The sequence below is a fragment of the Melozone crissalis genome, unplaced genomic scaffold, assembly GCF_028551555.1.
Source record: "Melozone crissalis strain CALT ecotype California unplaced genomic scaffold, PUWL_Pcris_2 ptg000111l_1, whole genome shotgun sequence".
NCBI classification, from domain to species: domain Eukaryota; kingdom Metazoa; phylum Chordata; class Aves; order Passeriformes; family Passerellidae; genus Melozone; species Melozone crissalis.
Genome location: NW_026535888.1, coordinates 9311787 through 9451653, shown reverse-complemented (window position 1 = coordinate 9451653; position 139867 = coordinate 9311787). Strand labels below are relative to the sequence as shown.

Here is a 139867-nt window from a genome sequence, read left to right as displayed (position 1 = left end):
CAGACAAGCCCAGCAAAGAGCATTGGTTTGTCAGCAGAACTGGAAGAGACATTAACCTGCCTTGGTCAATCATTAATTGCTGCTTTCAACTGCTTTCTGCATCTCTTCATCCTTCTCATCCCAAATGCTCGTTCCACAAAGCTGAGACAATAAATCCGAACATTTAGACTAAGCTGTAAAGCCTCGCTTAGGCCTCTAGGTGGAAGGCTGAGAAAGCAAATCTGATTCTTGGGAAAAGGGGTAGTTGTCCCAAAGAGGAAAACAAACTTGCAATCCCTTCTTTGCCCCTTTTCTTGATGTCAGCTGTGAATCAGGTGTGTGGGCTTGGGAGGATGTTAAGACTGGCAAGGTCTTAACAGAAACTGTCTGACAAACAGACCTCAGATCCCACACACTGAATATTGTGTCTCCTGAGCCTCCGCTCCAGAAGCTGTTTTGCAATAAATGCATCACTCCTGCACACGGTTGTGTAAAAGTGGAAAGACAGGCTGGGGCCGGGCTGGGCTCTCCCGTGGCACAGCAGGGGGACCCGGATTTGGGCTGGGGGTGGCAGTGGCCCACGGCTCCAGTCACAGCATCCTGAGCTCCGTGCTGTGCCAGGGCAGCTCTGGCGGCCCGGCCAGCGCACAAACAAAAACCCAACCCACAGCTCCGGCTCTGCTGCAGCCCCACAGGAGCCCCACACGCCTCGCAGCGGGGAAATCCCCAGCCAAGGGAGCGAAAGCGCGGTGTTGCCTCACTCCGCTGGGTGTTCCCGGAGCAGGACGGGAGGCCGGGGCTGCTCGCTGGGCTGCGCGGGGAGCGTTGCACAACTGCGGCGAGGGCTGCTCCGTCCGCTCCCGCACTGCTCAGCCCCGCTGTCCTGCACGGCTCAGCCCCGCTGTCCTGCATGGCTCAGCCCTCCTTCTGGCACGGCTCAGCCCCGCTGTCCTGCACGGCTCAGCCCTGCTGCTGGCACGGCTCAGCCCTCCTTCTGGCACGGCTCAGTCCCGTTGCCCGGCACTGCGAACCTTTCCCCCGCTCCGTGGGCAGGCTAGCACCTTCACAGGTGGACCCTGAACAGGTGGGAAGCCCCTCCCGGCCCCTGGCTGCCACCCCTGAGTCACAGCGCAGCGGCCGCTGGCGCTGACATCACGGCAGCGGCGAGAGGGCTGCGGCTGTTTGTCTGTCTGTCCCGCTGACACACATCCGTCCCGACCCGCGGGACGCCCGCCGCTGCCCCACATTGCGCAGGCCGGCGGGCAGCGGCACGGCCCCCACGACCACACGGACCCCATGACCCCATAGCTCCCATGACCACACGGTCCCTATGATCCCACAGCCCCCATGAACACACAGATCCCATAACCACATGGCCTCTATGGCCACCCAGACCCTATGATCCCATGGCCCCCATGACCACACAGATCCCAAAATCACACGGACCCCATAACCACAGGGTCTCCATGACCACACAGACCCTATGATCCCATGGCCCCCATGACCACACAGATCCCAAAATCACACGGACCCCATAACCACATGGCCCCCACGACCACACAGACCCCATAACTACACAGACCCTATGATCCCACAGCCCCCATGACCCCATGGACCCTATGACCACACAGACCCCATAACCACACGGCCCCTATGGCCACATGGCCCCCATGACCACATGGACCCCATAACCACATGGCCCCCATAACCACACAGCCCCCATGACCACATGGCCCCCACGACCACACAGACCCCATAACCACACGGACCCTGTGATCCCACAGCCCCCATGACCCCATGGTCCCCATGACCACACAGACCCCATAAACACATAGCCCCTGTGACCCCACAGCCCCCATGACCCCATGGCCCCATGGCTGGGGTCCCCACTGACCCCGCCGGCCCACAGAAAGAGGAAATTAATTTTCTGACAGGCAATGTGTGGTGAGAACCAGGACCTTGCATTCCTAAGAAAAGCATTGGGGAAGCTCAGCCTGTCCCCCAAGTGATTCACCAGCCAGCTTTGCAGAGAAGGACCCAATGTTGTCCAGGAGTTACTTTGGGTTTGGGATTTCAGAGGGGCTGCCACGTCCTTCCCTGAATTCTTGGGTGCCCAGGGCAGACCCTGCTGCTCTGCTTTTCCATTCCTTAGAGAAAACACTTCCCAGATGGATGTGACTTCTTAGGAGGTATTTGCTTAGCAATAGGAATAAGTCTTCTGCTCTTCACATTGGTCTGGGTGAGATAAAATATTCTGTGACTGCCTATTTAAACATCTTATGTTAATACCATGAAGTGTTTGTTCAACTTTTATTATTCTTTTATTTCTGAATTCGCGAATGCTCCCATGCATGTCAGAGTACAGCAAACCCAGAGCTGCAGACACTGCATCCAAACTAACCTGGGGTTCAGCAGGCTGGGATATTTCTGGACAAGGGGAGCACTGACATTTTCCGGCAGAGAGGCCACGGCTGGGAAGAGCTGAGCAAAACAGTAAATGCTGCTGTCACGGCCCCTTGCGCAATCGCTCGGTTTTCCCCAATTATTTATTACTTGAATTTGTTGCTTCTCTCTGCTCTTGATCTAGCTGCTGGGAAGCTGAGGTTGCCTGGTGAGCCAGGAGTGCTGCTTCAGAATGGAGAGGGTGCTGCTGGAGTGTGGATGCTCTGGGTGCTGCTGCTGGACACGATGCTGTGGGATGAGGTGATCACAAAGGGAAAATACCACCAGACATTGAACCCCTGATGCAGCCTGGGCAGGGACACTGGGACTGTTTCCCCCAGGGGTGTCAAGGAACTGCTTTCAGCTGAAAGCCCAGGTGATGGTGAGGCTTCTGCTGCCTCTGTCACTTCAGCCCTCCCCAATGACAGATTTATAGCCCAAAAGGCTGTCAAAGGACAGCTCTTTTCCTTGACAAAAGTGCATGAGAAATAATTGTCAGGGTGTGCCCAATCCATCTGTCATTGAGGAGATAGGCTCATCCTATAACTTAATGCCATCAATCACTAAGAGCAAAGGCAGAGATCAAGGCTGCTTACTCAGAGGAGTACCTAAGGCCGTGTCTAGTCAGGCACACAGTGACAGCCAAATAAATTTCCTTGGTATGGTCCCTGGGGAGCCTGCACTCTCCTCCAGAGCTCAGAAACATGCCTGCTCTGCAAGGAGCCCTCGGGCTACTCAGGGAGTAGTTACTCTGCAGAGTGCTTACAAGGGTCTCCTCAAAGCCCATGGAACAAGTTTAAAATAGAATGTTTCAGAGAAAAATCCATCTACTTGTCTGCAGCTGCATAGGAATCCCATACTCATGGGTGAAGGCAGCACTGGGCGGACCACAAGCAGTGCGACAAGGACTGCAGGTAAACAGGCTCCAAACATGAGTTCTGCACACTCTTGATAAGCTCCTCCTCTACTCCTCCCTTCCTACCTTTTCCTTTTTTCTGAGCAGGGCTGAGCTTTGTTTCTCCTCTGGAATCACTACAGCACACAGCACCAGGGGTCTGGAGGCCAGGAGCTCTTGCCCAACACATGAGTGGGAGGAATCTTCCCTGAGTGCCTCATGGCACTGGGCACGTGTCCAGCCTGGCTTTGCTCAGCTGGCAGCTTTCCCTGCAGCAACCCGTGATGGTTCTGCCACCAGACCTTTGTTCATCAAGGCCAGTCAGAGCAGCAGATCCCTCAAGTGGCATCTCCATGAACCTGAGTGGCTGCACTGTGAAAACAACCATAAAGGGATGTTGCTCAGCTTTGCTTCCAGAATTACTGCTCAGTTTTCCTCGTGAGGCATGATGACCCTCTTCCAAAGAAAGGGATTAAATCATCATTTGTTTTCCCTTTCATTCCAGGATGTGCTGAGTCCTCTGTAATAAATTATACTGCTCGCTGTAAAAGAAAACCCAGAGGCAGCTCTGTGAGCCTCTTGAGTTGCAGGTGATGGGAGAATTCAGTACATCACCAGAAGCGCCTGTGGGTGAGTGCAGTGAGATGAACCATCAGGTCACTGTAGATGAGCGAGGCATTGAGGACACCAAAGTTGCTGGAAACACACAGATCTCAAGCCAGTCCCAGCCCTGTCAGCTCCCTGAAAAGCTGAGGAATGAGCTCAGCTTGGAGCAGGTGCCTTAGTAGATCACTCATTTCTCAGGGTTTATCTATACAGGATTCTTAAGAAAATTAAATTGAATTAAATAATTCTAAAGTAGAACATTAAAATTCTGCATAAAATTCTCATTCAGAATTAAAGCGGCCTTAATTCAGTTTAATTTACTCCCAAATGCTGCTAAATAAGGCCATTTAAGTTGTCTTTAATTAACATAATGGTCCCGCATAGGCTTTTATAAATGAGATTTAATTAGGCCTTTTTTAGAAGTGAGTTAGCTGCCTTGAGCTTCCATAGGGAAGCAGCCAGGTCCAGGGCCACTGTGCTGACAGGGCTCCTGGTTGTGGCTGGTTAGCAAGGAACTGGCACAAGGCCAGTTTCTACCCCACCAGCAGATAATGGGAGCCTTGAATATCAACTATTTTGGCTGTGTTAAATGCATGAGTGGGAGATGAAAGGCTCTGCCAGAGGATGAGCTCTTCCTTTAAAATGTGGGACATGGGGGTGGCAATCCCTAGGAAAATGTGACATCAAGATTTTGAGGACTTGTTCATGAACAAGGAACCAGGCTGGAGGAAAGTCAGCAGAGAAGGGGATGGAGGTGGAGGACAGGCAGGGACTGACCCCATCCATGGGCTCCTGCTGTCACAGAGCACTTTGGGGTCCCTGCTGTCCCTGGATGCTTTAGCTCCTTTTTTGCCTACCAGAATTCCCAGCCCAGCAGGATGAGATGCAGCTGGCTGCTCTTAATGACCATCCTGAGAGCGTCTGGCCCTGTCCTCCCCTCGGTGTCACAGGTTCCTCCTTGGAACAGCCCAGTGCTTTCTTGTGCTCTGATGGGGACTTCCACCTCTTTCCTGTGGCCACAGATGTGTCACAGAGGACAGAGGTTCAGCAGTGCCAGGTGGCAGCCTGTCCCACCACAGAAAGGGCACGATGCAGCTGCCCTGCTGTGGGCACTACATCATCATCATCATCATCATCATTGCCTGGAGCTGGAGAGCCTCAGTGCATCCACAATCCCAGCAAAGTTCTGTGAATCTTCACATCCTCAAAAACTGCAGCTTCCACCACAGGCCTTGCACTACCAAAAAAAAGAGAAGTACTGTTCAAAGCAGTTTGCAGCTGTGGAAAAGGAAAAACAAAATAGTCAAAATCACCCATGAGGAGCTCTGAGGTGTGCCCAGCATGTGACTCCCTCTGACTTTTTGGGTGGAGAAGCCAACAGCCTCCCTCTCTCCTGGCTTCTCTTTCACCAAATTGGAGCCATGTGGCTGCTGCCACTGCTTTGCATAAATCTGGAGATTCAGCTTTGTTCCTCTTCCTTGGGGTATGGCCTATAGGAAGTATGTCTGTGGCCATACTTTCTGGTGCAATAGACTTTAGCCTGGAAGCAAAAGCACACAAACAATACTAAATTCATGCTGACTGGAGTAGATTCCAAGGGAAAGAAGTGTTGGGAAAGCACCTACTTAAGAACTGAGTAAGGATTATCTCTGATCTGAATCTCACTGTGTGTGTGTGTGTTACTGTTGAGCACACAGTGCGGTTTCAGACACAGCCAGAGACAAGGAAAAATGATTGTTTCGGGGTAACCACAAGGAAGATGAATGCAAATGCATTCCTGTAACTGGGAGAGTTCCTCGCTCCTGAGCTGGGCTCCGGTACATGGCCTGGGGGAAGCAAATTTGCAACTACCTTCACTAAATTGTTTAGGCATGATTAATCAGAAGTCAGAGATGTGAAGTTTTTGCACGTTTCACAATATAGATTTAACCCCTGCATTTCCATACAGGTGCGGTTTAGCGCTTGGCAAGGCACAGGCACCGGTGGGTGACAGATGTTTCCTGCCAGCTCCCATCTCCGCACGGCCGCGTTGATAAACCACCAGCGGCTGAATCACTGCCGCCTGCATCGCTGGGACCCAGGCGGTGCAAGGGACGCGTGTCACAGAGCCACAGCCCGGCAGCACGGAGGGCTGGGCGGGCCGGGCCGGGCCGAGCCTGCCGCTCCACCCCTCGCTCTGCCCTTCCGCCCTGCGGCTCTCGGTATAAATAGCGGCCGCCGCCCGCCCTGCTCCGGCCCCATGGAGAGGCAGCGGCAGCCCGGCGGTGGCAGCGGCCCGGTGAGCGCGGGGGGCTCGGGGCGGGGGCCGGGGCCCGGGGCCGACCCGGGAGTGGAGCCGGGGTTGGGCCAGGAACGGAGTGTAGCTGGGGCCGAGGTTCGGCCGGGAGCAGAGCCGGGGTTCAGCCGGGCTTCTGGCCCGCTGCTAACGCCGCTGTCGCCCCGCAGGTCCCGGCGGCGAGCGGAGGCCACGAGTCCCCCGCCGGGAGCCATGAGCGCGGGCAGCGTCGCCCCGGGCTGGCCTGAGGCGCTGCCGGCCGCGGCCCGGCCCGCAGCGGGGATGAGCGGCAGCGAGAGCCCCGAGGGGCCCGGAGACGGCCCCGAGCTGCAGCTGAAGGTGGATTTTTTCCGCAAGCTCGGCTACTCCTCGGAGGAGATCCGCGTCGTGCTGCAGAAGCTGGGCCTGGGCGCCGACACCAACACGGTGCTGGGGGAGCTGGTGAAGCACGGCCCGGCCGAGCGGGACGGCCCCGAGGCCCCGCCCGAGCCCGGCGAGGCCCCGCTGGTCCCTCGGGGCGGTGCCGGCAACAAATCCCCCGCGCCCGGCCCCGAGGAGACGGAGAGCGACAACCTGAAGCCCATCGTCATCGATGGCAGCAACGTGGCCATGAGGTGCGTCCGGGCTGGGCGCGGGGCTGTCGGGTATGATCTCTGCCGGGGCTCGGAGGTGAAAAGCTGTGAGTGCCACGCTCAAAGCAGCCGCTTCTGGGTGCTGCGAACGGGGCTGGTAATATTTTCCAAAGTTCCTCTCTGACACACGAGGACGAGCATCACGTTTGCCTTTGCGGGCCCGGCTTGCCGTGTTCTGCCTGCACAGAGCCGCCAGTCATGGGGCAATGGTGAGGGCAGCAGTGCTTCCTCTGAAACCAACACTTCCTCCTGGGCTCTGGCAATGAGGGCATAACTGAGGAGACGTTGTCCTCTCAGCTAGTGGCTTTGTGTAAGTTTCCGTAGCAGGAAGTTGCTCAATAAATAATTACAGGGTTAATTAGAGAAGGGTTTGTAATATGGAGCTCCGTTGGAGGCTTGTCTCCGAATTGTGCCTCTTGTATATTGGTGAAATTCTGTACGAGGTAGGGAGCGATGAGATGTCAGAGGTGTCACCAAGGCAGGGCTGTGACTCATCCTCACCGTTTCACGTGTCCCAGTGTTGCTGGAGCAGGTTCTCATGGACACTCACCAGAGCCCCCAGTATCCATGAAGCATTCAGAATCTCAGGGCTGGATATTTATTGGTGTGATGTTCCCATTTTCACTCTGGCTTTGCTCCCACTTTGGTGAACATTGTTTGCCCTCACCCCACCCCCAGCAGTATGTGTTCCCCTCCTCTGCATAGCACACTCTTGAAATTTAACACACCAGCTTCTGAACTGGGTCCTGAAAGCTTTTTTCTGTTGCAGCTCAGAAGCTGCCTCCTTTGTTGTTTATGTTTGTGTATGCAGATTTTATAAAAAATAACCCTGGGTGCGGGTGGAGCTGCCGTGTCGGTTGCAGTAGGTTTGTCTGGGGTGAAAGTGCTGCGTGGAGGTTTGTTTGTAGGTGTGGTTTTTGCCAAGCCCTGGCTGACAGTTCTGAGAACAGAACAGAAAAGATGTGGCACAGGTGAGCCCCAGGGTGGATGAGGAATGGTGGTGGCAGTGGAACAGGGCAGGAGAGTGAAAGCCATGCCTGGCACTCCTGAAGAGAACCTTTTCCAGTTCCTACCTTCTCTACAGCTCTGGGAACACTGTGGAAAATTGCCTATTGTGAGCCCAGGCTGATAAGTGACTCTGGCAACAAAGTTTACCTTGGATAAGTGCTTGGGCTTTAACAGCAGGATTGGCCGTGTTTGTTAGTGGGGAGCCTCTTAGTGGTGAAAGTTACCCCAAACTGCAGAGGGGAAATCACAGCAGCTGTGAGTCAGGGCAGGCCAGAGCCCAGGGTCTGACATGAGAGAAGCAGTCTGGCTTTTTTAAGCAATTCTCTAGAAGGGGAATTCCATTCTGAAACTTCCTGTATTGATGGTGTGATGTTCCCTGCTGATTCATTTGCAGTATGTACAGCGGCCTCCCTCAACAGCTCTTGACAAACTTATGCAAATCATAGTGGAAATTAGCTTTTACTTCCTTCTAAGGGAATTTTTCCTTGGCTGCTGCCAAATCAGATCAGCCCAATTAGCTGCCTTCTGGAGGTTTGAGGTTGGTAGCAGAGACTCAAAAAATAAAAACAACCAACAACCCAAAACAAAGACAAACCAAAAAATTCCACCAAAAGGGATTTGTTTTTCACACTTATCTCTAAAAAATTGTAGTAGCCTATGCCTGGCTATTTATAGCTAAATCCATCTGATATTGGAGAAAACTTTTAGAGCATCTTCTGATGATTTTTCATCCTTTTGTAATTTAGGATTCTTATTGCAGGTGTGTTAGGTGTCTCTCTAGGTGTTAGTTCTGTTGCCAAGTGTTTAGTTCTTCTAGAATAAGTACTTTTGTACAGCTCTTCAACTTCCTTTGTAGTTTCAAAGAAAGGGTGAGGCTGGGAGGGGAACTGAAACTTCTCTGTAGTGGTGCTGCAACAGTGCTACTGCAGGAACGGGGCTGATGGGGGCTGAAATGCTGTTCAGGTGCTGATGGAAGGAGGAAAATTTGGGACAGGTAATGCCCAGGTGAAGAGAACCTTCCTGAATTGTGAGAGCAGCTCCCCTTTTGGTGTCGTGCATTGTCACAGAATATGGATCCCCACAGTGGCATGTCAGGCTGGAATAGAAGTGTTGGAAGTTTGCCAAAACCACTATCAGCAGAAGAGCTGATTGCACTGTAAATACTACTGCTTGTAAAACAGGAGGGGTAGTTTCCTTCTAGAAATTCTGGAAACTTATTGATATGACTTAATGAATAATTAAGAAGCTTTTTGCATCAGTACGTGGCTTCTGACAAGGTTGTCAAACTTTGTTCTCCGGCTGCCATGAGCTGTTCTCTCATCCAGCACTGATGACAGGAGGTGATGCCATTTTGTGCAAATAGTGCATTTGTAGATGAGGTTTGGAGCCATCATGGAATGAATCATCTTTCCTTGAGATGAGGGTGCATATAAAATGCCTTGTTTTGCTGAAGTGATCAGAACAAGTTTGCAAGCGAAGGCCCGGTGAGGATACAGTGGCAGGAAACAGTCACTGGCATTGGCTGTCAGAGTAGCACAAAGGGGTTTTAGGTCACATTGTGCTCTGGGCTAAAAATAACATCAGAAGGCTTGAAGCAGAGACTGTTTCAGAGCAGCTGCAACAGTTCCAGCTGCTGCCTCCCTCCCAGTGAGTATTTGGGTGTTCACTGGTTTCCTGAGGTACTGACACGAATAGGGGTGCTGGGCAGGTCTGAGTGAGGCTGTTGTTACACAAGAAAAGCATCTGTGTTTGCTGCCTGTGCTCCTCAACACTTCACTGAAGCTTGTCCTAATTGCCAGCTCCCTTTGCTCTGTGCACTGAATCATGAGGGGATTAAAGTCTTAATTTTCTCCTTTGCAGCCATGGGAATAAAGAAGTGTTCTCCTGCCGAGGTATCCTTCTGGCTGTGCAGTGGTTCTGGGACAGGGGACACAAGGACATTACAGTGTTTGTGCCATCGTGGAGGAAGGAGCAGCCCCGACCAGATGTACTCATAACAGGTATGAAAATATGGAAACCAAAAGCAGCTTTTCAGGCTGACTGCTCTGTCACTTAGTGAGCTTGCAGAGTTCTGGCTAAGTCAGTAATTAACTTCAGAATGGAAAGTCTGAGTAGTAGGAGCTGAACTGACCAGGGAGTATTAGTCATTAACTTCTCCCCTAAGTCAGCTTTTGCCTGGATCAGTTGCAGTAATTCAGAAAACAAGAAATGTAATACTGCTCTGCTTCCTAACTTCTTGTCTTTTATTTCTTGATATTTTTCCTCTTGCAGGTACATGCTTTGTATTTAACTGAAGCATATTTAGCCAGAATTATTCAAATTGAGGGGAGCTTGCAGAGAGCTGAGATTTGAATAACAGTGATGAGTAGGACTGAATATAGTCTGGGTTGTGGAGAGACAGAATAAATGTTTTTGTTTATTTATAATGTCTTGTATTTGCAGAGTTCCCAAATGAAGGGAGGAATCTGACTCCATGTTCTTGAAAGCTAATTTATTATTTTATGATACCATATTATATTAAAGACTACTATACTAAAGAAAGGATACAGACAGAAGGCTAGAAAGATATCTTGTGACTCTCCAGTGTCTGACACAGCTTGGCCCCAGTTGGCCAATAAGTTAAAATAATTCACAGCAGAAACAATGAAACAATCACCTGTTGGATAAAAAATTGCCAACCACATTCCAAAGCAGAAAAAGACAGGAGAAGCAAATGAGATTATATTGTTTTCCTTTTTCTCTGAGGCTTCTCAGCTTCCCAGGAGACGAATCCTGGGCACGGGGATTTTTTCCAGAAAATATGACTGCCATGATAATGCTGTTTCATCTGCGTGAAGAGCTGTGCAGATGTGTCACTGTCATGTTTTCTGGAAAAATCTCTTCACCAGGATTTTCTCCTGGGAAGCTGAGAAGCCTCAACTTCTCCTGTTTTGCTGCTTTGGAATGTGATCTGGACATTGCTTACCAGCAGGTGCATGTTTGATTGGTTTCATGTGAATTTTTTACTTAATGACCAATCACCATCAGCTGTGTTGGACTCTGAGGAGTCAGTCATGAGTTTTTCATTATCATTCTTGTTAAGCCTTTTGTCTGTATCTTTTCTCTATTCTTTAGTATTGTTTTAGTATATTATTCTTTAATATAATATTGTATAGTATAAATTGAAAAAATAAAAATTAAAAAAAATTGAAATGAAAATAAATTAAAATAAAAATTAAATAATTAAATAAAAATAAAATAAAAATAAAAATACAAACATTAGAAAAATAAAATAAAATTAATTAAACACTTATATATAATATATACTTTGTTTATATCTAAATAAAAATACAATAAAAAATAATTAAATAAAATAATAAAAATAAATAATAATTTAGAAATAAAAATAAAGAATATAACATTAAAGTAATATTAAAAATATAAAAGTATAAAAAATTAAAATAATATAAAAGTAATATAGAAGTAGAAAAATATTAAATAATATTAAAAAATATGGAGATATAAAAGTAGGATAAATGATGATATAAATATAAAATTATAGGAAATAAAAATATTTAAAATATAATATATAATTATAATACAAAAATATAACATTAAAATAAACTAACCTTCTGATATCAGCGGAGTCAGATTCACTCCTCTCTTCCCTCATCCTGGGGACCCCACGAGTCCCCCCCAGGTGTGCTGACCGCTGTGTTTGCCCCAGACCAGTACATCCTGCGGGACCTGGAGAAGAAGAAGATCCTGGTGTTCACGCCGTCGCGGCGCGTGGGCGGCAAGCGCGTGGTGTGCTACGACGATCGCTTCATCGTCAAGCTGGCGCACGATTCCGATGGCATCGTGGTGTCCAACGACACCTACCGCGACCTGCAGAGCGAGCGGCCCGAGTGGAAGAAGTTCATCGAGGAGCGCCTGCTGATGTACTCCTTTGTCAATGACAAGTAGGGCTCCTGCCTTGGTTTTGGCTTTTATTGTTTTATTTCTTGTACAGCGTCAGTGCGTGACTCTAAACTCCATATGGAGTGTTGGTAAAGTCATCACGTGTTGGTCAGATCTTGTGTTTGCAAGGTTCCCAGATGAAGGAAGGAATAATGCATCTGACTCCATGTTCTTAACAGGCTTTGTATTTAAATGCAGCATATTTTGCCACAATTTTTTATACACATATTAATATATATGTATAATATATATATTATATTAATATATATTATATATAATATATAAATATATATAAATATAATTTTTAACATTTTAAAATTTTTATATGTTTTTTATATTTTAATAGAATATTTTAATCCTGCTTAGCCAGATTTTTTTTCAATTTTTCACATTGAGGGGAGCTTGCAAAAAGCTGAGATTTTAATAACTCAGAACAGTGATGAGCGGGGCTGAATGCAGTCTGGGTTGTGGAGAGACAGAATAAATGGTTTTGTTTATTTATAATGTCTTGTATTTGTGGGGTTCCCTAATGAAAGGGAGGAATGATGAATCTGACTCCATGTTCTTAGGAGGCTAATTTGTTATTTTATGATCTATATTATGTTAAAGAGTACTATACTAAACTATACTAAAGAATACAGAAAGGTTAGAGACAAAAGGCTAAAAGATACTCATGAAAACTCGTGACTCTTTCTCCAGAGTCTGACACAGCTTGGCCATAGTTGGCCAATAAGTCAAAACAATTCACATGAAACCAATGGAACAATCTCCAACCACCTTTCAAAGCAGCAAAACACAGGAGAAGCAAATGAGATAATCTTGTTTTCCTTTTTCTCTGAGTCTTCTCAGCTTCCCAGGAGAGAAATCCTGGGCAAAGGGATTTTTCCAGAAAATATGACAGTGACAGGCAGACAATCCAATCATTCTGGGTCTGAGAACCAAGGGCACCCTCTGCCTCAGGCCCTGAAAAGTATCAACAAAATTGAATTGGAGAGAGAGGAGCAAATTGGGGAGATATGACTTCATTACCTGAAGCAGTAATTGGACAATTAACCCCTGATGTGCAAATAGACCAAACTTAATCTGAAAAACTCATGACCATGGTCCATCTTGGGTGTAGCCTGTTGTGAGGCTTTTGCACTGCCCAAAGTATACCTGTTGAAGGCCTTTAATAAATCCCCACTTTATTCTTCTAACTCTGGCTAGCCTCTGTTTTAGGGAGCCACTCCAGAGCATCATGATCACATTTTCCTGGGCTTTTAAGAAAGATTTGTGTGAACACACTGGCTTCTTCTAATGGAGCAATACTAAGTGCTGCATGAGAAGAGCAAAATGCTAGTGAAGAAATAATGAAAAGAAATAATTGAAAGCTTTTCATTATTTCTTCACTAGCATTTTGTTTTTCTACAAAGCATCATCTCAGCAGCTACTGAGATGCCACTAACTCCTTTGGCTTCTACAAAGCCAAAAGAAGTTGGTGGTATCTCAGTAGCTGCTCCTAATTTGGAGCTAGGAGCTCCAAGGAGAGCTCCAGGGTGTGATTTCCTCACAGGACAGTTGTTAGCAGCAGGTAGTAATTCTGGTTGACAATCAGGCATTGAGCCTCCTCTGTGCCTGAAGGGAAGCATTTTGTGCTGGTGTGGACTGGGTGGCAGGAGAATTATCTCTGCAGGAAATGGGAGAGCTTTGTAGGGCTCAGAGAGCTTTTGATCTTCAATGATATGGGAGGCTTTGAGAACAAACCAAACCTCAGCTCAGAAAAGTGAGCTGCTGCTGACTGAAATTTGCTTTTCTTTAGGTTTATGCCTCCAGATGATCCCTTAGGGCGTCATGGCCCCAGCCTGGATAACTTCCTCAGGAAGAAACCTGTAGTTCCAGAACACAAGAAACAGCAGTGCCCTTATGGTAAGATCTGCCTTCTTAATGTGAAGAACAAGGTGCCTGTGCAAGTGTCACTCATAATCTGGTCAAATCCAGCTGGTCATTCCATGCTCTGGCTTTCCTTACAGGGAAAAAATGCACTTATGGAATTAAGTGTAAGTTCTACCACCCTGAAAGGATCAACCAGCCGCAGCGCTCGCTGGCTGATGAGCTCCGTGCCAACGCAAGGCTGTCCCCAACCAGAAGTACCAGTGCCAAGGAGGAGAAGAAGGGGAAACGGGGTTCCCAGGCAGAGCTCTTGTGCTCTGTGCCCACAGAGAGTGACAAAAGCTCTGTACAGAAGATCTCTGCAGAGAGGAAGAGCTTGGCCCACAAAGCCAAGCCCGGTGACGTTGTGCTTCAGGCCAAAGGCTGTGTGTCAGGCACTGTCTCCCCTGACAGGTACCAGCAGCCTCCCATGGATTCTCTGTCTTACATCTCTCAGGAGCATCTCGACTCAGGCATTGGCTCTCTGGAGAACCAGCTGTCTGACATGTGGCCTCACAGATGTACCAGTCACTGTGACCATTCCCATGGGGAGCAGGTGCCCGTGTGCACCTGTGGCAGGCAGAGGCCCATCTACCCCCATTCCCCCAGCCTGGAGCAGAACGGGCTGCTCTCTTACAACCACAGCTCCCACAAATCCTCTTCCTCTGGTGCTAGCTTCTTGCAGTACAGCCCTGAGATGCCTCGCTCGGGGGCACCCCACTCTTTCTCAGGCTTTGGGGTGCCCGTGGGTGCAGCAGGGCAGTACAGCCTGCCCAGTGAGTTCGGTGCCGCCCTGCCGCGCTCACGGGAGTTCTGGTCCGAGCCCTACCCCCTGCCCCAGGTGAGATCCCCAGGTGTGCCCGGCCCACACCCCATGCACGGGGCCCCAGGGCCGCCCTACGGGGACTCGGGGCCCTGGGCTGACCCGGAGAAGTTTGCTGAGGAGAGGGCCAGCGTGCACGTCAAGCTGTGCGGCATCTTCCACCCGCACCTGGTGAACGCTGTCATGAGCCGCTTCCCCCGGCTGCTGGACCCCCAGAGGCTGGCCGCTGAGATCCTCATCTACAAGGCCCAGAACCCGGGGGTGTGAGGCAGGTGCTGAGGGCAGGCAGGTGTGGGGAGAGCTGGAGGGGCTGGGATTGCCTCTGCAGCTGCCACAGGTGCCTTTGAGTGCTCCTTATTCCTTTGGAAGTACTGGGTTCCAGCTGGAGGCTGGGTGCCAGAGGTGGTGTGCTCACAGCAAATTCTGCTCCAGCTATGACCATGTGTGTGTGGGAGAGGTGAGAACATTCCAGCATCCCACCTTCCCCAGGGGCTAAGCAGGAAGGAGGCTGCAGCTCTAGAGTAGGGCTGTTCCTTTGGGGTTCATGGGAGTCTGGCACACCCTGAGCTCCCGCAGTTGTCCGTAACTGGATGTGAGAGAAGTGGGTGCTGCCTTTGTAGTGGCCTAAGGCTGGCTTCTGAGGACCCAAATGCCTTGTCAGTGCTGTTGTTAGGTCCTGACTAAGCCTCTTTACTAAATCCCACCATTTAGATCTGTGGCAAATATTGGGTTCTAACTGTAATCTGAAGCTGGATTTATCTGACTGGTTTTACTGGTGCACTTCTTGAATGATGTTTTCCACAGCCCTCCCACCTCAGCTGACTTTCCTGAGGTAGTTGTGCCCCATGGACCACAAGTGCTGGGTGAGCTCTGAGCTCCCAGGAGCACAGTCCTGGCTCTGAGGAGTGGCTGGACACTGCTCCAGAGCTGGGTGTGAGTTGTGTGTTGGGTGTGTGCTGACAGCTGCAGTGTCAGAGCAGGTGGGTGAGCTGAGCATGCTGTGAGCGCTGCTCTGGAACTGTCTCTGTCCCAGGCTGGCTCTGTGCAGCACTGACAAGGATTTATTATTATGTGCCTTTTGCCTTCAGACAGCAATAGAACAGCTGCAGTCACATCTGGACTGCTGCCAGGGGCCTTCCCGAGCAGTCTTTAATATTTTGTGTTGTAAAGCTGTTGCTTTCTCTTCTTCCTCACCAATATTCCCCTGTCCCCTTTGGCTGTGCCCAACTAGAGCAGCATCCAGAATTGTAGAATAAGAATTATTTGGCAAGACTGTTTCTGTTTAATTTCCTCTTACTCTGTAAGATGTTTTCTATTGTAGGTACTGTAAGAGATTTTAAATATGCAAAACCAATTGCTGTAGTAATTGTTTCTGGTCCTGGAATTTTGCTGTGCCAAGGGATGCAGAAATGTTCCTGGCACTCGCAGGCCAGAAGCAGTTGATTTGTTGATACACATTGTATCTGTGTGTGTTGTTGTTTTCTAAATACAATACGCCCTTCTGTGGTTAAACCAAGGTTATTGAGTGGCAAATTAGGAAGGGGAGAGTGGAAGGCAGCTGGTCCTGAAACCCTCCTGGGAGCAGGGTTGTCTGTTCTGCTCTTCCCTCTGCTGTCCAAGGAATGACCTGCCCAGACTGGCACCATGTGCCATGAGACCACAGGGACACAGGAACCTGTATACCTGGTTAATAATGATACATTACAAATTAGTAATGTTTCATGTTAGTAAGCAAAATGCTTCTTAATTTTAAAGTAACCTGATACTTTGCATATTTGTAAATTACAGATAAAATGGTTTTTAATGTTACTGTTCAGCACCTTGCTGCTTGCAGTTTTTAATCAATGCTGTCCTCACCTCAGCCATGTGTTACTTGGCAAGGTGGGTTTGGGTTTCTGGTGGAATGCTGGTATCTGCTGCCTCTCTTGCAATGAGAAGATTTAACATTTTGTACTCCTCAGCTGACACTTGCTGAACTTTCTGTATCACTATGCAGTATAGCCATGTACTGAATAGCCATGTGACAGCCCTGGCAAAGAAAAACTGTGTTATATAAATAAAAACTGCTGAGTTGACATATTTGGTCTCTGGTGGCTTTGTGGAGGAACATTCAACATTCAGGGAAGCCAGAGAAATGATCCTTCCTCCCCGGGGTTCCTCTGACTGTCTTTGATCTCCGTGTGCAGCCTGAGGCTGTTATTGACAGGCTGACAATCGATGCAGTGACACCAAAACGTCCATGTGCTGTGGCAGATAAGGGCATGGGCAGTGTCTGCTGCTGATTTGGGCTTGCTCAGTGCCCAGGGCAGGTGGGATGGGCAGCAGCTCTGGCTCTCGCTCAGCACCACAGTGTGGGTGCCCTGGGTGCTAAAGCAGCATTTATGGTCATTTAAAGCAGCAGAAATGCCACACTCCTGGCAATTTTGGAATCAGCATGGACTGTGTTTGGCTTTAAGGGGCAATTCCACAGTACAGCCTGGAAATAAATACATATTTTATCCAGTTACAGTACATTTGTGTCAGATATTGACTGTGGAATATGTGAATGGTAACATGTCTAGGTTTTGCTCTGAAGATTTGTTACGGACTGAAGTGCAGCAGGAATATCAGTGCTCACCTTGTGGAGTAAAGCTCTTCCCCTCCCACCTGTTCCACTGCAGCACAGCACGTTCTTATCTCACTGGTTAAATAACTTTATGGTCTGTATTGAAACTTGTGCTCTTCATTTACCACAGGGCAGTGACTCTGTAGTTAATGAGAAACCAGGCAGGCCGGTGCATTTCCAGGGACCAGCTGCATTTCAAAACAAACCTGCTGCTCTCACTCTGAAGTCTTTATTGACTGTGGGAGAGGAAGCCTCTGGGGCTGTCACTGCAGTGACACAGCTCATGTGGGGATGGAGAGGTGTGTCAGGATCTGAGCACAGCTTTAGCCAGGTGAGGACTTTGCTGCTGTCCTTAGTGGGATTTGTAGTTGAAAAACGCTGTAGGATTTTAAGGCTGGCGTTCCTGTGAAAGACAATAGGTAATTCTAGTTTTACAGGATGTGTAAAAGGGTAAATGTAGAGTGGTTTGGGTTTGTGTCTCAAAGCTGCACTGAGAGAGAATTAAAGGAATCAGTGTGTCGCAGACATCTTTTCATGAAAAATCCTTTCCTTAGTATTTTCCCTCTTGCGAAGGTGAGAGACCTCAATAACCAAATGTAAACATTGATTATCTGCTGCTGTGGAATGCAGCAGGTGCATCTGAGATTGGCCCATCTTGGATGTTTATAATTCATGGCCAATTAATGCCCAGCTGGCTCAGAGAGAGAGTCCGAGCCACAAACCTTTGTTATCATTCCATTCTATTCTTAGGATTTCATCAGAAGGCTAGCTTTCTTCTATTCTTTTACTGTAGTTTTAATGGAATATATATCATAAAATAATAAATCAAGCCTTCTGTAACATAGAGTCAGATATCAATCTCTTCCCTCATCCAAGAACCCCTGTGAACACGGTCACATCAGTGCCGGGGTTCATTATCACAGCCAGGAGAGGATGAGCTGGAGCTGACTGACTCTGGTTGTGATGTTTCTGCTGCAGTGACAGTCATGGGGCACATGGAGTAGTTTGGGAGGGTCAGGCCCTAGCACAGATCATCTGGGTTTCTCCCCCAAACTGCTGTGCTCTGAGTTTTTCCTTCATTCACACAAAGTTCTGTGTCCCATTCCCCAAGCTCACTGTGGTGCCATAGATTTGGGACATGGGAATGTTGATTGGAACTGTTGCTGCTGCACATTTTTTCCCCTACACACTCCTCAGTGCCAGGGGTGGTGGGGCTGCCTGCCTGCCTGCACAGCTTGGAGCCCTGCTGGGGCTGTTCAGGTGGGGGTTTTGGGGTGCATCCTCTGGTTTAGCACTTCCTGGGGCTGGGGTGTAGAGCCTGCTGTGCTGCTGGGTGTTTGCTTTTGGGTGTTTTGCCAAACTGGGTCAGATCTGTGTCAGCTCTCTGGGCTGTTGGAGGGAAGGAGGTCGCACATGGGCCTGCTGAAGGTTTCCTGTGCTCAGGGGCTTCCCAGCCCTCATCCTGTCAGCTGTGTGCCACTGCAGCCTCGTGCTGAGCTTTGGGAGGGGCTGCTTCCTCCAGGCAGGCCAGTCTGCTCTCCAGGGCTTGCTTGTCACAGACATCTTTTATGGAAAATCCTTTCCTTAGGATTTTTCCTCCTGAGAAGCTGAAAGGCCTCAGGAACAAAATGTAAACATTGATTATCTGCTGCTGTGGAATGCAACAGGTGCATCTGGGATTGGTCTCATGAGGTTGTTTCTAATTAATGGCTAATCACAGTCAGCTGGCTTGGACTCTCTGAGCCACAAGCCTTTGTTATCATTCCTTTTCTATTCTTAGCTTAGCCTTCTGATTTAATCCTTTTTTCTATTCTTTTAATACAGTTTTAATATAATATATATCATAAAATAATAAATCAAGCCTTCTGATACATGGAGTCAGATCCTCTCTTCCCTCATCCTCAGACCCCTGTGAACACTGTCACACTTGCTCATCTCTCCCCTGCCCTGTGCTGCCCTTGCTCCCTGAACTTCCCTTTGAACTCACTGGTTCCTCCCCTTGGAGTTTCCAGGATGTGGCCAGCTCAGTTCCAGTATTTTGAAGCATTTCCAGAAGCAGGAATGGGGAAGGTTCCTGTGCAGGCTGTGGGACAGGGGATGGGGTTTGTGCATGTGATGGGAGGAGGTTCAGCATCCACCCCCTGCTCCCCCAGTGCTGAGCTCTCCCTGTGGAGAGGAATGGATGTGTGAGCATGGCAGCAGCTCTGCAGCCTGTACCCCAAAGTGCTGCTGCAGCACAGCCTCCCTGTGAGACAGGAGTGCAGGAATTGAGGAACTGCAGTCAGTGTGGCATGCAAGAGGAGGGAAAGGTGCTAGGGAGGAGCTGGGTGCTGCTCCAGGGCAGTGCGGGGGCGGGAGGATGGGGTGGTGATGGTGTGTCACAGACATATCTTATGAAAAATCCTTTCATTAGAGTCTTTTCTCCTGAGAAGCTGAGAGGCCTCAGAAATGAAATGTAAACAATGATTATCTGCTGCTGTGGAATGCAACAGGTGCATCTGTGATTGGTCTCATGTTGATTGTTTCGAAATAATAACCAATCACTGTTCAGCTGGCTTGGACTCTGGTCAGTCACAAGATTTTATTATCATTCCTTTCTATTCCTTGCTAGCCTTCTGATGAAATCCTTTCTTGTATTCTCTTAGTAGACTTTTAATATATCATTTTCTTTTAATATAATATATATCATAAAATATTAAATCAGCCTTCTGAAACACTGAATCAAGATTCTCATCTCTTTCCTCATCCTGGGACCCCTGTGAACACCACCACATTGGTGGTGCTGCCTGTCTCATTTCCTCTTACTCTCTAAGATGTTTTCTATTGTAGATACTGTAAGAGATTTTAAATACCTAAATTAAATTACTACAGCAAAACCAATTGCTGTAATAATTTGTTCTGGTCCTGGAATTTTGCTGTGCAAAGGATGCAGAAATGTTCCTGGCACTTGCAGGCCAGAAGCAGTTGATTTGTTGATGCACCTTGTATTTGTGTGTGTTGTCAGGATGCTGTCAGCAATTGCCTTCCAGCCACAAGCTTTTCCAGCTCTCACATATTTTCCTAAGAGCCCTGAATACCCCAGAGCCCCCCAAGGCCAGGGGCTGCCCCTGGGAGCCAAAGCCCTGTCTGGGGCAGCAGCAGCCTGCTCAGCCCTCCTGCCAAAGCCACCGAGGGCCCTGCCAGGGCTGGGGAGCAGTGTTGCACAAGTGTTGGAGGAAATGCAGCCTCGGGTTAAGCAATAGGTCAGGAGCTCTGGCTGGGGAAGGTTTCTGTGGCTCCTGCCGTGCTGCAGGTGCTGTGGGGAGGTGCAGGTGCTCCATGGGGTGCAGAGCTGGGGGCTGCAGCTAATCCTGTTTGGTGTCACCCTCCTCCTCCTGCTCCCTGTGGGCTGCCTGGGGATTTCCAGCCCAAGGATTGCCATGGAGAGCTGGATGGAGGCTGCAGCAGGAGCAGGACCTGGTCACTGCCTGGTGTTCCTGTGGTCCCAGCATGGAGGTGCTGTGATTCCTGCAGGACTGGGTGAGATGGTGTTCACAGGGGTCCCAGGATGAGGGAAGAGATGGGAATCTTGACTCAATGTTTCAGAAGGCTGATTTATTATTTTATGATATATATTATATTAAAACTATACTAAAAGAATAGAAGAAAAAGTTTCATCAGAAGGCTGGCTAAGAATAGAATAGGAAGGAATGATAACAAAGCTTCTGTCTTGGACAGAGAGTCCAAGCCAGCTGACTGTGATTGGCCATTAATTAGAAACAACCAACATGGGCCAATCACAGATGCACCTGTTGCATTCCACAGCAGGAGATAATCAATGTTTAAATTTTGTTCCTGAGGCCTTTCAGCTTCTCAGGAGGGAAAAATCCTAAGGAAAGGATTTTCCATAAAAGATGTCTGTGACAAGTGGGGGGCCAGCTTGGGGCTCCCATGGCACCTGCCAGGACCTGGTTTTCTGTGCCATTTCTGAGCAGCACGGGGCAGTCCCTGGGTGAGTCAGGCTGCTGCTGTTGGCCTTGCACCAGTTCCCTGCGTGTGGGAGCTGCACGGGCACGTTGGGAGCACAGATCCCTGCCTGTCCTGCTGCTGCTGGAGCCCAGCCCTGCTCTGCTCCAGCCACAGCTCATCCTGTCCCCCTCCCAAACAGCCTGCAGGGCTCTGGTGGAGTTGTCCTGTAGGGGGACACAGTGTGGGTAAATGAAGCTCGTATAGAATGCAATCTTATCCCCTAAAGAGTTGCAGCTGAACCAATTACTAAAGATTAGGAGCAGGCCTGATCTTAGCAGGCCACTGCTGTAGCCAATAAGAACAGTGGTGTAAAAGAGTGGGTTGGTGGGATCTGGAGTCAGATGGCTGCTGCAAGGACCAGGAAGAGTCAATGCTTAGAGCAGCTGCCTGAAAGGACCAGCGAGGAGGTGTGAAACTCTGGTGATATGGAATCCTTGCACCATAATGATAGCAGAACTCTTGATCTATAAGAGAACACTGTCCCAGCCCTGCTGGGGAAAGACCAAGCACACACAAGTGATGGAGAGCAGCTGCCTGTATTGAGCAGGGGGAGCCTGGGGCAGGGTGCAGCCCCTGTGCAGGGCCAGGCCTGGGCACTGGGCAGCCCCTCAGCCCTGCAGGCTCCTGGGCCAGGTGTTGTGGCCAGCACAGAGCCCTCAGCCATGCCTGGGGAGCTGGCTGTCCTTGCCTGCAGTCTCAAGGAGCCAGCCCAGGGTTGTGGTGTGCAGGAACAGCTGGAGAGAATGGATCTGCCCCATCAGGAAGTCAGTGGGTGAGTTTTGCAATCCCTCACCCTAGTGCAAGGTGACTGAAGCTGGTGCTGACCAGACTGTTGTTCCTGGAACTCCCAAAAGCAGCAGAGCAGGAGGATGCTCCTCGGTGGGCTTCACCAGGCACAGTCAGCCCTGGCAGGGAGGGCTGTGCCGTGTCCTGGGGCAGAGCCAGGGCCAGTGGCTTGTCCCGAGCTGGCTCCTGCTCCTGGGGAATGGCTGCAGCTCTGCTGGATGGGGCCGGGCCCAGCCAGCCCCAAGGGATGCATGGAGGCACATACATGGCTGCAGCAGCCTGGGCAGGGAGGGATGTGTGGATCCTGCCTGGTTTGCTGATCCCTGCTCACACCTTCACTCACATTTTCTGCCTGTCACGCTGGATGGAGCCACGTGCTTGCTGAGGTGCCTCCATCCACGGGCGTCCTGGAAAAGAGAAAAGGAGAGAGGGGACAGCAGTGGGAGCCCCCAGCCAGGCTCCTGCTGGGAACAGAACTGGGAACCTCTCCCAGCACCTCCCTCCCCGGGCTGCCCAGTGCCACCCAGTGCCCAGGTGTGTCACACACATCTCTTATGGAAAATCCTTTCCTTAGGAGTTTTCCTCCTTGGAAGCTGAAAGGCCTCAGGAACAAAATGTAAACATTGATTATCTGCTGCTGTGGAATGCAACAGGTGGATCTTTGATTGGTCTCATGTGGTTGTTTCTAATTAATGGCCAATCACAGTCAGCTGGCTTGGACTCTCTGTCCAAGCCACAAGCCTTTGTTATCATTCTTTCTGTTTTTCTATTCTTACCAGCCTTCTGATGAAATCCTTTCTTCTATTCTTTTAGTATAGTTTTAGTATAATATATATCATAAATATTCTGAAACACGGAGTCAGATCCTCATCTCTTCCCTCATCCTCAGACCCCTGTGAACACTGTCACACAGGTGGCAGCTGGGGGATCAACCACACTGCCCATAGAGCTCAGCACATTGCCCCCTCCCCACCACTGCCTCCCCGAGCCCCTCCACCATTCCCATTCCCCCCACCATCCCCATCCCCATTCCCCCCACCATCCCCATTCCCATTCCCTACCTTCTGGGCTCTCTCCCTCACTCCCACTGGCACTTGGGTCCTCTGCTTCCCCCAGCAGCTCGGGGCTGTCCCTGCTGTTCCAGGGCAGCTCCTGCAGCTGGAGCAGGGTGTGAGGGTCTGGGGGGTCACAGGGGATGTGGGGGCTGGCACCCCCTGTTCCCCCCAGCACTCACCCGCTGGCGCAGGCTCTGCTGTTCCCGCAGCAGCTCCAGGAACCTGGAGCTCCACAGCAGCTTCTCAGCCCCCAGCTCGGTGCACAGGAATCGGACATCGGCCTCCAGCGCCTCCAACCTGGCCAGCACGGCCTCGCTGCCCTGGCCACGCCACTGCCCTGGCAGCACAGCTCAGCTCAGCTCCTGCCACCGCCCGGGGACACCCCCGGGCCGGGCACCCACCTGTCTGTGCAGACTGCCATGCCGAATCCGAGTCCACATCCTCCTCCTCCTCCTCCTCCTCGGTCCCCTCCAGTCTCAGCTGCAGGGCTGTGCCGAGCTGGAAGCCAACGCGGACAGTGGGCATGGGCAGGTCCATGGACAGCTGGCCCCTGGCACCAGAGCCCCCCAGTGCCACCCAGCAGGTTCTGTCACCGGGCCCGGCTGTCCCGGGGCTCTCCCAGCCGGGCTTTACCTCCTCGGTCACCTGGAAGGCGCCATCCCAGCAGCTCTTGTAGCACATCAGCAGCACCTGGGCGAGAGGAGGGCTCACCCCCGCCCTGAGCGGTGTCCCCGCGTCCCAGCGCTCTCGCTGGGCACAACCGCACCCGCCCAGAGCCTTGAGCCGAGCAGCTCCCAAGGGACGAGGGTGCCGCTTCAGCACCGGGTGCTGCGGTGGGGCAGCTGCAACACCCACAGCAGCAGAGCAGGGACTGCACCCTGACTCCAGCTGCAACACCCGCAGCAGCAGCAGTGCAGGGATTGCACCCCGCCTGCAACTGCAACACCCGCCAGCCCCCCAGAGCAGCAGCGGTGCAGGTATTGCACCCCGCGTCCAGCCCCCAGTGCAACACCCACAGCAGCAGTGCAGGTACTGCATCCCCCCTCCAGCCCCCCATAGCAGCAGCAGCGGTGCAGGGATCGCACCCCAGCAGTGCCCCTGCCCCGTTTGGAGCCGGCTGAGGTTCGGGGAGCCCCCCGGGGAAGGGTTCGCGCGGTACCGACCCAGGCCAGGCTCCAGAGCCGCCGCAGCCCCCGCAGCGCCGTCCCGCAGAGCTCCAGGAGCCAGCGGCCCCCGGCGCGCAGCAGCCGCGTCCAGCAGGGCCCGGCCGGGGCTCGGTGCCGGCCCATGGTGGGCACCTGCGGGCCGGACATTACCCTGATCAGGCCCAGCCATGGCTCGGTGCCGGCCCATGGTGGGCACCTGCGGGCCAGACACGGGGCTCAGCCTCGGTGCCGGCCCATGATGGCACGTGTGGGCCGGACATGGACCTGCGGAGCCTCAGCCATGGCTCGGTGCCGGCCCACGGCACCTGAGGGCCGGACACGGGGCTCAGCCTCGGCTGCCCAGCAGCGATACCGAGGGTGGTCAGGCTCTGTCCCGGCTCGCCATGAGCAGCGCAGGGAGAGGGGAGCGGACACGCGGGATCCCCTCTGCCGTCCCCGTTCCCTCGCCGCTGCCCCCTCACCCAGCCGCTGCCCCCTTACCCAGCCGTGCACCGCGCCCCTCCTGCCCCTCGGCCCCCAGATGAACTCCTCCTGCCTAATCCTCTTGGTGACGAGGCTGGGCAGGGATTAGCGCTTCCCTAACGCTCCACCTTTAGGGTCCATAAGGACAGGGGTTGCTCTTCTGCGTTTTCCTTTGCTCAGGATTCATCTTTCACAAGCAAAGGACTCAGGATGTATTTCTAACCACTAGTTTTAGCTTTAATTAGCTTTCAGGTAAAAGCTGTGCAGCTCCCTCTGACTCCTGTGCACATCCTGGGGATCTTTAGTCACTCAGGCTCTTTAGGAAGTGAAACAGAAGTGTTCAGAAGTCAAATAGAAGTTTTAGGCACAACTGCTGGAGTCAGGACGCAGCAGGGAACAGCTGATCCTTTGACTGAATCGGGTGTGTGCCATTTCTCTTTCTGCCCCATCCATGTGCAGAACAGGCTGTCCCCTGCCTCGGTGACAAACACAGCCAGGGCAGGAATGGCTGCACTTCACATTGTCCCTGCAGCACCCCAATGCGTCACAGGGAATGCAGGGCTGGCCCTGCCTGCACACAGGCTCTGAGCTACACCAGCCCTTTGCTGCCTCTTCACCCAAAATGTTCCACCTAAGAAAATCTGGCAGCTTTCCTCAAGGGCAGAGGTGCAGCAGAGACTTCAGCCTCTGAAATCCTCTGAAATCCAGGTGCTCCAGCCATCCCTGCTTGGAGCAGCAGCAGAACTGTTTTCATACCGAGGCCAGGGAACCAAAACCATGAGCTGAGAATTCTTTTTTCCAGAACTATGAAGGAGCAAGGCTTTGCTGTTTATGCTGTTTCCTAGATCTTCCACCCCCTGTACTTAAACTGTAGCTTAGAACATACAAGTAGGCCGGCTTTGCAGCTTGGCCTTTAAGCTGCTCTATCCTGATCCCCCTGAGGAGGAGCAGCCACCAGTCCCAGCTCCCTGCAGGATAAGCCAGCTCCCTCCAGGAACCAACACAGAGCTGCCTTGATCCCCAGATCACACACAGCCCAAAGCAGAATTCTGCTCCCTCACAATCCCAGACCCCAAACCCAGGGGAGCAGAGGTGCAGCAGAACACACAAACCCTCAGATGTTCCACGGGCTGTGCACACTTTGGGGACTCAGGGACATCCCTGTCCCATGCAGGGGTTACACAAACACATCCCAGCACTGATAAAGCAATTCCCCACAGCTCAGTTCAACAGCAGCAATAAGATTCTGACGTGGCTGCTGCAAGAAGCACCCAGCCATGATTCCTGTCCCTCTCCAGGGACAATCCAACTGCCTCATCCTGATCTGCCAGCAATATTCCCTCACCAGCACAACCATGGACATTCCAGTCATGCCTTGCAGCAGGATCAGCCAAGCTGGAGATCAGAGCCTGGCACTCCCTGCAGAATTTAGGAACAGCTGCCCCAGGAGAGAAAGCACCAAGAGAACACCCAGGGACAAGGAACAGCTCCAGTGCCAAAGGGGAAGAATCCCAGCAAGGCCCCATAAAGCAGGTGGACACTAAAAAGCAGCAGGAGTCAAAGTCTGGACTGAATAAACCATGAGAAGAGACAAACATGGAACTTTTATTGTTTATGTACAAATGACAGAGGTTTGTATTAAAAAGAGAACCCACCCAAAGTCAGCGACAGTGAAGAGCTGGCTCTGAGCTCTGGCCCTTCCTGCACCTAATGCACTGAGGAATATTGGGAGATGGTGTTTAAAATGAAAGAGAAAAGGGTTAAACTGCCTTCTTCTCTGCTTGAGTAAGAATCAAAAGCTGCTCCACAAAATGAAGAACCTTCCACTACACGGACTAAACAAAGAAACCCAAAGTCAACTTGTAACTATACACTTCAGCTTTAAAAAAGGCACAACAAAACCAACAAAATAAAACAAAACCAAAAGAAACGAAACCTGCAAAGCTAAATATCAGCAACAAAAGTAATTTAAGTCTCACAACATGGATGGGACACACTGAATCCTAGCCCAGTTCCAGTGGAAAAGGAAATGCCTCTGTGTGGGTCTGCAGGTGACAGGGGGCAGCAGTGTCAGCCTTTCCAGCAAGTTCCCGACCAAGGTGGAAGCACAGAACAGTCAGGAATTCAGAACTACTACAACTACTACACCACCTTTGTCCTCCTGCAACTCAGATGATTTAAAAATGATGCAAAGTACATGGTCCAGGATTTCCTCCCCCCATCCAAGTCCCTTAGAGTGAGTCACTCCTGCTGCAGCTGCCATCCTGCTTCAGGGCTTCTCAGTGGGGAGTCACAGACCTAAATCCCAGGAGCATCAGCACTGATGGCTCTAGTAGTCCTGCAGAGAAAGGACAGCACACGCACATTAACACCTTCCCACCTCCATTCTGCTCTTGGAGCTGGGGGTCTCAGTCCTCTCTCATCTCACACACCACTGGCTGCAGGCAGAACAGATCTTTCTCTTGTAGCTAAACATTGAAAAGCAGGACCCTGCCAACCTTGAGTATCAACTCAAACCAGATGCTTTTGATGCTCCAGATCATGACAAGAGGATGCAAAGCAGCTTTTTCCATGAGAAGCACACAGGAGCTATCTGTGATCTGGGCTCAGCTGCTGCCACAGCCAGGGGACAATGCTGACCTCACACTGCGACTCCTCAACCATGACAATAAAAACTCAAATGACAGCAGCAGCAGCAGGAGGGTTTTTAAAGCTTGTGAGTCAGCCAGCCCTTCCAGTGAGCAATGAAAACACAGACAGAGCACGGATACTTACGGCTCTTGGCTTTTTGTTTAACTTGAGATCAATCCTGTGGTTGGAAAGACAAGAGAAACGTCCATGTCAATACCTGACCCAACACCAGAGTTACTGCACAGGGCACAGCTAGACAGAGACTATGGTTAATCCATCCACTCCCAGCTGGCTGAGCCAGGGGCTGTGCCCAGGGTTACTGGGCACCAGAGCAGCACAGGAGAGCCGAGTTATTATTTGCCAAAAAGCAGATTCCATCCACTCCCAGACAGAGTTAATCAAGGGGCACAATCAATCACAGGGCACTTAGGCAGTGAACAAGGGGAACTAGGCATGCTTTATGTTAATTTAATCTGCCAGAGGTGTAACTATGCCACAGGTAATTAGCCAGACATAGCGTGAGAGTTATTTACTTGGATAGAGAGAGGAGTTAGGATGACAGGGATTATATGAGCCAAAATTACTGCGTTAAGTACATTTTTCCAAAAGGAAATATCCAAGTCTATACTTATCTCCTTAAGCAGCAAAGCCAAAAGAATCAGTTTTTAAACTAAGTTTTAAAGTTAAAAAGTTTTATCTATTCAAATATGAAACAGAAAGGTAAAGAAGAGTGAAGTTAATTTATAATTTGCTGAAGTTATTAAATAAAATGTTACCTCCATCACGCTTTTCTGTTTTTAAAAAATACTTCCCAGCCTAACCTAATATACATACCTACAATTAAACAGATAAACTAGGGGTTAGCGAGGTCTCAAAAGGCACATCGTGTCTACACACTAACAACACAGCACAAGTACTAATTCAAGTCAAACTTACTCAAAGTCATAATCAAACATGCCAGACGGGCTGAGGGGCAGCATTTGAAAGGAAGAAAGCAATAGAAATTAATATACTAATGAATTAAATCAATTAATTGATTAGCCACCCTAGCAAGATCGCTAAAAAAAAATAAAATGAAATAAATAATAAAGCCAGTGTTCAAACACCATCGAGTTCTTCAGATATCTTAACCAGGACTGGACACAAAAAGCTCCCTGGCTTGGCAATGCAGAGTCCCCCTCCCCACTGGATTTTGGGAACAAGTGTTAGCAGAGGTGGGGTTGGGTCACACAGGGGATTTCAGGAGCTGAAGGAGGGGCAGCGCCAGACCAGGGGCAGGACAGGAACCCAGGAGGGCTTGGGGAACCAAAGTGAGGGGTCAGGAAGCAGGGGAGGGGGCTGGGCTGCCAGGGCAAGGCAAAGCTGCTTCAGGCAGAGGTGACACAGAACTTGCTTTGCTGCCCAACCTGCACTGGGCTGTTTCTCCCACACCCCAAGGCTGCTGTCCCCAGCATGGGGGCCCAGGGACATTGGGCACGAGCTGAGCACTTTGGGGACTGTCCCACCCCCCAGACAAGTGGCCTCCAGACACAGCTGTGCCCACAGCTGGCAGGATTGATCATGGAACCCCATTCCAGCACTGCACTAAGAGCAAACAGCACTGGGTTTGCTCAAACCCAGCCAAGCACACAGAAAATCATCTCCAGCCTGCCTTGCTGTGGTGTGGCATGGAGCAGAGGGACAGCACAGCCCCTGCAGCCACATCTGAGGCACTGTGAGCACCTGGAGCCAGAGGTCCCACAGGGAAAGGCAGCGAGGCTCCTGCAGGGCCCTTCCCCAGCACCTCCCAGAACGGGGCAGCACAACCCAGAGTCGTGCTGGCAAGAGAAAGAGCTTCTGAATAAAGAAAAAAGCCAACATTTCTTTTTATTTTTCTCTTTTGACCCCTCAGGGGACAGACCCACAGGTCTGGCTGGGAGCACCTGTGGGGTTGTAGGGCCTGGAATGCCCTCGCTGCACGTTGTTGCTCGGGGGTTTTTAACCTAAACATATTCGAGAATTGTTTGGTCTTGTCTGCCAAAATTTAGGGGATACTCAGTAACAGCAATCACAATTTGAACAGAGCTTTTATTACAGACAAATTTAATGATCTTTTTATGGTTTTTAATTCTCTATCTGGCCCTGCTAAGCATTACAAACAGTCAGTTCCTGCCTTGCTGAGCCCCTCGGAGTGTCTGAAGGGGCTTGGGAACACAGAGGCTGCCACAGGTGAGCAGGGCAGGGCTGCTCTGTCCAGCCAAAGCTGCACAGGGGGGATGAGAAGGAACCCAGAGCCACACAACCTGTTGGGGGACAGCTTCCCCCCAGCTCCTGTCCCTAAAGACCAGAGCAAAGAGATTTGTGTCAGTTCCAGCACCTGCCCTGCACCTCACCATGTTGTTGGCCATGGTTTGTGCAGGGAGAATATTTTATAATTTGTTTGAAATGGCAGTTTCCTTAAGCTGTACTTCAGTTTTACAGGTTGTTTCTCTGGACTTGTTCACGGATGTGGTTTCCTTGTGTTATTCCTGAACTTCTTCCAAATATCTACAGGCAAAAAAAGAGATTTGAACTTCTTTGGATTCCCAGCTCATGGGGAAGCAAAGGGACATCCAGTCCTTTTGGATATTTGCTCAATTCAGGCTGCTGCAGGAAGGAAATTCTGACCTAAGAATTAAAGACATGCTAATAACTCAACACTTAATGAAGGCAAAAAAGGAGTTAGCATTTTTCAAGCATTGTACCTACCTCGTGTCCCCACCCCACCTGTCCCCAGCCCCCCTTGTAAATTTTACCACTTTACACCCTTTCTCTAATTGCATGGCAGGTCCCTTAAAGAGGAGAGCCAGGCAGAGCAAACAGCTCAGAGCCAGCACAGACTGGCTCTGAGAAAGCTTTTAAAACTAGAAAGTTTTAAAAGCTCCATTACTTCTATGAAATCCTTAAGCCCCAGCTTCAGCAATCCTTCCAGACAGCTCTGCAGTGTCTCCTCTCCAGGGTTTTCCTCCCTCAGGACCTGACTCAGGCACTGTCACAGCCAGGGCCTGGCTGAGGGCACAGGGACCAGCTCACTGCCCTCATTATGCCCCAGGGGCAGAGCTGGACAGGTAAATCCAACCAGAAAAGAGTTCAAGGAATCTGTTCCATGTGAATTTCAGGTCAGTTTAATAACAAACACTCTGAGGTGAAGGTGACACAGCAACTCCTCTATGCCAGCACTGAGACTCGGTTGGGATGTGAGAGCTGGAAGGGGCTGGAGTGGAAATCCAGACACAGGGAGTGTCCAAAACCTCAAAAACATTCCCATTTTCATTCCACCCTCCCTCAAGGCAAGCACTAACATTCCCGTCCTCCTGGGCTCTGCAGAAACCAAGCAGCAAGCTCAGGAGGTCAGGACCTGCTGGAAGGAACAAGCTTTATCCTGGAGAGATGGGAGAGCTGGAGAAGCTGCCCAGCTGTGCCACAGCTGGAGTGAGCACCCTGTGCTGCTTGTTTAACCTCCTCAGCACTCTCCCCTCCTCTTCCAAAACCATGAAAATCCCCAAAAAACTAACCCCAGCTGCCTGTTGGTTATTCCAACGTGTTACTGGTTCCCCTCAGGCAATAAATTCACTCCAGCCCCAGCCAGCCGTCCAGGTGTGGTGAGCAGGCTGCTGGTCCCACTGACCTGTGTCTGTTTTTGTTCTTTCTCTTTTTGTGGCTGCTGTGGTGGCTCCCAGAGGAAGTGGAGGAAGCAGCTTTCTGAGGCTTCACACCCTGCACGGAGCCATCCAGCTCTTCAGCATCCTCCTGGTTGGGCTCATTCTCCTGGTTGTGGAAGTCTGGAGAAGTGTCACTCTCTGTGCCACTGCCCGGCTCCCCTAGAGCAGGACAAAGCCAGGTGAGCACCAGGCTCAGCTCCTGAGCCCAGAGTGGGAGAAACAGCCCCAGAACAGCAGCAGAGGCACCTGAGCCCTGCAGCAGCAGGTGAATCACAGAGCCAGGGAAACAGCACTGCAGGATGGACAGGGGGCTGCTCCCCAGCTCTGAGGAACCACATCTGATTTGGTGCTGGTCACAAAAAGGTTTCTCAGTGTCCTGGAGGTCAGTGGTCCCTCCCCAGGCCTCCTGTGACTGACACATCTACAGATGCAGGGCTTCAGCTCCTCCAGCCTCTTCCTCCACAGAGCACCAAAGCAAATTCAATCCTTTCACACACAACAAAGCCCTCTGAGCCCGGAAGGAACTTGGGAAGCCAGGAGCAGCCTGAGGGCAGCAGAAACAGGGGCTGGGCAGGGGAGCCAGACCCCAGACAGGGCAGAATGGTGGGGAGAGTGTAATTCTTTCCAAATTCAGAGCAAAATGACAAAGGCACTTACGCTTCTCAATGAGCTGGTCCTGCACTCCAGCTAATGCACTGACAGCCTGCAAAACAAACAGGGTGTCAAGGCAAGCAGGGATTCACTTCCCAGGGCTCAAAGCACAGAGCCCAGGTCACACAGACATGTCCCTCTGAAGTGCCCCAAGTGGCACTGGGGGTCTGGGGCAGAGACAAAGCCAGGGGACAGCAGTGACACCAGGGACAGGCACCCTCCCACCTCTAAACAACTGGAAAAGGGGCTCTGGAAGAGGCTGCAGGGTGGGATGGGGATGCTTAGGGCAGGTATGGGATTTCAAATGGGGAAGTCATTCTGCAGGTGATCAGAGCAGGACTGAGGCACCAAGGGACAGGGATGGGATGGGATGGGACGGGATGGCATGAGATGGGGATAAAACAGGAACAGGACTGGGGACAAGGATAGGGATGGGGATAAAACAGGACTGGGGACAAGGAAAGGGATGGGATGGGGATAAAACAGGAACAGGACTAGGGACAAGGAAAGGCATGGGAATGGAGACAAGGGTGAGGACAAGGAAGAGGACAGGGATGGGGACAGGGCTCATCCCAGCACTCACCGCTGCTGAGGTGACCGAGGACTTGCTGAAAAGCCTCTCGGCCTCCTTGAACTTGCGGTTCCTGCGGTCGTTTTTGCTGTTGGAGTTCCTGAAACAGAGACAGGCGCGATGGCGGGGCCGGGCGGGCGGGGGGGCCCGGGCGGGCGGGCAGCGCCTCCTCCGCCCCTCACTCACTTCTGGTTGGTGAGATAGCGATCCCAGCCGCGGATGATGTTGCCGTACATCTGCGTGTCCTCCAGGTAGCTGCCCTCGAAGGCGTAGATCTGCCGCTCCAGGTTTGCCAGCGTCTCCTGCCGGGAAACACCGCCGCGCATGGAGCAGGCCGGGCCGCGCCGCTGCGGCCCCGCCACTGCCCCGGCCGCTCCGCCGCCACCCGCACCGCACCGAGCCCTTCCCCGGTGCTCACCGCCAGCTCCTGCTTGCGTTTCACCAGCTCGGCGAGCTCCCGGCGGGTGTCGGGGATCTGAGGGGGCCCGCCGGCCTTGGCGTGCAGCGCGGCCATGGCGGCGCGGCCTGCGCGGGAGGGGCGGGCGGTGGCGGCGGCGGCCGCCAGGGGCGCTGCTGAGGCGGGAGGGGCGGGGCGATAACCTCACCCTCATTAAACCCTGCACTCCTAATTAATTATCCTGACTATCCTGGGAGGATGAATGGGGCTCAACCAGACACAAATCCTAAAAATCCTAGCTTTTTCTTCCATCTCTCACCTAGGCTGAATAGCAATCATTATCATCTAAAACCCTAAACCTACCCTCCTCAGCTTCTACCTGGCTATCCCCTCAGCAGCCCTGGGAGGATGAATGGAGCTCAATCAAACACAAATCCAAAAAATCCTAGCTTTTTCTTCCATCTCCCACCTCATTATCATCTACAACCCTAAACTTACCCTCCTCAACTTCTACCTATACGCTATAATAACTGGAACCTTTTTCCTCACCCCAAACACAGTCAAAGTCCTAAAGATTTCTGCCCTAATAACTGCATGGACCAAAATTCTGTCAGTAAATGCAATACTCCCAAGGGTTGGAGCGTTCCGTGGTTCTGCCACTAAAAAATTCTGCTAAAAATTCAGATATCCCCCAATTCTGTGGTCTTTAGGGTCACTCTGAAAGGAATGAGGGGTTTATCTTTACAAACAAGCTGTGGGTAGATAAAACCAGCACTGAGAGGTAACAGAAGCAATGGGAAGGATTCCACTGATTGATAAATGATTCCATTTTGAGAGGGATTTGTCTTTACAAACTGTAGGTCTGCTAATAAATAAAATTGGATATTGAGAGATGAAAGAAACAATGGGAAGGATTCTGCTAATTCATAAATGGAATGAGAGGTTTGTCTTTGCAGACAAACTAGGTCTGCTAATAAATATAACTGGGTACTGACATGAAGGGAACAATGGGAAAGATTCTACTGATTGATAAATGGAATGAGAGGGATTTGTCTTCACAGACAAACAGTAGGTCTGCTGATAAATAAAACTGGAAACTGAGAGACAAAAGAAGTAATGGGAAGAAGCATTAATTCCATAGAAATTCCACTGATTGGCACAAGGAAAATAAAAAGGGGGGTATACATTAGAAGGGGGTCTCTATTAGGTGTTCTGGGAAGTTTGTACCTCTCAAGTACCTCAGTCAGTGGGGAAGAGAGGGAAATGCAGCTGGGAAACTGGGATAAAAAGGAGGCTGTGTCCTCTAACAATCTGAGAGACCCCATGGGAAATGCCCCATGGCCTCTCCCTTTATTAGGATAAAGTTCCAGGACTCCTCTGTCTCCTTTTTGGACACAAACCTCATGTGTTTGTGGATTAATTTTCCTAACACCTCCAACCCAAACCCTTCTGTGATCCTATTAAACTGTGTCACTCTGCTCCTCTGCAGTGACACTGGGGGCCACTTTGCCCTTTTGCAGCACAGCAATTCTGTCACCTCCCATTCATGTGAGAACCCTGTCAGGGCACACAGAATAAGCCACCTTGGGGTGAGAAAGGGGAGTGATACAAACCTCCTGTGCTCACAGCTTCTCCAGGGTACAAATTGTGCAGTTTTGAACTTATTTGGTTTCTTTACTGCAGAAACAAGTGCTGAAACTTCAAGTGTTCTGAGGAAAAAAGAACGCTAGAAAAATATTACAACTGAAAGCAATCAAGGCTAAATTTACAAATTGTTTATTTAAAAACCCTTGGAGTAGATATAAAGGAGCTCCTCCTGCTCAAACCCCATCCTACCCATCTGAAACCCCAGAGCAATGCCCCATATTTACACTATCCATGTGTACAACAAGCACCTTTGTGTACAGTCTGTACACAGCAGGGACAAACAGGTGAGACCACAAACACCCAGGTGAGTCAGAGAAGTGTGGGACGCACACATTGAACATAAAGCAACGTTGGAGAGACACCAAAAACTCTGCAACTCCAAGTGAGTGGGATTGGTGCTTCTCTCCCTAAACACTGACTTCTTCACTGTTAAACAAAGGACTTGGGTACCCAAGTTTTTATAAAAAGAGAACTTAAATAGTGCAATCTGGTTAAAACATGTCACCCTATCAAAGGTGGTTCTGTCTGACACAAACAAACCCTGGGGTGGGGTCAGGAAAAAGGGTTCTAGCTTACAACCCAGACACTCCACATCCAGGACAGCTTCAGCATCATGTGTGGGAACAGGGAACTTGGGTCACAGTCTCATCACCTGAAATTCCAGGAACTGTTTAACTTCTGTTTCACATTCCCTTATGATTTCCAGGCGGAATTCCAGTGAAATGCCCGTCCCTCAGTCACCATGAGACAAATTAAATACTAAAAACATACAAACACATGAGAATTTTTGCCACATTTCTGCCATTTTAGCAGTGATCCAGGTAAATTCTCCTGTCAGAACTCCCAACAGGCAGAGGAATTTGGCAAACTACGGAACAGGACGTGCATCAAGTACTTTCTAACTAACCTTTCAGTCTGTAGCATTTTCAAAGGGCTACAACAAAACAAGTCATAAAAATAATTTTCCAGATGCTGTCTGTGTTTGACATGGTTTGCTGGAAGAGTCTGGCAACATCTGTGGAGAGTTTCCAGCACCAAGAGTTTTCACATCCAGGTGCTCTTCGGCTTCTTGGGAGACAAATAAAATAAAAATAAAGCTGTATTTCCTGATATGCAAAACTATCAAACACAAATAACGAGCAAAGCCCCTCAAAACAAACTATGGGAACAGACCAGCAACAGAGAAAGGACTTTAAGGCAACAAGAGGCATCAGTGCTGCAATGCTCCACGTTCACATCCCAGTCCCGTTCCACCGCAAGGAGTTTCCCTCCTCTGCCTCTCCCCAGCTTCTCCCTCCTCCGTTAACTGTCAGACTCCTCCTCCTTCTCCTCATCCTCATCATCGTCCTTGGTGTTGGCCTCAGATTTGTCAGAGGACTCGTGGAGCAGCACGTACTCCCTGCTGCTGAAGCCGAACTTGAGCACGTCCTTCTCCTTGAGTTCGTAGTAGCGCTGGGGCTCGATGCGCTGGTTGTTGAGGAAGGTGCCGTTCCCCGAGCCCAGGTCGATGATGTAGGGCCTCACCCTGCGGCCCACGGTGCCGTCAGCCCGGGTGTACTCCACCAGCCTGCAACAAAACCACTGCTGAGCCACCCGAGACACTGCAAACGTCTTCACAAAGCAGCAGGGGCAGAAATTGTGCTCTGCGGGGAGGTGGCGTTCCATCGGGACTGGAAGATGGCTTACAACTAAGAGTAACTTCTTAACCTATACTGTGAAAACAGGAACTAAACTCACTTTTCTTGCTTATGTAGGAAAAAAACCACAAACTTGCATTATCAAAACCGATTCAAAAATAATTTTAAATTCCTTCCAAACTCCTGCCAGTCCCCAAGCTTTCACTGGCTTATAACTAGGAGCCTTGTAACTTTTTAGCCTATACTGTAAAAACGCGAACTAAACTCAGTTTTCTTGCTTATGTAGGAAAAAAACCTTATATTATCAAAACAGATTCAAAAATAATTTTAAATTCCTTCCAAACTCCTGCCAGTCCCCGAGCTCTCACTGGTACTGGAAGACAGCTTATAACTAAGAGTCTTGTAACTTTTTAACCTCTACTGTAAAAATGTGAACTAAACTCGCTTTTCTTACTTTTGCAGCAAAAAAACCCAACTGAATTATTAAAACCAATTCAAAAAGCTCATCTTAAATTCCTCCCAAACTCCTCCTACTCCCCAAGCTCTCACTGGTACTAGAAGATGGCTTATAACTAAGAGGTTTGAAACTTTTAACCTATACTGTAAAAATGTGAACTAAACTCATGGACCTATGTAAAAAAACCCAAAAAACCCCAAACTGCATTATCAAAACCAATTCAAACCCCTTAAATTCCTCCCAAACCCCCCCTGCCGAGCCTCACCGGTACTGGAAGACGGCGTGCTGCTTGGAGCAGGAGAAGCAGTCGATGGGGATGGGTTTTATTAATCAATAAATCTTTAAAAAGCCTTATAACTGAGTGCCTAATAACCTTTTAACCTATACTGTAAAAACATGAACTAAAGTCAGCTTTCTTTCTTATGTAAAAAAAAAAAAACCCAAAAAATTGCATTATCAAAAATCTCATCAAAGCTCCTCCCAGTCCCTGAACTCTCACCGGTACTGGAAGACAGCCTATAACTAAGAGCCTTATAACTTTTTATCCTATACTTACAAACACAAACTAAACTCGCTTTTCTTTCTTATGTAAAAAAAAAAAAAAAAAAATTGCATTACCAAAACCAATTCAAACCCCTTAAATTCCTTCCAAGCTCCTCCCAGCCCCAAGCTCTCACTGTTACTGGAAGACAGCTTACCCTCTTACCTGTGTAAAAAAAAACCCAAAAAACTAAACTGCATTACCAAAACCAATTCAAACCCCTTAAATTCCTCCCAAACCCCCCCTGCCGAGCCTCACCGGTACTGGAAGACGGCGTGCTGCTTGGAGCAGGAGGGGTGGTCAATGGGGATGTCGGCGATGCGGCGGTGCCGGCCCAGCAGGTAGGCGCTCTGCCTGTGGATGTACATCACGGGCAGGAACTCGTCGTTCTTGAAGGGGTACAGGCGCCAGCGCGTCTTGGGGATGCGCGCCTCGGGCGGCTCGCTGTACTTGATCACCACGCCCCGGAAGGTGTTGCTGTCCTCCAGCAGCGCCCCCGACAGCTCGAAGCTCGGTTTCTCCTTGTTGGCGGCGGGTTTTTCTTTCTGTTTGCTGTCTGACTGCCAGGGCTCAGCGTTGGGCTCGCCCTGCCGGTGTTCTCGCCTCCTCTCGTTGTGCAGCTCCCTCTCCGCCTGCTGCTCCCGCAGGTTCTGTGCGTCCCGCTCGTGGCCGCGAGCTCCGGGGTTCTTCTTCCTGTCTGAGTGCTCCTTGTGCCTGTCCCTGTCCCCGCTCCTGTCGCGGTCCCGCCGCTGCTCCTGCTCTGCTGGGTGCCTCTGCTTCCTCTCCTCCTTCACCCTGCCACAGTGATCCTCCCGCTCCTGCAGGGACAGCCAGAGTCAAACAGCAGCTCAGCTACTCAGCCTTTGGAAAATCGGCACCTTATAACTAAGTAGAACTTGTAACTTTTTAACTTATGCTGTAAAAATAGGAACTAAACTCATTTACCTATGCAAAAAACTAAACTGCATTATCAAAACCAATTCAAAACGCTTAAATTCCCTCCAAACCCTGCCCACTTGCTGAGCTCTCGCTGGTACTTGAGGATAGCTTTTAACTAAGAGCCTTGTAACTTTTTAACCTGTAAAAACATGAACTTTTAAACTGTAAAAACATGAACTAAGCCCACTTACCTATGCAAAAAAACCAAAAAACAACTGCATTATCAAAACCAATTCAGAACCCTTAAATTCCCTCCCGACCCTGCCCAGTCCCTGAGCTCTCACTGGTACTTGAGAATAGCTTATAACTAAGAGCCTTGTAACTTTTTAATCTAAACTGTAAAACCATGAACTAGATGCTCTTATCTATGAAAAAAAAAAAAAAAAAACAAACAAAAAACAAACTGCATTATCAAAACCAATTCAAACATAATTTTAAATTCCTTCCAAACTCCTGCCAATCCCCAAGCTCTCACTGGTACTGGAAGATGACTTATAACTAAGAGCCTTGTAACTTTTTAACCTGTACTGTAAAAATGTGAACTAAACGCTCTTACCTATGTAAAAAAAAAAACAAACCCAAACAACAAACTGCATTGTCAAAACCAATTCAAAAATCATTTTAAATTCCTTCCCAACTCCTCCCAATCCCAAACTCTCACCGGTACTGGAAGACAGTCTTGCAACTTTTTAACCTATGCTTACAAACACAAGCTAAACTCACTTTTCTTACTTATGTAAAAAAACCAACTGCATTATCAAAAGCAATTCAAAAATCATTTTAAATTCCTTCCAAGCTCCTGCCAGTCCCCAAGCTCTCACTAGTACTGGAAGATGGCTTATAACTAAGAGTCTTGTAACTTTTTATCCTAAACTGTAAAAACCTGAACTAAACTCACTTACCTATGTAAGACAAAAAAAAAAACTTCTGCATTATCAAAACCAATTGAGAAATCATCTTCAATTCCTACAAAACCCCTCCCATTGCTGAGTCTCACTGATACTGGAAGATGGCTTATAACAAAGAATTTTGTAACTTTTTAACCTGTAAAAACATCAACTTTTAAACTGTAAAAACATGAACTAAACAGCAGCTCATCTACCTCGGCCTTTTAGAAAATCCCAATCCCACACACTGGGAAAACACATACTGAAGTGTCCCTCCCTCGTGTTTGAGGCATGGGGAGGAACAGCCATGGTTGTGCACACAAGGGAAATAAATGAGGATGCAGTGCTGAACAATCCATTGGTGACCCTGCAAATGGCATCGATGCAGACATACAGGGAGTATTTACACAGGAGGCAGAAAGGGTTTTGCCATCTTGCTGGGGTGCAGCTCTGACACCACCTGGAACAGATTTCCCTGCCAAACCACTTGGGTTCCCGCAATTTGCATGGAATAAAGCGCCACAAACAGGCGGTGCAGCCTGCTCTGGGGAAAGGATGCAGCTCCCTGTGCTGTGGCACCGGCAGGGCTCGGAGAGGAGATCCAGGCATGGGTGGCACAGCTGAGCTGGACAGCAGGAGCTCCTGACTCCCCAGACACGGCACACCGGGCAGGGCCCTGTCTGAACCGACTTTCTGTGCCCGCCAGGCCGAGTCCCGGGAACCGGGCCCCGCTGCACCGACAGCCCCGCTCACCTGCTTCACCCTCACGGCGCCGTGGTGCGGGCTGTGGCTGCGGCTCCTCCTGCCTCGCGGCGAGCGGCTCCTCCTCCCGGACCTGCTCCTCCGCCGCGGCGACCTGCGGAACAACGGGAGGGGTTGAGCGGCGGGGCCGGGCCGAGCGTGGCGGGGCCGAGCGGCTGGGCCTCCTCACCTGCTGCCCGCGCGCGGTCCTGCCGGGCCCCGCCGCTCCTCGCTCGGGCTGCGCCGGGGGCTGCGCCGCTCGGCCTTCACCGCCACCTCCCGCCGCCGCCGCCGCTCTCTCCGCCGCTCCTCCGCCGCGGCCTCCATGGCGCCCGTCCCGACGGAAGTGCCGCCACTTCCGGCCTGCCGGTACTTCCGGCCCGCCGGCGCTTCCGCCCGGGCGTTGGTGCGCGGCGCGGTCGCCATGGTGACAGTGCCGCGGCCGCCATGGCGGCGCCGCCGGAGTCGCTGCTGCGGTACTGCCCGCCCGTGGTGGTGTCCCACCGAGAAGACAGGCCCTCCGCGGCGGTGAGCGCCCACGGGGGCACGCAGGGGGGCACCGCGCTCCGCCGGGGGTGAGCGGGCCGGGGACGCGGTGCCCTGCCCGCTGCTACAGCGCTGTCGTGTTCCCGCAGGGTCAGGCTCCGCGCACCCCCGCCGGCTTCGCCACGCAGCAGCCGCAGGAGCTCCTGAACCTCATCCTGCCGCCGCGGTGAGCGGGGCCGGGCCGGGGCCGGCGGTGCCCGGGGGGCCCCCGGTGCCTCCGGTAACGGCCGGTGCTTGTCTGGCAGGGAGTGGGAGGAGGCGCAGAAGCTCTGGGTGCAGGAGGTGAGCACCGCGCCCAGCACCCGCCGCGACGTCGTGCAGCTGCAGGAACAGCTGGACCGGCAGCTGCAGCAGCGGCAGGCGCGGGAGACCGGGCTGTGCCCCGTGCGCAGGGAGCTCTACACGCAGTGCTTCGGTCAGTGCCCGACACAGCTCCCACCCTGGGGACAGCCTGCACCTGAAAAACAGCCTTGAATCCTCGTGGTTACCCTCTTAGCTGCACTTCAACCGAGTTTAGTTAAAGTAACTTATAGCCGTTTATATGTTACACACCCTAATGACAGTGCTAGGCTCCCAAAGGTGAGGGGTTGCCTTCACATGAAAAACAGCCTGAAATACTCGTAGTTGCCCTCTTAGCTGCACTTCAACCAAGTTTAGTTAAAGTTACTTATAGCTATTTTTATGTTACACTCCAGTGACACAGTGCTGGGCTCCCAAAGGCGAGGGGATGCCTGCACGTGAAAAACAGCTTTAAATCCTCATAGTTATGCTCTTAGTCTTAGTTGCATTTCAACTGAGTTTATTTAAAGTAACTTATAGCTGTATGTGTGTTACACACTCTAATCACACAGTGCTGGGCTCTCAAAAGTGAGGGGTTGCCTGCACATGAAAAACAGCCTTAAATCCTTGTAGTTATCCTCTTAGTTTTACTTCACCTAAGTTTATTTAAAGTAAGTTATAGCTGTGTATGTGTTACACACTCTACAGTGTGAGGGGTTGCCTGCACGTGAAAAACAGCCTTAAATCCTCATAGTTACTCTCTCAGTTGCACTTCAAGCAAGTTTATTTAAAGTAACTTCTAGCTCTGTGTGTGTTACACACTCTACTGTGTGGGCTCCCAAAGGCGAGGGGTTGCCTGTGAAAAACAGCTTTAAATCCTTGTAGTTACCCTCTTAGCTGCACTTCAACTGAATTTATTTAAAGTTACTTATAGCTGTGTGTGTTACACACTCTATGGTGTGGGCTCCCAAAGATGAGAGGTTTCCTGCATGTGAAAAACTTGCAGGAAAAAAAAATCCTCATAGTTTTCCTCTTAGCTGCACTTCAACTAAGTTTGTTTAAAGTAACTTATAGCTGTGTGTGTGTTACACACTCTAATCACACGATGCTGGGCTCCCAAAGCCAAGGGTTGGCCATGGGTTGGAGAGCAGGGTCCTCTGAGGGCTCCCCCATGACTGCAACAAATCATTACACGTTTTTCAGTGTTTGCTGTTGCAGATTTAGGGGATAAGCTAATCACTGGCATTACCTGAAGGGCTGCACCACCACTCTGCTCTTACCTGCTGTGCTCAATGTAACAAAACACTGCACAAACCAACAACCCATCAAATTCCTCCTTCTCCATACACCACTGCAAACCAACAAGTTATTTACACAAAGCATGTGAGAAAGTTTGTTACAGGAATATAAACATGAGAATGCTTAGAAAATCTTGAATAATCAGTGTGACAGCGAGCCGAGCAGCTGTGTCCCTGGCAGAGGCACTGCAGGCTCTGTCCCTCCTCCCTTGCAGACGAGCTGATCCGGCAGACCACGGTGAGCTGTGCGGAGCGGGGGCTGCTGCTGCTGCGCGTGCGGGACGAGCTGCAGCTGACGCTGTCGGCGTACCAGGCGCTCTACGAGAGCAGCGTGGCCTTCGGCGTGCGCAAGGCGCTGCAGGCCGAGCAGGGCAAGGCCCACCTGGAGAAAAGGGTGAGACGCCTGCACTGAAGGGTCTGAAGGACACGGGGTGGAAGCAGGTTTCCTTGCTGGAAGAGCCTGAATGAGGGATGTGGAGCTGTCAGCTCCAGCTGCAGACAAGCCTGAAGAGCAGCATCCCTCATTCAGGCTCTTACTGATGGTGCCGCACGTTGGGCGCCACTATAAGAGCTTAAATGAGACGTGGGACTCCAGGCTGCTCTCCAAAGTGCAGTTTGTTACATCCAAGTGGTTACAGCAGTCCAGGGTCATGAGTGACAAAGCCTGTGCCGACAGCTGTCAGCTCCAGCTGCAGGCAGGCCTGGAGTCCTGCATCCCTCATTCAGGCTCTTACTAATGGTGCCCCACACTGGGCGCCACTCTCAGAGCTTAAATGAGGGATGTGGGACTACAGGCAGCTCTTCAAAATGCAGTTTAGTACATCCAAGAGGTTACAGCAGTCCAGGGTGGTGGGTGACAGAGCTCTGCCTACAGCTGGAGTCCTGCATCCCTCATTCAGGCTCTTACTGATGGCACCCCATGTTGGGCACCACTGTAAGAGCCTGAATGAGAGATGTGGGACTCCAGGGGCTCTCCAAAATGCAGTTTATTACATCCAAGAGGTTACAGCAGTCCAGGGTCGTGGGTGACAGAGCCTGTGCTGACAGCTGTCAGCTCCAGCTGCAGGCAGGCCTGGAGACCCTTCAGTTATAGTTACATTGCATTATATACTTTTCTTTTGGTTACAATACATTATTTACTTTTCTTTTGGTTACAAATGCATTCTATACTTTTCTTTGCTGGGCATCTTAATACAGCAGAACCAATCTATACCTTAACTTTTATCTATAGCCTATCATAACTACTGTAATTACCATATTCATGCTACTGTTCTCCAATCAATAAAAGTTAGTGCATTGCAGTTTAAGGTAGAAGTTGGTTTTCAGTTTTCTTGCAGTGGAAAGTTCTGAGAGCTTTTTTCTACTTGCAACATTGGCAGGCTTGTTTGCCTGTGCTATCTTTCTGCTTGGTAAAATCATCTTCTGTTTAAAGTAAGTTTATTCTTTGCTCTAAGCCATAAAAACCCCTTCTAACTAACACACCCTTTGCCTCCTTGGTTACCCAGCAAGACTGGCTCAGCAATTCTTTTCTACTATATCAAAACTTGCTTTCTTTTCTATTCCTTCATCAGACTCTACATTTAAAAATCATTCTGCTAAGCACACAAATCTGTGAGACTTTCTTGTCAAACTTTCATCCTTCCCAACACCTTGCCAAACTACTTGGGTTCCTGTGGTTGTGTTCGCAGGGGTCCCAGGACTAGGGAAGAGATGAGAATCTTGACTCCATGTTGCAGAAGGCTGACTTATTATTTTATATTAATATATTATATTAAGATATATATTACATTAAAAGAAAATATATTAGATATATTAGAACCATACTAAAAGAATAGAAGAAAGGATTTCATCAGAAGGCTAGAAAGGAATGGAATGGTAATGAAATCTTGTGACTGACCAGAGACTGGACTTTGATTGGCCATTAATTAAAAACAACCACATGAGACCAATCACAGATGCACCTGTTGCATTCCACAGCAGCAGATAGTTATTGTTTACATTTAGTTTCTGAGGTCTCTCAACTTCTTAGGAGAAAAGATCCAACTAAAGGATTTTTCATAAAATATGTCCTTGACAGGTTCCCACAAGGCGCTCTGCAGGCACTGTGCAGACTGTGGGAAAGTTGTTTCCTTTCCCAAAATCTGCACTGTGGAATTTTTGTCTGCTATGCTAATTCTAAACCTCCACCTTGACACCTTCCTGTTTGCCTTAGTGTTTATATCAAGTTTCTGTTGTGGTGGGTTATTTTATGGGAAGATCCTTCTTTGATAGCGTTTAGAGAATTTCTTATGTCAAGTTTCTGTTGTGGTGGGTTGTTTTATGGGAAGATCCCTCTTTGATAGTGTTTAGAGAACTTCTGCTCTTTAAATCTTTACAGCTTCCAATTGTACAACAGATTGTAAATAATTACATTAAAAACATAGTCCGCTGTCTCTGCTTGCCATGTATGAACTATGATACTGAATTTCTTTGTCTTTTACTGTTGAAAACAATGTAAAAGCAGAGTTTAATTAGTGGTAGTATCCCAATTAATGTAATACAATTATTTTACTGAAACCTGTTATCTTTTTTCAAGTCTTGACTGAAAATTAAAGTGAGACAAGGTGAATGACGCCTTGGGGCCCCGTGATAGAGCTTTCTGCACATGAACATAGCAGATTTTATATCCTTAAACTCATTGTTTCCATTTCCACAGGATGGCAGCAAAGACCATCAAAATACCCAGTTCACTCTCCTCAGGCTTAGCTGCTCTTCTGAAGCTTGTTGCACAGCTTTAAATATTGCACCACACGCCACTTTGTCCTGACACCTTAAATTTTAGCTCTTGTATTTTTCAGATTCTGTACTGCATTAGAATATAACTCTGAACTTCATATAGAGTGTTAGCAAGTTCTCTTCACAGTTCAGTTAGCCAAAAAACAATCCTTTTTCCTTTCCTGAGAACACCATTTATAGCTTCAGGCCCAAAAAGTATGAGCAGTAAATTGAGGAGAGCAAACTGGGAGGATGGGAGTTCATAACCTGAAGCTGTAATTCAACAACTAACTCCAATATGTACAGGGACCAATACTTATAAAACTGTGAAAACTCTTGACCCATGGTGCATTTTGGGTGTAGCTGCAACCAAGTTCTTGTACTGCCCAAGATGTGTCCTTTGAAGGCCTTTTAATAAAACCTCCTTCATTCCTTTAACTCTGGCTAGCCTCTGTTCTAGGTAGCCTCTCAAGGCATCAGTCCCATCTGAACTAAAAATTGACTGTTTGCAAACAAAACTTGAGACATCTGTACTCTTTTCCAAGATTGCAGAGCTGGAAGAGGAGAAGGAGGAGCTGGAAAAACAAGTGAGCGAAGAGAAAGCGAAATGTGAGGCCATTGAAAGGCAAGAAACAGAACGGAGAGAAATAGAAGAGAAGAAACACAGTGAGGAGGTTCTGTTCCTCAAACGGACAAACCAGCAGCTGAAGGTCAGTACAAATCCAGAATTCCAAATACTAGTGGTAAAATTCTCATTAAAACCATTAAAGCCCTAGTAACACAACACACCATTTAACATTAAATATTACCCAAGAACAACTGTGCAGGGACCGGATAATTATTTGTGCTTGTGGCTTTGGGGAGAACAGAGCTGCTGCTCTGTACTTTGTTTTTAAAAGGAAAACAAACCCCCACATCTTTTAAGTAAGGAAAGAATGTCACCCTGAACAGCATCAAATGTTTCTGGCTACAGCTAAAAACATTTCCCTTAGAGCAAGCTGCTTTTCCTGCAGATCTTACTTTTTAACTCAGATTTTCAGGCTGCCTTGGAATGTTTTAAACACAAAATCTTAGATCAGATGTGTGTTGCCCCTGAATCAGATTCTTTTTTGAAGTACCTGTACTTGACCAGCTGTGTGTGCCACTGCTGAGGGTTATTGTGGCTGCTCCCATCCATCCACTAACTGGCATCAAATTTTCTCACTAATCACAAAATTTGCTGTTCCCAGCTACTCTTGTCCTGGAGTCAGTTCATGTTCCAAATGCTAGAGAGCCAAATACTTAATTTAGCTCACATAGTCCAGCTTCAAATCTGAGAATTCAGACCACTGTTTCAACAGCTTTTATTTAATTTCCTCCTCAATGCTTCACATTCTAAACAGAATCTCTCATCGTACAGAGCCAAGGCCAGCTCTCTTCTCCTCAGAATGTAACAAATTTCATGCCAGGAACGACAAACTAATTTATAAAACATGTAGGAACGGAATTGCTGGGGAACAAACCTGGCCTGGTTCTCCTGGCAGCAGCACAGCATCCCTCAGCTCCTTGCTGTGAACATCCAACAGAAAATTTAGCCCTCCACAGCACTGAAGGTTTGTTTTTTAGGTTAGGAAATCTAATTTGTCTCACTGTCTCATTTGTTTTTCAGGCCCAACTTGAATGCATCATTGCAGCAAAGAATTAATTGTTTTGTTGTCCTCAAGGCAGGCTCTCAGAAGAGCTGTCAGAGCAAGAAGCTTGCAATTAGTGACAAAGATTTGTCTTCCTAAAATGATCTTGAGTTTTCACTTACCAGTAACAGCAGGCAGTGTAACTGTGTTCTTTCTTTCTCTCTTGAAGAGTTGAAATTCAAGAGCTTTTATTAATTACTGCTCCCTCCTTCAGAGCCATCTCAGCAGTCAGCTCTTTGAACAGTGAACTTGTCTGGAACTTGCCTGTTGGTAATGTGCTAATGACCTTCAAAGCAATAACTAATAAATATTTTTAAATGCAAACATCTCTCTGACATTAATAATTTGAAAATGTTGTAGAAGATTCAGAAATATAGAAGTGCTTACAAGCAAAGTAAGTCACATGCACCAAGAAATGGCAGCTCACTCTTGGACAGGTGTCTTGGGGGCATTTCCTTGAGTATCTGCTGGTGTCAACTGTACATGGAAATCCCTTGTCAGAACCATCAGCAGTGACAGCACAGGCAACACCAGAGCTCTGGGTGTGATTATTTCTGGTGAAAGGAAGGGGCACAATGGCACTCACAGATTCACTTCTTACTGGAAGGAAATGAAATCCCTGCTTGAGGTACCTCTGTGAGCAGCTGGTAACACAGAAGGTGAACAAGGCAAAGAGAATTCCCTGTAGTCATGTGAAAAACCCCACAAAGCCAGTTTCCAGAACTGGAAAAACTGGGTTTGCAGAACAAAACCCACCCAAACCCCACCGCTGAGCAACACTGGAATAGCTGCTTGGCTACTGCAGTGTTTGCTGGCCTGGGACAGCGATGTGGAAATACCACCAGCTCCAACTGCACAAAGAACTTTCAGATGATGCAGAAACAAAGACAGAGATGCTGCTCCTGGGGCCAGGACAGACCGGTCACACTGGGCTTTGAACAGGAACCGCAAGTTTTATAGTAAAAAAAGCCACCGCATACTAGAGCTGTTTTATGTAAAATTTAATAGAATAAGCAGCTATTGCTTATGGTTGTATTTTTTGTGCTTTGATCTTTGTCCCTCCAAGCCAGTTTTTTTCTTGTTCTTATTCTTATTTTTCACGTTGTGAGTTTCATAATAGCGGACTCCGACTTTCTTGGAGCGCTGCTGCCTCTCGGCTCGTCTCCTCTGCAAACACAAAACACATTAGCAAATCCCCAGCATCCAGAGCCTCAGTGTCTGCAACTCTCCAATGGTGTTCACTTTGCATTCCACACACGTTAAGTAAAATAAATAATTTCAAACAAAATGTTACTGATGTGATTCTGTACAGAACCCACCCACCCTGCTCTTATGGGAGAAAACTCCATTTCAGTCTTTGCAGCAAGACACAAAATACAATCTGGTGTGCATAGTCAGGTAAGAGGGAGGTGACAGAAGTTGTCACAGAACATTCATAACAGAATTCTGTTTTCATTCCCCTTCTGTTCATGCCCAAAGTCTCAAAGCTCTTTAGTGACAAGTCTCGTTAGTGATATGGCCAAGGATAGAAAAGCCAGCTGATTTCCCTGCTCAGTTGTACTACAGGAAAGAACACTTACTTCTTTGGATGTGAGTTTCTTACAAGGCTGTTTACCCAACTGGTCATCATCATCACTTTCCTCTTCTTTCATCTTTCTTTTCTTCTCTGTGCCTGCAAACAGCAGAGATCATGCCCTTGGTATCTTCCAGAACATTCATTTGTTTGAAGAACTGCACGCTGAGGTCACCATTTCAACTCCTTGAGCAACATATTCCCTTGGCTGTATTTAAGAGCTTCTACCAAAACAACATGAATGTTCCTCACAAGAGAATCACAGCTATTACTGTGAAAACTGCTCTTGAGCAGCAGGTTGCTCCAGCCACATCCAAGTCCAGGAGAATTCCACAATCCTGTCAGGACAGGGCTCTCACACTGGATTGTGCCTTTACTAAAACTGACAACAACTCAGTAAAAACTTATAGCTTGAAGTATCTCTGCTTTTATAACATCCCAAATCCCATCCACTCCTTCCTATAACACCCAGGCCTGCTCTGGCTGCAGCCTGCTGGGAGCCCAGGCTGCTGGAACTCAAAAATTGCCTTCACTGTATCCTCCCTCACTGAGAGGGACACCTCCCATCACACACAGCTGTTCCACAGGAAGGCTACACCAGGCCAGCAGCAGCCCTTGGCACAGCTAAAGGGAGATTTAAGTAGTTTTAGGGGACACAGGATCCAGTGGATGCTTCTCCCCTTAATGCCATTTTTTTCTCTACTAATCTTGTTTTACCTCTGTCTCCAGTTTCTTTGGGTTCTTCAGCCTTCTCCATGGATTTTGCAAACACTTGGTCACTCAGTCGCTTGGGGATTCTATGGAAGATAAAACCAGCAATAAAAGATTGTTGTTACACAAACAGTGACCACCTCTGAGAAGCCATCAGACTCCAGCAGATCCCAGTCCCCTGGCAGCATCAAAGCCAGTCTTTGCACCAGAATATTGCAATACCCTTGTTGCTGGAGTTGTTGTGCTTGTGTGCTATATGAGAGAGAAAATGCAGCACTTAAACCTTGAAATCTCCCTCCTCATAAAGCTAGTGGGTGAGCTTTGCTAAAACTGGGCCTGCTGTATGGGCCAGGACTCACTGCACATGCATGAACACCCAGGGATATCCAACCTTGGGATTATCCAACATCAAGGAGAGATCCAAGGATGCAGTATTGCTGCCCAGATAACCAAGATAATGCTAACTCCAATCCATAGTTTAAGAGGCAGCTTTCCAAAAGTGAGAACATTTTTAATTTGCTGGTAAAGAGCACCTCTTGGAATAATCTTTCAAACACAAATTGCTACTTGGCCCAATTCCCAACCCTTATAGCTAAGCCAGATAAGCTGTGGCAACTTATGTGTGTCAAGCAAGTCAGAAATTGAGTCAATCTACAGCAGAGCCTCATCAAACCTTTCCCCCCCTGCAATGTATTGGGCAGATTCAGGTACCTTATTGCTGAAAATCTCTTGGCCTTGGCTTTATCCAAAAATTTTCTGTATTTTGCAATCTTGTCCTCCAAAGCCTTAAGAACTGCTTTAGAGCTCTCCTGGACACCTGGTGCCACCTGCAATTCCTCCTCTCCTGGATGTTCCTCATTCTCCTCTTCCTCCTCTTTCTCCTCCTCTTCCTCCTCTCCAGTGGATTCATGGTCTGTGTCATCAAAGCCTGGCACATCGACAGGAACCAGGTCTTCTTCTGAGAACTGAGGTGCCACGTTAATCCTGCCGAAGTTCTGCCGCACGTGGGACATGAGCTGCCTGATTTCATTGTTTGTGTTGTTCCCCTCTTCTGCTGCCTCCACAGCTGGTGCCACCAACTCAGAGACTTTCTCCTCAGTGATATCTTGGCTGGATGTCACAGCTGCTTCCAGCACAGGAGGCTGCAAGGAAGAGCAGGGTGTATTATCCCCAAAGTCTGTCCCACCATCTCCAGGAACAACTTTCATTTTCTCTCATCAGAAAATGCCCAAGATGGCAACATGATTACAGACATTTCTCATAGTAATAATGACTCAGACATCTCTGTAAAGAGCACTGCTACCTGGTCCTCACCAAATTCAGGTGTCACATGAAGGACCATGCTTGGGCAGAGCACAGGACATGCACTGCCAAAGATCCATGGCACTCTGGGAGAAGGAGCAGTGAATACCATTAGGAAAATCAAATATGAGGGAGGAGGAGGCACAAGCATCACATTCTTACCTGGGGACCTGGCTGACCTGCCACTGGTTCTGCCATTGGTGGCATCACAAAGAAAGGGATTCTGCCCCTCTGCCAGTCATTGAGAACCATCTTGCTCACAGTCTGCAAGTCAGGCTCACCACCCTGAGAGAAACAGAAGAGTTTATGTCCACGTTTGTGGGGCACACAGCCCTCCCATGCCCCATGAGCAACAGAACCACTGCCATTTCCCATGTTCAGAACAGGATCTTCCAGCCCACAAATGCAGGAAGCTGGCACACCTTTAGCAGTTTTCCAGTCCTAGCAGCAAGTTTCTCAAGGAAGTCCACTGTATCCGTCCAGCACTCAATTTTGTATGTCTTCCTGATGTACTCTTCTTTGGCTCTTTCCAGCACAGCACAAATATGGTCTTCAGGGCTCTTAATCTTTTCAACTTGAACCTGAAAAAGCACAGCAGAGCATCAGCAGAGGATCAACCCTCTGAGACCATCACAGTGGGAACAAGCAAAGCCTCCCAGTGCAGGCACATACCACTCCCTTGAGCACAATGTCTGTCTCTGAGTCTCCTGATGGATAAACCACCCCGGGGCAGTCGATGAGGAAGATCCGTCGCATCAAGGTGATGTACTGCCACACCTGCAAGAGAGCAGCAGCTCCCATCAGCACCTCCACACAGGCCTTGCTTCATTCTTGCAGCCCAGAGCCAGAGAAGCAGAGCCTGACTGCTCCAGATTGCAAGGTAAGATGTGTTCTATTACCATCTGTATGGCAGATTATCTTTGTCATGTGGGCATTTAGCCTTATCTCTCTCTGAGTGACCACAATCACTACTCTCTCCAGGGAGACACCTGCTGATAACAGCTACTGAATGTCCCTGCACGGCTGATAAGAACTACAGCATCCCATTGGGAGATGGGAGCCCAGAGGGAGGAGCCAAGCATTCCTACCCGGATAGAATCTGGAGATTCTGGAACACCAGCACGGCTTCTGCACTGGATTGCCCAGAGGAACAGCAGCTACCTCTGCCCCTGGATCTTCAGAGGCAGAGACTGCACCTTTCTCCAGGATCCCTGCTCCAGCAGAACCAGCCCTGACACTGCAGGAGGGCTGAGCCACAATTCCAATGGGACTGCTGCCAACAGCCTGACCCACAGGGTGTCAGGTTGGGTTCTGACTCTGGCACTGTTGTTCTAGTGTACTGCATTGTTTATTTTATACTTTTATTTTTCTGCCCTATTAAAGAACTGTTATTTCCTGCTCCCATATTTTTGCCTGAGTGCCCCTTAATTTAAAATGTATAGCAATTCAAAGGGTTTGGGAGGGTTTACATTCTCCATTTCAAGGGAGGCTCCTGCCTTCCTTAGCAGACTCCTGTATTTCCAAACCAAGACACTGACCCAGCATTTGGATCAGGGAGTGAGGGCAGCTGAGCATTCCCATCACAGCCCTGCAGTACAGCAGAGTGGGAATTTGGGAATGCTGCCAGAGCAGGGACTGTCCATGAGCCCCTCCTCAGGGTCCCACAACCTGTGCAGGTCAGTGCAGAACCTGACAAGGTCACTAGGCTGATTTCACATGAGCACATTTGTGTCTTTAGCACTGGGATGTTCCTACCTTTGTTTCCCCTGCAATGGGGGCCACGCTGCAGACCTTCTTGGACCTCAGGGTATTGATCACTGAGCTCTTGCCAACGTTGGGGTAACCAATGAAACCCACACTGATCTGCTTCTTGTCAGAGTGTAACTGGTGAGAAATAACAGATCCTTTTACATCTTGGAGTGAGGGACAGAATTACCACTGCAGTCCTGAACCCCAATTGCTAACAAAGCAAAAGACCACACACAGTAACCCCCCTCAAACCAACCACAGATCCCCAAAATCGTTTTGTACCTTTCCAAACTGCCTGAGGAGCTGGATGAAGGCACCTTTGCCGAACGGGTTTGTGAGGCTGGCATGGAAAGCAAGTGTTGGATACTCCTGGGAAAGGACAGTGACCCAACGCTTCTGCAGAGGCAAAGAGGACTGGGTTAGAGACTGGGGCTGGACAGTGACACTCTGAGCTCAGAGAGGAGGACACAGCCTCTGCACTGGGCTCACAACTGCAACATGAACATTGCTAAGGAAGAACCTTTGAAGCACTTCCCCAGCCCAACAGTATTGTTTGTATTAAAGACAAACAATTTCCCAAAAACGCCTTCACTGCTAGCTAAAACTCATTAGTTTAATGACATAAAGCAAACCAGCTGGGGTGGATATGGATCCTAGGCAGACTAACATTTAGCACACTGTGGAGACAACAGCTGAACTGTTAAATCCAGACAGAGGAAGTAGGGAATTTGTGGCTGGCGTGTGTTGCTCAACTTGGCCAAACTTGGACAGATTTACATGGTAATTGTTACTTTTACTGCAGGCAAGCAGAGAACTCCCAGCGCCCCAGTTGCAGTACGCCCTTCCAGACCAGCATGGGGACTGGCACAGAGCTACAGCCACAACAGGAACAAAGAAGGTCCACAGAATAACAGGCAGGACTGTGCTTACAGTGGCCCAGGTAGGAATGAGATCACATTTGTTCAGGACAAAAATGAGATGTTTCCAAGGTTTCTCCTTTTTAAGGTAGGATTCCACGTGAGGGGAGCGAGTGCCCATGGGATCTCGGGCATCCAGAACTTGAACAACAACATCTGACGAGTCAATCACCTGAAAAATAAAAAAAAATCCACATAGAAGTAATGGGTTTTGCAGAAAGCAAGATATCTGTACCTCCTAAATGAAAACTAGTGATATTTGAAACTACAGCATTAATTTAAAAACCTTGTATCCTTCACAAACTGCTAGTTCCTCACAGACAAGTGAAGTTCAGACTAACATCCATTGATGCTCTACTCTCTCCTCTCCTAAATCCCCTCCAAATTCAGCCTGGAGAGCTGAACAACTTTTACCTGCTCTTATACACCAGGGAAAGAAACCACTACACCCAAATGGGAAAACTAAAGTGCTGCAGCACACAAACCCCCAGTGTTCATCCTCCATCCAGCAACAACTCCCTTCTCCCATTTCATAATGCACCAGGGTATAAAGGATGTTTTCTGGACCAATATGAAACACACAACCAAGCAGGAACCTGCTGTTAGTCCACGAAGCAGCTACAGCAGGGAGCTGTCATTTATGACTTGTTTCAAGCCAAATGAATTTGTTTCACAGCTTTTTCCTGCAGTTTTGGCAGCCTCTTACTGAAATCTGTTTTGCTGAACCATTCCCAGCGCTTTTAGAGCCGAATGAAAAGGTTTTAAGCTACATTCAGAAATTCAGAGCAAAAAGTCAAGCAATTTCACACCTAAGAGTCACTGAGAGCACACAAACTGCTCATACCACCCTGATTCACTCAGTCTCCATTTCTCTGGCAGCCATGGTGGCTCATGGAGAATTGAGGGTCAGAGCTCTCCCAAGATGACCCTATCAACATGCCAGATGTTTTTAGCCTAAAGAAACTGAAGGGAACATGACTCTTTTACTTGTGGTGAAGACCCAGGAGTCCAAGAGAAACTGATACCTTCACTCTGCCAGTCCCCTTCTAGATCATGTATTTTAAGAATGTTTGTTCCTATAGGACAAGAGCTCAAGAATCAAGCTCAGTCAGGCAGAGATTTAGAAATTAAAATCTACTCTTTTTGAGTTTTTCTCATTGTTGCTGTACAGGATTTCAGTGCTGTGCTGTGTAAAGGCTGACAGTTTCACAGCTTTACTGTGTAAAGGCTGACAGATGTGATTGCTGTAAAATCCAAGTGTCATTTACCTTGTAGAGCTCACCCCAGATTCTTTTGGACTGTCCTTTCTTAAAGATTTCCTCTTGTGCTTCATCCCTAGAAGACATCACCAGAAACATCAGCACCACAGATACAGAGGCAGGATCATCTTCTCTTAATCCATTTACAGACAAAAGAGGGGACAAAGCCCAAGTAACAGTTGGTATTTAGCCAAAATCCCACATTCAGCTAATCTCCTTATCCTTCCTCCTCACACAGTAACAGCATTGATGGAGGTACCAGATCCATATTTAAAAACAAGGCTGGCTTTTCCTATGTGTATACAATGAATAATTTTCCTTTCCAGTCACCTTACACCAGTGTCCTCTGTCACCAGGTCTCGGTCCTTGCCTTGGTCATAAGACTCTGACGAGGCCTCAGCATTCTCCACCAGAGACTGCACATCACTTGCAGACAGATTTGGTCTTTTCCTTTGTGCTTTGGGGCCAAACGTTGTTTCAAATGTTTCTGTGTCAAGAATGTGAACTCTGGAGGTCTGAGGAAAAACAGGTTGGTTAAAAAAAAACAAACCCCAAACACCATTTTTTTCCAATCTCTCGTGACACACAGGAAAAGAGCCCCAAGTTCAACACAGCCCTGGCAGCCTGTAAGTGACAGGCACTTCCTTAATAATGTTTGAGTTTTCCACTTCAAGCTTTGAGAAACACAAGAGTGGATACTTAATAAGCAACAAAACATTCTGCACTTGCCAATGAGCCATGCTTCAGTTCTTCCACCATAAATGGTGTCAAATGCAATTACAGGCACCGTGATGAAAATTCAGCTGCTATCTTTGATCACTGCTTGTTTTTCTAACAAGAGCACAAATCTTGCCAAATTCTCAGATTTTTGTCAGGGATAATTACAATCAAAACTAGATTTTAAAGCTTGCAATGAAAGCCAGCTTGTCTTGGAACAGCAAACAGTGCATGGCTGAAAGGAGCAATTTGTTTTTGTAATGCATGTTTTAACACAACCTTTTCCCTAATTTAAATAATGTTCTTATGACATGAACTTGCAAGGTTTCCATATGACAAAACAGCTACCAATAGTCCAAAATAATGGTTTAGACTCTGAAAAAATGGCAGTAACTAAAATTGGATGCACTAGAAATGAAGGCTGAATGAAGAAGAATTTCTGGTACAGGATAAAACACGTGTTTGAGTTGAAATTCATCATGTGAGTGTCTGAAGAGTGAAGCAGCCTCAGGAAAGGCACAGAAGCTGTTAGAGGCATTAGAACTTCAAAAGACCACACACAGTTACCCTCCAAACCCCCCATTAACCTATCACAAATCAGATCATAATATGACAGTATCATAACCTGTCACAGAATCACAGAAGGCTTTGTGCTGGAAGGGACCTTAAAGCCCATCCAGTGCCACCCCTGCCATGGCAGGGACACCTTCCACTGTCCCAAGTGGCTCCAAGCCCTGTCCAGCCAGGCCTTGGGCACTTCCAGGGATGGTGCAGCCACAGCTGCTCTGGGCACCCTGTGCCAGGGCCTCCCCACCCTCACAGGAAAGAAATTTTGGGGTAATTTCCTATTGGAGAATGAGAATTTTTATTAAATAATGTATCTTTCTTTGCCCTCACACTTGATGGCCACAGTGACAGGGAATCAGAAACATCTTTCCCCAAGGAATCCACTCCAGCTGCCCCTTGCAGAAGGCAGCATTTCCCAGCATTTCCCAGGCTGATCAGGACAGCAGAGCTGCTCACAGTTGTGCACACAGGGATACCCACGTGTGGTTTGATCCTGTCGTGGAACAGGGACATGGGCAGCTTCTTCTGCTTCATGATCACCCTGTAAGGATCCTTCATCACGGTCTCCATCTCCTCCTGGAATTTCTGCAGGGATGATTGCTTGATCACACGAGTATTTCCTGTAAAAAACAAACATCACACCTGGCCTTTCCTGATCTCAACTGCTCCAACTGGGGACACTAATAAAACATGAACTTTCCATCTAGGAACAAAAATATCAGTGAAAACAAAAAGGGTTTTACTTGAGACCAAGCCTAAATAAGCAGTGAATCCCTTTCTTTCCCACAATTTATCGGAAATTTCAAAAGTCTTTTCTAGGACATTTAACAGCCATACACATGGGCAAACCTTGGGGAACAAAATAGGAGCAAAATAACCCCCCTGAGGGAGTGTGTGGAAAGTAAAGCCCCAAAGCACAGGTACAGGCAAGGGGTGACAATGATGCCTCAGGATTTCAGCTTTTATATTTTCATATATTTGTAATCCTGCAGTTCTTTAGTGTGTAACTCCAAACTCCACACACAGTGTGAGCTGCTGCTTCCCCAGTTTGGGCAGGCACAACAATTCCTCTCCAGGCCTGGCAGTCAATGACACCTCACTGCCTCAGACCCTGAGAGATGGAAACAAAAGTGAGTTGGGGGAGCAAACTTGGGGTCAATGACTTTATTAGCTGAAGCTGTAATTGGAAGATGAACCCCCAATATGCAAATGGACAAACTTATAAAAAAAGTGTGAAAACTCATGACCTGTCATCCATTTTGGGTGGCCCTTGGGGGGCTTTGTCTGCCCTAAATGTACCTGGAGGTACTTCAATAAATAGAACTGCTTTTTATTCCCTTAATTTTGTCTGCCCTCTGTTTTTAGGTAGCCCCACAAGGCACTAACAGCAGCAGGGGCTCTCACCATCCCACACAGCTCTCAGATCACCATTCTGAAACAAACCCCTTGCATCACACTAAATTCAACAGCTTTGAAGCTTGCTGAGTCTGGAATTTGGACAAAACTCACCAAACCATTTGATATTTGGTTCCACTCTTGCAACAGTGCCTGGTGCCACAGTTGACTGATACTGCAGAGGTTTGATGATTTTGCCACGTTTGTTCCTGAGGGACAAATGAAGAAATGTCAGTGCACAAAGGGCAGCACTGACCCCTCAGGCCCTGTGTGTGCCAGGCCAGAAGCAGAGGCACAAAATGCAGAGGGACTGTGATGGTGCTCACAGGGGTCTGAGGATGAGGGATGAGGATCTGACTCCATGTTTCAGAAGGCTGATTTATTATTTTATGATATATATTATATTAAAACTATACTAAAAGGATAGAAGAAAGGATTTCATCAGAAGGCTGGCTAAGAATACAATAGGAATGATACAGGTTTGTGGCTCAGACTCTCTGTCTGAGCCAGCTGGGCTGTGATTGGCCATTAATTAGAAACAACCACATGAGACCAATCACAGATGCACCTGTTGCATTCCACAGCAGCAGATAATCATTGTTTACATTTTGTTCCTGAGGCCTTTCAGCTTCTCAGGAGGAAAAATCCTAAAGAAAAGATTTTTCATAAAAGATGTCTGGGACAGAGGGACCCTTCCCTGCAGTGGTGAATGCTGCTGTGCCTCCCTGAGGTGAGTTACCCAACCTGAGTGGCAGTGATGGCAGTCACAGCCTTTGGTGTCACTCCAGCCTGGCCAGACCCTCCCTGCAGCTCCTTGTGGCAGCCAGGAAGGGCTCCTGGAGCTGCAAAAGGCACCAGGGCTGTTTTCTGGCAAACCCCACTGAGCTCTCTCACAAAGCCCTTTAACCAGCTCTGCAGGACTCACCCACACAGGATTTACAAGAAGAGACCTGGTTTGAACTCAGCAATATCTCAAAATCCCTCCTCCCCATCTGCTCTCCAAACAGGGGGAAATTTGGCACAAGAATCTAAACAAGGTGATGTGAAACAGAACTGCCATGGCACAGCCAGGTGGGTGCTGCTCCCCTGCCATGGATCTATGAGTGTGGCACAGAGGGCAACAGGGGCATCCTCTGTGGAGATGCTGAGGGAGCTGAGGCTCTTCAGGTGTTTGGGGAGAGATTTTGAGCTTTGCTGCTGTGGGAAACTCAGGAATTCTGTGTGGTTTGGGTCTCTCCAGGCAGATGCATCAAGTGTTTTACACGTGTATCCCGGGTACATTGCTGGGCTGCTGAGAGCTCGGGATCAGGCTTGGGATCAGGATCAGGATTAGGCTCAGGATCAGGCTGGGATCAGGCTCAGATCAGGCTTGGAATCAGGATCAGACTCAGGATCAGACTTGGAATCAGGCTCAGGCCTCTGATCAGGCCTAGGATCAGGATCAGGCTCCCAAGCTCACAGGGTTGCAGAGCCCACCACAGAGCAACTCTCAAGTTTCCACATGACAAAACAGCTACCAATAGTCCACAGTAATGCTTTAGACACCATGAAAAAATGGCAGTAATTAAAACTTGATGTACTAGAAATGAAGGCTGAATGGACAAGAATTTCTGGTACAGGGTAAAACACAAATGAGTTCACATTCATCACGTGAGTGTTTGCAGGGTGCAGCAGCCTCAGGAAAGGCACAGAAGCTGTTAGAGGCATTAGAACTTCAGCTGGCACATTAATGCATCACAAATCAAATCATAATATGACAGTATCATAATCTATCACAGAATCAATGAAGGCTTTGGGCTGGAAGGGACCTTAAAGCCCATTCAGTTCCACCTCTGCCATGGCAGGGACACTTTCCATTGTCCCACTGCCCTGTGCAGCCTGGCCTTGGGCACTGCCAGGGACCCAGGAACAGCCACAGGCACCTGTGCCAGGGCCTCCCTCCCTCACAGAGAACAATTTTTAGGGTAATTTCCTATTAGAAAACAAGAATTTTTATTAAACAATGTATCCTTCCTTCCCAGTACCAGTCCCAGCCAGGGATCCAGGGGCAGTCACAGCTGCTCTGGGCACCTTGCGCCAGGGAACAATTTTTGTGGTAATTTCCTATTAGAAAACAAGAATATTTATTAAACAATGTATCTTTCCTGACCAGCACCAGTACCGGGGCGTCCTGGGACCTGTCCTGGGATCGCGGCCAGGCCAGGCCGGGCCCTCACCTGCGCTCCTTCTGCCGGTACATGTTGAGCCGCCGGATGGTCGCTCGGTCCCGCATGTTGTTCCCTCCCTCGCCCCCGATGCGATCTGCGGAGACAAGAGAACATCAGCCCCGGTTCGGTTCGCTCCGGTGCAGCCCGCCCGGCCCGCGGCCCTGCCCGTACCGGGGTTGGTGCTGGCGCGGGAGGGGTTGATGGAGCAGCGGCCCTTGTAGCGCGGCTTCACCATGGTGCCGGTGTCGGTATCGGTGTGTGTGAGGGTTCCGGTGTCGGTATCGGTGTGGATGCGGGTGCCGGTGTAGATATCGGTACAGGTGCCGGTATCGGTGTGGATGCGGGTTCCGGCGCCGGTATCGGTGTGGGTGCGGGTTCTGGTGCCGGTATCACTGTCGGTTCGGGTTCCGGTGCCGGTATCGCTCCCGGTATCGGTTCCGGTGCCGGTGCCGGGACAGGCCCGGAGCGCTCAGGCCGGGCCGCGGACACGCGCGCGGCACTTCCGGCGCTCAGCAGCGCCTGACGCAATTCCGGGAGCACCGCGCGGCGGCGCAGGCGCAGTGGCACCTCCGGGCCCGGTTGCCACGGCAACCTCGGCTCGACCTGCCCGGGCCCGGGTCCCTTTGTGCCACCCTGTGTCACCCATGTCCCCTCCGTGCCCCAGTGCCCCCGTGCTCTGTGTCACTGTGCTCTGTGTCACTGTGTCCCGTGTCACTGCCCGTCTCTGGAGTGGCGGTGCCCGCCCGGAGCGCCGCAGTGTGGCCGGTCCGGCCCGGGCCCGCGGGGTGGTTGGGAGGCCCCATTGTTCGGGAATGGAGTTTGTGCAGTGACACATCATGGAAATGGTTCGGGAGAGCGGCGGGGGCGCTCCCTGCCTATCGCTGGTGGATAGGGGTGGCTGGCGTGACACTGGGGCTACTGGTGTGACACTGGGGCTGCTGGTGTGACACTGGGATGGCTGGTGTGACACTGGGGTGACTGGTGTGACACTGGGGTGGCTGGGGTGACACTGGGGTGGCTGGTGGGATACTGGGGCTGATAAAGGGGCACTGGGGTGGCTGGTGGGATACTGGGGGTGCTGGTGGGACACTGGGGTTGCCAGAGGACACTGGGACAGCTGTAGGGACACTGGGGCTACTGGTGGGACACTGGGACAGCCAGAGGGGCCCTGGCGCTGCCAGAGGGGCACTTGGACAGCCAGAGGGACAGTGGGGTGGCTGTTGTGACACTGGGGCTGCTGGTGGGATACTGGAGCAGCCAGAGGGGCCCTGGGGCAGTCAGAAGGACATTGGGGCTGCTAAAGGGGCGCTGGGCTGCTGGTGTGACACTGGGACGGCCAGAGGGGCCCTGGGGCTGCCAGAGGGGCACTTGGACAGCCACAGTGACACTGGGGTGGCTGATGTGACACTGGGGCTGCTGGTGGGACACTGAGGCTGCTAAAGGGACACTAGGACAGCCAGAAGGGCAGTAGGGCAGTCAGAAGGACATTGGGGCTGCTAAAGGGCCACTGGGGCTGCTGGTGGGACACTGGGGCAGCCAGAGGGACCCTGGGGCTATTGCTGTGTCACTAGGGCTGGTAAAGAGGCCCTGGGGCTGCCAGAGGGGCACTTGGACAGCCACAGGGACACTGGGGTGGCTGATGTGACACTGGGGATGCTGGTGTGACACTGGGGCTGCTAAAGGGGCACTGGGACAGACAGAGGGACACTGGGACAACCAGAGGGGCACTGCTGCAGCAGGGACTGGAGCACCAGGCAGTGCTGCTGGGTGTTTACAGGCACACAGAGCTGCTCTTCCTGGATTACTGGCAAAGAATTTTAGAAATCAGCAATAACAACGCTGCGTGTTTTCATGTGCGAGTAAAGAACTGCGTGGATGGTGCATTAACAGAGCAAATCTGTGCAAGGTCTGTGTCCAGAGCCCACATCCCTGTCACTGCCAGACTGTAACAGCAATTTGAAAGCCCCTCACCTAGGGGAAATGAACAAAGCTGAGCTGAAACTGTGTTAATTGATAGCAGAGCTTGGGCTGGGGCCAAGCTCAGCACCTTGTGGAATACTTGCCTAAAACACAGCTCTGGCCCATCCTTCCCAAACACTTATTAGCAGCACAGCAATGTCCTTCTGGTGCTGCTAATGCTCCTTTAAGCCCAGAACAATAACAGAGCTGCTGGGATTTTGTACTCCTAATGATTTTCAGCGTTTTGCTGTGAGGTGCAGAGTCCCTGCTGCACAAGGGAGCCACGATGAGTCAGGCCTTGGGACATGTTTTGTAAGACTGAGTCTGGACTTGGAGGCTGTTTGGCTTAAGCCTCCACGTTCTGGTTTTTCTCTTTAATAGAATTATCTGTGCCTTGGGCATTGAAAAAGTACACATTGATGTGGCTATAAAAAAAATCAATTCCAAATTGTAGATAATTGTTTAAGCTATCAGACTCGAGGCTCATGGAGAAGAGTTTTCCCGGGACAAGTGTGTTTTCTATTAGAGTCGATATCAATCTGTCAGAAGAGCCTTTTGATTTTCAACATTTTAGACTAAATAGTTGAGTAATACTTTTGCTCTGCTCTCCCCAACTCTTTCTTCCTTTCCCTTAAGAAAACTCCCTCTTTATTGTTAGCAAGACATCTTGGGGAGCAGCCAGAAAGTCGCCGTCTCTTTCTGTGAGGGAACAGACCCAGCCAGCTTTGGGCAGGAGGTTGTGTCAGAGAGAGCTTGGCTTGGGGATGCCCTGGAGTTGGCTGCTGAATTCCCAGGTTGGAAGTGTTGGCTGGAGGGCTCAGACCCTTTACCAGCCATTGGGGTGGGCTGCAAGCCTGGATTTTGTGTCATAAGATCCTGCTGATAATGTGTGGGACCTGCTTTTAAACTGGCACCTTGCTGTGGCTCTTTCCTCACTCTCACAGATCCCCTGACCCAAATTCCAGCATGGGGCCAGCAGTTGGTGTTGAACTTGCAGCATCCCTGAGGCTGCAGCTGCTTGTGTATCTGATAACGTGCAAGTCAGATATTTTGCTCCACTAAACTGATGTTTTGTTGTTCCATGACTCACAGCTTTTCCTTTGCTGTTGATGATTTCCCCCTATTTCAATCTTTGGCTTTTTCTCATTCTGTCCTGGCCACAACCAGCCAGGACAACAAGGTCACAGATCCTTGTCCCTCTCCTCTGCTATGTGGCCTCAGCTCCTCTGCCTGACCAGGGCTGAAATGAAAGAATTTTGAGTTTTATGTGGCCTCATCTTTGTCAAATCCCAGTGAATGTGGTTACATGATGCCATCAGAATGACTCATTCCCATAATTACATATGTTCTGAGGGGTTATTCCCATTGTATTATTAAAAACTAGTGATGTTGGATTTTTGGCAGGGCTTGTCTTCCTCGTATGATCCACAGATTTTGTCAATTAACTGAAGGAAAAGTAGATTTCCAAGAGTTCAGAACAAGACCAGACTTGCACTCAGAGCCCCTTTTCAGTTTCATTAACAGGATAAAGCAGCCTCAGCCATCTCCCTCTATTGCAGCAGTTCCTTGCAGAGCACAAGTGGATTTTGTAGCTCCTCTTCAAAATCACAGCAGAAGATCAGAATCAGAAATTTATCACCACAGCAGCTTTTCCAGCTCAGTTCCTCAGGCTTGGCTTCCCCAGGATACAGGAGCAGGAGGGCTCCTGGGCAAAAGGCTCCAGGTGGGACAGCAAAGACAGAGTGATCCTGGATTGTTGCTTTGAATATGGAGTTCCCAAAATGGTGATTGAAGGAGGAGAAACTGAAGTCAAGGAAAAGGCAGAGAGGTGTAAGAGAGCTTTGAAAGCCAGGAAAAGTAAATTCTGGGCTCCTCCGTGGCCCTGTCAGTGCTCTAAACCAGCATTTCACCTCAGGCTGGAAATTACAATATACCACCTACCTGGCTGCCTCTCTCTTCCTGTTCTTCAGAAATCCTGGAAATTCCAGCAAGCAGCTCCATCCAACTTTGGTTTGGCATTCAGTTGGGTGTGATGTATTACTGAGTACATAAATGCCATCAGGGTGATTTATTGATGGTGGCTAATTAAATACTCTGGTATTTCTGTACTTTTAATATAGATTTTTAAAATGTGATGCCTATCATGTCTGTCTGTGAAGTCTATTGACTTCATAAAATCTGTAAATATATATCTGAATTATCCCTTTTAGTGTTCTCAGACAATGTAATCCAAACCATAATTTTAGAGATAACCTTTTTCTCACTATCCTACTTTGTTTCCTTTAATCAAAGCTAAGATTTCTCCTGAGTGAGAAATCATTTAAACATAAACATGGGCTAAGGAGTATATATACATTACCTCCACCTCTCTGGGGGTGGAAAGTCAGTGAATTACTGTGTGAGGAGTCTGTGTGCACACAGTTCATTGACTGTAGATGATGAAAAATACAGATTTATATTACCCAGAGAGGGTTAAGAATGTGATAGAACCAACATTTCTTTGGTGACATTCATCTTCTTTAGGTTCCAAATCTCAGCAAATAATTGAGAAATGAAACAGCTCCAAACCCACAACTGCAAGCTGCCCATTATTGTTCCCCCCATGGCATGGGATGCATTGCTCAAAATCTGAGGAGACAGACTGGAAACCATCCTGCAGATTCTGAGTTAATGGAATTCTGTCCAGCAAATAACACCAGGGAAAATGAAGCTGTTCCCTGTGCAGTGGAGCTCCTGACAAAGCATGTCTGTCTGTCTGTCTGTGCATCCAGCAGCTGCTGCTCCAGTCCAGCACCAAGCTGACCAAAGCAGAGGGTGGGAATAGGTGCAGGAGCTGGAGCAGTGACTTTTCCAGCCATGATCCACGTGGTCCTTTGGCTCTCAGGAGAGGCTCCTGTATCTGTGGATATTTTTGAATCAGTTGGGTTTGACTCCAGTTTTGGTGAATAAACAAATGAAGCTGGTTCAGCAAACCCATTTATTGATTTATTTGTTTAAAGACATGTATTTTACAGTGATGCCAAGGAGACAACACCACAACAGGGTCATTTAGTGCATGGAAAGAGAGCGTTCACATGTGTGTGAGTTGAGGTGACATCACCCAGCTAAGGACATCTCAGCTTGGACTGGGGAGCTCAGTGTGCAGTTCATGTTGGTCAAAGGCAAAATGTTCCTAAATTCATAACTGAACCAGCTCTCTGGAAGTGGGAATAAGCACTATTCTTGAGCTGACTCAAAAAAAAAAAGAAAATAAGTTTGATTTATTTTTTAATATTTTTTCTCCTAATTGTTCTAAAACAATTTAATTTTAAAATCACCCCTACTGAAAAATCTTGGATATTCTTAATATTCATCTTAAACTTCCTGTTGCCTTTGTCCCTTTTTCTTCCCATTTTGCTCTGAAAAAAGGAAGAAAGTAGGGGAAAGGCTACAACAGAAAGAAGTTTGTCAGATTTTCTAATAATCCCTAGAGTTCTCTAAAATAGGTTCTGTTGATTTATTACATGCAGTTTAGTTTTGAAATAGTTGTGCTAATAGTGCCAGGAGTTACTGTAGGGAATCAAGTCATTACCAGAGCCTCATGTAGGAAACTTTCCTAATGCATTTTCTTTTCCTTAATCCTCACTGAGAGCTCGCTGGGGACGTGGCTCCAGGAGGGAGCTGAGCTTCACCAGTGGGTGCTGCTAAAACTGGAAGGGAAAATGGTTCTGCTGACAAGCAAAAATACTTCTCTCACAGGCTAGAAAATAGAGCAAGGTTGGATCATTGAGCTGGGAAGCTTTCAGAAATCATATGAACATGATCCATAAACAACTTCAAGGATGACTTTTAAGAACCTCTTTCTCCCCCCTGCTTGGTATGCTGGTCGTTTATCATTGTGCTGAAATGGAATCCCCTTTCAAAGATGGAACTGCTTCTTGTTTACTTAAACACAAAGTGGACGAGAGGCTGAAAGGTTTTTCTGCCAGCAGAGCAGTCAGGGAGAGCTTGGTACAGCTCTGGAGCCCAAACAATGTGCAGCCTCCACGTCCTGCCCTGAGCCAAGGCAGCCCTGGGGTGAAGGGAGTTGGGGTGTCCTGGGCAGAGCTGAGTCCTCAGTGAGCACCAGGAGAGAACTTGGGCTGGAGGTGTGGGCAGGAGACCCTCAGAGGGACAGGAGCTCTCTCTTGCACCCCTGTTGGCTCCAAACCACAGAGCAGAGATGGGATGGAAGCAGTACAGCCAAGATTGGATTCACCAGGGTTAATCTGGGTGAGTTTCCCCTGCCCCTCTGGTGCTATGGAAGCAGTACAGCCAAGATTGGATTCACCAGGGTTAATCTGGGTGAGTTTCCCCTGCCCCTCTGGTGCTATGGAAGCAGTACAGCCAAGATTGGATTCACCAGGGTTAATCTGGGTGAGTTTCCCCTGCCCCTCTGGTGCTATGGAAGCAGTACAGCCAAGATTGGATTCACCAGGGTTAGTCTGGGGGAGTTTCCCCTGCCCCTCTGGTGCTATGGAAGCAGCACAGCCAAGATTGGATTCACCAGGGTTAATCTGGGTGAGTTTCCCCTGCCCCTCTGGTGCTATGGAAGCAGCACAGCCAAGATTGGATTCACCAGGGTTAATCTGGGTGAGTTTCCCCTGCCCTTTGCCCTACCAGGGGAGTGGAGCTCCAGCAGCACGTCCCTGATCCACCCTGAGAGCCATGGCACATCCTTGGGAGCAGAGAGCTTCTGCTGAACTCTAGAGAAATGAAATGTGTCTCTATGTATTTATACAGAGAAATCACATTTTAAAACCCCAGGGCAGGGAGGGGGAGCCCCCCTGTGACCCTGCCCTGAGCAGAGCAGGCAGCAAAGCCACACAGGGCTCACCAGTCCTTGTCCCAGTTCCTCTGCTCAGCTGGCAGCTCTGGCAGAGCAGGAGAATCCAGGGAATTCCAGCACACAGGTAGTTTCTACCCAATTCAAAAATTTGTTTTTCTCTCCTGCAGGACCTGAGCTGTGCCTTCCCCTCCCTCCTGCCACACACTGGGGTGACACCAGCTGTCCCCAGCCCAGGATTGTCCCACAGCTGGGACTGGCTGAGCAGAGTCACAATGTGCTTTTCTGCACAATGTGCTTTTCTGCACATAGGACTTCCATTGATTTCTACAGGAATTGTGTGTGTGTGAAACAAGTGCAGAATGTGTAATGGAAATCTGCAGTGCAGATAAAAAGGAGGTAAAAAATGCACATGTATGGATCCACTGCCCATGGGTGCTGGAGCAGACCCCAGTCACAGTCTGTATGCATTCAAAAAAATGTTTCAGCAACCTGTGGTTTGTTGGAACCTCTCATTTTCTCAATCTGCTGTGTGTTAAGTGGATCCTTCAGTGGGGAGCTCCTCGGGGCTCAGGTCCCTCTTGCAGAATGGCTGATTTGTGCTGGCAGCATTTCCTGGGATTTTCTTAAAGCTTTGGTGAGTTTCCCTTCCACAAGTGAGTCTCTGTCCTGTGGGACACCAGCCTCCATAGGGGCCAAGGTATGAACCACACACTCAGGAAGCTGGTTGTCATTTTGATTTTGAGTTTTGTTTTTTTAATTTGAAATAATTCTTTGAAGCAGATTCAGGGCAGATACCACTGACCTCTTACCACAAACACATATTTGCAATGATAAAGTCATACAGCTTAAAACACAAAATAAGGGGTAAGGGAAGAGAAAGAGGCCCCTGCTGTGTGTGTCTGGGGGGTTCAGTCTCATCCCCTGGCTGAGTGGGGCTGTGTGCTTGGGCTCCATTTGAGGCCTTGATCATGAAATCAATCCCATGTCTGGGTCCTTCAGTGGCTCATGCTCCACCTCTCCTCCCTGCAGTGTCCCCACAGAGCCCTGGGGACGCTGTGGCTTTGCTCCCACTCCTCAGCAGCGTTCTCCCACTGCTCTGGGCAGGGTGTGTGTGTGCAGCCTCCTTCAGGGTGTGTGTGTGGCCTCTGTCAGTCCGTGGGTCAGTCTGGAGTATATGTCTGTCTCTGGACACGTTACATGGTGTAGCAGTGCTCTGTTCAATAAAGCTTTCATATACATAGCAGCAATGGAGTCTTGCCATCCATGACACGCTGCCAGCTACTGGGCAGGGCTGGCGGGTGTTGCGGGCACCGTGGCCCCTCTCTGTTTGTTCTTCCTCTTCTTGGTGCCAGACTTTGTGTCTTTGGTGTCTTTCCGATTTCTGTTCCCATTGTCTTGCTTTCCTTGCTCTTCCTTTTTCTTCCTTTTCCCTGCAGTGAAGCAAAGGGGCAGCATGAGGTGGAGTGAGGGGAACAGATTGGTGCTGTCCCCTTCACCCTGTCCCCCTGGTTAATTCCTGTGCATTTAATCACTGCTCAGAGCCCTTTCCCCTCAGAACACTCAGCACAGCTGCAATCCTGGTCCATTCTGTAACAAAACAACCAAACCACCATTCATCCTGAAGGCTCTAATTCCTGGGAAAAACAGATCTATTCTGGTAGAGAGCTCCCATCATGGCAGCACACAGGCATGCACCCCTGGCTGCTCTCTGGCCAGGGAAGAAACTAAAATGGGGGGTTTTTTGCCATGGGTTGGACTTGATGATCTTGAAGGTCTCTTCCATCCTTGCCATTCTGTGAATTCTGTAAAATAGGTGAAACATGTGGCACACAACAAGCTGTGCCAAAAATCACCTCCCTGGAGGCTGTGCAGGCCTGGCTGCTCTCTGGCCAGGAAAGAAACTAAAATGGAGTTTTTTTGGCATGGGTTGGACTGGATCTTGAAGGTCTCTTCCATTCTTGCCATTCTGTGAATTCTCTAAAATAGCTGAAACCTGTGGCACACAACAAGCTGTGCCAAGGATCACCCCCCTGGAGGCTGTGCAGGCATTCTGAGTTAATGGAATTAACAGACATGCACCCTGGCTGCTCTCTGGCCAGGGAAGAAACTAAAATGGTTGTTTTTGTTTTTGTTTTTTTTTTGGCATGGGTTGGACTCAATGATCTTGAAGGTCTCTTCCATCCTTGCCCTTCTGTGAATTCTGTAAAATAGCTGAAACCTGTGGCACACAACAAACTGTGCCAAAAATCACCCCCCTGGGACTGTGCCCCTTCCACCTGCAGCTCCTCCAGGTGCCATCCCATCCCCATCCCCTGCTCTTCAGAGGAGTCAGGAGCTGCACAGCACATTGTGACACTGTTCAATTGGCTGACTGCCTGTCCCCGAGCTCCCTGGGCTGTGGGCAGGGATGGGAGCCCCACAGCTCTGCTCACCTTCGGGGCACTGGCTCTTCTGCACCGTGCAGCGCCGCACCTCCGTGGTGGCCGGGCACAGGGACACGTCCCCAGAGGGCGCCTGCAGGATCCGCCGGGTCCGGTCCTCGTTGCCCTTCTTGAAGCCACAGAGCTTCCTTTTCTTGGAGCAGGGCCCCCACGGACCCCACTCACTCATTTCACATTGTGCTGCAGAGAACGAGAGAGCCCGGCTGTAAGTCCTGCTCCAGGCCACCCCAGAGCCCACCTCTCCCCCACCTCAGGCTGCAAGGGAGTCTGTGCTTTCCCAGCAGGTTCCTAAGTCCCTGAGCACCCCTTTGAGTCTATGCTTCCCAAGTCTCTGAGCACCCCTTTGAGTCTGTGCTTCCCCAGCAGGTTCCTAAATCCCTGAGCACCCCTTCAAGTCTGTGCTTCCTAAGTCCCTGAGCACCCCTTTGAGTCTGTGGTTCCCCAGCAGGTTCCTAAATCCCTGAGCACCCCTTCAAGTCTGTATTTCCCCAGCAGGTTCCTAAATCCCTGAGCACCCCCTCAAGTCTGTACTTCCCCAGCAGGTTCCTAAATCCCTGAGCACTCCGAGTCTGTGCTTCCCAAGTCCCTGAGCACCCCTTTGAGTCTGTGCTTTCCCAGCAGGTTCCTAAATCCCCTGAGCACCCCTGGCTGCTTACCAGGACTGCTGCACTCCATGGTGCCGTTGGCAGCAGCGTAGCCTTCGGGGCACGTCACGTAACATCTCCCTTTGTGCAAATACAAACCTTCCTTACATTTTGTGCAAAAGTTTCGACTGAAACACGACTCACAGTTCTCAATTTTGCATTCTGGGGGGAGGAAAAAAATAAAAAAAAAAAAATCACCAAAGCCATCATGTAGTTTGATGTGAGCAGAAGGGTCAAGAAGCTCCACACTGCCAAGCCAGGTCTCTGAGCATCCTGTGCCACTCAGGAGTTCAGGAGTGAGTTTTCTTTGCCCCATTCCCTGTGCAGGACAGCCCTGTGCTGCAGCTCTCATAGCCAGGCCAGGATCAGGCAGGGTGGGAAGGTTTTAGGCTGGGGTTCAGCTGAGATCAGTCAGCCAAAGGGGAGGGTGCAAAGGATCCATCCCTGGCTCCAGCTGCAGCTGCAGGACAGGCTGCATGGAAAGGGAGCTGCATGGAAAGCTGGCTGTGAGGGTGCTGTGCATGGACCTGCCAGGGCAGTGATCCCATGTCTCATGTCCAGCTCTTTCTGGTGCTCTGGCTACAAGATTCAAGTCAGGAATTTCACTCAGAGCTGCCTGAGTCTGGCGAGCAGTAGAGCAGGAAAAGAGGCACTGAGTGCCTGAAAGGATCTCCCTCCTCCCAAAGGCTGCCAGTTTGGCAACCCACGTAACAAAACTGCCCAGAGGTCCTGCAAGATCCCACATCCACGGCATGGCTGTGCAGTGCTGAGCTGGGCTGTTCTCAGGCTGTCATGCTCAGCCCTGCCTCACCCCTTCCCCAGAGCCACAGTGTTGTGCTGTGATTACAGGGTTTACCCCAGAACCTCGGGTCCCTCCCCTGATATTTCCCTCCCAGGTGTGTCAGTCACCTCTCCTTTCCCCTCCCAGCACTGTCTGTCACTCCTGGCATTCCAGAAGGGCATCGAGTGATTGGCAGATCCAAAGGATGCCCTCTACCCCTGGGGGCATTGGGCCATCCAGGTGTCCTTTGTCCCTTTGTCCCTCCCCTCCTGTCCCTGCTTGGTGGCTCCCTGCCCCTTCCCTGCCCCTCTCCCCGGGGTTCAAAGGAACAGCAACCACGGGCTCAGGGAGTTCTGTTGGAGCTGCTGCTGCATTCAGAGGCCTGTGGGCCAGAATAAAGCTCTGCATCCAAACCCTCCATCAGAACCCACTCCTTTCCTTCACCATCGCCTTAAAGCTTCTCTGCCAGAGGGAAACCTGAGGAGCAGCCCCTGTTATGGGGGGAAGCTCCATCCCAGCACCACCAGATCTCCTGCAGGCCTGGACTTGTCCCCACGGGCCCAGCTGCAGCACCCAGCCAGCCCAAAGTGTCTGTGGGGTGAAACACCACACACCCAGCCAGCCCAAAGTGTCTGTGGGGTGAAACACCACACACCCAGCCGGCCAAAAGTGTCTGTGGGGTGAAACACCATACAGGCCCACAGGCCTCTGAACCAAATAGTGCCACTGGTTCAGCAGCAAGGCCAGACGAGCTCAGGCACGTCCTGTCCAGCAATATTGGTAAATATTCCAATAACACAGCAGCTCCTGCCCTGCCCATAGCCTCCCCCAGCCCCACACTCACTGATGCACTTGTTCATGTCCGTGTTGCGAAGGCCGAAGTAGCCCAGGGGACAGGAGGGCAGGCAAATCCCGATCTGCCGGATGTCATTGCGCTCCAGGAGGATGAAGAGTTTGGGGGAGCACCTCAGGCACCCATTGAACTCGGAGCACAGGTCACAGCCCCTGGCACAGCCCTGGCTCAGCTCCGTGCTGACTGCAAGAGCAGCAGAGGGGCAGTGGTTAGTGCTGGGCTCTGCAGCACCAGCTGTGCCCACAAACCACTGGCACCAGTGGAGGGCAGGAACTGGGGCACAGCAAGCCTCCTGCAGCACTGGCACACTGGTAAGGGATGCCACAGAGCCAGAGCTGTGCCAAGGACAGGCACAAGGGTCACAACATGGCTGTGCTGAGGAGCAGGACCCTGAAACAGCCAGAAATGTGCCCAGGGACCCAGCACTGCCCATCCCAGCTCTGAAACAGCCCCAGCTGTGCCCAGGGAGCCACCCCAGCCCTGAAACACCCACCAACTCTGCCCAGGACCCAGCACTGCCCACCCCAGCCCTGAAACACCCACCAACTCTGCCCAGGACCCAGCACTGCCCACCTCAACCCTGAAACACCCACCAACTCTGCCCAGGACCCAGCACTGCCCACCCCAGCCCTGAAACAGCCCCAGCTGTGCCCAGGACCCAGCACTGTCCACCCCAGCCCTCTGCCTCCCATCCTTGGTGCCCATTGGGGCACACACTAACATGGGCATGGCCCAAGGGGTCCAGCACCTCCTGCTGCCTCCCCTGCAGTGCCTCCATGCTGAGCAGCAGAGTTCATGGCCCTGGAGCAAAACTGTTCCATTAATTCTGTCCCAGGCTGGATCTTTCCCTGACCCTGCCTACATTAAATTCTCTCTGGCAGTCAGGAGGTGTCACTGCCCCCAAAATAGAGATGTGTTCTCAGCTCCTACATTCAGTCCAAGAAAAATACTCAATCCCATGTCTTGAGAGTTTTCTGCTTTCAATTATCATATAAAATGCTGCTTGTTTTGAAACCAATCACATTCTTTGCAGACTAGAATGCAGGTTATTTTTATTAGTTTATTATGCAAGCCATGTCCTTGTTTATAGAAAAGCTGTGTATTTAAAAGATGTATTCTTTTAAATACCATGTTTACTACACTTCAAAAGCAAGCACAGAGCAGCACAGCGCTCAAGTGCCAGGACGAGAGGTGAGAGAGCTGCTCTGTCCCTCACCATGACCCAAGAGCTGCTCTGTCCCTCACCATGACCCAAGAGCTGCTCTGTCCCATCACCATGACCAAGAGCTGCCCTGTCCCCCTGCCATGACCCAAGAGCTGCCCTGTCCCCCTGCCATGACCCAAGAGCTGCTCTGTCCCCTCACCATGACCCAAGAGCTGCTCTGTCCCTCTGGCATGGTCCAAGAGCTGTTCTGTCCCCTCACCATGACCCAAGAGCTGCTCTGTCCCTCTGGCATGGTCCAAGAGCTGCTCTGTCCCCTCACCATGACCAAGAGCTGCTCTGTCCCCTCACCATGACCCAAGAGCTGCTCTGTCCCTCTGGCATGGTCCAAGAGCTGCTCTGTCCCCTCACCATGACCAAGAGCTGCTCTGTCCCCTCACCATGACCCAAGAGCTGCTCTGTCCCTGTGCCATGACCCAAGAGCTGCTCTGTTCCCCTGTCATGACTCAAGAACTGCTCTATCCCCCTGCCATGGCCCAAGAGCTGCTCTGTCCCCTCCCCATGACCTGCCAGCCCCTGCTGCCTGTCCCAGCCCCATTTCCAGGCCTGTGGCTGCTTCAGCCTTGGAAAAAGACACCAAAGGCAGGGGGGTCCTCAGCCCCCAGCTGCCAGGAGGGTCCCCTGGTCTGGATTGGGACCCCCAGGGATCAGCCCCATCCCTCCTGCAGCACTGGACTCTGGTGCCAAGCTCTGTCTCCATGGCAAAGGTATAAACTGGGCTCCCTCTGGGAATTGCCCTTTATAGAATTAGCCATGATGTCAGGTTTTCCTTGTTCTCCCAGGGCTCGGCAGTCCCAGTTTTAATATAAAATCAATTTTCTATAATTTAATTTAAACCGGTTTTAATGTAAAACAGCTCTAGCATGAGCTTACATAAAGGAGGGCAGTTGGCTGCTCTGGTGCCAATTCTGCCCTGCACGAGCCCCTCCAGGGACCCTCTGGGCTGGAGGCAGAACTGACCCCCCCATGGCCTCAGGGATGTTGGGAAGGATGAAAGCTTGACAAGAAAGTCTCACAGATATGTGTGCTTGGCAGAAAGATTTTTAAATGTAGAGTCTGATGAAGGAATAGAGATGGAAGCAAGTTTTGATATAGAAGAATTGCTGAGCCAGTCTTACTGAATCACCAAGGAGGCAAAGGGTGTGTTAGTTAGAAGGGGTTTTATGGCTTAGAGCAAAGGATAAACCCACCCCAAACAAAAAGATGTTTTTACCAAGCAGAAAGCACAGGCAGACAAAATTGCCAATGTTGCAAGTAGAAAAATGGTCTCAGAATTTTCTACTGCAAGAAAACTGAAAACCAACTTCTAGCTTAAACTGTAATGTGCTAACTTTTATTGATTGGAGAACAGTAACATGAATATGGTAATTACCAGTAGTTATGATGGGCTATAGATAATAGTTAAGGTATGGATTGGTTCTGCTGTATTGAGATGCTCAGCAAAGAAAAGTATAGAATGGATTGTGACCTAAAGAAAAGTACAGAATGTATTGCAACCTAACCTCAAGGTCTCCAGGCCTGCCTGCAGCTGGAGCTGACAGCTGTGGGCACAGCTCTGTCACCCACAACCCGGGACTGCTGTAACCTCTTGAATACAATAAACTGCATTTTGGAGAGCAGCCTGGAGTCCCACATCCTTCATTTCAGCTCTTACAGCAGGGGACAGGTCAGGGCACATGGTGAGAGGGATTTGGGGATCTCTGCAGGCTCTTGGGGCACCACAGGCCCTGCCAAGCCTCCTGTGTTGTAAACACACTCACACCACCTTCATAAGAGGAAATAGAGAAGAAAAGCATTTCATACATACTTCGTCTTTGCCTCTTGCCCTTCACCACCTTGCTGCTGCCTGTTGGATCCATGGAGCTCAGAAAAACCACCACCACAAGCAGTCCAAGCTGCATAGTAACTCTCCAGAGCTGCAGCCCCTCCGTGCTGGGGTGGCTGGGGGAGCGTGCTCCACAGCTGGGGGCTCTGCTGCCCCTAAATCCTCAGAGCTGAGAGTCTGTGCACAGAGCCAGGGCTGGCACCATATCCACGAGCTGCAGCAGCAGCAGGCAGCTCAGGTAGCAGGGAACATGGCTCTGCCTTCATCCCTGTCAGCAGGGCAGGAGCTCGGCCCCAGCGCTGTCCAGGGCTCAGCTGTGGGTGTTAGGGGCTCACAGTGTCCAGGGGTGCTGGCAGGAACTGCAAAAGAAGGGGAGAAATGGGTTAATTTGACAGACAGCAGCACTCCCATAACAGCTGGGGGTGAGCCCAAGGGTGTGGGGTGCACTGGGAGTGCTGGCAGGGAGTGGTGTGGGGAGAAGTGTGCTCCAGTCTCATCCATGAGTCCCTGTTACAGAATCACAGAATCCCTGAATCCCAGAATCCCAGAATCCCAGGATCACTGAATCACTGAATCACAGAATGAATCACAGAATTACTGAATCACAGAATCACGGAATCATGGAATCATAGAATCACAGAATCAGTGTATCACAGAATCTCAGAATCTCAGAATCACTGAATGACAGAATCCCAGAATCCCAGAATCCCAGAATCACAGAATCCCAGAATCCCAGAATCCCAGGATCACTGAATCACTGAATCACTGAATCAATCACAGAATTACTGAATCACAGAATCACAGAATCACAGAATCATGGAATCATAGAATCACAGAATCAGTGTATCACAGAATCTCAGAATCTCAGAATCACTGAATGACAGAATCCCAGAATCCCAGAATCCCAGAATCACAGAATCAATCCCAGAACCACAGAATCACTGAATCACTGAATCACTGAATCACAGAATCACAGAATCACAGAATAATGAGGTTGGAAGAGACCTCTAAGATCATCAAGTCCAATCTATGCCCTCACACCTCAGCCAGACTATAGCACCAAGTGCCATGTCCAGTCTTTTTATAAACACATCCAGAGATGATGATTCTCCCTGAGAAGAGCATCCCAGTGCTTTATTATCCTTCCAGTGAAAAACTTATTCTTAATATCCAACCTATCCCTTCCCTGACATAGCTTGAGACTAGTAACCAGTTTGAAAGCTCAGTGCATCTCTGCCATCTGCCAGTGCTGCAAACAGTAGTTATGGCTGGAACTTGTTTAAAACAGAGCCAGAGCCCTGGGCTGCCCTCCCCGAGAGGCAGATGGCTGCAGTGGGTGCCAGGCACACAAGATGTTTCCCATCAAGGGGGCACCTCTGGGGCTGGTAGTCGAGCGCAGCAGAGAGCCAGCCTGCTGTGTCTGGGGACGGGGTGGGATCCTCTGCCCAGAACTGCTGCCTTTCTGCTCGCAGGGAATTTCCAAACCTCCCATCTCCCGTTCATTCCCCGAGGCACAGGGCAGGGTCAGCGCTGCCTGCGCAGGGCTGGGAGCGGGAGCTGCTCTGCCCTGGGCTCACTGGCACAGACAGCCTGGTGTGGGGCAGAGGGAGCTTGGCGTGGGGCAGAGAGAGAGCTTGGTGTGGGGCAGAGAGAGAGCTTGGTGTGGGGCAGAGAGACTGGTGTGGGGCAGGGACAGCCTGGTGAGGGGCTGAGAGACAGCCTGATGTGGGGCAGAGAGAGATCCTAGTGTGGGGCAGAGAGAGATCCTAGTGTGGGGCAGAGAGCCCAATGTGGGGCAGAGATCCCAATGTGGGGCAGTGAGTCTAGCGTGGGGCAGAGAGCCTGGTGTGGGGCAGAGAATCCAATGTGGAGCAGAGAACCCAACATGGGGCAGAGAGAGCCTGGCTGTGAGTGCCACGCTGCCCTCACCAAGCTGTGGCACAGAGTGGCCCAGTGTGCTGGCAGGACAGAGTGATGAGATGGCAGCACCAGCAGCACAGGCTGGCACCAAACCAACAGCTCTGCATGAAATTCAGGAGAGAGAAGGAAAACCCAGCTGCCAGCCAAGACTCCACATCCTTTCGTGAGAGTGCCCAAAGCCTTGCTCAGCTGGCTCCTGACATTTTCCCTGTACTTTCCAAGTGTTTTTCCCTGTGCCCTGTGTAAGGAAGGACAAGCTCTATGCTGCACCAAGAGCTCTGGCACTGCCAAGCCAGCCCCACTCCTCTCTGCAGCTGGCAAAGCCCTGCCAATGGCAGACATTGTGCTGGAATGGAGGCGACAACATCTGCTCTGTGAAGTCAAACGGAACAGAAAATTGTTTTAATCCCTCTCTAATAACTGCGCAATCACCGATGCCCCAAACAACGGCTGGCGACAGCGCTGGAAGTGAGCCTGGACCCTGCCTGGCATGGTCCCCATGGGGCTGTCCCCTCCCTGCCCACCCTGCCTGGGGGACCTGCTGAGGGCCACTGGCACAGCACCCCCTGCCCCAGCCCATCTAAGGGGGGTTATGGCCTCCAGGTGTGGCCATAACCCTCTGGAGCAGAGCACCTGGAGGGAAGGGGCTGCCCCAGCAGCATTGGGCTGCTGTGACCTGGGAATTGCTGAGCCTTGTGGCACAAACACTCCTGGCTCTCACCTGGGCCACTGTCCCCCCATCCTGGTGGCTCTGAACTTTTCACTGAACTTTTCCCTGTCCCCTGTCCTGGTGGCTCTGAAGTTTTCACTGTGTGACCCAGGTTTTGCTGAGCCTTGTGGCTGCCGGTGGCACAAACACTCCTGGCACTCACCTGTGCCATTGCCACTGTCTCCCCACCCTGATGGCTCTGAACTTTTCCCTGTCCCCCTACCCTGGTGGCTCTGAATTTTTCCCTGTGTGACCCAGGTATTGCTGAGCCTTGTGGCAGCCCATGGCACAAACACTCCTGGCAGTCACCTGTGCCATCACCACTGTCCCCCTGGCCCTGGTGGCTCTGAACTTTTCCCTATCCCCCTGTCCTGGTGGCTCTGAACTTTTCCCTGTCCCCTGTCCCTGGTGGCTCTGAAGTTTTCACTGTGTGACCCAGGTTTTGCAGAGCCTTGTGGCTGCCGGTGGCACAAACACTCCTGGCACTCGCCTGTGCCATCGCTACTGTCCCCCCACCGTGATGGCTCTGAATATTTCCCTGTCCCCTCACCCCAGTGGCTCTGAACCTTTCCTGTCCCTCCATCCTGATGGCTGTGAACTTTTCACTCTCCCCTGGCCCTGGTATCTCTGAACTTTTCCCTGTCCCCCTCTCCTGATAACTCTGAACTTTTCACTGTCCCCCCATCTTGGTGGCTCTGAACTTTTCCTTGTCCCCCCACCCTGGTGGCTCTGAACCTTTCACTGTCCCCCTGTCCTGGTGGCTCTGAAATTTCCCTGTCCCCTCACCCTGGTGGCTCTGAACATTTCCCTGTCCCCTGTCCTGGTGGCTCTGAATTTTCCCTGTCCCCTGTCCTGGTGGCTCTGAATTTTCCCCGTGTCCCCGCTGTCCCTGCCAAGGCAGGAGCCCAGCTCTCACCATGTGCTTGTCATTACAGCCCACGGCTCCTCCGCAGGATTTTCAAATAAATAATTAGTCACTTGTGTAAACACCGACTTGTTCTGCACTTCCAAGCCTGTTTGCTGCAAGCTGCTTTATAAACACTGTCAAGTGCTCCAGCTGGGCTGGTGCAGTGTTCAGGGAGCTGAGCACAGGGGGATCCCCGCAGCTCCTCCACACTTGGGGGGCAGCAGGGGCAGTGAGATCCCTCGGACAGGTGCTGTGGGACAGTCCCCATGCCCAGCACAGCCACCTGTGGGGATGGCATCAGTGCAGCACAGCCCAGAGTGTCCCCAAGGAGCCACTCCGTGTTTAATTCCGCCGTGTTTACACAACACTCCCAGCGTGGGGACAGCCCCCAGCGTGGGGACAGCAGCAGGGATGGATGTGCTGAGGGAGCCAACACAGCCCCATGTGCCAAGAGCCAGCGTGAAACTCGTGGACCCCATTGCTGAGGGCAGCCAGGGCAGGGAGTGCCACGGAAACCTTGAGATTGCAGCACAAACCAAGCGAGCACACACTTCTGTCACAGACATCTTCTATGGAAAATCCTTTCCTTAGGATTTTTCCTCCTGAGAAGCTGAAAGGCCTCAGGAGCAAAATGTAAACATTGATTATCTGCTGCTGTGGAATGCAACAGGTGGATCTGGGATTGGCCTCATAGACTTGTTTGTAATTAATGGCCAATCACAGTGGGCTGGCTCGGACTCTCTGTCCGAGCCACAAACCTTTGTTATCATTCTTTCTTTTTCTATTCTTAGCCAGCCTTCTGATGAAATCCTTTCTTCTATTCTTTTAGTATAGTTTTAATATAATATATATATCATAAAATAATAAATCAGCCTTCTTAAACATGGAGTCAGATCCTCATCTCTTCCCTCATCCTCAGACCCCTGTGAATACCATCACACACTTCTCCCTCCTCTTTCCTTGCTTTCTAGCCCAAAAGGAGCCCGGGCTTGGCCACAGCTGCTGCCTCAGCACAGAAAGGCACTCTAGGTGCTGTCTTTGAAGGTCACACACAACGCACAGGTCTCCCAATCCCCCCACGAGCACTGGGGGTCTGTGGGGAGCTGTCTGGCTGGGCTGCCTTCCCCACCCTCCCTGCAGGACACGAGTTATGGTTCCTTCTGTTACTGCAGCCATCAGTCAAGCTCAGGTTGCTACAAGCAATTTCCAGTCTAAACATTCGCAGGATTTATGCCATTATCCAATCTACAGGAAGAATTTGGGGTAACCTGAATTGTTCTGAGTTCATTTATGGAGAGACCTGGCCCCTGGATGTGAGATGGCACTAAGCCTTGTTTGCAATTCAATCAGGATAAATTGGTCCTTGGGAGCTGCAATACAAACCAGAAAATGTAAACCATGCAGATAATTTGCCATTAGTCCTCCTCCACACAAGGTGAGAAAGACCAACATTATATCCCCAGGATATTTGAGACCTAATCCACAATAACTAAATTGCTGATATATTGCCTCTTGCTGAACCTACCAGGGATCCCAAATGTAAACAGGCTCTCCAAAGGTTTACTGAGCCTTGCAGAGAAGGACCAGATGCTGGAGGCAGGACAGACCTGGTTAGAGCAGGAATGAACCCCTGGGAGCTGCCAACAGCCCAGCTGTGAGCTGGGGAATTTGGGTTTGCAGGAGAGGCATGGAGAATTTGAATTTCCTCTGTGTGAATGTGCTCAGAGTGGCTTCATGCAGGAGGAGTCAGGGTTTTGCAGGGGTTGTTTGGTCCCACATCTCCCAGTCCTACACCAGGGGACAGGACTCCCCACCCTGAGGCCTCCTAGGCCCAGGACACACCATCCCAAAGCCTCCAACACCCAGGACACACCACTCTGAGGCCTCCAAAACCCAGGACACACCACTCTGAGGCCTCTAACATCCAGGACACATCACCCCAAAGCCTCCCAGCACCAGGACACACCATTCCAATGCCTTCTAGCCCCAGGACACACTATCCCAAGGCCTCCAGCACCCAGGACACACCACTCTGAGGCCTCTAGCACCCAGGACACACCACCTCAAAGCTTCCTAGCCCCAGGACACACCATGTCAAAGCCTCCAACACCCAGCACACACCACCCCAAAGTCTCCAACACTCAGGACACACCATCCTGAGGGCTCCCAGCCCAGGATACACCACCCCAAGGCCTTCAACACCCAGCACACACCATCTCAAAGCCTCCCAGCACCCAGGACACACCACCCTAACGCCTCCTAGCCCCAGGGCAGAGTCCAGGTCTGGAAGGTTGAGGGTGGCAGCAGCAGCTCCATGCTGCTCACTCCCCAGCCTGCCTCTGTGGAGCTTTCAACAGGGTCCTCAGCCACCACTGATGGCACCTGGTTATCCCTGGTTATCCCTGTTCCACAGCACCCAGAGATGTGCCCTGGTGCTCCCTGAGTCCTCTCCCTGCTCTGTCTGTGCCCTGTGCCCTGTTCCCTGCACTGGTGCCCCCATGGCAGAGCTCCCTGCCTGCTCCACCAGCCCCACCATGGCAAGGAAGGGCTGAGGGAGCAGCTTTGGGGCCTCATTCTCTTTGTCCATCAGCAGGGCTGATGCTCCAGGAGCAGCTCTGTGAGTCCCTTTGCAGTGCAAGGTCCCACCAGGCCTGGCTCAGCCATCCCAGCCACCACAGGGTGTCTCAAGTGCCTCTGGCAAACAGCTCATGCACAGGCAGAGCCACTTTGTTCTGTTTAGTCTTTGAAGCAATAAAAGAGGGCTGCATTAAGTCCAATTTCCGAACCAGAAGGTCCTCATTTGATATCAGATCCCAGCGCCAAGTCCTGCAAAATCCCCAACCCATAAACTTCACTGAAAAAAATAAAAATAAAAATAATAAAAGCCCAATCTGGCAGCAGAGCTATCCACACAGCATTGTTGAGGTCTGACTTCCTCCAGCAGCTCCTACACTGCATTCCCTGTGCTGTGACACTGAGGAGGGGCTGCTGCTTGTGCTGCAAAAAAACCCATCCCAATGATTTGTTCCTAAAATAGAACTCTACACCTTAGCCAAAAAAACTTTGCAAGATAAGTCTATATGTGTTATAAATATACATATATAATTATATAATTATATAATTATATAATTATATAATTATATAATTATATTAGTAGTAATAACTTGCATACTTCAGAGTGTGCGACAAATGATGAACAAAACGATCAAAAAAGGTTTTATCATACAAAAAACCCATAAACTTCACTGAAAAAAAAATAAAAATAATAAAAGCCCAAGTGCCCAATAAGTGCCCCACAGTAAAATAAAAGCCCAATAAGTGTCCCAAAGTGCCCCAATAAGTCCCCAAGCTCCAAAAATAAAAGCCCAATAAATGCCCCACAGTAGCTGCTCCAAAAAAACCATCCCAATGATTTGTTCCAAAAATAGAACTTTACACCTTATCCAAAAACACCTTGCAAGATAAGTCTATATGTGTTATAATTATATACATATAGTTATATAATTATATTAGTAGTAATATATGTAATTATATAATTATATTAGTAGTAATACCTTGCATACTTCAGTGTGAATGACAAATGATGAACAAAACGATCAAAAAAGTTTTTATCATACAAAAAACCCATAAACGTCACTGAAAAAAAAATAAAAATAATAAAAGCCCAAGTGCCCAATAAATGCCCCACAGTAAAATAAAAGCCCACTAAGTGCCCCGAAGTGCCCCAATAAGTGCCCCAAGCCCCAAAAATAAAAGCCCAATAAGTGCCCCACAGTAGCTACTCCAAAAAAACCCATCCCAATGATTTGTTCCAAAAATAGAACTTTAAAAAACCTTTGCAAGATAACTCTATGTGTGTTAAGTGTTTTAGTAATTATATCAGTAGTGATACCTTGCATACTTCAGTGTGTGTGACAAATGATGAACAAAACTATCATACAAAAAAACCCATAAACTTCACTGAAAAAAAAAAATAATAATAATAAAAGCCCAATCTGGCAGCTTTGGGCTGCCCCACAGTAGCTGCTCCAAAACAACCCCAGTGCCACAGGCCTCCCTCCAGGAGCAGAGAGCTCCAGCCCTGTAAAACATCAGGAAATGTTTTACAGGGGGATTCCCGTGGCCCTCATGCCAGCACACAGGCTGCTCTGCGCAAGAAGAGCCCTGAGGCAGGCAGGCTGCAGGATCTGTGCCTGCTGCTCCTGCACAGAACCAGAGCAGCAGCTGGAGCTGCACTGGTATCACCCTGGCAGGCACAGATCTGTGTTTGGCATCTGTAGGAGCAGCAAACCTGTGTGTGTTGGGTCCAGCAGGCACAGCTCTGTGTTTGGGGTCTGACTGCAGTCATGGGATGGGAACAGCAAATCTGTGTTGGGTCCAGCAGGCACAGCTCTGTGTTTGGGGTCTGACTGCAGTAATGGGAGCAACAAACTTGTGTGTATAGGGTACAGCAGGCACAGCTCTGTGCTGTGAGGATCTGTAGGAGCAGCAAACCTGTGTGTGCTGGGTGCAGCTCTGTATTTGGGGTCTGACTGCAGTCATGGGATGGGAACAGCAAGTCTGTGTTGGGTCCAGCAGGCACAGCTCTGTGTTTGGGGTCTGGCTGTAGCTGTGGGAGCAGCAATCCTGCACACGGTGGCACAGCCAGCTGGGCTTGGCAGTGCTCAGGGCATCCCTGCCCTGCATCTGCAGAGTTCTTGGCATCACTGCCCTGCATTTCCAGAGCCTTTGGCATCACTGTCCTGCATTTCCAGAGCTCTTGGCTGAGCTCAGGGCATCCCTGCCCTGCATTTCTAGAGCTTTTGGCAGCGTCAAAGGGTGTCCCTGAATCTGCAGAGCTCTTGGCCATGCTGAGGGCATCTGCAGAGTTTTTGGCTGTGCTCAGAGCATCATTGCCCTGCATTTCCAAAGCTTTTGGCTGTGCTCAGAGCATCCTTGCATTTCCAGAGCTTTTAGCTGAGCTCAGGGCATCCCTGCCCTGCATCTCCACAGCTTTTGGCTGTGTTCAGGGCATCCCTGAATCTGCAGAGCTTCTGGTCATGCTCAGGGCATCCTTGCCCTGCATCTCCAGAGCTCTTGGCATCCCTGCCCGCATTTCCAGACCTTTTGGCTGTGCTCTGGGCATCTGCAGAGTTTTTGGCTGTGCTCAGAGCATCATTGCCCTGCACTTCCAGAGCTTTTTGCAGTGCTCAGGGCATCACTGCATCTCCACTGCTTTTGCCATGCTCCGGGCATCCCTATATTTCCAGAGCTCTCGGCTGTGCTCAGAGCATCCCTGCACTTCCAGATCTTTCAGCAGTGCCCAGAGCACCCCTGCATTTCCAGAGCTTTTGGCATCACTGCCCTGCATTTCCAGAGTTTTTGGCATCACTGCCCTGCATTTCCAGAGCTCTTGGCCGTGCTCATGGCATCCCTGCCCCGCATTCCCGAGCGGGTCCCGGCTCTTCCCTGCCGCGTCCCTCAGGGTGGTGCTGCTGCTCTCGCAGCGGCCGCGCAGGGCCGGGGGAGCTGATCCAGCTCGATCCTTTATTCCAGGGTGGTTTCCAGGCGTGTTTCAGCACTGGCATTGCTGCCATCCTCCCACCCATTCTGCACAGCCCTGGCCCCACAGCGGGGTGAGGGATGGAGTCAGGGCTTCACCCACTCTGAGCTCAGACAAAATCACTGTGAGTGGAGCAACCCTCCAAAAAGAGGCAAAATCTCTCCAAATAGAGAACCCTCCAAAAAGAGGCTCCACTGCATTCAGTCCCTGGCAGATCTCAGCACAGATCTGGCCACCCCAGCATTGTAAGCTCACAGACCACCAGGTAACAGATTTTTGTGTGTGGGTACTGCTGACCCCCGTGCAGCAGAGTGGAGGCTCCACTCATGCACACATGGACTAGGAAAGAAAGACTAGAAAAACTAGAAAAAGAAATTCAAATGAAAGCTGGGGGATTTTGGCAGTCTTCAGAGTGACAAGGGAGCTCAGAAGAAGATCATTTATGTTTCCAGAGTCATGTCATGCCCTTTGTCTGCCTGGATTATTTCCTGTATTACCCTATTTTAATGCCTTTCACTGTAAGGGCCTCATTAAACCCAAACCCCACCGTTCATGGGAGCACACATGCCTGAGACTATAAAATACTCCAATCCAGTGACCCCCAGCCACATCTCACAGCTCCTGGCTTCATCAGCACTGAGGCTGAAGCCACCCTGACCCTTGGGGAGCTGAGTCCCAGCCAGGCTGCAGGAACCCTCACTGAATCCAGCAGCACTTCCCTGCACATCAGCACCAGCTCACACCACTCTAATTACTGCCATCATCCCCATTATTAATTATCTCCCCACGGATCCCCCATTCCAGCTGCACAGAGCTGTTCCTACCCCATGCCCCCATGGGTGCCTGGCAGCAGCCTTGCCTTAGGGCTGAGCCAGCAGCAAATTCCTGCTCATCCTCCCATTGCCCCCGTGCCTGGCACCAGGGGGAGGGCAGAGGGCACAGCTGGATCCACAGCTGGAACAGAACCAGCCTGGATCCAGCCAGCTGATCAACACCCCAGCTCCCCTGCCCAGGATGGTAACACGGTGCCAGGGCACACACAAAGAGACCAGCCAGGTGCCAGGGCACACACAAAGAGCAGCCCAGCTCTGTTCCTCTGTCCCTGTCCCTCTGTCCCTCTGTCCCAGCCCAGGATGGTAACACAGTGCAGGGGGACACAGAGAGCACAGAGCAGCCCAGCTCTCTGTCCCTGACCCCAGTCCGGATGGTAACACAGTGCCAGCGCACACACAGAGAGCAACCAGGGGGCACAGAGAGCAGCCCAGCTCTGTCCCTCTGTCCCTCTGTCCCTGTGTCCCTGTCCCCAGCCCAGATGCTAACACAGTACCAGGACACACAGAGATTAGCCCAGCTCTGTCCCTCTGTCCCTTTCCCCAACCCGGGATGCTAATACGGTGCCAGGGCACACACAGGGAGCAGCCCAGCTCTGTCCCTTTGTCCCTCTGTCCCTCTGTCCCTGTCCCCAGCCCAGGATGCTAACACGGTGCCAGGGCCCAGCTCTGTCCCTCTGTCCCTCTGTCCCTCTGTCCCTTTCCCCAACCCGGGATGCTAACACGGTGCCAGGGCACACACAGAGCTCAGCCCAGCTCTGTCCCTCTGTCCCTGTCCCTCTGTCGCAGCCCGGATGGTAACACAGTGCCAGGGCACACACAGAGCTCAGCCCAGCTCTGTCCCTCTGCCCCTCTGTCCCTGTCCCCAGCCCGGACGGTGCCAGGGCACACACAGAGCTCAGCCCAGCTCCCCTGCAAGCCGCAGCCGCTCGGGGGAAGGGAGAGGAGGAAAGGAGGGAGGGAGGGAGGAAGGGGATCCCACAGATGGTGCTGTGATCCCGCTCCGCTCTCATTGTCTGCGCTCATTATCCACGTTGCACAAGGCGAGCCCGCGGGCAGATGCTGACACGGCTCTCGGGCTCTTCATTAGCAGCCCCGCGTTGCAAAAGCTCCATCCACACAAACATGCATGCTTGAAGCCCTTACCTTCAGCTTGTCACTCCCTCATCCCTGCGGGAAAGACTCTGCTGCGTTCTCAGCTTTAAAACGCTACAAGAACAACTACAAAATTCCTCAGTTCCTCCAGAGAAAGTTACGCGCACGTTTCTGTCAAAAAAAGCGAAAAATAGATTCTTGGCGAGTCCATGGAGAAGCCGGGTGCCTGTGGAGTTTTTGGTGGCTCGATTTTTGAGGCAGGTTCCTGAGGGGGTCCCGGGTTTGGCACAGAGGAACAAAACCCTCCTGCGATGTGCGGGATCCCAGCTCGGGCTGGCTCCTGCTCCCTCAGCCCACGCTGCAAAGCAGAAAGTTCGTGATCACCTCAGAGCAATTTGCACGTCCATAAATGCTGCTCTCAGTCCGCAGACTCCATCCCATCCACCAGCCAGGATGCTTTATTATTACTATTATTATTACTACTATTATTATTATTATTACCAGAGTATGCAGCTTTGTAAAGGCATCCAGTGCAAACTCCTGCATGAGGGAATTCCACCCCACTGGTACCACCTCCTCAGACAATATCCAGCCAAAATATTGTGTGGCTGTTGCAAAACCCGGACTGGAGCTCCACAAAGGACCTTCCAGAGCCAGCAGGGTCTCAGTGAATTACTGCAGAGTGACACACCATCCAGTTGTCTTTGTAGTCTTTTTTTTTTTTTTAATTTATGACGGCTAATTCCGAGTTATTACTAACATTTCAGTGGTAAGCGGCGTATGAAGTCATCAGCTGTCACAACTGCATCTGTTAATAAACATGTCAGATATTAAAAGCAGCTTATTATCCTCTGGAGGGGGGAAGGCATGAAGGCAAAGAGCTCAGAGCTTGGTTGTTTTTCCACTGCTGAGGAAACACTCCTGCTCAGGGGAGCAGCATGGGGCTGCCTGGGATATCTGCCCTGCTGCAGCCCTGAGCAGGCTGGGAGCTCTGTCCCTGTGCCCTCAGCTCCCTGTGCCTCCTCCAGCAGGGTGAGCACATGGCAGAGCCTGCTCTGGGCAGGGGACAGGGGACGTCAGTGCTCTGACACCTTCCCTGAGTCCCACCATGGCTGCTGGGGTGAGCAGATCAGCACAGGGGCTCAGGGATGGTGTCTGAGCCCCATCATCCCTGTTGGGGTGAGCAGATCCTGCACAGGGAACACCTGAGCCCCACCATGGCTGCTGGGGTGGGCAGATCCTGCACAGGGACTCAGGGATGGTGTCTGAGCCCCACCATGGCTGCTGGGGTGAACAAATCCTGCACAGGGAACACCTGAGCCCCACCATGGCTGCTGGGGTGAGCAGATCCTGCACAGGGAACACCTGAGCCCCACCATGGCTGCTGGGCTGGGCAGATCCTGCTCAGGTGTTCCTTGAGCCCCACCATGGCTGCTGGGGTGAGCAGATCAGCACAGGGACTCAGGAACCTTCCCTGAGCTCCACCATGCTTGATGGAGTGAGCAGATCCTGCACCTGAGCCCCACCATGGCTGCTGGGGTGAGCAGATCAGCACAGGGACTCAGGAACCTCCTCTGAGCCCCACCATGCTTGATGGAGTGAGCAGATCCTGCACCTGAGCCCCACCATGGCTGCTGAGGTGAGCAGATCAGCACAGGAACTCAGGAACCTTCCCTGAGCCCCACCACACCTGCTGGGGTGAGCAGATCCTGCTCAGGGGCTCAGGTGTCCCCACGAGCCCTGGCCAGTGCTCCTGTACTAGCCCCAGTGCTCCTGTACAAGCCACACAGAGGAGCTGGTGGCCACCAGCCCCCCAAGGGCCATGAGTGACTCTCATCCCTGGTTCTGTGCTGCTCAGAGCCCTGGTGCCCTGCAGAGCCGTGCCAGGGTGTGTGCCCAGCTGCCAGGCAGCCCCTGGGGCCCTGGCAGTGTCCTGGGGAGGCTCCCCAAGCTGGCAGGACTCTGAGCTGGCAGCCACAGGGCACAGGCTCCTCCAAAGGGTGTGAGGAGCCCTGGGGTGGCTCCTGGAGCCCTCCTGGGTGCCCTGCTTGGCCAGGGCAGTTCAGTGCTCTGCTGTTCATGAGCCCCCACTGCAGGGAGGTCCCCGAGTGTCCCTGAGAGCTGCTGGCACCAGCTCTGGAGTGCTCAGTGCCTCAGGATGGACCTGACAGCCCTGAGGAAGAGGAGGGCAGGGGTGTGGGCACAGAACAGGGCACCAAGACCCAGAGATCCTCATCAATTCCTCACACAGAGCTCTGTGAGCACAGAGGTGCAAAACAACCCAAACTCAGGCAGGAGGGGACACTCACCCTTCCTGCAGCTTTCTCTTTGTGCTGTGTGTGTTAGTGCTCATGCACGGGGATGTTTTATTCATCCTGAACTCTCCTTGGCACCTCATTAAATGTTTTTTTATTTGTAAATGATGTCCCTGAGACCTTCGCTGTCCCACAGGAGGGTGGTGAATTTGTGCTGCTTGTTGGCAGCTGCTGAGCAGTCCCTGCTGCAAATCTCCACATCCAAGACCCTTTTCTATTTCTATTTAGAGCTTTTTTAAAACTTTCTATTGTAGGAAATTCTCAAGAGCCATCAAATGTTGTCAGGGACAACGTCACTCCATTGACTGGATGAGTGAAAAATCTGATGAACCCAAAATCTGTATTTTGTATAAAAAAAAATCTGATGAACCCAAAATCTGTATGATGAGTACAGAACCCAAAATCTGTATGATGAGTAAAAAATCTGATGAACCCAAAATCTGCATGATGAGTAAAAAATCTGATGAACCCTATGTGTATTTCATGCACATTGAGCAGCCAAACCTCCTTTCTGATACTGGAGTGGTGCAGGCTTAGCTGACAGCTGTAGATCAAGTTTCCAAGTGAGAAATAAACCCAAATTTTGTGATATAAAAATAAAATAAACCTGGCAGTGCTGTCAGCCCCAGATGCAGCAGCAGGGCTAGAGCACAGCTATAACCAACCAACAGAAGAGTGGGGCTGGCTGGAGACAAAGGGACACTTTCACAGCTCCAGAGGTGTCATTGCAGACACATCTGCAATTTTAGTGTAAAACCTGCTCAATAAACCCAGCACCAAGTCCTGCATTTCCTCCCCCTCTGACAGGAGCTCATTTGCAGCTTTGGTTTTATTTAGCTAATGGCTCTTGAGGCTGATCCCAAATTAATCCCAAACAGGTTGTTTCTCTCCAGTACAAAAGGACGTGGAATCCCCTGTTTTAGCAGGATAAGATGCCAAGCTGCTCCTGATGGAAAGCAGAGGGTTCATTCACACCCATAGTGGGTTCCCTTGAGTCCTCTGGCTGGGACATGGCACAGTGGCTCTGAGGGGACAACCCCACTCTGCTTCTGCACAGGGAGTGCCAACGCCCCCACATCCCCCAGCCCACCTTAAAGGACATGCTTCTCCTCTACTGTTGAGGTCTCTGCTACTCACAGTGATGCCAAAATATTTTTAAAAGTCTCTTTTCCCAGCCTGGTGCTTGGAGAAGGAGTCAGAGCTCTTCAGTTCTCTGTCTCAAGGTTGTTTATTGTATCTTATCTATAAAAGTTTTTCTCCTGTCCAGCCGAGGTCCATTCAGCAGGTCAGACAGGGGCACTCTGGTGTTATCTTTTTATACTAAAAACTATGTGTACAATATTTACAATAACTTCCCAATACCTATCACCTATGTTAGACACTGAGCTCCTACTCTAAACCAATCTATCAGTGCCAACATCACAGCAGAAGATGGAGGCCAAGAAGAAGAAGGAGAAAGGCTGGATATGCCCAGATTCCTCCATCTTGCCCCCTGAACCCCCATTCTAAAAACCCCAAAAATCTGTTTTTCACCCTGTGATAAATTCACTATCATTCAACTTCATTTGTCGTGGCTTGCAGATCCTCATATAAGGTTGGTAATTTTCTCCATGGGTCATAATCAAAACTACAGAGGCATTTTTGGGTCTCTGAGCCCCCTGGCAGGGGTTTGGGCACTCCAGGACAGCCAGAGGGATGTCCTGGGTGTCAGGACATTAAAAACCTGCAATATTTTGGTCTAATTTCATCCCTTTACAGTTCCTACTTTGCAAACCCCTCTGCCTGTCTTGAAGGTGTCTCCATGGAAGGCTGGCCCTGCCCAGGGGCTGCAGGGACCCTCAGGAGCCCTGTCCCTGCCCTGGTGCAGCTGAGGATAGGGGGGCTGTACCTGTACCCAGCTCTGCCCCACAGCTCCTTTCAGACCCACATTGACCCCACCAAGTGCCCACAAACTCCCAGCTGGCACAGAAGGTGCTTTACTCACCCTGGTGCCTCAGCAGCCTCTGATCATATCTCAGCACAAGCAAAAAAGCAGAAAAGGCACTCACAGAGAAAGCAGAAGGAAAGTGAGTGCATCCTGAAGTGTCTGTGACACTCCCAGAGTGGACATGAGCTCTTTTCTGGCTGCTGCTCTGAGGGTTCTCCGAGGGTTCTGAGGGTTCTGAGGGTTCTAAGGGTTCTCAGAGGGTTCTGAGGGTTCTCTGAGGGTTCTCTGAGGGTTCTGAGGGTTCTCTGAGGGTTCTGCTGCTCTGAGGTTTCTCTGCTGCAGGGTGAGTGACAACCCAGGCAGTTGTTTATAACACCTGAACATCAGCAGAGCAGCTCCTGTGTGCCCAGGGTATCTCCTGTGTGCCCCACCTCACTGTTCAGACCCCTCTCCAGGCCCTGGCACATCTCCTGGCACCCCATCCCTGCAGTCTGGACATTCCCCTGTCCCCAAGGAGCAGCATTCTGTGCATGTTGGGAAATGCTCCTTTCCCGTTTGCTCGCAGGGCCCTTTCCCCCGTTGGGTGAGGAATGCTGTTTGAATTAGCTGCAGGAATTGCAAACAGACCCCCTTGTTTTCCTTTCCCAGTGCAGGGAGGCTTCTGTTCCCTCTGGCCTGCTGGATTAACCAGGGGCCTGGCACAGTGACCCCTCTGCAGCTCAGGGAAGCTAATTTAATCCCAATATTGTCACAGATCACAGCAGGATGGATGTCACAGATTCCTTGGGGCAGAGCAGCACTGAGGGCTGGCAGGGACAGCAGCTCTCTGGGTTTGTGGATGTTGTGTGAGCTGCACTGAGCTCCTCACCAGTCCAGTCCCTCAAAAGTGACAGAAATGGCATTTACCTGGTGATCAAGCTTCAGATGCAAAAGATAGACATGTAAAAAAGCTGTGCAAAATCAGTGTAAAGTGAGAAAGCACCAGGGTTTTGCCCAAGATACAGAAAAAAGAAGAAACCAGTGCAAATCAATTCCAAATGCAATTATTCCAATGCAATTATCCCAGTGCAATTATTCCAAATGCAATTATTAAACCACCACAATTATTCCACATACGATGTAGATAGAAATCTTCTATTGTGAAAAATGCCTTAAACTGTCTTGCTGAACTGGCCTCAGCAAGGCAAAAGAAAATTTTTTATAGATAAGATAAAATAAACAACCTTAAAAACAAAAAATAAATAGCCCTAACTTCTTCAAACACTGAGCTGAGAAAAGAGAGTTTAGAACTTTTCTTGGAGTCACTCTGAGCAGCTAAAGATCCCAACAGGAGAGGCTGCTGCAGTTTTCTGTTAAATTCCCTCTGCAAAGCTGGGGAGGAGAGCAGCACTGGGGATCCCCTGGGCACGGAGGAGATGCTCTGCCTGCATCCCCATGCCAGAGGGTGAAGAGTGGCTCTGAATCCTGGCAGAAGTGAGGGAGATGCAGACTCACATCTCCTCGCTGTTTCTTTCTCATTATTATTCTTTTTTCTTTGGTGTCAGAACTCAGTGCATCCCTCTGGGTGTCCAGAGCTGGGGGGCTCAGAGACCCTGGCACACAGCCCAGAACACCTGGGGATTTGATTGTGACCCCTGGAGCGAGTTGCCAGCTTTGTATGAGGACCTCAAAATCAATGAAGTTTGAATAGTATAATAATAAAATATTCACAGGGTGAAAATGTAGATTTTAGGATTTTTGGTATGGGGGTTATGTGGACAAGATGGAGGAATCTGGGCGTGTCCAGCCTTTCTTCTTCTTCTTGTTCTCCATTTTCTGCAGTGATGTTGTCACTTTGGGATTGGTTTAGAGCAGAAGTGCACTGTCTAACATAGGTGATGGGTATTGGGAATGAAGTGTAAATATGTTATACGTAGTTTGTAGTATAAAAGGACAACACAGAGTGCCTGTGGCTGCCCTGCTGAGCAGACCTTGGCTGGGCAGAAAGAAAATTTTATGGATAAGAATTAATAAACAACCTCAAGACTGAAAAGTGAAGAGTCCAGACTCCTTCTTCAGTTGCCTGGGCTGAAACAGAGACATCCTGCACATCTCAGGGCAGCAATTAACAACAGCAACCCAAGACTTTGGTACCTGCTCCTGAAAGTGATGTTGAGCCTGGGAAAGGCCTCAGCGCCCTCACAGCAGGGCAATCCATGCCCACTTCACTTGTATTTGCAGGGGAAGATCTGCACTCTCATCCTGTCCCAGCTCTGCCTCCCCTGATCCCACCTGAAGCCATCTCTGTCTCAGGGAGGGTGTCCAGCCCCCAGGCAGGGCAGAGGGCTTGTGTCACAGACATCTTTTCATGAAAAATCCTTTCCTTAGGACTTTTCCTCCTGAGAAGCTGAAAGGCCTCAGGAATAAAATGTAAACATTGGTTATCTGCTGCTGTGGAATGCAACAGGTGCATCTGTGATTAGCTCATGTCAGTTTGTTTGTAATTAATGGCCAATCACAGTCAGCTGGCTTAAACTCTCTGTCCAAGACAGAAGCTTTGTTATCATTCCTTTCTATTCTTAGCTTAGCCTTCTGATGAAACCTTTGCTTCTATTTTTTTAGTATAGATTTAATGTAATATATATCATAAAATAATAAATCAGCCTTCTGAAACATGGAGTCAACATTCTCATCTCTTCCCTCATTCATGATCCTCTGTGAGCACCATCACAGGCTTGGGGGGAAGCCCTGCCTCTCCCAGCATTGCTCAGGGGGCTTTGATGTTTGGGGAAAAATAAATCACTTTGGGGTCCTGTTAAAGAGAAATTTGAATGATGACACATCACAGGGCTGGGACTTGCAGCATTTCTTGTAAACTCCATGCAGAGCTGGAAGGGGAAGAGGCCACTGGCACAGCCAGGAGGGCATGGAACCAAGAGGATCTGCAGCAGGAGTGGCCCTGTGAGCAGCCTGTCCCTCTGCAGGCATCTGCTCCCTGCTGCAGATGTCCCTGAGGAGCAGGGACAGAGCCTGAGGAGCACAAATGGGGCACCCAAGGCAGCCACAGCCACTCCTGGGACACTGGGACAGGCTTGGGAGCAAAGCTGGGCATGCAGTCCCTGCTCGAGCCCATCCTTCTCTCAGCCATCAGCAGCTCTTGGGAACATTCCTGCTGGATGACATTTCCCAAGGCATAGAGAAAAAATAAAGCAAAGAAAAAAAAAGCACTTTTTTCCCAATATAAATTCTTGCAACATTAAAAACCCCACACAATAGCTGTAAGCCCTGGAACGGCTGGGGGTAAAAAAGTTACAGCTCAACATGGAAATAGCACTGCCATGTCCAACTGGTGAGTCCCAGATGTGGGACATCATGAGGGACAAAACCCCACGGGCAGGACATGCAGGAAGCCTGGGATTGTTGGGGGCCCCCTTCACCGTGTGGGGACAACCTGGGGAGTCCTGGGGGGTCACCTGCACAGCCAGGGCAGAGCTCTGAATCCTTGTCAGGACCCAGAACATCCCTCTGGCTGTCCTGGATTGCCAGGACCCTGCCAGGGGGCTCAGAGACCCTGGCACAGAGCCCAAAATGCCCCTGTGACTTTGATTATGACCCATGGAACAAATTACCAACCTTATATGAGGATCTGCAAGCCACAAGAGTTTAAGTAGAATGACAGTGAATTTATCATGGGGTGAAAAATAGATTTTTGGGGTTTTTAGAATGGGGGTTCAGGGGGCAAGATGGAGGAATCTGTGCATGTCCAGCCTTTCTGCTTCTTCTTCTTGGCCTCCATCTTCTGCTGTGATGGTGTCACTTTTGGATTGGTTTAGAGTAGAAGCTCACTGTCTAACATAGGTGATAGGTATTGGGAAGTTATTGTAAATAGTGTACATGTAGTTTTTAGTATAAAAAGATAACACCAGAGTGCCTCTGTCTGACCTGCTGACCAGACCTCGGCAGGCCAGGAGAAAGAATTTTATAGAAAAGAAACAATAAACAACCTTGAGACCGAGAACTGAAGAGCTCTGACTCCTTCTTCGACCACCAGGCTGGGAAAAGAGACTTTTAAAAATATCTCAGGGTCACTGTGAGCAGCAGAGACCCTGACACATCCTGGACTGGCAGTGACACTGGCACAAAGCTTCTTGCTGGCCCAGCTGTGCTCACAGAGAGAAGGATGCAGCAGAAGGGACCTGAGGCAGTTTTGGGACCCTGGGGTGAGTTTGGGATGCTGGAGCAGTTTGGGAATGTCCCAGGATAGCAGGATGCAGCAGTTTTGGGACCCTGGGGTGGTTATTTTGGGATGCTGGGGCACTTTGGGAATGCCCCAGGCATGAGCTGGAGGTTGCTGCTCACCCACAGAATAGGTGTTGGTGCTCTGGGTTGTCCTGACACAGCAGCAATGGGTGGAAATGCCTATCTGTGTGTCCTCACCAGCTGTGGATATGTGTCCCCTGGGCAGGGACCCTCCAGGCTGGCCCAGGAACATCACTGCAGCAAACACCTGAAGGGGAGATCTACACCTAAAGGGAGATCAGCAGCAAACACCTAAAGGCGAACCCTGTGCAGTGAAAGAAGTTAATTATGTGCTCTCTCTGCTGTATCTAAGCCACTTCCAGAACATGTTAATTACATGTAATTACTCTAATTACAGCTTGGCACTCTCCCAAGGGTGCACATCTGCCGTGCCCAGCCACCTTCTGCCATGCAGCAGTCCTGCAGAACTGCCCAGCAGAGCTTTGCTGGTGTGGATGGGAAATGTCCACATGTTGTGTCTTAAACCATAGAATTAATTGGATGCAGCACTGAGCAAGGAGCTGATTCTGCCTGGAGGTTTTGTCATTGTGCAGACATGGAGGGGAGAGAGGCACTGCAGGATGGGGCTGGAGTGGAGGAGGCTGGGCAGGGAGCAAGGCTCAGGCTCCCAGAGGGGAGGCCAGGATGGAGATTGTCCCCATCCTCATCCTCATCCCTGTCCTCTCCATCAGGGATTGTCCCCATCCCCATCCTCATCCCTGTCCTCTCCATCAGGGATTGTCCCCATCCCCATCCCCATCCTCATCCCTGTCCTCTCCATCAGGGATTGTCCCCATCCTCATCCTCATCCCTGTCCTCTCCATCAGGGATTGTCCCCATCCCCATCCTCATCCCTGTCCTCTCCATCAGGGATTGTCCCCATCCCCATCCCCATCCTCATCCCTGTCCTCTCCATCAGGGATTGTCCCCATCCTCATCCTCATCCCTGTCCTCTCCATCAGGGATTGTCCCCATCCTCATCCTCATCCCTGTCCTCTCCATGGGATTGTGCCCATCCTCATCCCAGGCTGCTGCTGAGAGCCACAGCTGGGCAAGGGGAGGCCGGGATGGGGAGGATGAGGAGGGAAAGGCACTGCAGGATGAGGCTGGAGTGGAGGAGGCTGTGCAGGGAGCAAGGCTCAGGCTCCCAGAGGATGAGGAGGGAAAGGCTCCCTTGGTGGGAGGGACCATGGCACAACCGTGGCAGCTCTGCCCTGTCTCTTTCTGCCTTTTCCCCCTTCCAGTTTTGGATGCAATCATTATGTGGGACCTGGAGGTGAGGCTGCCCCCCACAGCAGTGCCAGACAATGCCCTTTTCTCATGACAAAGTTTGCACACAGATACTGTGTGAGCCTTCTGCCAGACCCCAAGAACTTTCTACAAATCCATTTCCCCTCCAGCAGCCCCTGAATCCCCTCACCCCAATCCCCCTGTGCCACCAACCCTCCCCAAAATCCCCACACCAGGCACCAGGGGCACACAGAACACACCTCAGACACCCCTGCCTGCATCTGCAGGGATTTTAAATATCTACAGGACAACAGCATGAAGGAGAGATGTATTGTAAATTCCTACAGGACAACACCATGAGGGACAGATGTATTTTAAATATCTACAGGATAGCATGAGGGACAGATGTATTTTAAATATCAACAGGACAACAACATGAGAGAGAGATGTATTTTAAATACCTACAGGACAACTATCACGTATTTTAAATACCTACAGGACAACAACATGAAGGAGAGATGTATTTTAAATATCTGCAGGACAACAGCATGAGGGACAAATGTATTTTAAATATCTACAGGACAGCATGAGGGACAAAGGCATTTTAAATATCTACAGGACAACACCATGAGGGAGAGATGTATTTTAAATATCTACAGGACATGAAGGAGAAATGTATTTTAAATACCTACAGGACGACAGCATGAGGGAGGGATGTATTTTCAAAATCTACAGGACAAGGGAGAGATGTATTTGAAATACTTATAGGACAACATGAAGGAGAGATGTATTTTAAACATCTACAGGCCAACAGCATGAAGGAGAAATGTATTTTAAATACCTACAAGACAACACCATGAGGGAGAGACAGGTCAAGCCTGGCTTTTTCAGGAGGCTCAGCAATCCCAGAACAGGGCAGGACAAGCAAGAACAGAGCCAGGGCAGCTGTGGGGCAGGGCAGCAGGAGGTGGAGCAGTCTCTCATGGTGCCTCTGCCCTGGGTTTCATTTCCAATTAAGTTTTTCATCTGGTAACATTCAGAGTTTTGATGGGAGATGAGGCTGCTTTTGCCTAAGAGAGAACATACTTTCACTGCTGCGCCTGGCCCAGGAATGAATTCTCCACTATTAAAATGTAATTTAATTTATCTCCATGGGTTTTGTGATGACTGGGATTTGTTCTAAGGAGACCTTTAAAGGAGAATTTTTGCATTATTGAATGTATGTGCTAGGAAGTCGAGTTCTGGCATCCTCTGATAACCAAATTTCTTTTCTATCCTCCACTATATCAATCATGATAAAAGCCCCTGCCAAAGCCCTAACTCAAGCCATGCTTCTGGCATATCGTGAAACAAATCAGCAGGGGAAAAAAGCAAAACCCACAAGATGCTCTGGTCCAGTATTTTTTAATGTAAGATTCAAGGATATTGATGCTTTACCTCATCAGATAAATATTTGTAACACAGTTGCTTTCCCAGGGTTAAACCAGGATCAAATGCTGCTGAAACTGCGGCTCATTTGCTCTGACAGATCCTGAGTAGCTTAAAAATGAGTTTTGGTGAGATGTGAGGCCTTGCACATGCCAAGCAATGGCACTGGTGCCTTCCCTGATGGAAACTCAGCTCCCAGAGTGTCCCAGGGTCCCCTAAACACAGAAAACCCCAATGGGCTGTGGGGAGCTCTGAGCATGGGTGCAGAGGGACCCTTGGCGTAGGAGAGAGGGGTGGGATGGTGGGGATGGAGGGAGACCAGGGATTTCTGCAGCCAGGGCTGGGAACTTGTGGTTTATTGCAAAGGGCCTGGGTGCAGGGCCCTGCTGGGAGCTGCCAAACACAGCTCAGAGCAGGACAGAGAGAAGAGAGGGGGAGAGAGGATGAAAGAGAGAGTAAGAGAGCAAGGTTCCCATTACAATACCATGAATCTTCTTCTGTGCTGAATATTCTCATTCTCACTAACCAATCTAGTACAAGATACAAATCCTACAGCATTTCCATACAGCCTAGAAGAATCATTACATTCCCACACTGGGTTACATTTTAAACCCTAAAAACTCCTCTTTGGGCCCCTTCTGCCAAGCTGGCAGGGTCTGCTCTGAGCCTTGGGCCTGTCTGCAAGCAGAGGGCATTGTTTGATCCAAAGGGGATCACCTTCAGCTGGCCATGCCATTGTTTTCCAGTTGTTCAGTAACTGAGGGATCTCAAAGCTTGCTTTCATTTCAATCTTGCTTATAGTTTCTATATTTTCAAAATCTTTTGCCAGGCAATCATATTTATAAGGCTTTCCTGTTTCATCTTCCCCAACACCTTGGCCCTTTGCCTCTTTGTGATGGGCATGTCCAGGGATGTCTGATGCACACTCAAGTCCTCAAACACAGAACCTCACTGGGTTCTGGGGAGCTCTGTGCGTGGAGTGATGGGCAAGGGACCCTTGGCCCTTTGCCTGTTTGTGATATCTCCTGCATACAAAGAGGATTCTTTTTCAGAATCTCTATTTTATCACTTCCCTGACCCATTAGCTTGCTCAGCGCATCAACAACAGCTCAGCTCCAGGGCTGGCATCCCCTGAAGACCCCTGTGGCACTCAGGGGAGCCAGGCCGAGCTCAGCACCAGGGCTGGCATCCCTGCCAGGACCTGTGGCCACCTGGCGTGCCCGGCTGGCCGAGCACAAGGTGCCTGTGTGGTCCCGGCTCTGTTTTGCGTTTAAGTCCAAACCTGCGAGCTGCCGGCTGCAGGCTCTCGCTGCTGCAGCAGGCTGGGGTGGGAGAAGGGACAGAGCTGCCAGCTGCAGCTGCTCCCCGCTCCAGGAGCTGATGGGGGATTAGCCCACAGCGTGTCTTTACAAATTGTCAGCTCCCAGAGTACACAAAGCAAAGCGCTGAGCACTGAGTGCCTCAGCACAGAGGCAGAGGCAGAGATTTCGGGAACCTGATAGCGCTTTCCAGCCAGACACAGAGAGTGTGGACCCGGCCTCCTGCAGCCCTGCAGAGCACAGCCTTGGCAAGCTCAGCTTTGGGGCTGGTGGCTCCTGCCTGCAGCCCTGCAGAGCCCAGCCCATCCCACAGCATCCCAGCCTTAGCAAGCTCAGCTTTGGGGCTACTCCTGCCTGCAGCCCCACCAAGCTCAGTTTATCCCACAGCAGCTCGACCTTAGCAAGCTCAGCTTTGGGGCTGTGGTTCCTGCCTGCAGCCCCAAAGCTGCAGTTTATTCCACTGCAGCTTATTCCACTGCAGTTTATTCCACTGCAGCTCAGTCTTAGCAAGCTCAGCTTTGGGGCTACTCTTTCCTGCAGCCCTGCAGAACCCAGCATTGGTAAGCTGGGATTTGGGGCTGGTGGCTCCTATCTACAGCCCTGCAGAGCCCAGCCTATCTCACAGCAGCTCAGCCTTGCCAAGCTCAGCTTTGGGGCTACTCCTGCCCGCAGCCCCACCAAGCCCAGTTTATTCCACAGCAGCCCAGCCTTGCCAAGCTCAGCTTTGGGGCTGCTCCTGCGTGCGGCCCTGCAGAGCCTGTCCCTCTCCAGGCTGGATCCCCACAAAGCAGAGAGGGTTTGTAGCCACCAGAGCTCCCTCCTGGGATGTGCTGGGACACACAAAGCCGTTCCCTGCTCTGCAGTGCCCATGCCAAGGGCTGGGGCCTCCCCTCTGGCTGCCCTGCCACGCACGGTGGCAGAGCTGGGAGCTCTCGCTACTCGTTCCACGGGAACTTCCGACATCTCAAAATTTTTGTTTTCATTCTGGCTTGGAATGAGGACAAATATTTCAGAAATTTCCTGGATAACATAAAGTTTAAAATATCCTCCGCACTAAAATAGAAGTGTTGGGCTATCTCAGCTCTTGCATTATGTCATATCATACCAGCTCGCAGTAAACTGTGCAGAGTCACAGATGACTTCTCACGAGGAGACATAAACAAAAATACAAATAATGTCAGCAGGGAGGAAAAATGAAACGCTGAAATGACAAATTCTCTAAAACTACTTTTTCTCCCCTTGTACAAATTAATTCTCCGTGGGAAATCGCTTGGAATTTTTTTAAAAAAGAGCACGGTCTGGCCAAAGCAGCTCCGCTGTTCTCCGGAGCAGGAGGAACGCGGTGCCGGCGCTCCCCTCCAGCCCGTCCAGCCGCAGTCCCGCGGTTCCTTCAGCCGGGCTGCTCCGGGATGTCCCTGCCCCCGGCTCCCCGGCCGTGCTGGACCCTTTATCATGTTCCTCGCTAACCCAGGGCAGGCGAGCCCGGCGCTGCCCGGGGCCCGGCTGTCAAAGCACCGTTAGCCCCGGGATGGATCTCACCGGGGACAGATAACGCCGGGGGCACAGATAACACCGGGATAGATCGCACCGGGAGCACAGATATCCCGGGATGATCGCACCGGGAGCACGGGTAACCCCGGGATGATCGCACCGAGAGCACAGCAAATAGATCGCACCGGGGGCACAGATAACGCCGGTATAGATCGTACCGGGGAGCACCGATAACACCGGGATGATCCCACCGGGAGTGCAGATAACACCGGGATAGATCACACCGGGAGCACCGATAACTCTGGCATAGATCGCCCCGGGGAGCAGGGATAGATCGCACCGGGGGCACAGATAACACCGGCATGGATCGCACCGGGGAGCACAGCGGATAGATTCCACCGGGAGCACAGGGGATAAATCGCACCGGGGAGCACCGATAACACCGGGATAGATCGCACCGAGAACACCGATAACACCGGGGACAGATAACCCCGGCATAAAATCGCACCGGGGATAGATAACACCGGCATGGATCGGCACAGATAATACCGGGATGATCGCACCGGGAGCACCGCTAACCCCGGCATAGATCGCACCGGGGACACAGATAACACCGGCATAGATCGCACCGGGGACACAGATAATCCCGGCATGGATCGGCACAGATAACCCGGGGATGATCGCACCGGTAGCACCGATAACCCCGGCATAGATCGCACCGGGAGCACAGATAACACCGGCATAGATCGCACCGGGGACACAGATAATCCCGGCATGGATCGGCACAGATAACCCGGGGATGATCGCACCGGTAGCACCGATAACCCCGGTATCATCGCACCGGGGAGCACAGATAACCCTGGCATGGATCGGCACCGATAACCCCGGGATGACCGCACCGGGGACACAGATAATCCTGGCACGGATCGGCACCGATAACACCGGCACCATCGCACCGGGGAGCACCGATAACCCCGGGATGACCGCACCGGGGACACAGATAATCCCGGCACGGATCGGCACCGATAACACCGGCACCATCGCACCGGGGAGCACCGATAACCCCGGGATGACCGCACCGGGGACACAGATAATCCCGGCACGGATCGGCACCGATAACACCGGTACCATCGCACCGTGGGCGCGGGCCGAGCGGCTCCGCGGCAGCCCAGGGCGGGTTCGGCGCTGCCGCCCTGCCCGGTGCCGCGGCACGGCGCTTACCTGGCTCAGCTCCGCTCGGCCGGGGCTGCCTCCTGCCCTCCCTGCGCCCCGCTCATGGCCCGCCCGGGCTCCGCTCAGCGCCCCGAGCCGCCGGGGCTCCGCGGCGGGCAGAGCTGCGGGCGCCGGCGGGCTGCCATCCCCCTGCCTGCCCCGTGCCTCTCCAGAAAGGCACTGCTGGGAAGGAGTGCCGGGGCTCATGTCTCCGGTGCTGTATCCACCCCTTCCCACCCTCTTGGGGTTCGCTCCTGCCAGTTCCACTTGTGGGCTGTCCTCACCACTTTGGGCCTTTCTACCGCTCCCCTTCTTGTGGCTCTGGATGTCACCACAGACACGCTTTTATGAGAGTGGGCTTGTGCAAGGCTTGTATAAAGTGTTCTCAGAAATACGAGGTCCTGTCATTTGTAAAACTAATAAAAATGTCCAATAATTTTTACAAGGGAAAAATGAGTCATTGGAAGGCACATTTCTCATTACTGGCATTTTACAATTAAAATGAGCATCTATTGAATCAATCCAAAGCTCTTATTGTTAGCAGACACTAATAACTTCCTGAGCTATTGAAGATACTTTTTTTCTGAAGAAACATGACCCTTTGCCACGGCATTTCTCGTTGAGAGTGGTATCCAGCTGAGACCAGCTCTGCTCAGCTCCTGCTGGAGGCTTTTCAAACACATCCTGATGAGACTGGTGGCTATAACTGGGTGGGAAATTGTTTTTAAGCCCTCAAAAATGTTCGAGATTTCAAAATTTTTCCCGCTCCACATGGGGACGAAACCAGAATTGTTCAACATTTTTACAAAAAAAAAAAAAAAAAAAAAAGTCCTCATGGAAACATCTCCGGAATAGCCAATAGCCATGGGTCACACTGAGCCAGAGGAGCTCAGACTGCCACCATGGTGGCTGTCCTGGCATCAGCCAAATTTGCTCCCAGGGTGGGACACCCATCGTGGACTTCCTGACCTTTTCTAGTGAAAGATTAAATAATTTAAACTTTCCTGGTTTCTCTACAGCTGCTGTGTGTGCCTGGCAGAACCAGCCAGGCCAGCAGAGTGGAGGCATCACCACCTCCTGCCTTTGGAAGACCAAGGATTTTGCAGCTGCTTGTGCTTTGAGGACATTATATACAGTCAGAGCCTAATTTTCAACAGGCACCAAGCCCATCTGCTGCTGCTTTCTGAAGGCCAGCCTCCCTCCAGATGTCTTGGGATGGATCCTGGTCACCGTAGCCACCACCTGCCTTTTGGAAATGGGCACCCTGATGGAACAGAAGGTGTGGTCTGAGGAGGATTCAATGAGAAGAAGTCCCACAGAAGCACAGGGAGACTCTGAGTGCCTTCCTTGTCCATGGGGACTCATTTCAGCCTCGGGAGATGAGACCAAGGAGAGCCAGCCTGACTGCAGGACTTGTTTCTCAACGTTACTCCAGATGACAAAAAGAGATCAAAATGCAAAACCCATTTTTTCCTTCAGCTGATGTGTCCAGGGAAATCTCCCAGTGCAGGATTTAGCAGAGGAGCTCCAGGTTGCTGTCTGGCTCTTTTTCTGTGCACAGCCACCTGTACATCCTCAAGGCAGAGTGGGAAGGCCTTCCCCTGCCATGATGCCAGAGCAGAGAAGCCAAATTGTGCCATGTGCTCAGTGAATACAGAGAGTTTCTGAGTGTGAATCTTTCCTCTCAAGCCCCAGCGGGCCCCAGGCAGCCAGGCTGCTGTCACTTGTGGGGAGCTTCAGTTCCTATTTGTACTATCAAACACGTGCAAAGCTTGTGAAAAACTGCCATGAAATCCCAGTGCACAGCAGGAACAATCCTGGCTCCTAAACACTGAGTGCCCTGCCAAAGGGCTGGCAAATGCAGATCCTGCTGGGAGGAGGCATCCAGATGCCACATCTGCCACCACAGCTCCTCTTAGTGCAGATCTGCAGGAGAGCAGCCCCAGCCTCCCCAGAAGCCAGTTCTTTTCCAGAAATAAACACCTGCAGCACTCAGAGACATCCATCACGGAGGTTTCACTCTGTCTTGGGTGGAAGAGTCCTTATCTGCATGGAGTTTGGTTTTTTCTGGCTGAGCAGTCCAAAGTGGGCACAACAGAAGGATGCCAGGCTCTGCTCCCTGGGCACCACGCTCAGGGCTCTCCTGTCCCCATGGCTCTCTGGAAGGGATGGCTCTGTCCCCTGGGAAAGCTCCCTGGGAGTGGGGATGCTGATGTTGGGGAGAAGCAGATGAGTTTGTTTTCCATTCTCTGCTGTTGTGCAATGGCCCCAGCTCTGGAGACACTTCCCACTCCTTTTCCTTTGCTACTGAGCATGGGGGTTGAACCACAATGTGTATTGTCATTTATAAGCTCTGTAGGACCCTCCTGGGACCCACGTACATAAATCATGGGTTTGCTTGAGCATTCCTTTTTTTCCTCTTGCATCCTTGCAACACAGCTTCTGCCTGTCCTGCCTGTCTGCAAGCCCGAGCCTTTTGCAGGATTTGGAGCCCTGTTCCCCAGAAGGTCTGTGCTCTGTGCTGCTGCCATGCTCATATGCTCCTGCTCCAAAGGGAGAGCCTTGGGAGCGAGCTGCTAATGCTCCTTCCTGCTGAGGCTGCCAGGTGCCTGAGCACAGCACACACAGCGGGCACAGCCGACAAAAACGCCGGGAAATTCCCTTTATGGCTCTGTGTTTCCTGCTACATTTTTATGGGATTTCCCCAGCACCCAAGAGCTGGCAAAACCTGCTGCCAGGAGGGGACAGGGCACCAGGAGGGGACAGGGCACCAGGAGGGGACAGGTACCAGGAGGGGACAGGGCAGCAGGAGGGGACAGGACAGCAGGAGGGGACAGGACACCAGGAGGGGACAGGACAGCAGGAGGGGACAGGGTAACACGAGGGGACAGGGCACCAGGAGGGGACAGGACAGCAGGAGGGGACAGGGTAACACGAGGGGACAGGGCACCAGGAGGGGACAGGACAGCAGGAGGGGACAGGGTAACACGAGGGGACAGGGCACCAGGAGGGGACAGGACAGCAGGAGGGGACAGGTACCAGGAGGGGACAGGGCACCAGGAGGGGACAGGGCACCAGGAGGGGACAGGACAGCAGGAGGGGACAGGGTAACACGAGGGGACAGGGCACCAGGAGGGGACAGGACAGCAGGAGGGGACAGGTACCAGGAGGGGACAGGACACCAGGAGGGGACAGGACAGCAGGAGGGGACAGGGTAACACGAGGGGACAGGGCACCAGGAGGGTGTCATCATAGAGCACCACACAGCACAAAGCACCACGACTCCATCAGAAAGGTGCAAGAGAGATTTATTACAGCAGCATTTTACTTTTATACATTTTCCAGATATTTCCATTCCCTTCACATACACATTGGTTATAGGAAAGGAACAAAGTTCTCAGTGGGTGATCAAGGAGCCAGTGGGTGATCAAGGAGTCATTTTGTGAGCCTTTCTTGAGTCTGTATCTCTCACCTTTCTCTCCTTCATCACGTCCCCATGGTGACAACCTCGGTGTCTCCCTCAGGAGAGATAAGGGACTTTCCTTATCATCAGGAAGCTTTGCTGGCTCACAAGAACAGCACAGAATGGCTTTCCTACAGGAGGGGACAGGGCTGGAGGTGCCACCAGCCTGGCCAGGTTCCCCTGCAGGGACAGTGCCAGGTGCCACCACAGGGACTGTGCCAGGTGCCATTGCAGCGACAGTGCCAGGTGCAGGGACAGTGCCAGGTGCCACCTCAGAGACAGTGCCAGGTGCCACCTCGGGGACAGTGCCAGCTGGCACTGCAGGACACTGCCAGGTGTGGGGACAGTGCCAGGTGCCACCACAGAGACAGTGCCAGGTGCCACCATAGGGGCAGCTCACAGGTGCCACCACAGGGACAGTGCCAGGTGCCACCTCAGGGGCAGCTCACAGGTGCCACCATAGAGACAGTCCCAGTGCCACAGCAGGGACAGTTCCAGGTGCCACCGCAGGGACAGTGCCACTGCAGGGACAACTCACAGGTGCCACCGCAAGGACAGTGCCACTGCAGGGACAACTCACAGGTGCCACCGCAAGGACAGTGCCAACTGCTAACATAGGGACATCCCAGGTGCCACCACAGGGACAGTTCACAGGTGTCACCACAGGGACAGACCCAGGTGCCACCTCGGGGACAATCCCAGGTGCCACCTCGGGGACAATGCCAGGTGCCACGGCAGGGACAATGCCAGGTACTGGGACAGTGCCAGGTGCCACTGCAGGGACAGTGCCAGGTGTCACCGCAGGCTGTCGGGCCCCGGGGCTGCCGTGTGCCCTGCCGGCAGTGAATTTGGGACATCGGCTGATGTCGCCGGATTTCCTGCCCCCGCCGGGAGCGCACAATAGGGGCACAGGCTGCTCCGCAGACACCCTAATCCCCCGCGATTGTGCCGCCTCTCGGGGGGTGACAATGGCTCAATGGACGTTTGCAAGGTTAGCAGGAACGTTAATCCTTACAGAAGAAAAATGTGACAATTACTTCATGCCGCGGCTGGGAGCTTTTGTGCAGCCCTTTCTGGGCAGTGTCCCATGGACAGGCGCTGCTTGCCCGGGTACCTGCGACAAGAGGGGACATCAGCCTGTGCTGCCGTGCCTGGAATTCCCTTGGAATTGTCCCTTGGAATTCCCATTCGAGCCAGGGAGTTTCTGCCACCGCCCAGTGAAAGCACAAACGCGTCCATGGTCACGGCACAGGCGGCTCTGGGGAGCAACAGAGCTTTTTGTTGTCTCAGCTTTAATTCCCAGAAAATCGGGTGTCTCTTACAATTCAGAAATGCTGCAGGAGAAATGCAGCTGGGGAAGGAGAACGTGGAGAGGGCACACGCCTGCCATGCTCCGAGCAGGGCCCAGAGGAGGGGCAGGAGGGGGAGATGGGGGGCTTGGAGGGGCTGGGGAAGAGGGAACAGCGGAATTTTGGTGACTGGACAGGGTTGGTGATGGCACCATCCTGGAGGGAGAGCAGGGGGCTTGGAGGGGCTGGGGAAGATGGAACAGCGGAGTTTTGGTGACTTGGGACAGTGATACCAAAGGTTGGTGAGGCACCATCCGGGAGGAGGGCAGAGGGGCTTGGAGGGGCTGGGGAAGAGGCAACAGCAGAATATTGGTGATTGGACAGGGTTGGTGATGGCACCATCCAGGAGGGAGAGATGGGGGGCTCAGAGGGGCTGGGGAAGATGGAACAGCGGAATTTTGGGCAGTGATCCCAAGGATTGGTGGTGGCACCATCCAGGAGGAGGGCAGGGGGGCTTGGAGGGGCTGGGGGAGATGGAACAGCAGAATTTTGGGCAGTGATCCCAAGGGTTGATGATGGCACCATCCCGGAGCAGGGCAGGGAGCCGCCGTCCTGCAGAGCTGATCAGACCTGCCCCGCGGTCCCGGGGGTGGGCAGAGCCCTCGGCTCGGAGCCTGGGAGTGCTGTGCGAGTGCCATTGTGTCAGCAGAGCCTCGGCCGCTCCTTCTGGCCCCGGGGATGTGCAGGAATGAGCCACGCTGGGCGCTGCCGGCGCGCAGAGAGCTGCGACAGCCATGCCGGGATTCCTCCGGCTGCAGCGGCGGCCGGGGCGAGGGAAGGAAGGGATGAAGCGCTGAGATCACAGCCGAGATCCCGCCTGCTCGCCCAGAGGCAGCGCAGCAGCCCCGCCAACCTGCTGCCGGCGGCGCTGGCGAAAGTGTCGCCGTGCTGTCCCCGCCTGACCCCGCCGAGCTCCGCAGCGCAGGGCAGCGGGGACAGCCGGGACCCCGCAGGGACCTGGGGCATGCCCTGAGCCTGGACACATCGCCAGGTGTCCCTGCGTGAGAGTCCTGGCTGTCCTTGCTTGGGATATCACCAAAGCAATCCCTGGGGGAGAGGGGAGATGCCAGAGGCAGAGTCAGATCGCTGTGGGCAGCTCGGGGCAGCCTTTCCTCACCTGTCCCTGCCCTCACTCACCTGTCCCTGCCCTTTCTCAGCTGTCCCTGCCCTCACTCACCTGTCCCTGCCCTCCCTCACTGGTTCCTTCCCTCTCTCCTATTCCTGGCCACACCTGGGATGTCACCAAACCAACCCCTCAGAGAGAGGGGAGCTTCCAAAGGCAGAGCCAGATCGCCGTGGGCAGCTCGGGGCAGCCTTCCCTCACCTGCTCCTTCCCTCCCTCACCTGTCCCTTCCCTCAGCTGTCTCTGCCTTCCTTCATCTGCTCTTTCTCTCACCTGTCCCTTCTCTACCTCACCTGTCCCTTCCCACCCTCACTGTCCTTTCCCTCCCTCACCTTCTCCTTCCTTCCCTCACCTATCCCTCACCTGTCCCTTCCCTCCCGTCCCTGCCGCCCCCCGGGCACACCGGGCAGGGCAGGAGGGCTCGCTGTGCCCGCAGCAGGTGGGGCCGAGCCCCGATCCCCTCCCCGGTGCCCCCCAGGTGCCCCCAGCCCCATTTTCGGGGCACACCGAGCCTGTGCGCGCTCTGCGGCCCTGCCGGAGCCATCGCGGCTCTGCGGGCTGCGAGCTCAAATCTGCCTCTGATTAAACCGGCCCTTTGTAATATAACCTATATGAGCCTGCACTTAACACCCATCATGGTGAGGAAAGCCCAGGCTCTGTTCCAGCCGCTCGGGCTGCGTGCCTCCGGGGCAGATCTCCCAGGGACACCCAACTGCCGGGGCAGGAACTTGGATGCATTTCTGTGCGGATCCTTCCCCCTCCGAGAGAGGCACAATGGGGCTTTGCATGAGTGATACAAACATGCCAGTTGTACTTAAGGTTGACAAATAATGTAAACCACACAATCTGGTTTGAGGGAAACGGCTTCGCCACAATTTATTTTAGTGCTTTAAACATCACGCCAAACTCTGTAGTGAATTGCTAAATTAATGCCGGGCTGCCATCTAAATAGACATCTTCAGATCACAAGCATGTTATAGGGGGAATGGTTTCCTTTGAAATGGTTCCCACAGCTTAAAGGCTGCGCAGAGAAAAAATGTGCCCAGGATTCAATTGCTGCCAACATGTGGTGGCCACATTTCTCCACTGCTATTGGCCAAGATGAGCAGTACAGCTGAGGAAGCATCATCGGAGGTGCAGAGATAAACTGGCGATTGCAGGGAGACAGGGAATGCCACGAGCAGCTCGCTCTGAGGAAATGGGTGAAGCCAAAGAGCCTCTGTTCCAAGCTCTCAGCCTGGAAAAATGTGCCCTGCCCAGGAAGGCAGCTGGTTGTTCCCATGACACATTTTCTGGGCTGTTTGGGATGAAACAGAGCCCAACGACTGCACAGTGATGTGTCCTGCACTCCTGGTTTCACACGGGTGCCTTGGCTGATGCTTTCAGCTCTGCTGCTCCCACATCCTTACAGCCTGGCCCTGCACCTCCTGACACAGAAACCTGCCAGATTGGCATGGGGAGATGGAGCTCTGGGGCCAGTGATCCCCACAGGTGACAGGGAAGGGGACAAATGAGAGCAGGACATCTTCCTTCCAGCTGGGGAGGTTCATGGTGTGCACTCAAACCCCACATGTGCACTTCAAACTGGAGATAGCCCAGCACCCACTGACCAAGAGTGGAAAAAGGAGACAAAGGAGAGGGAAGGGAGCAGTCACAGTCGTTTGTCCACTGTTCCCAGCCTGGCAAGCTGGGGCTTGTTTCCCCATCACCAGCCTGAAGTCCATCTTCCATGATTTCGTGGCTCAGTCGCTCTTTCCCCTTATGGTTTCCTTCAGCTGAGCTGGAGGAAGAATAAAGAAATGTCTCTCTGGGCCCCAGCCTCTTGCAGGGCTCATAAATATGTCTCTGCTTAAAAACTCAAGGATTAATTAACTCATGAGTATCTCCTAACCAAAGTTCTGGGAAGGAGCACCCTCCTGCGTGGGAGGCAGCACATCTGTGGGAGGTTTCCCTGGGGCCTCTCCCCTTTCCCTGGGACCTCTCCCCTTTCATCTCCTGGCTGGGGCAGACCCGGGGCCAAGCAGTGCCCACCAGGAGGGATCCTGGCCTGGCAGTGCCCCTGCATGCCAGCTGTGCCCTGCTGGGCCCCCACGGGGCACCTGGGTGGCCACCAGCACGGGCTGCGTTGCCGTGTTGCCTCCACAGTGTTTTCAATTAGGTGCCTGACAATGCCCAGGCTTGGTGGTCCCTCATAAATTTGGAGCGCTGACGGTGCCATGGGAGAGTTTGGGCCAAGGGGAGGTGGTGCCTGGGGGCGCATCACGGGGCTGGGCTCTCTGGACACTCCAGCCCTGCTGAGCCCCTGCCAGAGCTGCCAGCCCCGATCCTGCTGGGGTTACTGAGCCCTGCCCATGGCTGCCACCTCATCCCTGTGTCCTGTCCCACCTGGGGAGCTGCCAGCCCTGTCCTGTCCCACCTGGGGAGCTGCCAGCCCCATTCCTGGTGGGATGGATGAGCCCTGCCTATGGCTGCCACCTCATCCCCATGCTCTGTCCCACCTGGGGAGCTGCCACCCCCATTGCTGCTGGGGTTACTGAGTCCTGCCCATGGCTGCCAACCTTGTCCCTGTGTCCTGTCACACCTGGGGAGCTGCCAGCTGCACTGCTGGTGGGGTGGCTGAGCCCTCCCAGTGGCTCCCACCTTGTCCCCAGGCCCTGTCCCACCTGGGGAGCTTTCAGCCCCATTCCTACTGGGATGGATGAGCCCTGCCTGTGTCTCCCACCTTGTCCCCATGTTCTGTCCCACCTGGGGAGCTGCCAGCTGCATTCCTGGTGGGATGGATGAGCCCTGCCCATGGCTGCCACCTCATCCCCATGTCCTGTCCTATCTGGGGAGCTGCCAGCTGCTCCTACCTCGTCCCTGTGTCCCACCTGGGGAACTGCCAGCCCCATTGCTGGTGGGATGGATGACCCCTGCCAGTGGCTCCCACCTTGTCCCCATGCCCTGTCCCACCTGGAGAGCTGCCAGCCCCACTGCTGGGTGCTGGTAGGTGCAGGACAGGCTCCCTCCCTGCTGTCTCTGCCTGCTCTGGAGGCTGCAGGCTCGGGGCAGAGCAGCTCAGGGCACTGCAGGATGGTGGGCAGGAGCTCGTCCCACCCTGACAGCGCCTCTGCTTTGGCATTTGCTCAGGCTCAGCCTGGCACTGGCTTTACCCAAGTGGTCCCACGTGGCCATGGGCACCCTGGCCAGGGCTCTGGGCTGCTCTGTGCCCCCAGGGTGTCTCCAGCAGGCGTCTGGTCCCTGGCACGGGCTGTGAGCCCAGCCATGGCCAGTCTCTGAGGAGCTGAGCTGCCAGCAGCCACTCCTCCTGCAGCAGCTCTGAGCAGAGCTGCTCCGACACAAACAACTTTTGCAACATGTTTTGTTTCCCACCATTGCATTTAAAAAGTAAATAAATTAAACTCATTTTTGCTGCCACTTTGCTCTGTCAAGTGTAACCTGAGCGCTGCTGGCGGGGGAAGCAGTGCAGGATGCCAGGCTGGGCTGGAGCCTGGAGCTGGGCAGGGAGAGGGGACACAGAGGAGGGACACACACAGGAGGGACACACAGGAGCTGAGCTGAACCTGTGCCTGTGACCCATTCTGCCCTGCTCAGCCCCTTTTGGAGAGAAATGGCCCTCATGGAGAGCTGGGCTGGTGCTGCCATGGAGAGGGTGCAGGGAGCTGAGATACAGAGCTGGGCAGGGACCAGCCATGGCACACACTGCAGATGGGGCTGGAGGTGTCCCCCAGGCTGTCCCCAAGCCTCTCTTCACTCTGCTGTGTCACACAGCTGCAGATGGGGCTGGTGGTCCTGAATTCCTGGTTTACTGCTGGTGGCTGATGCTCTCAGCACTGCTGCTCCCACATCCCTACAGCCTTGTCCTGCACCTCCTGACACAGAAACCTGCCAGATCCCCTCGGCATGGGGAGATGGAACTCTGGGGCCAGAGATCCCCACAGGTGACAGGGAAGGGGACAAATGAGAGCAGGACATCTTCCTTCCAGCTGGGGAGGTTCATGGTGTGCGCTCAAACCCCACATGTGCACTTCAAACTGGAGATAGCCCAGCACCCACTGACCAAGAGTGGAAAAAGGAGACAAAAGAGAGGGAAGGGAGCAGTCACAGTCATTTGTCCACTGTTCCCAGCCTGGCAAGCTGGGGCTTGTTTCCCCATCACCAGCCTGAAGTCAATCTTCCATGATTTCATGGCTCAGCCGCTCTTTCCCCTTATGGTGTCCCCCAGGCTGTCCCCAGGTGTCCCTTCACTCTGCTGTGTCACACAGCTGCAGGTGAGGCTGGAGGTGTCCCCAAGTTGTCCCCAGGCCTCCCTTCACTCTGCTGAGTCACTTCACCTCCCTCACAGCCTCTGCAGGGATGGTGCTGCCACCTCAGGCTGTGCACATCCACCCTGGGCTGCTGTGTGCCACACGGGCTGCACACACAGTGTCACCCACACAGAGTGTCACCCACTCACAGTGTCACCCAGAGAGTGTCACCCACACAGTGTGTGGCTGGGGGCAGTGCCCTCCAAATCCCCACACAGCCGGGGGACAGCCCAGGTGCTCTGTGCCCTTGGGCAGTTGTGACGGTGTTCACAGGGGTTCTTGGATGAGGGAAGAGATGAGGATCTGACTCCATGTTTCAGAAGGCTGATTTATTATTTTATGATATATATTATATTAAAACTATACTAAAAGAATAGAAGAAAGGATTTCATCAGAAGGCTGGCTAAGAATAGAATAGCAAAGAATGATAGCAAAGTTTTGTGTCTCAGACTCTCTGTCCAAGCCAGCTGGACTGTGATCGGCCATTAATTAGAAACAACCACATGAGGCCAATCACAGATGCACCTGTTGCATTCCACAGCAGCAGATAATCAATGTTTACATTTTATTCCTGAGGCCTCCCAGCTTCTCAGGAGGAAAAAATCCTAAAGAAAAGGATTTTTCATAAAAGTAGTCTGTGACAGGCAGTGCCCTCCAAATCCCCACAAAGGAGCAGCAGGGAGGGATCCCTTTGCACTGGGAGCTCCATCAGGGGCCTGGGTTTTCTCCTGCCTGTGAAGGCAGCTGTCTGCACCCGGGACAGACCTTGGCTCCTCTGGCACGGCAGCCCAAGCACCCACTGATGTCATTCATGTGCAATGGAGCTTGGCCCTGGGTGAGAGAGGGCTCAGGCTGCTTCCAGCTGGCCTCCTCGCTGCTTCTCTGGGACATAATTAATTGTCTCTGTTGGAAGGGTAGTTTCCAGCTAAGCAGGGATCCTCTGGGTTTAAAAGTCAGCGAAAGTGATTTCCAAAGCACGGGACACCCTTTCCTCTCAAGAGCTGGCTTGGAGAGGCAGCAGCAGCACTCCTGCCTGCCCCAATGCCATGCTGCTTTGTTTTTGGACAAGCCTGACTGTCTGGCTTTATCAGACACCTGTGGGCACGGCCTGGTTCTCTGCAGCACCATGGCACACAGCTCTCCATGGGCACAGCTGTGCCAGCTGTGCAGGGTGTGCTGGCCCTGAGCACTGGCAGTGGCTGCAGACCAATCCACGCACTTGGCCCTCTCCTTCTTCCACAGAGCTTCCTCCTTTTGCCTTTGCACTGCCTGCAGCAAGGTTGCACCGTGCTGGATGCCCAGAGAGCTCCTGCCCTTTATCAGCTTCAGCCCCAGCTCTGGGAGATGGCAGGGAGGGCACCCAGCATCAGCTAGGCCTGACAAGATCAGGGTGCCCAGGGTGCTGTCTCCATCTCCACCCTGGTCATTTGCAGAGGTGTTTGATGAAACAGCTACCTCCATCCCATCCCATCGCATCCCATCGCATCCCATCGCATCCCATCCCATCCCATCCCATCCCATCCCATCCCATCCCATCCCCATCCCATCCCATCCCCATCCCATCCCCATCCCCATCCCCATGGGTGCTCCCATCAGGTTCCTCTCAGAGCAGGAGGAGAAGAGCAAACATTGCAGCAAAACTGTTTTACCAGAAAACACGCAAGTGACTCTTTTAATAACGACATCCAAATGAAAACAACGTGAGCTTCAAAGTCTGTCCTCAGGGTGCTTTGTGGTTCATGGGCTTTCATTTCTGCCAGCAGTGCTCCTTTCCATCCCAGGGAAGGCACCCAGGAGCACCAGCCCCTTCCTGAGGTGTAGGAGTGATGGGGGTAGGAGGGTTGGGATGGACAGAGACCAGAGATCTCTGAAGTCAGGGCTGGAATTTGTGGTTTATTGCAAAGGGCCTGGGTACAGGGCCCTGCTGGGAGCTGCCAAACACAGCTCAGAGCAACCCCAAAGAGGTAAAGAAGATGAGAGAGCAAGAGAGGATGAGAGGGTAAGAGAGTAAGAGACCAAGGTCCCCATTACAATACCATAAATCTTCTTCTGTCCTGAATATTCTGATTCTCACTAACCAATCTAGTACAAGATACAAATCCTACAGCATTTCCATACAGCCTATAAGAATCATTACATTTCCACATTGGGTTACATTTTAAACCCTAAAAACTCCTCTTTGAGCCCTTCTGCCAAGCTGGCAGGGTCTGCTCTGAGCCTTGGGCCTGTCTGCAAGCAGAGGGGATTGTTTGATCCAAAGGGGATCACCTTCAGCTGGCCATGCCATTGTTTTCCAGTTGTTCAGTAACTGAGGGATCTCAAAGCTTGCTTTCATTTCAATCTTGCTTATAGTTTCCATATTCTCAAAATCTTTTGCCAGGCAATCATATTTATAAGACTTGCTTGTTTCACCTTCCCCAAAACTGAGGTGCCTCTCACCACTTGGGCACCCTCACCACAATCTGGGCAGGGAATAGCTGCTGGCAGGGCCTTGCTGGGACACCAGAGATCCTGTCCCTGCCCAAATTCACCCTTCAGCATCTCCTCAGTCCTGCCTTGCCCAGCAGTGCTGGCCAGGATCTGCATGGCCCCGGCTGTGGCTGCTCCAAAGGCCATCTCCTGTTACCCAAATGCAAATGTTGATGTTTGAGGAGGGGAGATGCTGATGAAAACGGAGCTGGCTCTGTTTGTTTGTCAAAGCAGCTATTTTAAACAAGTTCTGTTCACACAGCTTGCAGATCGGAAGGAAGTTTTCCCAGCCATAATATCCTAGCTCAGCGCTGGGCAGACAATGGTTCAGCAGTTGCCCGGGATTAGCTGGTGAAATCAGCCTGGGAAGGACGTCTGGGAAAGGACAGCGCTGGATTTTGTGCTGGGGAGGCTGGGGGGGTCAGGAGCTGCCTGGGGAGCTGGGTGTGGCATTATGAGGGGACAGCCAGGCTCAGAGCAGGGCAATGTGCAGCTGCTCCAGCTCGTCCTGGATGAGAGCTTCAGGACAGCCCTCCCTGGCCCCTCAGCATCCCTGTGTCCTGTTTTTTTTTTTTTTTTCTTAAGGAAAATGGTTAATTGTAAAGTTTTGGATAAGATATCCCAAAGCAGCAAGCCTGAAAACAGGGCACCTTGTCACCTGCAGTGTGATGGGGAGAGGGGAATGGGGAGAGGTGTCCTGCTCCCTGAGCAGGGGGAGCAGGAGACCCCATCAGATATTTTTGCCCCTGACGAAGGAGAGGAATGATGAGGAGGACTCCACTTTATCAGAAGGCTAATTAATTCATATTATATTAATGATTTATTATAGTAATTAATATATTAATTATATAAAATTATATTAACTATTAATTATATATAATTATATTAACTATCCATTATTATAGTAATTAATGATAATATAATAATTAATACGATTAGTAATTAATTACTAATTAATTACTACTATTATATTAATTAATAATAATATAGTAATTAATTACCATATTATTATAGAATAATAATATATTACTCTATATTATATTACGCTATGTCACATTACATCTAAACTGCATCTGCCATTACTACTATTGTAGTAATTAATTACTACTATTATAGTAATTAATTACTACTATTATAGTAATTAATAATGATGTACTAATTAATTCCTATATGATTATAGAATAATACTATATTATATTATATTACACTATATTACATTGCATCTAAACTGAATCTGCCAAGCACCCCACTGCACTCCTCTCGTGATTGTCCCAACACACACAGACCTGGATTTAATTGGTCAGTGAATCAAAACACTCACACCAGAATCCAATTATCAATTCCCTTCAAGTAAACAATCTTCCTTCCACGATGCATTCCCCTTGTGAACAACACAGGAGCAGTAAATGAGATAAGAATTGTTTTTCCTTCCTCTGAGGTTCAGAGAATGTGGAACCCAGAAATATCCTTGGGAAGAATTGTGCCTTGCTTTTCTCTGTGAAATGTGGGGACACTGGGGGTCTCAGGGACACAGAGCCCTCGTGGATGCTGCTCTCACCAAGAGCTCCTCCTGCACCTCCTGTGTTTCTGTTTGGGACATCCAGAGAGGGGCTGTGGCACGGCTGCAGTGCCACCAACATAAGAGGGAGACACAGAAGATTAAAGCAGATTAATCTGGGCCAAGCCTTTGGCTGCTCTGTGGATGCCAAGGCGTGAAAGCTCTGACTCCTGAGGTGCACATGGAAACTCCACCAAGGGGAATTAATTGCAGCAGCACTGGCCCTTACTGTGAATATTTTTTTCATTAAATACTCAGATGAAGCCTTCTGCTTCTTCCTCCTCTTGGTGAATCTTATTGTGATTAAATTAAAGGAATCCTTGTTAAAATGTTAGTATCCTACTAAGGCCATTTGTTGTTTTTCTCAGCTGCCTCTGGCCTCTTTAGAGACTTTGCTGCCTTTTCCTAACATTTTCCAGCTCTTCCCCCTCCAGGCCGCCCTCCCCCCCGTTTCTGAGGCGAACTGGAAAGTTTCAGTTGTGGTTGAGCCGTGGCTGCGGGCGGTGAGTCACGGGAGGATCCCCACTCACAGCTCGTAAACAGCGGGGGAAACACGAGAGGAGAGCTCCTGCCTGGGATGGGATGGGATGGGATGGGATGGGATGGGATGGGATGGGATGGGGGGTCACACTGGGGTGGGCATCAGGGAGGGGATGGGGATGGGGACATGATAGGAATGGGGACATGATGGGGATGGGGAAAGAGACGCAGGGATGGGGATGGGGACATGGGGACGAGGATGGTGGGAAGGGGATGAGGGTGGGGGTGGAGACATGATGGGGATGGAGATAGAGACATGGGGATGGGATGGGTATGGTGGGGAGGAGATGGGGATGGGAGTGGGGATAGGGATGGGACAGGGATGGGGACATGAGGATGGGGATGGGATGGGATGGGATGGGATGGGGGTCATAGCAGGGTGGGCATCGAGGAGGGGATGGTAGGGACATGGGGATGGGGATGGGGACATGGTGGGAATGGGGAAAGAGACATGGGGATGGTGGGGAGGGGATGGGATGGGAAGGGGAACATGAATGGGGATGCGGAGGGTATAGGAATAGGTATGGAGACATGGGGATGGGGATGGTGGGGATGGGGACATGGGGATGGGGATGGGAATGGGAATGGGGACATGATGGGAATGGGGAAGGAGACATGGGATGGGGATGGGGATGGTGGGGAGGGGATGGGGATGGAGACATGATGGGGATGGAGACAGAGACATGAGGATAGGGATGGGGGACAGAATGGGGATGGGAAGGGATGGGATAGGAATGGGGTTGGGAATGGGGATGGAGATGTGGGGATGGGAATAGGAATGTAGGCATGATGGGGATGGGAATGGGATGGGAATGGGGATGGACACAGTGGGGAGGGAATGGGGATGAAGATAGAGACATGGGGATGGAGACATGAGGATGGGGATGGGAATGGGATGGGAATGGAGACATGATGGGGATGGAGAAGGAGAAATAGGGATGGAGATGGGGATGGGATGGTGGGGATGGGATGGGGATGGAGGCGTGATAGGGATGGAGATAGAGACATGGGAATGGGGAGGGAATGGGGATGGGATGGGAATGGGGATGGGATGGAGGTGGTGATGGAGACATGATGGGAATGGGGAAGGAGACACAGGGATGGGGATGAGGATGGTGGGGAGGGGACGGGGACATGATAGAGTTAGAAATGAAGACATGGGGATGGAGACATGGGAATGGGGATGGGGACATGGGGATGGGGAGGGGAATGGGAATGAGGATGGGGATGGAGACGTGGGGATGGGAATGGGGATAGCAATGGGAATGGGGCTGGAGACATGGAGATGGGGATAGGGATAGAGATAGGGATAGGGATAGGGATAGGGATACGGATGGGGATGGAGACTCAGGGATGGGGATGGGTTTAGCGATGGGAATGGGGACCATGCCTCTCCCTGGTGTGCACGGCAAAACCCAGGCTGTTCCCTGTGGCCATCATTGAGCTGGGGGTCAGAGGAGAGCCCCTGGGCCACGCTGCTCCCACTGCTGTGCACGTGGCCATTCCCAACCTGTGTCCCAGCCTCCTGCATCACGGGATGACTGCACAGGGCCCTTCCAGTGACATGACAGCACTGCCTAAAAGCTTGCTAAAAATCCATGGAAAAGTAAAAGAGTGATAGTTTGGGATTTTTTTTTTTCCACAACTAAGGAAAAAAATGCTCATTTGTGGGCATTTTCCATTCAGGAGCATCCTGTGCAAATGCATTGTTCCTCTTTGAATTCCTCAGCATATGGCATTCTGTGCTGTTAGAGTTTAATATTCTTTTCATTACCGATATCTAATACAGACAAGTCTTGAGGGTTACACAAAACATATGTGAGCCTAATTTGTTTTTACTGTGCCACATGGTTTTACTCCCTGCATCATTCAGTTTTTCTTTTTTTTTCTTTTTCTTTTTTTTTTTTGAATCATGTGATCAGCAAAAACTTAATGCTATTTTTAAGCATTGTAAGAAAGTGAAAAACACATTTACTGTGACTGCAGAGGAAAAGGAGAGCAGATTCCCCTCTGCAAAAGTAGCTGTTACAGCGTGATAGCAAAATGACACTGCTGCTGTAAAAATGGCTTTGCTTTGGCAGTGCAGTTTGTCAAAACAGGGCCCAGGAGAATTCCTGCAAATTCTGGGCTTAGAGTGATTGATCTGACTGAGACAGATGAGAATGGGCTTCATAAATATGCAGATTTGAGGTGACAAGGCACCTTTCTGTGGGGGAGCTCACCCTCTTCCTGCCCTTCATCCTTCCCCAAGCTTTCCTCATCTGACACCTCTCTGGAAAGGTGGGCATTAATTGGTTGCATAAATCATCTCTAATGCTCCTTTTACCCCTCAAATTATATTATGGCACCCACACTCCTAGGGAGAATACAGAAATATGAATTTTGGGAGTGCTGGCATTCCCCACGTGAGGAATCCGTGCTTGGTTCTCTGCTCTGCAGTTGTGCCCCCAGTTGGCCACACAGGTTGGGGCTGAGCTTATTTGGGGATTTGGGAATGAGCAGGGAACAGAGAGGGTGGGTCACTGTGTCCTCTCTGCTGCTGGAACAGAAAGGCTGCAGGGGCAGGGTGGGGAGATGCCCATCCAGGCAGGGCCCTGGACATGGGGTTGTGCAATGGAATAACCAAAATTACAGCACAACCAGCCTTAGCTGAAGGTGGATTTTTAGCCCAAATCTGAGCCCTGTGACCCTTAGTGATGGAGACCATCAGAAAAGGAGAGGACATGTTGGGGTTGAGTTTATTTGGGGATTTAGGAGCCTGGGAATGAGCAGAGCAGGGAACAGAGAGGGTGGGTCACTGTGTCCTCTCTGCTGCTGGAACAGAAAGGCTGCAAGCCAGGGTGGGGAGATGCCTGCAGCTCCCTGGGCATGGGGTTGTACAATGGAATAACCAATATTAGAGCACAACCAGCCTTAGCTGAAGGTGGATCTTTAGCCCAAATCTGAGCCCTGTGACCCTCAGTGATGGAGACATCAGAAAAGGAGAAGAAAGGGCAGAGGGAGAAAGGTGCTGCCCACCCATGAGTTCCCTTCCAGAGGTTCTGGGCTGCAGGAGGCTCCTCCATCCAGCACTGGCACTGTGTGGAAGGGGCTAATAGCAGGTTTGTTAGCTAAAAGAGTGAGAAGAAGCTGAGAAGTAAGAAGAAGTTGTTAAGGAGGTTTTTTTTAAGGCTGTAACAAAGGAGATTGGGAAAAGAAAGATAAGAGAATTTTGTAGCTAGACGAAGTATTTTCAGAAAGTTAGCTGAAGTCACTATAACTTTTCACTAATAGTGTTACGTTGATTTATTGTGGCTAATAGTTCAAGTGGAAGAAGCATAAACAATCAGAAAGTGTATAAAAGTCAGCCATGTTCAATAAAAAAAAGTTACCAACTAAAACCACTTATAATCTCTACTTTATACCATAACCACCTCAACAAGAGCAGCACTGGGCTGGTGTGGCAGCTCCATCCGGTGTTGCCACATGCCTGGATCGTGCTGCAGCAGCTCAGGGAAACCTGAGCCCTGGCATGTGGTGCTGCCAGAGAGCTCCAGCCCTCCCCAAGCACAGGAAACGCTGGTGCTGCCACACGCCTGCCTCATCCCCTGCTCCCACACATGTGCCTTGTTAGCAGTGTCAGGAGCCTCCAGCTCGTGGGTGACTGCTAACCACAACCACCAGCATTAACCTCCTGCTTGGAGGTCATTTGCAACAACCCACAGAAATGCCTCGGAACTGGGCTATATTGAAAGAAGCTGGTGCGTTCCTGACATAATTAAAAAAAAAAAAAAAAGCTTTATTATTTATGTATTTGGGCCTTTGAGAATTCTGGAGTAGAGTAATAAAACCGCTGTGGACATCTGGAGCTTCCAGGGCAGGAACCCCAGAGTGGCTGTGGAGTGGGACAGCTCCGTTAATGGGCTGAGGTCACGGCTGCTGCTCTGTGCTGCTCAATCTCAGCACTTGTGTGCATCCAGATGATCCTCTGGGGACCACAGAATCCAGTGTGGAAATTATCTCACCATCCCAGGAGGAGCCTGGCCTGAAAGGTGGAGCCTGGAGCAGCGTATATAAACTAAAGTATTAAATCTTGCATCACATAGCATGGATGGAAGGGCAGAGCAGGATAGCACAGAAATTTCCCAGTGCAAATCTATTCCTTCCTTCCTTCCTTCCTTCCTTCCTTCCTTCCTTCCTTCCTTCCTTCCTTTCCTTCCTTTCCTTCCTTTCCTTCCTTCCTTTCCTTCCTTTCCTTCCTTTCCTTCCTTTCCTTCCTTTTCCTGGATGGAAAACTCTAGAACCTGCAATCAGGGCTCACTGTGGGACTCTCCTGAGCTCATCAGGGTCTGGATGCTCTGGGGGACTGCCCCACATCTGTATCAAACACATCCAACATAAAAAAAAAAACCATTCTGGGGAGCCTGGCCCAGCTGTGCCTTTGGGGGCTCCTGTGGATCACCCAGAACTGGGTGAAGAACCTGGTTCTGTGTCATGGAGCACATCAAAACCTTTGGTTGCACACAAGGGCCTGGCCTTCAACGGGTTAAGGGTGATTGGAAAGATTCCTTTTGTTTAGATTCATTTCAGGTTTCGTGATTTCTGTTATTGCTGCACCAAATCACTTGCAGGCGCTCGAGGTGGGGTGGGCGCTCGGAGAGCAGCAGCAGATGTGGGATAATTGGAAGCACAACAGCAGCCACAGCAAGTGCTGCCCTGGTCCTCAGGGTGCCTCTGAGGCTCAGCACAGCCACCCTGGAAACTGCTCTGGCCACGGGGAGGGCAGGGCAGGGTGGGGTGCAGGATGTGGGACAGCAAATCTCTGCCCTTCGGTGCGTGCTGCAGTTCAGGCTGAGCTCCTGGCATCCTGGCTTGGCTTGGAGGTTGGAGCATTCTGGTTTTCTTTCAGTTTAGAAATAAAGCTGGAAAAGATGGGAATTTCTGCAGAAAGGTGAATTCTCTCTGCCAGGAATTTGGTGAAGGGGCAGACCCAGAAATGTCATGGGTGCTTCAGCAGATGGGCTGTGTGCTGGTGGAGAGGGAAAACCCCAGCATGAACATCATGGGATGGGATGGGATGCCATGGGATGGGATGGGATGGGATGCCATGGGATGCCATGGGATGCCATGGGATGGGATGCCATGGGATGGGACGGGATGCCATGAGTGGCACCTCTCCATCCTGTCACTTTGCTTGCAGCATGCACTTGCCTGCAGCCCCAGTGTGACCTGCTGCAGCTCCCCAGGTGTCCCTGGTGCCAGGTGGGATGGTCACCTGGAGGGCAGGCACTGCCTGGGAGCTGTGAGAGAACCGTCCCCTCCCACTGCAGAGGTGAGTGAGATGCTCTGCTGTCTGCCAGCAGCTCTCCCCTGGGCTGAGGGCAGAATCTGCTCCTTCCTCCCCCCACAGAGCTGCTGTGATAACAGATATCCCTGCCTGGCAAAGCTCACCAGAACCTGCCTTATTCCCAAGGCTTGAGCAGAACCTGCTGCTCCTCCAACACCCACAGAGAGGCTCCTGTCAGGCTGGAATGTGCCTGTGCCAGGCTGAGCAGGGCTGATTGCAATGTGCCCCAAACCTGCTCCCCGTGCTGCCAGAGGGGTGAGAACCAGGAGGCCACACAATGAAAATTCGAAGCAGCCTGTCTTTTATGGAAAATCTTTTTTTTTAGGATTTTTTCGTCCTGAGAAGCTGGGAGGCCTCAGGAACAAAATGTAAACAATGGTTATCTGCTGCTGTGGAATGCAACAGGTGCATCTGTGATTGGTCTCATGTGGTTGTTTCTAATTAATGGCCAATCACAGCCCAGCTGGCTTGGACACAGAGCTCAGGCTACAAACTTTTGTTATCATTCTTTCCTATTCTATTCTTAGCCAGCTTTCTGATTAAACCTTTTCTTCTATTCTTTTAGTATAGTTTTAATATAATATATATCGTCAAATAATAAATCAGCCTTCTGAAACATGGAGTCAGATCCTCATCTCTTCCCTCATCCAAGAACCCCTGTGAACACGGTCACAGCAGTCCAATGCAATAACAAGCTGGAGCTGCAGGTGCTAATGAGATTGTGTGCTGGCTGTTGTTCCCCAGCCTGAGCCTGTCACGAGCTCTCTGGACCCCACCATGGCAACCTTGGCTTTAATGAAAGAATCTCTGCGTGGCACCCGAGGGCAGATTCACCCCCGGGATCTGTGGCATTGCAGAGTCACAGACAGCCTGTCTCTCTGCAGAGATTAGGCTGTGGGAATCCCTCAGGTTGCCTGGCACAGGGAAGCAGGGGAACCTCTGTGTGGAGCTGAAGAACGTGGCTCATTAACTTTTCTCACTCTCCCTCTGGGGCAGATGCAGAGTGTGTCCGGGGGTTCACACCCCAGGAAGGCAACAAGGCTCAGGGTTAATTAAGGAGCTGACATTCCCAGAGAAGCTGCAGCCTTTCCTGGAAAAGCATCCTGGTGCTGGAAGGCACTGGTTTCCAGAGCTGCCAGTGCAGCCAGAAAGGTACCCAGAGTGTCCCCATCTCCCAGGGCAGGGAGCAGAGGGTGACATCTCACTCCTCACTCTCTGTTGTTGTGCTGGAAAGTCACACCCACCAGCAAACCCCTTGTCATGGCTGGAGAAACCGTGTGTGTGTGTCTGTGTGTGTGTGTGTCTGTGTGTGTGTGTGTGTGTGTGTGTGTGTGTGTGTGTGTCTCTATATGTCCATTTGGGTGTACCTGTGTCTGTGTGTGTATCTCTGTGTATCTCTGTGTATCTATGTCTGCGTGTGTATCTGTGTATGTATCTGTGTGTATCTGTGTATGTATCTGTGTGTCCATCCATGTGTATCTGTGGTATCTGTGTGTATCTATGTCTCTGTGTGTACCTCTGTGTGCATCTGTGTCCATCTGTGTCTGTGTGTATATCTATGTGTATCTGTGTCCATCTGTGTGTATCTGTGTGTCTGTGTGTGTATCTGTGTCTATCTGTGGTGTGTATCTGTGTGTATCTGTGTGTTTCTGTATCTGTGGTGTGTATCTGCACCCATGTGTGTGTCTGTGTGTCCGTGTGTGTTTATCTATGTGTAGCTGTGTGTTTGTGTGTGTATTTCTCTTTGTATCTGTGCGTACCTATGTGTGTATCTGTGTGTACCTGTGTCCATGTGTGTGTCTCTGTGTCTGTGTGTCTGTGGTGTGTATCTGTGGTATCTGCATGTGTATCTCTGTGGTATCTGTGTGTATCTATGTCTGTGTGTGTATCTGTGTGTCCATCTCTGTGTATCTGCGTAAGTATCTGTGTGTGTATCTGCATGTATATGTGTGTGTATCTGTTGTATCAGTGTATCTGTGGTGTGTATCTATGTCTGTGTGTATCTTCCGTGTGTATCTGTGTGTATCTGTGTTTGTATCTGTGGTGTGTATCTGTGTCCATCTGTGTGTATCTGTGTGTATCTATGTCTTTGTATCTGTGCGTGTATCTGTATCTGTGTGTATCTATGGTGTGTATCTGTGGTGTGTATCTATGGTGTGTATCTGTGGTGTGTATCTGTGTATCTCTATCTCTGTGTATCTGTGTGTGTATATCTACGTCTATGTATCTGTGTGTGTCCTTGGATATGTATCTGTATGTATGTCTCTGTGTGTGTACCTGCGTCCATGTGTGTGCACATGAGCCCAGGTGTGTGTGCACATGTACCAGGTGTGCACACCCTGTCAGACTGGAGGGGTTCATTTCTGTGCTGTCCCCTTGGCCCCTGGGCCAGCACCATGTGACTGTGGCCAGCCCAGCCTGGCTGGATCAGCGAGGGCTGGCAGGGAATTCTGGAGCAGCCACAGGGAGGGTGATGTGTCTGCCCTGTCCTGTCACAGCATGTGGTTCTTCTTCCAAAATCCCAGCACTTCCTGCAACCTGCTCCATTCAACCCAAATATCTTTCGAAAGAAATCTGGAAATAGACTCCGACAGTATCAAAACATCCTGTTTTGACATTTTCTGAATGAATCACTTTGATTTTTTTTTTTTTTTTCTTGTTTGGAATGACCTCGCTGCCTTTTTTGGTACAGCAATGGATTGTGTTTATCGACAAGTTGTAACCAAACAAAGTCATTGATTTTTGCCTCACTGAAACATCTCAGCCTCCTCCCCCCAAAACCTTCTTTGAGGTTTGATTTGCTGTACCAGAGTATTTCTAAATATTATCATTTTGTTCCAGCTTAGAGCCAGATTTTGCAATCCTGGGTCGAGCCTGAGTGTGTCTGTGCAGTGCTGGGCACGTCCTGCTGGGGCTGGGGCAGGACTGGGGGTCTCACCAGGGGCAGCCCTGGCTTGAGGACATCTCTGAGCCCCCCGAGGTCACCACAGGCTCCTACCTGGGGCTGGGGGTGCTGGGGCCAGGGCTGATGTGGCTATTAGCACTATCTGACAACTTGTCAGGATTAGAAAGCTCATCATAAAACCCTCCAAAATGAGCAGTTTTGTGTGTGTGTGTGTGTGTGAGTGTGTGAGTTAAGCTTTTCTGCCCCAACCAGGAACAGATGTCTGAACTGGTTGATGAATTGGAAACATCTGAAACAACTTTCCAAGCCGAAGTACAATAAATATACCTTTCATCACGATCCCTGCAAGAGGGTTTTAGAGGCAAAAAATCACTGAAGTGTTTAATACGGACCGTGGTGAAGAATCATTATAACAAATGAACCAAATTAAATGAGAATTTCTCCCCATTTTAGTGACTTTGCTGGGACTCCAGGTATCACCTCCTGAGCTGGCAGTGGGGCTCTGTCCTGCCAGCCTCCTCAAATTGCTCTTCCATGGTCTCATAGTGTCACCTCCCATGAGTGCAGGAGGATGGAGAAGTGGGGTCACCCCAGAGGGTGTGGGGACCCCAAAGGGCCCCCAAGCTCTGCATGGGCAGGAGCCAGGTGCTGCTGCACAGGGTGGGCAGCTGCCATCTCACAGGACACTGGGCAGGACAGACAGATGCAGAAGCATCCCTGGTGCCTCTCCTGATCCTTCAGCATCTCCAGAGGCTGCTGGTGAGGCCCCATCTCTTCAAGCATTGCCCCTCAGGGCCACCAGTGCTGCCCCAGCCCAGCAGCCCCACACCAGGTGGGATGCAGGGGGAGGCTCAGGCTGACCCCAGAGTGGCACCTGGGGCTCTGAGGCTGCCCAGGAGCCAGCCCTGCCCAGCCCAGGAGCAATCAGCAAAGCATCCTCGTGCCTCAGTGCCAGGAACGTCTTCCAGAGCCTGTGGGCTGCCTGCCAGGGTTCAAGTGCTGCCATCACCAGAGCTGATCCCATGACCTGCAGAGAAGAGGATCTTTCAGCAGGAGTTGTCAGCAAGAGTTTATTTTCCCGTGTCTCCACTTGGTTTGTTCCACTGAGCAAAGTTGTGTTCTACTGATTTATTCTGAAATCATTTATTTTCCTTTAAGAAATGAAGCCCAGTATTTCTTCTTTCTAAAATCCATGTGGGTTGCACAGGATTTGAGGGTCAAATTTTCAAGGGTGAGCACATCCACAACAGCCCCTGCCTGGGCCCATAATAACTTCCTTCCTGATACAAGACCAAGTGCAGGGAGATGCAACCTTGCAGGAGGGCTGGTGCTCCAGGGGAAATTCTCTCCTGCTCCCCTCCTGACTCCCCACCAAGGGAAAGACAGGTGTAAGGGATTTCAGAATCTTCACTGAGAGCTGTAAATATGGAAACAGAACTGTGGGACCACAGCAGGGTCTCTGGCTGTGCGCAGGAACCCACACTCCATCCCCTGGTCAGGATGGAGCTGCCAGTGCCTTCAAGCCCTGCCACCATCACGTCATCACCCTGATGGGAAAAGGTGGAAATGATCTTATGGGGATTTATTGGACACTCACTGACCTCCTGCTAACCATGGAGAGAGCTCTGGGCTGTGGTGTCCTTGCAGTGACACCATCCCTGTCCCTGGGAGAGCAGGGAGCTGTGTTATGTAAGATCTGTGCACAAATACATTATAGGAACGGCTACAGAAACCCTACAAGTGCTTGGAGCACCATGAGTCACCAGAACATGACTCACAAACAAAGAAGACACCTTTGATGTCTCCATTCCCCAGCTGAGCTGGTGGCTGGTGGGGCCTGGGGAGCTCTGGGGATGTCACAGATGTCCCCAATGGGACACTGATGCTCCTGCCATGTCAAGGCCATGGTTCTCCTCCCATGAAGGAGCTCTGGGACTATCACAGATGTCCCTCATAGGACACTGATGCTCCTGCCATGTCACAAGGCCATGGTTCTCCTCCCATGAAGGAGCTCTGGGGCTGTCACAGATATCCCTAAAGGGACACTGATGCTCCTGCCATGCCTCAAGGCCATGGTTCTTCTGTGAAAGAGCTCTGGGGCTATCACAAATGTCCCTCATAGGACACTGATGCTCCTGCCACCCCACAAGGCCATGGTTCTCCCATGAAGGAGCTCTGCGGCTATCACAGATGTCCCTAAAGGGACACTGATGCTCCTGCCATGCCAAGGCTGTGGTGCCCCTCCCATGAAGGAGCTCTGGGGCTATCACAGATGTCCCCAATGGGACACAGATGTTCCTGCCACCCCAAAAGGCTGTGCTACTCCTCCTGTGAAGGAATCCTGGGCAGGGATCCACGGCCTCCAGCTTGCCTGCCTCAAAATTCCCTGGCTAATTCCCACCCATGGCAATGGATCAGCTCCTCCTTATGGTGGGGATCAGAGGCTGGGGGACTCGGACGTGACACCCACACGTGCAGCAGGGTTTGGAAGTGCTGCCTCAGGTGATTAGAGTGAGGTGCAGCCGGGCTCCAGGTGTGGGGGCTCGGCCTCAGCCAGGAGAACCCAGCGCAATCTGAAGCAACTTTCTCATTTAGGGGAAAAAAAAAACATTTTGGAAGCCGCCACCTCCCTCCACTTGCCAGCAAGTTTAGAGTTTCATAAAGTCAGCCTGGTAATGGGTTACAAATGTACCTATCAGTTTTACATTTGTTTTCATTCAGGCTCAGCGAGTCTCCACCAAACCTGGCGATGGCAGGGAAGGGAGGGAAGGGCCCCCCCATCCCCTGCCCTCCCCGCTCCCCTCCCAGCACACCCACAAGTGAATTGTTCTTCCATAATCTAAACCAACACTTCTCTCCGGCAAATTGGATTTCGGTTAAACCCTGTGACTTATGTGCAAATCCTGACAGCAGCAGCTCGCCTTGCGCAAAGCTCCCTGCGGGGCGTGGAGCCACGGCGGGCACGGGGCTGGGGCCGCTGCAGCTGCTGGCAGTCTGTCTGTCTGTCCGGCCCTGAGCCGGGCACTGCAGGCCATCAGTACAGCCCTGATCCGGGCACTGCAGCTGCTGGCAGTCTGTCTGTCTGTCCGGCCCTGAGCCGGGCACTGCAGGCCATCAGTACAGCCCTGATCCGGGCACTGCAGCTGCTGGCAGTCTGTCTGTCTGTCCAGCCATGATCTGGGCACTGCAGCCCCCCATGGCCCTGATCCGGGCACTGCAGCTGCTGGCAGTCTGTCTGTCTGTCCAGCCATGATCTGGGCACTGCAGCCCCCCATGGCCCTGATCCGGGCACTGCAGCTGCTGGCAGTCTGTCTGTCTGTCCGGCCCTGAGCCCGGGCAATGCAGCCCCCCCATGGCTCTGAATCTTGGGCATTGCAGCCCTCCATGGCCATCAGTCCAGCCTCTTGATCCCAGGAACTGAAACCCCCATGATCCCATTGCCCTGGGTCCAGCCTCTTGATTCCGGGCATTGCAGCCCCCCATGGCCATCCATCGGTTCAGCCCTGAATCCCAGGCGCTGACGCCCCCCATGGCCCCATGGCCATCAGTTCAGCCTCTTGATCTCAGGAACTGCAGCCCCCCCATGGACATCAGTTTAGGCCCTGAATCCCAGGCATCCTGGATGTTGCACCCCAGATCCTGGTGCTGCATCCCTGGATCCTGGACATTGTCTCCACAGCTCTTGGGCACTGTTCTTACAGCTCTCAGGCATTGTACACCAGGTCCTGGATACATCCTGGAGGTTGCACCCCAGATCCTGGCCAGCACACCCCTGGATCCTGGGCATTGTCCCCACAGTTCTTGGACACTGCTCTTACAGCTCCCAGGCATCGTACATCAGTCCTGGGTGATGCACTACCCATCCTGGGTGTTGCACCCCAGGTCCTGGACATTGCACCTCCAATTAGAGCAGCAAATCCAAACCCAGCAATGAGAAAACCAGCAAAGCCTGAGTTCAAAGAGCCTCGTGCTGATGCTGGAAATTCAGAATATGAATGTTATGTGGCATGGTTGGCACCGGCTGAGGTCATAAAAGTTAGCCTTTTTTCTGGGCATTATTGAGTTTTTGAAGCTGTAATAAAGCACAGTTCCCAGAGGAGTCAGCCGAGCAGGTCTTGTCTGGATCGTGTGAAACTGAAGCTGAGCAAAGTCACCCATTTCTAATTCAGTTACATGGTGATTACATGGGCTCTCAGCTGAACAGCAACGAGGGCTTGTATTTTCTGTGATGAATGAGCATTTTTAGTGTCTGAAGTAGCAGCTGTCACACAGCTCATACTTCTGCCAAGAAAGTAATTCAGAGGGGAAGGATAAATTTTAACTCAACTTCTTTTTTATTTTGAGATTTAGGACCAAAGATTAACAGAAGAGCCCCCAGTCCTCAGGACCCAGCCACACCCAGTGCTGGGCCAGCTGTGGATGCTGCCAGCACTGCAGAGTCCCCTGGGACTTCTGGTGATGTTCCACACTTCACCTCAGCCCACCACCTCCCCATGGCCTCTGTCCATCCGTCCATCTGGCCCAGATGGACACACAGCAGCTCTGGGGTTCATTTTCTGCAGCCCCCCAAAGCTTGAGCAGGAGCTTCATGAGAAGATCCACCTCCTGAGCATTCTGTGTGCCCCATGATTGACTCTGCTGCCGAGAGCTCTCTGATGGAAAAAAAAAATCTATTTAATTTTGTCGTCTGTTAGCAATTTAAGTTGAAGAAGTGGTGCTCAGTTCCATTGTTTCCAGGCCCTGATGTTCGTGTGAGAGGTTCCTTTGATTCAGGATGCTGCAGTGCACGAAGGAACTGCAGGCACTGTGCAACAGCACGTTGGTGAAAACACAGATAATTGATCAGGAGCTGATTGCAAGCAAGATACCAGTGTTGTTGTTTATTTAAAAGGATGTCATCAACTTAAAATTCATGTTTAATTTACCAGTTAATTCGCGTGCTAAGATTGGAGAGATTTTGCACCGAGTCCAAGAGAGTGAGATCAGGAATGGGTGGGTTTTCCCTGCCTCACATCTCCTTCACTTCATGCTCTTGGCTGCATCTCTGCTGCATTCTGCACCCCCTCAGAGCACAGACCTCATGGAAGCACATGCTGCAGTAAAACCAAACACACAGTGCTGTGCATGGTCTGTGCTCAAAGCTCCCCAGAAACAGCACTCCCCTCATGGATGTCACACCTGGCACTCAGGGCTGCCCAGCAGGAGCAGGTTATTGCAGACAGCTCCCCAGAATCCCCCAAGCAGGGCTGGGGTGATGGGTTTTATCCTCCCCTTCCTCGCTCTGAATTGCATTTCTGGTTTGCATTAATCAGATTTGTTGTTCTGATCAGAATATCCACAGCACAAGCAGCAGTGACAGAATTTGTCTGTTTGTCTCTTGGCACTGGCTCTGGCTATGGCAGGGCAGGTGCTGGGAAACTACAGAGCTGCAGATGCCAACCCTTGGTGCACATCCTCCCTCCCCAGTGTCAGAACCCAGGAAATTCCTCTGGCTGCCCTGGAGGGCTCAAACCCCGGCCCAGGGCGCTTAGAGACCCTGGCACAGAGCCCAGGACCACTGTGCCTTTGATTTAGCCCTTGGAAAAAATTACCAACCTTATATGAGGATCTGCAAGCCATAACAAATTAAGCAGAATGACAGTGAATTTATCATGGGGTGAAAAATTGATTTTTGTGGTTTTTAGAATGGGGGTCCAGGAGGCAAGATGGAGGAATCTGGGCATGTCCAGCCTTTCTCCTTCTTCTTCTTCTTGGCCTCTATCTTCTGCTGTGATGATGGCCCTTACAGATTGGTTTAAGGTAGAAGCTCACTGTCTAACACAGGTGATAGGCATTGGAAAGTTATTGTAAATAAAGTACACATAGTTTTTAGTATAAAAGATAACACCTGTGTGCCTCTGTCTGATCTGCCAGACAGACATCAGCAGGTCAGAGAAAGAATGTTATAGATAAGAAATAATAAACAACCTTGAGAATGAGAACAGAGGAATCCTGACTATATTTGACTGCTGGGCTGGGAAAAAGAAGTTTGTACATATCTCAGAGTCACTCTGAGCAGCAGAGATTGTGAGACCCCAGCACTGCTGGGAAGCTGCAGCGCTGCAGAATCCAACCCTTGGTGCACATCCTCCCTCCCTCTGCAGGCAGGCAGGAACAGGAGCTGCAGGAGCCCCAGCAGGTGCAGGCAGGACAGGACAGGAGCTGGGGCTGTGTGGGGCTGAGCCCTGGCCCAGCACTCAGCACAGCCCTGTCCTGGAGCTCAGCAGAGCAGGAGCTCAGTGCATCCACCCCGAGCACATCAGGGCAGCCCTGCCAAGGCTCTGCTCTCACAAATGGAGCCCACGCTGGGCTGGCTGCTCCCTGTGCCAAGAGGCTGCTGATGGGTGACCAGGGCAGTGCTCACGATCTGGTGCTGTCCTGATTTCACCAACCTCCTCCAGCAGTTTATTGATACCAGAGCAGCTGCTGCCCAGAGGAGAGGTCAGTCTTGCTGCTGGCACAGGGCAGACACAAAAAGAGATTTCTCTGTGTCACAAGGAGCTGGGCTTTCCTGTGCTGCAGGTTTGGGTTACAGACCAGTTTGTAGAAATGCAGCAAAACCTGTATCCTCTTCTTGAGGCAGAGCCACCAGTAGCAGCTCCTGGAGACGGAAGGAAGGGAAGGGAAGGGAAGGGAAGGGAAGGGAAGGGAAGGGAAGGGAAGGGAAGGGAAGGGAAGGGAAGGGAAGGGAAGGAGGGAGGAAGGAAGAGAGGAAGGAAGGAAGGAAGGAAGGAAGGAAGGAAGGAAGGAAGGAAGGAAGGAAGGAAGGAAGGAAGGAAGGAAGGAAGGAAGGAAGGAAGGAAGGAAGGAAGGAAGGAAGGAAGGAAGGAAGGAAGGAAGCTCCACCAGCACCATGCCCCCCACATGTCACGTCTGTCATTATTTATTCTGCTTGAAGTGTCAGCACGGACCCTGGTGTAGCACTTAACATTCTGAACTTGGCCCACAAACTCTGCAGTGACATTAAACAAATCTGCCTCTTATTGTTATTTATCTGTTTAACGAAGCAGCAGGGACAGCTCCATAATTGAGGTCAAGCTGTGTTGCACTCAAAGTAAAACTCATTGCAAACTCTCTCTGAAGTGTCATCATTTTCAAAAGAAAGCTCCTTCTGAGATTTTACAAGAAAACTTCTTATTTAGGTTAGTACTTTCAGTGGAAATTTCCCTGAAGGGGAAGACTTTATATCCCAGGATCAAACAAAATGAATCCTCTCAAGTTGTGAAAAATAACAACTAAAAGTGTCTATTAATGCTGAATAAAAATTGCTGGGTTTTTTACTAGCTGTCCTGCTAACTCTGCAGAGGCAGAGCAGGGGTGGAGGCAGAGAGAGGAGCACGTGTGCTGTGGGCATGTGGAAGCAGAAAGGGTCACTGGCATGGGCAGAGCTGTGCATGGGGACAAAGCGAGGAGGGTGAGATGGAGCTGGGCATGGAGGGACACCAGGATGCTGCCATTCCCACCAGGGAGGTCAAGGGCACCCTCAGGGACGGTCAGAGGAGCACTGCAGGATGCAGCACACTGAGCACAGCGGGGCTGAGGCAGCTCCCACACCAGGCTGGGGTGGATGTTGGGACCTCCATGACTGTGGCAGGGCAGGATCCTGTGATGGGCAGGAACTGACAGCTGGGGGTCCGGAAGTGAGAGATGGGGATGGACTCAGATCTGGGTGTCTGGAAGTGAGAGATGGGGATGGACTCAGATCTGGGTGTCTGGAAGTCAGAGATGGGCATGAACTGGGGGTCTGGAAGTGGGTGATGGGGATGAAGTCACAACACGGTGTCTGGAAGTGAGAGATGGGGATGAAGTCAGTCACAGCTGGATGTCTGGAGCTGGCCAGGAGCCCATGGGCAGCAGTGGTGGCCACAGGATGAGTTCCCCTTGCCCAGCCAGTGGTGAGTGTCCCACGCACCAGGGACTGATGGAGATGAACACACAACACGATGTCTGGAAGTGAGTGATGGAGATGAGCTCACAGCTGGGTGTCTGGAAGTGGGTGGTGGGCATGAACTCAGATCTGGATGTCTGGAGCTGGCCAGGAGCCTGCAGGCAGTGACGGTGACCACGTGTCAGGCTCCCCTTGCCCAGCCAGTGGCGAGTGTCCATGCACCAGGGACTTATGGGGATGAATTCACTACACGGTGTCTGGAAGGGGGTGGTGGGCATGAACTCAGATCTGGGTGTCTGGAAGTGTCTGGGAGCCTGTGGGCAGTGATGGTGGCCATGGGACGGGCTCCCCTCACAGGCCCAGTGGTGAGTGTCCCATGCACTGGGGACTGATGGGCATGAACTCATATCTGGGTGTCTGGAAGTGAGAGATGGGGATGAACTGACATCTGGGTGTCTGGAGCTGGCCAGGAGCCTGTGGGCAGTGATGGTGGCTGTGTGTGAGTGGTGAATGTCCCACGCATTGGGGACTGATGGGGATGAACTTACAGCATGGTGTCTGGAAGTGAGGGATGGGCATGAACTGACATATGGGTGTCTAGAAGTGAGTGATGGGCATGAACTCAGATCTGAGTGTCTGGAAGTGAGAGATGGGGATGAAGTCACATCTGGGTGTCTGTAGCTGGCCAGGAGCCTGCAGGCAGTGATGGTGGCCGTGTGTTGGGCTCTCCTCACCCAGCCAGTGGAAGTGTCCCACGCACCGGGGCCTGTGGGCTGTCCCTGCCTGCGAGTGACAAGATGAATGGGCTCATTAGTGCAGCTTTCACTGCGCTGCCTGACACGCGCTCTCTCTCATGCTTGTACACAAGTGCTGAGCCCTGGCTGCCGTGCCAGCGCTGATTCATGTGTCAATAAACAGCACAAGGGAAGCGCTTCTCCTGCCAAACAAAACAAACAGGATCGTCTTGGTCAGGGCTGCAGCACCCCTGTGAAACCAGTGGCAAGGGGCACTGGGATTTCCTGCTCTGCCAATGACCCCAGAGCCATGGACAGCAGCTCTTGGCAGGTGTTAAAAACGAGAGCAGGCTCCCGGTGCTAAAGTGATTTCAGCATTTATTATAATTAAATAAAGGCCTAAAGCAGGGGCCTGGGCCGAGCAGGAGCGTTCCTGATGAGGATGGAGCAGTTGGCACTGAGTCTCCTTGAGCAGTGACGCCCCCAATGCCTTCCCTGGGTCAGATGCCCCTTTTTATCCTGTTTTTCGTCCCTCTGGATTGGTTTCTGTTTGGATCCTTCATTTGCATGAAGGTTTTAGGCCTTGATTGGCCCATTACAGTTCTGCCCAGGCTGGCTCATGGTGCACTTTACTGAGGTGTGTTATGGTACTTTGAGTACCTTATTTCTTATAACTCCCCTTTTAACCCCTTTTACCGTAACCAAACTAACAGTGCATATTAAAAACAGGACCAGACTCCCAGTACTAAAGTGATTTCAGCATTTATTATAATAAAAAGGAAAGGCCTAAAGCAGGGGCCTTGGCCGAGCAGCAGTGTTCCCGCCAAGGATGGAGCAGCGCCAGCGCTGGGGCTGCTCATCAGGGATGGCCCCGATGTTCCAGGGGAGCAGCACACCTTCCCTGGGTCAGATGCCCCTTTTCATCTTGGTTTCCATCCCTTTGGATTGGTTTCTGCTTGGATTCTTCATTTGCATGAAGGTTTAAGGCCTTGATTGGCCCATTACAGCTCTGTCCAGGCTGGCTTGTGGTGCACTTTACTGAGGTGTGTTATGGCACTTTGAGTACCTTATTTCTTATAACTGCCCTTTTAACCCCTTTAACTATAACCAAACAGTACATGTTAAAACAGGACCAGACTCCTGGTACTAAAGTGATTTCAGCATTTATTATAATAAAAGAAAGGCCTAAAACAGGAGGCCTGGGCTGAGCAAGAGCGTTCCTGTTGAGGATGCTGCAGTTGGCACTGAGTCTCTTTGAGCGGTGATGTCTCTGATGCCTTCCCTGGGTCAGATGCCCCTTTTTACCCTGTTTTTTGTCCCTCTGGATTGGTTTCCGTTTGGATCTTTCATTTGCATGGAGGTTTTAGGCCTTGATTGGCCCATTACAGTTCTGTCCAGGCTGGCTCATGATGCACTTTACTGAGATGTAATTTCTTATAACTCCCCTTTTAACCCCTTTTACAGTATAACAATCAAACTAACAGTACATGCTTAACAATTATCAACTATTTTACAACAGTTTCTAACCTATTTTAACAGCAGGTGTGGTGCACCCTGTCCCAAAATGTCCCTGCTCCCAGAGGGACAGCACATTCCTCTGCCCCTCAGTGCCAGACACCTGACAGCCAAAAGTGGAAAGGGATGGGGGAATGCATTGTTTGATGGTAGGTTTATCAATAAAAAGGAATTATTGGCCTGTATCCCTCCTGAAACTTTAATAAAAGTCAAATGACAGTTTTGACCTGCTTCCTTTTTCATTTATTCCTAATTCAGACCTGCGCTGGGAGCAGATCAAGAATGCTTTTAACCTTTCCAGCAGGCCTGGTGGAGGCATGGCCAGGAGCAGGATGGGCAGGAGGAGACAGCCTGGGCTCTCCAGCATTGTGACAGACCAAGGACAGGCACTGGCCCTGCTGGGAGCCCTGTCCCATGGCCCTGCGCTCCAGCCTGCCCTTTCAGCTGCTCAGAAACTCTGAGAGCCACACATTGCTGCACATCAGCTGATAAAACGGCTCAAGGTTTGTGTCCTTGCACCTTGAACAAATCTGAGAGCACAGGTGAGAAGCACAGAGGTGCTGGGGTGACCTCTGAGTGAGCTCAGGGCGCTGACAGAGCTCTGCTCCCTTTAACACTTCACCACCCCAAAGCCAGGCCAGGCTCTGCCAGATCAAATTCCACCCTGATTTGGTGGAAACAGCTGGATTTGCCAAAGGATAAAGGAAAGTGTTTTCCATTAACACATCTAACACCCCGTCAGAGCTGCTCTGGCTGCACACAAGTGCTAATGAGATTTCACTGTGACACCACAGGAGGAGAGACAGTAATTGGGCATTTTCTCTTCGTGCCTAGAGTGGCTGAATTAATTACTGGAATTAATCCTTCTGCAGGAGGCAGAAGCTCTCTGGTGAGGGGAAGCAGGAGAAAATGAGCTGGGTTTGGTGTGATTATCACCTGGCTGAGGACAGGTGCAGGCCTAGGTGATAACAAAGGTGCTGTGGGTGGCCCTGCTGGGGATGTGGGGCACTCTGAGCAACCTCAGCTTGTTCTTTACCTCACTGAAAGCTTTCTGTGTGCCATGCCTGATGTCCTGGGAGCACCTGGGTGGGGAAAGGTGGCTCTGGAGGAGGTGTTGGTCCCCAGGCTGGCCCCATGGAGCAGCTCTGGCTCCTCAGGACAGCTCAATTCCTAAGGAGCTGCCCCATGCATGTGCTGGAAACCCTTCCCAGAGGATTGCAGCAACAGAGGGAAATATTTCTCATCTTAGCAAATGAGAAAAGGGAAAAATAAGGTGAGTGAATGTTTTATTTAATGGACAATTTAATTGCTGACATCTGTGATAAAAGCTGGGGTTTTTTTTTTCCCTAACTGGAATTTGTTTCTGTCTCAGGATGAAGCAGGGATGTGGGGGCAAATTCTTTGGAAAGTCCCTTTGAGTCTCATCCAAGGAGGATGGGGAATGAAATGTGGCACATGTTAAACATGTAAATGAGGTACTGATTTACTGATTTATCTGTTTCTCGCATGAGATATTCCTTGGCTGCATCAAAATTACTGTATTATTTATAGGTCTTAAACATTTAAAATTAGATGTGTGGTTTTAAAACAAAACATCAAAACCTTAATGCAAACCACATTGTTTCAATAAGAAATTAGATTTAAAGAAAGCAAATTCAAAAAGTTTCTGTGCTGGATCAAACCTGCACCTCATGTGGTTCACATCCATGCTGGACCTACTCTGTAGGACTGGGTTCTCTTTGCAATGATCTGCAACAGTGAACTCAAAATAAACAGATCTGGTTTCATTCATGGAATATTTCCTTGTTATTGAAAAGCATCGTTTTCTGAGCTGTCCCTTGACATTTCTTGGGGAAATCCTGGAGCTCACTGGAGGCACCAGGACACCCCAGTGGAGCCAGCAGTGTGGTGTGCAGGCAGCTGCTCCCCTGCTCTCCTGCCAAGGCTTGGGAGCTGCTGCTTCACTCTCCACGGGCTCTGACAGCCCCTCCAAGGGTACAGAACCTCCCCCTTGCCCTGGCTGGGCTGCTGAGAAAGGATTCAGAGCGATCTGCAGAGCACCATCACCCTCTGAGTGTCCAAAAGCGAGATGAAAGTGGTGAGCACTCCAGCAGCCCCTGCTGTTTGTCACTTGTGAGGTTAGGCTTGCTGCTCTGGAGCCAGCAGAGCGGCACCTGCTGAGGACATGGAAGGGCTGAAGCTGCCCTAGTCACTGATATTATAATTATGATGATTTTATTATATTTTTAGTGTGAATTATGCCTCAGAGTGTCGTGAAGCTTCTCCAGCTTCTGGCCATTCATGCAGCTGTGTGCTCTGGTCACTGATACTATAATTATTATGATTTTCTTATATTATTAGTGTGAATCATGCCTCTGAGCTCCGTGGAGACTGGGTTTGAGAGCCCAGGCACCTCCAACTTCTGGCCATTCATCCAGCTGTGTGCCCTGGTCACTGATAATATGATTATTATGATTATTATTATGGTTTTATGATATTATTAGTGTGAATTATGCCTCTGAGCATTGTGAAGCTTCTCCAGAGCTGCACCTGCAGAGGAGATGAAAGGGCTGAAGCTGCTCTGGTCACTGATATTATGATTATTATGATTTTGTGATATTATTAGTGTGAATCATGACTCTGAGCATTGTGAAGCTTCCCAGCTTCTGGCCATCCATCCAGCTGTGTGCTCTGGTCACTGATATTATGATTATTGTGATTTTTGTGATATTTTGATTATGAATTATGCCTCTGAGCATTTTGAAGCTTCTCCAGCTTCTGGCCACGCATGCAGCTGTGTGCTCTGCAAGCAGGGCAGAGCACTGATGCTCTCAGTCCCTTCAGGGGTCATTGCCCTGACATGGCACCCCATAAACGTGTCATCAGTGAAACACAAACCACATGAGAGTGAAGTCAACCACAAGCACCAGCCTGTTTGCACTTCCTCTGTAGCTGCACTGGCAGTGAGGATTACACAGGGGATGGGGGACTCTGGGGCTCCACAGCAAGAGACAAGGCTCTCTGGGCAGGGGGATGTGCTGAGTGCCATGCTGTACCTGCTCTGTCACTTCACAGTGCTAATGCTCCCAAAATGTGCAGCTTTCTCCCCACGAGGCTGGAAAGGACTGTTGGGAAGGGTGAAAGTGTGACAAGAAAGTCTCACAGATATGTGTGCTTGGCAGAAAGATTTTTAAATGTAGAGTCTGATGAAGGAATAGAGATGAAAGCAAGTTTTGATATAGAAGAAAAGAATTGCTGAGCCAGTCTTAATGGATAACCAAGGAGGCAAAGGGGGTGTTAGTTAGAAGAAGTTTTTATGACTTAGAGCAAAGGATAAATTCACTTTAAACAAGATGTTTCTACCAAGCAGAAAGATAGCACAGGCAAACAAGTCAGCAAAGTTGCAAGTAGAAAAAAGGTCTCAGGATTTTCTTTGCAAGAAAACTGCAAAACAACTTCTAGCTTAAACTGTAATGCACTGACTTTTAGTGATTGGAGAACAGTAACATGAATATGGTAATTACAGTAGTTATGATAGCCTATAGATAAAAGTTAAGGTATAGATTGGTTCTGCTGTACTGAGATGCTCAGCAAAGAAAAGTATAGAATGTATTGTAACTAAAAGAAAAGTATATAATGCATTGTGACCAAAAGAAAAGTACAGAATGCATTGTAACCTAAACTCAGGGTCTCCAGGTCTGCCTGCAGCTGGAGCTGACAGCTGTCAGCACAGGCTCTGTCACCCACAACCCTGGTCTGCTGTAACCTCTTGGATACAATAAACTGCATTTTGGAGAGCTGCCTGGAGTCCCACATCTCTCATTCAGGCTCTTACAAAGGACCAACACCCTCTGAGCAGGACAGACCCCTGCCCAAAGCCAGGCCTGGGGCTGGCAGAGGCAGAGAGCCTGGCATGGAGCTGTCCTGCACCCTGTGTGAGCAGAGACCAGGGGCTGTGGGGCTGCCCCACTACTGGGGTGTTCACAGGACAAGGGAAGAGATGAGAATCTTGACTCTGTGTTTCAGAAGGCTGATTTATTACTTTATGATATATATTATTTTTAAAGAAAATGATATATTAAAACTATACTAAAGAATTGGAGAGAGGATTTAATCAAAAAGCTTGAAAGGAAAAGAATGATAATAAAATCTTGTGACTGACCAGAAAGTCTGAGACAGCTGGACTATGATTGGCCATTAATTAGAAACAACCACATGAGACCAATCACAGATGCACCTGTTGCATTCCACAGCAGCAGATAATCATTGTTTACATTTTGTTTCTGAGGCCTCTCAGCTTCTCAGGAGGAAAAATCCTAGCAGAAGGATTTTTCATAAAATATGTCTGTGACACTGGGGTGCCAACAAGGAGACAAAAACCACCCCAAACCACAGAGCAGGGCAGGAGGCAAGCTGTGGCTCTCTGTGCCACCAGGCTGCCATCAGATCCCAGATGTCACTGCCTATTGTCATCCTGGGCTCCTTTGTCAGCCTCTGCCCAGTGCTCCTGATGGGCTTTTTTCATTTGTGGCGTTTGCCACAATGAGTCAGCATTACCCTCTGCAGCTCACCCCTCCATCCTGTCCAGCTCTGGGGAGGCTGGAATCTTACTGGAGGACAGGAAGCATTTGCTAACACCACATTTAATGCATGTTTTTCTCAGAGCAATGGAGGAGCTTAAGGGGGAAAGCATGAACTGCAGGAATTGCTCATTTCGTTTCCTGTGGTTTCATGATTCTGTTGCTTTACCAGTTTTGCATTTCAAAAAGCTTGTGGTTTCCCTACAGCCCTCGCCGAGGGGAGGACACAGTAGCATTCTGAGCTGACATGAGATCACAAATAAAAATAATATGATGGCAACTGGCTTTCTGAGCTATGTGAGGAAGAAACACAGCCCCTCTCTGGCTGTGTGTGGCCAGGTGAGGCAGCAAAGCAGAACCCCCAGAAGGTCAGCTCGTGTCTGGGGGATGCTGTGGGTGTTTCCATCCAGGGGCACACAGCCCATCACTGCTGGCAGGGCATACACAGCAATGGCACACAGGAGAGGGGCACAGGGTGCCTGTCTCCCCCTCTTTGGGCAGATTTCTGTCTCACTGGGGCCAGTGCAGAGCACTCCTGAGCTTGAGTGGGTGTGGGTTTGTGACAGTGTTCAGAGGGTTCTTGGATGAGGGAAGAGATGAGGATCTGACTCCATGTTTCAGAAAGCCGATTTATTATTTTATGATATATATTACATTAAAACTATACTAAAAGAATAGAAGAAAAAGTTCTCATGAGAAGGCTAGCTAAGCTAAGAATAGAAAGGAAAGAATGATAACAAAGCTTTTGTCTCGGACAGAGAGTCCGAGCCAGCTGACTGTGATTGGCCATTAATTACAAACAACAACATGAGCCAATCACAGATGCACCTGTTGCATTCCACAGCAGCAGATAATAATCATTGTTTAATTTTGTTCCTGAGGCCTCTCAGGTTCTCAGGAGGAAAAATCCCAAGGAAAGGATTTTTCATGAAAAGATGTCTGTGACAAGGGCTCTGCTCACCCTGGTCTGGCCCATTCCCATGGCTTGGAACTTGACCTCTGCTATAACCCAGAGAGAAATTTATCTTATTCCAGCTGATGGACAGTTCAGGGATGTCAACAGGGTGAGCCCTGCTGCCTGGGCTGGCCTTGGGTCTGGTCTAGAGCTGACCCCCAGCCCCAGGCCTCGTGTTGGCACACATGGAAACATGTCCCCAATTGCCTCTGGAATAACCCACAGATCCCAGAGACTGCACACAGTGATGGCTGTGAACATCCTCCTCTGCAGACTGCCGAGGAGTCAGCTTGTGTTTACTGGAAGTAAACTTTCAGAGGTAAAGAGAAGCCTATTGGTGAGAAAAAATAGTTTTGTGAGCTCAGAATTTATAGCCTGCCTCCATAAAGCTGTCCAGAATCTGGGGATCTTTCCTTCAGATACTCATGTTAAAATAATTTTCATTCTGTTAAATGAAAAGTGCTTTAAGTTTGGCAGGGTTGTGCTGCTCATGCTCTCACCACTTCATAAATAATACTTTATAATAACAGCTCAGAATAAAGCAAAAAAAAAAGGGAAGGGAAGGGGGGGGGGGGCAAGGTCTGTGCAGAACCCTCCTTGTCGGCTGTAAATACCTCTCGTCATGATGTCAGCTCTGACAGAGGATCTGCCCAAATCACTTCCACATGTGCAGCCAGGGGCTGGGCTTTACCTGGACTTTCCACTCAGTGAGTAATGTGGCTCGCAGTCCTGGCAGCACTCACAGCACTCGGGGCTGCAGACTCCTCTCTGCTTTCCTGTGAACCAGTTGCTAATATTGGACAGTGCAATTTCATCAAATTCTATTTCCCCCGCAACTTTTTCATCCGCTACATAAAAATCACTTCACACTTTCCTGAATGTCTCCCATACGATTTAATTCAAAACACTCAGCCACAGGAGCAGGAGAGGGATGAGCACTCCTCATCCAGACAGAAACCAGAGCCCTGTCAGGCTGCAGTGAGGCAGCCTGGATGCTGGGAAGGCACTGGAGTGTCAAGAAACCAACTTCTTGCAGCATAAGACACATCCAACTGTTTGAGGCTTGCTGCAGCATTGCAAAATGGGCTCTGTGGCCTGAGACACCCTCCTTGTGCCCTGCAGAGTGCCAGCAGGGCTGGGAGGCAAGCAGAGAGGGCTGGGGTGCCCAGTCCTGCCCAATTCATCTGGCAGGAAAGGCAGAGTTGGGAGCAAGGAAGGGCTGGGCAAATGGTCAGGGATGAACCTGGAGCAGCACAGCCTCTACTGTGCCCCCATAGCCATCCCACTCTGTGCTCCCAATGGTCATCCCAGGAACCATACTAAAAAAATAAAATAAAATAAAACAAAATAAATTAAACCCAAAATAAAATAACCCCAGGACCCATAAAATAATACTTTTAATGACCCTTAAAAATTGTCTACCAGCCCTTGAAGGGGCTGAATTAATGGGATCTGCTCAGCCATGGCCTGGGTGTGTCAGAGCCTGGGCAGAGAGGCGTCCTGGCCCCCCAGAGCAGCCAGGGCATGGAGCACAACCCCCTCTCAAGGAGCTTTTCCTCTCCTCATGGCTCTGCACCCACGATTCCAATCACTCTGCTCTGGGAAGTGCTTTGGGGATGCAGCTTGAAGGAAAAGCTCGGTAAATCCGAGCCCAGCCAAGTCCCTCCAGCAGGATGACACGGCCACATGTGGCAGCTGTTAGTCACATCCCTTTGTCTGTCTGTCCAGACTCAGCAAGCACAGCTCAGGGAGCAGAGCAGACACAAGTGAGGATTATTTTTGGCCAAAAACCTTGAGAGCTGTGCCTGTGATAACCCCTGGCCAGCATCGCTGCAGAGAAGTGCTTCTAGAAATGCTTTTCATGTTTTTCTGTGTTAAAAATAGGTTAGAAACTGTTGTAAAATAGTTGGTAATTGTTAAGCATGTACTGTTAGTTTGGTTATGGCAAAAGGGGTTAATTATAAGAAATAAGGTACTCCAAATACCATAATGTCACTATAGGACATGAAATAACACGGCATGGACATGCTGCTCTTTCAAGGTAAAAGAGAGCTTTTTAATTTCTGACT

General features: G+C 50.8%; 6 protein-coding genes across 8 annotated transcripts; 2 read left to right on the top strand and 4 right to left on the bottom strand.

Moving 5' to 3' along the window:
- Nucleotides 1-6410: 6410 nt before the first annotated feature.
- Nucleotides 6411-16568, top strand: ZC3H12A (zinc finger CCCH-type containing 12A). Its single transcript, XM_054292565.1, has 5 exons — nucleotides 6411-6811; nucleotides 9698-9837; nucleotides 11544-11778; nucleotides 13575-13681; nucleotides 13786-16568. The coding sequence occupies exons 1-5, from the start codon at nucleotides 6411-6413 to the stop codon at nucleotides 14772-14774; spliced, it is 1872 nt and encodes a 623-aa protein (XP_054148540.1). The 3' UTR covers nucleotides 14775-16568.
- A 9605-nt stretch (nucleotides 16569-26173) lies between these two features.
- On the bottom strand, nucleotides 26174-32659 carry MEAF6 (MYST/Esa1 associated factor 6). 3 transcript variants are annotated; one of them, XR_008484083.1, is made up of 8 exons: nucleotides 32541-32659; nucleotides 32309-32424; nucleotides 32135-32222; nucleotides 31558-31603; nucleotides 30867-31059; nucleotides 27997-28054; nucleotides 27365-27398; nucleotides 26174-26927 (listed from the first exon to the last, which is right to left on the bottom strand). XR_008484083.1 is itself a non-coding variant. In XM_054292654.1 (8 exons), exons 1-8 carry the CDS (start codon nucleotides 32634-32636, stop codon nucleotides 26919-26921), a joined length of 612 nt encoding a protein of 203 aa, XP_054148629.1. In that variant the 5' UTR covers nucleotides 32637-32659; the 3' UTR covers nucleotides 26174-26918. The 3 variants fall into 3 exon arrangements, 2 of the variants coding, with proteins under 2 accessions (XP_054148629.1, XP_054148630.1); XM_054292654.1 differs by lacking the exon at nucleotides 27997-28054 and adding an exon at nucleotides 28157-28186; XM_054292655.1 differs by lacking the exons at nucleotides 26174-26927; nucleotides 27365-27398; nucleotides 27997-28054 and adding an exon at nucleotides 29545-29746.
- Nucleotides 32660-34279: 1620 nt separating this feature from the next.
- On the bottom strand, nucleotides 34280-39695 carry SNIP1 (Smad nuclear interacting protein 1). The gene is made up of 4 exons (XM_054292650.1): nucleotides 39559-39695; nucleotides 39381-39483; nucleotides 37060-37619; nucleotides 34280-35733 (listed from the first exon to the last, which is right to left on the bottom strand). Exons 1-4 carry the CDS (start codon nucleotides 39693-39695, stop codon nucleotides 35469-35471), a joined length of 1065 nt encoding a protein of 354 aa, XP_054148625.1. The 3' UTR covers nucleotides 34280-35468.
- A 106-nt stretch (nucleotides 39696-39801) lies between these two features.
- Nucleotides 39802-46239, top strand: DNALI1 (dynein axonemal light intermediate chain 1). The gene is made up of 6 exons (XM_054292653.1): nucleotides 39802-39896; nucleotides 40004-40080; nucleotides 40160-40329; nucleotides 41707-41885; nucleotides 44791-44955; nucleotides 45894-46239. Exons 1-6 carry the CDS (start codon nucleotides 39816-39818, stop codon nucleotides 45927-45929), a joined length of 708 nt encoding a protein of 235 aa, XP_054148628.1. The 5' UTR covers nucleotides 39802-39815; the 3' UTR covers nucleotides 45930-46239.
- A 676-nt stretch (nucleotides 46240-46915) lies between these two features.
- Nucleotides 46916-58771, bottom strand: GNL2 (G protein nucleolar 2). Its single transcript, XM_054292649.1, has 16 exons — nucleotides 58484-58771; nucleotides 58322-58406; nucleotides 56220-56314; nucleotides 55191-55330; nucleotides 53757-53941; nucleotides 53436-53502; nucleotides 52181-52339; nucleotides 51533-51646; nucleotides 51257-51385; nucleotides 50174-50278; nucleotides 49924-50082; nucleotides 49664-49786; nucleotides 48911-49341; nucleotides 48206-48285; nucleotides 47496-47587; nucleotides 46916-47082 (listed from the first exon to the last, which is right to left on the bottom strand). The coding sequence occupies exons 1-16, from the start codon at nucleotides 58545-58547 to the stop codon at nucleotides 46933-46935; spliced, it is 2178 nt and encodes a 725-aa protein (XP_054148624.1). The 5' UTR covers nucleotides 58548-58771; the 3' UTR covers nucleotides 46916-46932.
- Nucleotides 58772-65821: 7050 nt separating this feature from the next.
- Nucleotides 65822-99254, bottom strand: RSPO1 (R-spondin 1). Its single transcript, XM_054292652.1, is given in 7 exon segments — nucleotides 65822-66508; nucleotides 67511-67699; nucleotides 68176-68325; nucleotides 69789-69980; nucleotides 73105-73203; nucleotides 99057-99122; nucleotides 99125-99254. Coding segments are annotated over 7 exon segments (978 nt in total). The 3' UTR covers nucleotides 65822-66356.
- Between the last annotated feature and the right edge of the window lie 40613 nt (nucleotides 99255-139867).

What these genes read in the sequence shown, in the direction of transcription:
- SNIP1 (XM_054292650.1), bottom strand. Translation starts at nt 39,695, where the DNA reads ATGGAGGCCGCGGCGGAGGAGCGGCGGAGAGAGCGGCGGCGGCGGCGG. An exon ending in GGACCGCGCGCGGGCAGCAG is followed by an intron (nt 39,484 to 39,558) that starts GTGAGGAGGCCC and finishes GTTGTTCCGCAG; the next exon opens with GTCGCCGCGGCGGAGGAGCA. An exon ending in GCGCCGTGAGGGTGAAGCAG is followed by an intron (nt 37,620 to 39,380) that starts GTGAGCGGGGCT and finishes CTGTCCCTGCAG; the next exon opens with GAGCGGGAGGATCACTGTGG.
- DNALI1 (XM_054292653.1), top strand. Translation starts at nt 39,816, where the DNA reads ATGGCGGCGCCGCCGGAGTCGCTGCTGCGGTACTGCCCGCCCGTGGTG. An exon ending in AAGACAGGCCCTCCGCGGCG is followed by an intron (nt 39,897 to 40,003) that starts GTGAGCGCCCAC and finishes GTGTTCCCGCAG; the next exon opens with GGTCAGGCTCCGCGCACCCC. An exon ending in GGACAAACCAGCAGCTGAAG is followed by an intron (nt 44,956 to 45,893) that starts GTCAGTACAAAT and finishes TTTGTTTTTCAG; the next exon opens with GCCCAACTTGAATGCATCAT.
- MEAF6 (XM_054292654.1), bottom strand. Translation starts at nt 32,636, where the DNA reads ATGGCCGCGCTGCACGCCAAGGCCGGCGGGCCCCCTCAGATCCCCGAC. An exon ending in CCTCGGTCACCTCAGCAGCG is followed by an intron (nt 31,604 to 32,134) that starts GTGAGTGCTGGG and finishes TTTGTTTTGCAG; the next exon opens with GCTGTCAGTGCATTAGCTGG. An exon ending in ATGTTTGATTATGACTTTGA is followed by an intron (nt 27,399 to 28,156) that starts GTAAGTTTGACT and finishes TTCCAACCACAG; the next exon opens with GATTGATCTCAAGTTAAACA.
- ZC3H12A (XM_054292565.1), top strand. Translation starts at nt 6,411, where the DNA reads ATGAGCGCGGGCAGCGTCGCCCCGGGCTGGCCTGAGGCGCTGCCGGCC. An exon ending in TACTCCTTTGTCAATGACAA is followed by an intron (nt 11,779 to 13,574) that starts GTAGGGCTCCTG and finishes GCTTTTCTTTAG; the next exon opens with GTTTATGCCTCCAGATGATC. An exon ending in GAAACAGCAGTGCCCTTATG is followed by an intron (nt 13,682 to 13,785) that starts GTAAGATCTGCC and finishes CTTTCCTTACAG; the next exon opens with GGAAAAAATGCACTTATGGA.
- GNL2 (XM_054292649.1), bottom strand. Translation starts at nt 58,547, where the DNA reads ATGGTGAAGCCGCGCTACAAGGGCCGCTGCTCCATCAACCCCTCCCGC. An exon ending in CCATTGCAGGGGAAACAAAG is followed by an intron (nt 50,279 to 51,256) that starts GTAGGAACATCC and finishes GCTCTCTTGCAG; the next exon opens with GTGTGGCAGTACATCACCTT. An exon ending in CAAAGAAACTGGAGACAGAG is followed by an intron (nt 47,588 to 48,205) that starts GTAAAACAAGAT and finishes TGCTGTTTGCAG; the next exon opens with GCACAGAGAAGAAAAGAAAG.